Here is a 132,500-nt window from a genome sequence, read left to right on the forward strand (position 1 = left end):
TCTCTCTCTCTCCCTCCCTCCATGTCCCTCCCTCCCTCTCTCTTCCTCTAGGTTTTATGATGAGATAGGCACTCCACTGCTCTCTGACATCAGGGTGAATTACACAGAGGACTCGGTCCAGTACGTCACCCAGCACCTCTTCACCAACTATTTCAACGGCTCAGAGATCGTCATCGCCGGCAAATTGACCAATCAAAGTGCAGACTCCCTGCACGTCCAGGTCACCGCCAGCAACAGCGACAAGAGCATCGTCCTGGAGACAGACGTGGCGTTACGGCAAAGGGAGGTGGAGACGGAGAGGCACGTGAAGGAGGCGGCGGCCGGGGTGGGGTCAGGGGACACAGGGGCGGGCACGACAGGGTCAGTGGCGGATGATTTCGTGGAGCGCGTATGGGGTTTCCTGAGTGTGAAGGAGGGGCTGAGGTCCAGGCTGAAGAGCCAGACCAGCAGGGAGAGAGAGGGACATACCCAGCAGGCAACTGACCTCTCCCTGACCTATCACTTCCTCACGCCCCTCACCTCCCTCGTGGTGGAAAAACCACAGGTGCTGGCCGATGGAACCATGGCCGAGGACACACCCACCCCCACCCCTGTAACCACAGAGACAAATAAGAAGGCTGCTTCAGCCAATGAGCTGTCGGATGAGACGGAAGGGGAGGAAGACACGGCCCAGAGCGTGCACTTGAAGAAAGACCAGCCGGGCGGACAGAGTTCCAGAATTACCAAGACAACGGGTTAGCAGGCTTGATTGAGGCTTTTGTTTCTGACTTAATCCGTTTGATCAAATGCTTCCTGTTATCGATGCCAACGCCAACAAATAGAAAATGAGAGGAAGTATTGGACTACTGAAAACCCGTAAAAATCGAAGTCTGTTTTGTCTATAGGTAAAGTTGTGAAGAGGCCAGTCCAAAAATCTATAACCATCTCCAAAACATCAGGTTAGTGGTTCTGAGGCTCTGTTAAAGGGACGGGGACTGGAGTAAGGTACTGTAGACACGTAAACACACACACACACACACACACACACACACACACACACACACACACACACACACACACACACACACACACACACACACACACACACACACACACACACACACACACACACACACACACACACACACACACACACACACACACACACACCCACACACACTGAGACTGAGAGAGAGGTCAGTAGACTAAAGAAAAAACATGAGATGACATCAATGAACCTGTCATTGCTGCTGCTTTCTCATCTCCTGAATCTTTACTTAGCTCAGCTGTCACAGGCCCACTCAAAGCAGGAAACAACTAACTGCGATAACTAACTGGCAATAACTAACTGCCTACAACTAACTCAAATCAAATCAAATTTTATTGGTCACATAAACATGGTTAGCAGATGTTAATGCGAGCGTAGTGAAATGCTTGTGCTTCTAGTTCCGACCATGCAGTAAAATCTAACAAGTGTAATCTAACAATTTCACAACAACTACCTTATACACACAAGTGTAAAGGAATTAATAGGAATATGTACATATAAATATATGGATGAGCGATGGCCGAACGGCATAGGAAAGATGCAGTAGATGGTATAGAGTACGGTATATACATATGAGATGAGTAACGTAGGCTTCATAAACATTATATAAAGTGGCATTGTTTAAACTGACTAGTGATACATTTATTACATCCAATTTTTTATTATTAAAGTGGCTAGAGTTGAGTCAGTATGTTAGCAGCAGCCATTCAATGTTAGTGATGGCTGTTTAACAGTCTGATGGCCTTGAGATTGGCCTTGAGATTGAAGCTGTTTTTCTGTCTCTCTGTCCCAGCTTTGATGCACTTGTACTGACCTCGCCTTCTGGATGATAGCGGGGTGAACAGGCAGTGTTTTTGCTGACAAGCAAAATTTCTTCAGCCTCTTGAGCTTGAATAGGCGCTGTTGCACCTTCTTCACCACACTGTGTGGGTGGACCGTTTCAGTTTGTCCGTGATGTGTACGCCGAGGAACTTAACTTTCCACCTTCTCCACTACTGTCCTGTCGATGTGTCAGTGCTCCCTCTGCTGTTTCTTGAACTCCATGATAATCTCCTTTGTTTTGTTGATGTTGAGTGTGAGGTTGTTTTCCTGACACCACACTCCGAGGGCCCTCACCTCCTCCCTGTAGGCCGTCTCATCGTTGTTGGTAAACAAGCCTACCACTGTTGTATCGTCTACAAAATTGATGATTGAGTTGGAGGCGTACATGGCCACGCAGTTATGGGTGAACAGGGAGTATAGGAGAGGGCTGAGAACACACACTTGTGGGGCCCCAGTGTTGAGGATCAGTGGGGTAGAGATGTTGTTTCTTACCCTCACCACCTGGGGACGGCCCGTCAGAAAGTCCAGGACCCAGTTGCACAGGGCGGGGTCGAGACCCAGGGTCTGGAGCTTAATGTGGGTACTATGGTGTTAAATGCTGAGCTGTAATCGATGAACAGCATTCTTACATAGGTATTCCTCTTGTCCAGACTGCCAACAGCTAACTGCCGATAACTAACTGCTTACAACTAACTGCCTACACTGGTATCTGGTGATATCTGATTATACATACATACAGTGTAGTCGTTTGTGCTTCACATTCACAGAAATATACAGAAACTTGTATTTAACAGACTTGGGTTTAAATACTATTTCATATAATTCATATACTTTTCAATACATTTCCAAACAAGTATTCAGATACTCAAATACACTGACTCAAACATACTCCCATGCATTTAACCCAGGTATTTCAAAATAGCATTTAAATCAGTATTTTAAAATACTTTCCAAAAAAAAAAAACTTTCAACTACAATTTGGTCGACTATTTGGCTTTAATAACTATTCAGATACTCAAATAAAAGTACTTGTTTTGGCTGTGTATTTGAGTATTTTATTTTTGTATCTATTTTTATTCAATAACAAATACTTCAATACATATGTATTTGAATCCAGGTATGCATAGATGTACTATTCCCTCATATTCAATACCAGTGTCTCTCCAACCCGTCTCTCTCACACCAACCCCTTGCCACAGCGGACGGCGATCCCCACTTTGTGGTTGAGTTCCCCCTCAGTAAACTGACTGTGTGTTTCAACATCAACGGAGAGCCAGGACACATTCTCAGAATGGTATCTGACCACAAGCACTCTGGTAAGACTGTCCTCTCAAGAGATTCTGACTTTATGTTTGATGTTTGGTTATGTGTTTTCATATGATTCGTGTGGTCTATTTGTGTGTGCAACCGTGCGTGGGTATGTGAGTCTAGGTGTGACAGTAAACGGTAAGCTGATAGGCGCCCCGGCGCCAGCGGGCAGCCACAAACAGCAGAGGACATACTTCAGCACCATTACCATCGTGGTGAACCGACCCAAACGTTCCTACATCGAGGTCACCCCCAAGAAGGTCATCCTGGATGGACAGGACCGCCTGGTCCTGTCCTGCGACACCACAGCCTCCGTGGAGAGTGGCGGGCTTGTGGTGACGATAGTGGGAAAGTCCACCGTGACCGTAACTATAGGAGGAACCATTCGTTTCGTCATACTGGTGCATCAGTACAAGAACCCTGCTCCCTATCAGAGAAACCACCTGGGATTTTACATCTCCAACAGCAAAGGGCTGTCACATGACTGTCATGGACTACTGGGTAGGTATCAGAAACTACTAGTGGGATGTCAGGGAAGGGGGCTTGAGCCGAAATGGAATTAGGCCCTAGTGAGGATTACCATTGTTTCGCCTATAGCTCTGTGGTTCTGTTCCATTCTGACCCTCTCTGATTCTACTTCCAGGTCAGTTCCTGTATGAGGAAGTGGGACTCGCAGAGCTTTCTGGCAATGCTACAGCAACAGGAGACCACAGCACGTCTTCACGGTCACCCATCCTGAAGGTCAAAGGGCGTTCAGTGCTGGTGGTCCAGAAGACCCGGCGTATTTACAGCGGACGTCAGAGCGTGGACTGCTGGTTCGCCAGGAACAACGCAGCCAAGCTGATCGACGGACAGTATGAGGACTATGTGGTGTCTCACCTGTTTGACACGGGCGATTGGCCCCACGGAAGTAACGGAGCCTGAAACAGGAGCCAATAAGGAGCCAGCAATGTACATGTCCCACCCACACTGGAACAATAACCCAGGTACAGTTATAGCAGCCAACAGGCTCTTCTCATATCCTGACACTAAACCTCTAAATCATCTTTCTTTTTGCCCCACATACTCACACTCCAAACACTATTCTACTACCCATAGAGTTACGAGGACTCATCTTTGTAACTGTGCCATATAGCATCTGTGACATCGTGGGCAGTGTCATTGAGGTGATCTCCATTTTAAAGTAGTCAATTTTCTTCTTCACAACTGGCTGATCCCTCCTGATGACCTAGTAAGACATGATTCCAACTGGGTCACCAGTTGGAAGTCCCACCCAGTTGACTACATTAAAATGGTTGAAGCCCTCAATAGCACAGCCCATGCTAATACGGCCTTTTGGCCACTAGAGGCCTCTATCATTCTCTATGCTACTACCCCAGCCACCCATCCCCCTCCAACCATTTCTTTCAACCCACTTCATATTGCCTGCTTCCTGTTGTTCTTCAGTTTTTTCCTCAGGTGCACCTGCTCTGAATAACCAACCATCATATTCTTCAATATATTTTTTTACTATTTTTAATATAAACGTAATAAGGACATTGTTTGACTTGTATCATGTTATTCTATCATTTTGTACTTGTAAATATAACCCTTATTGAACCTGATTAACTTTTTGTGTGTAAAAACAAGATTTATTGGTAAAGATCAACTTTTTTTCTGAACAGTTCTAGATTGTAAGAACACTTGAAACATAATACTAACAAAGTAAACAGTTCTATGAAAGTAAGTAACAGTTAACACAAACATTCAGTATAAAGTGTGTGTTGTATGTGACCCAAGCAGGAATCACACCCAAAACTAGTACTGTGCTCCATCCTACCGAGTCAATCCAATCAAGGGCTTTAAAGACAATGTCCTCATGTTCACAGGGCTCACATTCACAGTAAACGCTGCTCAATCGGAAATTGTGTTTAACAGCCGCATTGTCTACAACTCGTATTAGGACTGAACACAGGCCTTAGTCATTGCAGGAAGGCAGGCTCTTTACATGCTAGGTTTAGGTGCTAACTGGGAAAGCAAACAGGTGAACCCGATCATGTGGCGACACTGCTTAGGATCACACCTGGTCACACCTGACACCCCCTAACTAACCCTCTCCTCTACCTGTCCCAATGACTAGCTCCCTCTCTAACCACCCCCCTCATCCCTCCTGTCATCAGTTTGGGGTCACAGAGGTGTACTACTCTACTACTAGGTGTCTGTCATCGAGCTCAGGGGCCACCGGGCTGACTTAAGCCACCAGGCTGACCTAAGCCACCGGGCTGACCTAAGCCACCAAAGGAATTCAACACCTGTGTTTTTTATTATACAATTTCACTTTAAATTATTATAATACAAAAAGTGACAACAGTTAAGACAAATAACAGACATTTTTCTCGTATCATAAATGAATATATTATGGCAACATGGCACTTTCAAGTGGATATCCATTAAACATTCAAACTATTTCAGTCACAATTAAAAATGATGTTTCCACAAACACATACATGATGGACTGGAGCAACGCTAAATAAAAAAATATAGATCATTTTTTTAAAACAGTGAATAATTAGCATAAATGCAAACAGTGTAGTGGCGCAGGTCCTCACAGTAGCTGTTCTACACATTTGAGGTCACGTGAAATGACAGTCTCACAATCAGAATCTTTCACATCACTAAGACATTCAAATGGTTCCAGGAACATCATTCAATGAAAACAAAAATGGCAGTACTGTATTTTCATGTTAGAGTTAACAGCTCAATGATTGACAAATGTGATCTATAAGAATGAACATACAATTGTAAACGGAACACTATTTTGGTATCTCGGGTTGACCGTAATCATTTCTGGGATACCATTTAGAAATCTCCCATTGCCACAGGTTTAACCACAAGTAATACGAATACAGTAAAATATGTCAAATGCACAAAAGAGGTAAGAAAATACATTTGAACATTCAAAATCACAAAGCTCTTTACTTCATATCAGAAACATGGGAAATATTTGGATAAATCCAAATCAATCCCAAATGGACATCCATGAGGAATATAAAATGATCTGGTCCATTTTCCGCCTTGTTAAGCATCCTCTGGAGAAGTGTGAAGAACTGTTCCAGACCACTACAGTCCAACTCAGATAAAACATTTCCAACTTTAAGGTCCAACTTCTCGGGCTGAGTTACAATAGTCTGACAACAGATAGGAGTGGACGTTGAAATCCATATGATTGAAACTACCCAGCCATTCCACTTGTTAGTGGCGAAGGAGGAAAGGAGACAAGGACACTAGTAGTGGATTCTACTGAATACTACAGGTCCAAAACGTATCTAATTACAGATCATTAGATGATGCATGTCGAGGTTTGAACTAAGCAGTTATCTGTATGATGAAGGAAAACAGATGAGATTGTACTGACACCTTACCGCCACTCTTTAGAAGATGATACGGTATGTCAAGGAGCTCTTTGGAGATCAACAAACACCCTTTTCACAAAATCCCCCATGAGAGAGGACAGATTTACTCTTTCATCATCACTGTGCTCTCTAATCATCTCCATTACGAGACACTTTATAGTCCCCACCAAGCTTATAGCCCCCTCCATCATAAAGCATAGTTAATATAACATTCAACATCCTCTAACAGCCAAGTCATCATCAAAGACATCATTGGGATGTGTACAATGAAAAAAAGCAAATGCGTGTGATTTGTTTGTGTGTGGTGCGGGTCAGCGTGTGTGTCAGGGTCTTTTAGAGAAGGATACCAGAGCTACACCTCCACCCAGCTAGGTATTATGCCCACTACTGGGAGGCTAGAGTGGTACCCTCCTCAGATGCATTGTTGAACTATCCTCCTCCTCAGCGTCTGTGTCGACGGGCAACAGGACCTGGATGAGGTAGAAACACGGCAAATCAAATCAAATTTTATTTGTCACATACACATGGTTAGCAGATGTTAATGCGAGTGTAGCGAAATGCTTGTGCTTCTAGTTCCGACAATGCAGTGATAACCAACAAGTAATCTAACTAACAATTCCAAAACTACTGTCTTATACACAGTGTAAGGGGATAAGGAATATGTACATAAGGATATATGAATGAGTGATGGTACAGAGCAGCATACAGTAGATGGTATCGAGTACAGTATATACATATGAGATGAGTATGTAGACAAAGTAAACAAAGTGGCATAGTTAAAGTGGCTAGTGATAAATGTATTACATAAGGATGCAGTCGATGATATAGAGTACAGTATATACGTATGCATATGAGATGAATAATGTAGGGTAAGTAACATTATATAAGGTAGCATTGTTTAAAGTGGCTAGTGATATATTTACATAATTTCCCATCAATTCCCTTTATTAAAGTGGCTGGAGTTGGGTCAGTGTCAATGACAGTGTGTTGGCAGCAGCCACTCAATGTTAGTGGTGGCTGTTTAACAGTCTGATGGCCTTGAGATAGAAGCTGTTTTTCAGTCTCTCGGTCCCAGCTTTGATGCATCTGTACTGACCTCGCCTTCTGGATGATAGCGGGGTGAACAGGCAGTGGCTCGGGTGGTTGATGTCCTTGATGATCTTTATGGCCTTCCTGTAACATCGGGTGGTGTAGGTGTCCTGGAGGGCAGGTAGTTTGCCCCCGGTGATGCGTTGTGCAGACCTCACTACCCTCTGGAGAGCCTTACGGTTGAGGGCAGAGCAGTTGCCGTATCAGGCGGTGATACAGCCCGCCAGGTTGCTCTCGATTGTGCATCTGTAGAAGTTTGTGAGTGCTTTTGGTGACAAGCCGAATTTCTTCAGCCTCCTGAGGTTGAAGATGCGCTGCTGCGCCTTCTTCACGACGCTGTCAGTGTGAGTGGACCAATTCAGTTTGTCTGTGATGTGTATGCCGAGGAACTTAAAACTTGCTACCCTCTCCACTACTGTTCCATCGATGTGGATAGGGGGGTGTTCCCTCTGCTGTTTCCTGAAGTCCACAATCATCTCCTTAGTTTTGTTGACGTTGAGTGTGAGGTTATTTTCCTGACACCACACTCCGAGGGCCCTCACCTCCTCCCTGTAGGCCGTCTCGTCGTTGTTGGTAATCAAGCCTACCACTGTTGTGTCGTCCGCAAACTTGATGATTGAGTTGGAGGCGTGCGATAACACGTTTAAATGTCTTACTCACCTTGGCTGCAGTGAAGGAGAGACCGCATGTTTTCGTTGCAGGCCGTGTCAGTGGCACTGTATTGTCCTGGGAGCAAGACATCCTGGTCCGTGAGTGGGCTGGGTTTCTTCTTGTAGTCCGTGATTGACTGTAGACCCTGCCACATGCCTCTTGTGTCTGAGCCGTTGATTTGAGATTCTACTTTGTCTCTGTACTGACGCGTAGCTTGTTTAATAGCCTTGCGGAGGGAATAGCTGCACTGTTTGTATTCGGTCATGTTTCCCGTCACCTTGCCCTGATTAAAAGCAGTGGTTCGCGCTTTCAGTTTCACGCGAATGCTGCCATCAATCCACGGTTTCTGGTTAGGGAATGTTTTTATCGTTGCTATGGGAACGACATCTTCAACGCACGTTCTAATGAACTCGCACACCGAATCAGCGTATTCGTCAATATTTTTATCTGACGCAATACAAAACATGTCCCAGTCCACGTGATGGAAGCAGTCTTGGAGTGTGGAGTCAGCTTGGTCGGACCAGCGTTGGACAGACCTCAGCGTGGGAGCCTCTTGTTTAAGTTTCTGTCTGTAGGCAGGGATCAACAAAATGGAGTCGTGGTCAGCTTTTCCAAAAGGGGGGCGGGGCAGGGCCTTATATGCGTCGCGGAAGTTAGAGTAACAATGATCCAAGGTTTTACCACCCCTGGTTGCGCAATCGATATGCTGATCAAATTTAGGGAGTCTTGTTTTCAGATTAGCTTTGTTAAAATCCCCAGCTACAATGAATGCAGCCTCCGGATAAATGGTTTCCAGTTTGCAAAGAGTTAAATAAAGTTTGTTCAGAGCCATCGATGTGTCTGCTTGGGGGGGGATATATACGGCTGTGATTATAATCGAAGAGAATTCTCTTGGTAGATAATGCGGTCTACATTTGATTGTGAGGAATTCTAAATCAGGTGAACAGAAGGATTTGAGTTCCTGTATGTTTCTTTCATCACACCATGTCTCGTTAGTCATGAGAAATACGCCCCCGCCACTCTTCTTACCAGAAAGATGTTTGTTTCTGTCGGCGCGATACGTGGAGAAACCCGTTGGCTGCACCGCCCCGGATAGCGTCTTCCCAGTGAGCCATGTTTCCGTGAAGCAGAGAATGTTGCAGTCTCTGATGTCCCTCTGGAATGCTACCCTTGCTCGGATTTCATCAACCTTGTTGTCAAGAGACTGGACATTGGCAAGAAGAATGCCAATGCGCGATGTGCCCGTGTCCGGAGTCTGACCAGAAGACCGCTACGTTTCCCTCTTTTACGAAGTCGTTTTTTTGGGGGGTCGCTGCATGGAATCAATTCCGTTGGCCTGTTTGTAAGGCAGAACACAGGATCTGCGTCGCGGAAAAAAATATTCTTGGTCGTTGAAAGATTAGTGGAATCTGTGTGGGTTGCTGGACAGGTAGGATGACTGACAGTGTCGGTGAACAGGTGGTCACGTGTCAGGTGACAGAGGAATGTATGAGACTGAGGCAGGAATTCCTTCAACCATAAAGTGGTATATTTACTGGTAGTCTGTGCTGCATCACAAAGGAAACAAATAACATGTATACAATCAAATTAATAATCAAAGATCAAATCATAGCAGTCATTATTAACAATTCACATTACACAATATGTTTGAAGCGTGCGCTCCAAGCCGCGCTCCGCGGTGATAACTATAAACAATAACTGAATGGCCCACTCTCCCGATCACCACAGATCATTCAGATGAAAGGTAAGAGTCGGTGGACTTACGTGGATTCATGGACGCACAGAACTTCTGGATCAGATGGATTTAGGGAAGAGAAAGCAGCGAGATCAGGCAATGGCAATTTCCTCCTTTTATGGAGTTGAGATCTGTAGGACATTTCCACCTGACCTAATTAAAGCGCCCCTGGCCCAGCTGAGTAAATGGCAATTAATTAAAGGAGTATTCCACCAACTCCATGGGCCTTTTCTACAGCCACCCCGGAAATTTGTTAATTTCCACATTCCTCAAAAAGGCTCATTGCTCCCCGTCCTCTGTCATCTCAGGGAGAGGAATCAGTCGGGCAACTGGCCGGATATATGTCCGGTTCTTCACCTGGATTTCCACTGATCTAACACGACCATCGGTCCCAGGCATGGTCTTAGTTATACGGCCCACCGGCCAGGAGGCTCGAGGCAGCTGAGGGTCCACCATCATTACTACTTGGCCAGTTTCCAGGCTGGCCATTTCTCTCCGCCATTTCCCTCTGTGCTGTAGACTTGGTAGGTAATCCCGAATGAATCGGGCCCAAAAATGGTCAGCTAAGATTTGGCTGTGTCGCCACCGGCGTCTGCCTACGAGGTTGGTATCAGCATACATGGCTTGAGGAAGTGACGCATCTCGGCGTCCCATCAAGAGCATATTCGGTGTAACCGGATCGGGGTCAGCGATGTCTGCAGAGAGATATCCCAAGGGTTTGGAGTTCAGAATCCCTTCCACCTCTATCAGGACAGTCCTCAAGACAGTTTCAGTGACAGTTTGGTCCCCTAGTACGACTCGTAAGGCCGTCTTTACAGATTTGATCTCTCGCTCCCATGTTCCTCCAAAATGAGGAGCGCCTGGAGGGTTAAATTTGAATGAGATTTGTTGGTCCATCAGCTGATCCTGGAGGCTGGGTTCCATGGCTTGGAAGGCTTCCTCCAACCTGGCTTCTCCTGCCTTGAAGTTCGTACCTCTGTCAGCCAGGATCTCGTAGGGTTTCCCCGTCGGGAGATAAACCGCCGTAGGGCCATGAGGAAGGCTTCCGTATCCAAACTCTCCAGTAGGTCCAGGTGGACACATCTGGTTGTCATACACTTGAATAGAATGCCCCAGCGCTTTTCCACACGACGACCTAACTTGATCATCAAGGGGCCGAAGCAATCTACTCCTGTTGACCAGAAGGGTGGTTTAAGGAGGCGCAAGCGAGCAGGGGGTAAATCTGCCATTTTGGGCACCGTAGCTCCGGCCCGCCATCTCTGACATTCTACGCAGGCGTATTGGTGCTTACGAATGGCTCCTCGTCCTCCAATTATCCAGTACTTCCGCCTCATCTCCCCATAGACCCTCTCTGGCCCTGGGTGGAGAAGCCGCTCATCATAACTCTTGATGAGGAGCCTAGTAAGAGGGTGTCTGGAGTCGAGGATAATTGGGTGGATAGCATCTGGGTCCAAAACCTCCGCTTGGCGCAGCCTCCCTCCAACTCTGATCCCTCCAAGGATTGGATCATATTCTGGGGCAAGAGAGAGAAGACGGCTGCCCTTAGCCACTTCCCTACCGGCTTTCAGAGCTTTTAACTCCTCAGGGAAGCTAACTGCTTGTGCTTGCTGGAGGAGTAGTGTCTCTGCCGCGAGGGAGGTAGGTATAGAAGCCACCCCATCTGAGGTCTGGTTTGTGGCTGTGATCAGATCCGGCAGTGTTTGGGATTGTGTTAGGTCAGGGAGAGCTGTTGTTGGTTCCGTAGAAATGCTGTAGCATTGGGCAGACTTCCTTAACTCATGAGCTTCAGTTGGTTGCGGAGGGGCCGCACGCCTGGGGGCTGTCGGCCACTCGTTCTCTGGTTGGGACAAGAATGGTGGTCCCAAGCTCCAGCGATGGGGTTTAGCCAATTCCTTAAGGGTTTTACCTCTAGTAATGTCATCAGCAGGATTGTTTATGCTATCAACATACCTCCAGTCCTGGACTTCTGTTAGGTCTTGGATTTCCGCAATGCGAGTCCCGACAAACACCTTATACCTGCAGGACTCCGACTTGAGCCATGTCAATACAGTGGTCGAATCACTCCAGTAGATGATCCTTTGGATTGGCAAGGTGAGCTCGGCTCGCAAGGTAGAGGCCAACTGGGCTCCGGAAAGGGCAGCACTGAGTTCCAGCCTAGGCATTGACAACTGCTTCTTGGGTGCGACCCTGGACCTGGCCATGACAAAGGAGACATGGGTGTGGCCTGCCTTATCCTCCACTCTAAGATAGGAAACCGCCCCATAAGCTCGCTCCGAAGCGTCACAGAACACATGCAGTTCCAGGCATGATCCCAGTTGGTCAACACAGGATGGTACATAACATCTTGGCATTTGGACATCAGAGAGCTCCGTTAACTCAGTTTCCCAACAGATCCATCGTTCCACTAGGTCAACTGGGTGGATTGGTTCATCCCAGTCCCTCTTGGTCTGCCACAGTTCCTGGACTAAGACTTTGGCCCATGTTGTGTATGGCAGGATATACCCAAGGGGATCGTATTGACTGGCCAGGGTCCGATAGATGGTGCGCAGAGTGGGGGTTTCGGTGCGCAGAGTGGGGGTTTCGGTACTCGGGGATGAGCGGTGCTTATACCCCAGGGTATCCGGTAGGCAGCTCCACCTCAGTCCTAGAGTGGGCTCTTCTGGGTTAGCACCAGACTGCGTTAGCCATAGTTCACTGCTACTGGACCTAGCTTGTGGCGGGAGGTGCTGGATAACCTCCGCTCTGTTACTAGCCCACTGTCGGTCCTCAAATCCCCCTTTGGACAGGAGATTCCGCACTTTATCAAGGAGTGATTTCGCTTCAGCCGTGGATGGGATGCTTTGTAAGCAGTTATCCACATAGAAGGCATTTTCCACTGAATCCAATACTTCTGGGTCACTGTCTGGATGCTCCCGTGCGTGTCTCTGCAGAGCGTATATGGCACAGCAAGGACTGCAGGTGGTGCCGAATGGGAGTACCTGCCATTCATAGATTGTGGGCTCTGCATCTCGTTCCATATTTCGCCATATGAACCGGAGCAGTGTGGTGTCGGAAGGCAGTAAACGAATCTGATGAAACATGGCTTTGATGTCTCCACTGATGGCTGTAGAGTGCTGCCGGAACCGGAGAAGGACACCGAGCAAGGAAGGACCTAAGGTTGGTCCGGGAGTAGACAGTCATTCAGGCTTTGACCAGCTGCTTGGAATGAACAGTTGAAGACAAGTCTATACTTCCCACCATGTTGCTGGATAACATGGTGAGGGAGATACCAGGATTCACGGAGTGCGTTTCCCTCTTCATGAGCTGTCACTTCAGTGACGTAGCCTGCCTTCACAAGGTTATGAATCTCTCGGTTATGAACTTCTGCAAGCTCAGGATTCTTCACCAGGCGTCGCTCTGTTCCACGCAGTAGTGGGAGTACAGCCCGTGTCGTGGTTGCCAGAGGAGGATGGTTGGGCACTCGTAGCAGTGGGGTTGCATACCTGCGAACTCCATCCATTTCAGTGGTGGTGGTGCTCTTCTCCAGGAGGTCTAATGCATAGGAGTCATTTTTCGAGCGAGTGACCTCCTGTAGCTTCCGGTTGGAGAAGGTGTCCATCTTCCATAGCATCTCAACATTCTGAAGGAGGTCAGTGGCTGCATCTGGATTGCTTCTGGTGAAGAGGACTTGCTGTGACTGTACAGCTTGGGTGGAGAGAAGTAGATGGGATGGACCTTGCACAGCCCAACCCAAGGATGTATGGACAGCAATGGGTCCTCCTTCTGGTCCAGCTCGTATAGGCTCAGTCGGGGTGACGAGATGTGGGTGGTCTGACCCAATCAGGATAAGTGGTGCTACTCTGGCCAGGTTAGGAAGAGGCAATCCTCGTAGATGAGGATATTGTTTCTGTAGAACACTTACCGGGCAGGAGTGCTCTGCGAGATTCAAGCCATCTGCCGTGAAGGCATTGGTGATGTTATAGGCCACGCCCCTGTTTCCTGAAGGTGAAATGCTGAAGGTTACAGCAGAGCCTTTCATTTGGATAACATCATGTCGCACCGTTCTGAGATTAAGGGTCTCGGGGTCCCTTCCAGGTTAAGCTGACGGGTGGCCGCTGTGAGAATGATTGTTCTTTCTGACCCATCATCTAGAACGGCGAATGTATCAATGCTTCTCCCTTCACTTTGCAGAGTGACCTTGACCACCTTCAACATGACCCTTGGAGACCGGTTCTGCTGGTCGAGATACAGCTCCTTTGCAGCTCCTACCATGAGCATACTCTGCTCCTTCTTTGCTTGCTTGGGGAAATAGATCATGCAACACGGTGAGATGGATTTCTTCACAGCGGTTGCAGGGTTTCCTCAATGTGCAGGTCTCCACCTTATGGCTACGGGCACACTTGTAGCATCGCTCGCCTGAAGTGATCCAGGCCTTCAATTGAGTTTGAGTGAGCTTTTTACTCTGGGGCATGAGCCAAGGAAGTGCCCCTTACTACTGCAATATGGGCAGTAAGGCTGGAATTTGATGTTCTTGCTCTTGAGAGGGGTCTTCTTCCCGGGTTCCTCCCTGGCCTCACTATTTAAGTACATGGTAGTGGGATTTGGTCTTTTCTGTCCCTGCTGGCGTTCAAACTCCTTCCTTCCCCCTGTGGCTATGGCGGAGATTGTGGCCTGGTGAGCGATGCTCTTCGCCTTTGCCTTCACCTCCAACCATGTGGCCAGGTCTCTGAGAGCATAGGTGCTTCTCGAGCCCTCTTTCAGGATGCCCTTATTCAAACAATGTTCAATGAAACTGTCTCTGAGGTACACTGGAAGTTTGCTGAGAAGCCTGTCCACGTGGGAGCCACATTTAAGCTCGTTCCCGTCTTCTCCTTCAACGGATTGGAGCATCGAGGTCAGGGATTGGACAGCCAGGGAGAATTCTTGGAAGGCAGCATGGTCTCCCATTTTAATTGGAGACGTGTTTAGGATGTTGTTTAGTTCATTCTGGACTAGCTGACGTGGCTCACCATATCTCGCCTTCAGGGCCTGGAGAGCTGTCGTGTATGGTGTTGCGGAGTGCATAAAGGATTGGGCCAGCCTGTATGCACTTGGAAACCGCAAATGATCCATTAGTACTTGGTATTTGTAGCGTTCTGACAGATGACCGTGAATACCCAGTAGACTCTCCAATGCCATTTCCAAAAGGACAAATTCACTCTCCTTTCCGTTTTCAAAGTATGGCAGTTTGGGTCTGGGAATTCCATAGGCTGAGGCTACTAGAAGTTTCATAATGTTGGCTCCCTCTTCTGTTTGCGTGAAGGATAAACCCGGGACTTCTGATGAGCCCACTGTGGCCTCATTGGGCCAATCACCTACTGTCCCAGACCCACCATTTGTGGCAGCCGGAATTGGGCGAGAGCCCTCCGACCTGTAGTTTGAGGACTGGCCTGGCCCTGGATGAAAGGAACGATTTGCCTTGGTTCGTAATTGGCGGAAAGGCGAAGGAGTGATGCTTTGTCCAGATGGAGGAATGCTAACTTGTGTCACTGGCATAGAGGGCGTTGGCGGAGCGGCCCGTCTCCCGTGCTCCGTGTTGGCTGTTGACCCCGGAGCCTCCGAGGACTGTGTGCCATGCTGTACCAGAGGGGCAGATTGGGAAAGAAAGGCAGACAGTTCAGGTCCATGTGGAGGGGTGGTCAGGTCAACTCCCTGTTCGTTCCTCTCCAGGAAGGATGAGACCATCCGTGCCTCTTCTAATTCCCTTCTGGCTTGACGGTGCCGTCGCTGCTGTGCCAGGTCCTTGGCAATGGATTCCCTTTCCTGTAGAGCTCTACGGGCCTGCACATCCAATTGGTGACATCGTTCGTCAGCCTGTCGTTCCTCCTCAATCTGACGCTCAATTTCCTCCAAAGCTAATAGTTTCATCCTCTCTTGTAGGACAGCGGTCTGTGAATTGCTGAGGGCTAGTGAATGGCGGCTGCCATGGCCACTTCCAAAGGGGTATCCACTGGTTGAACTCCCACTCCGTCTAGAGTGCTTCGACAATTTCCCATTAGTTAAGGGGTGAGCGGAGCCTGCCTCTGGAAGCTGGTCGACCTGTGCAGTGGGAGTTACCTCTTCCATAGGTTCCTCACATAGACCACTTTCCTGCTCCAAAGCAGTTTCCGGTCCTTGGCTCAGAGGGGATGATTGATGGCTGAAACATATAGTTGATCCATCAACTCTTTGAGCTCTGGTGGGCTTGCCCTTTGATGTCGGAACCTCGACCACATAGTCCTTAAGATAACCAGGTGCTTGCCTGGTTCTTCTGGTGCTGCTGGTGGTTGAGGATGAAGCCTTTGTTACTTTAGGCTTAGCTCCTGGATATTTCCTTTGTTCCAAGACCTTTCTCTCAGCTGCTCTCTCCTCCTCTCTTCTTCCTTCCAGTGGAGACAATTCTTCCCTCTCCGCCTCCATTTCCTTTTCACCTGTCTTTGGTTCAGTCATCATCCGGCTCAAAGGACCATTGAAAGATTAGTGGAATCTGTGTGGGTTGCTGGACAGGTAGGATGACTGACAGTGTCGGTGAACAGGTGGTCACGTGTCAGGTGACAGAGGAATGTATGAGACTGAGGCAGGAATTCCTTCAACCATAAAGTGGTATATTTACTGGTAGTCTGTGCTGCATCACAAAGGAAACAAATAACATGTATACAATCAAATTAATAATCAAAGATCAAATCATAGCAGTCATTATTAACAATTCACATTACACAATATGTTTGAAGCGTGCGCTCCAAGCCGCGCTCCGCGGTGATAACTATAAACAATAACTGAATGGCCCACTCTCCCGATCACCACAGATCATTCAGATGAAAGGTAAGAGTCGGTGGACTTACGTGGATTCATGGACGCACAGAACTTCTGGATCAGATGGATTTAGGGAAGAGAAAGCAGCGAGATCAGGCAATGGCAATTTCCTCCTTTTATGGAGTTGAGATCTGTAGGACATTTCCACCTGACCTAATTAAAGCGCCCCTGGCCCAGCTGAGTAAATGGCAATTAATTAAAGGAGTATTCCACCAACTCCATGGGCCTTTTCTACAGTCGTACTGATGGTGAGTTGACGCTGATCTTATATTCAGTAGTTCTTCTAGACTGTATGTAATGAAACCTAAGATGACCTGGGGTACTAATGTAAGAAATAACACGTAAAAAAACAAAAAACTGCATAGTTTCCTAGGAACGCGAAGCGAGGCGGCCATCTCTGTCGGCGCCGGAGATACACAAACATACAGACATCGTCACACAGATACGTGAGCAGCTGTCGGCCAGGATGAGGTGATGTGTCCAGGTCTGGTGTGCTGTTATTTCCAACCCAAGGCTATAAAATTCCACTTTATTCCCAGACCACTGCTCCACCATATATAATCACAACATAGCGGAATTCCAGAACCTCACACGCTTTATGGAAAGCCTTTTATGGCATAATAAACCACCATATTACATTCAAAAAGTATTCAGACCCCTTGACGTTTTACACATTTTGTTATGTTACAGCCTTAATCTAAAAATGGATTACATTTAAAAAATACCAAATCAATCTACACACAATACCAAAAAATGTCTACAGCATTGAAGGTCCCCAAGAACAGGGTTGCCGCCGTCATTCTTAAAAATGTAAGTAGTTTGGAACCATCAAGACTCTTCCTAGAGCAGGCTGCTCGGCCAAACTGAGCAATCGGGGGAGAAGGGCCTCGGTCAGGGAGGTGACCAAGAACTCGATGGTCACTCTGACATTGCTCCATAGTTCCTCTGTTGAGGTAGGAGAACCTTCCAAAAAGGACAACCATCTCTGCAGCACTCCACTAATCAGGCCTTTATGGTAGAGTGGCCAGACGGAAACCACTCCTCAGTAAAAGGCACGACAGCCAGCTTGGAGTTTGCCAAAAGGCCACTAAAGGACTCTCAGACCATGAGAAACAAGATTCTCTGATGAATCCAAGATTGAACTCTTTGGCCTGAATGCCAAGCGTCACGTCTGGAGGAAACCTGGCACCATCCCTACGGTGAAGCATGGTGGTGGCAGCGTCATGCTGTGGGATGTTTTTCAGCAGCAGGGATTGGGAGACTATTCAGGATGAAGGGAAAGATGAATGGAGCAAAGTACAGAGAGATCCTTGATGAAAGGATCCTCATCCACGCTCCTCATCCAACCTGACAGAGCTTGAGAGGATCTGTGGAGGAGAAATGGGAGAAACTTCCTAAATACAGGTTTGCCATGCTTGCAGCGTCATACACAAGAAGACTTGAGGCTGTAATCACATCCAAGGTGCTTCAAAAAAAAGTACAGAGTAAAGAGTCTGAATATTTCTGTTATTTTATTTTTAATACATTTGCAAAAAAATTCTAAACTTCTTTGCTTTGTCATTATGGGGTATTGTGTGTAGATTGGTCATCAATTTTAGAATAAGGCTGTAAATTCAACAAAATGTGGAAAAAGTCAAGCTATCCAAAAACTTTTCAGACATCTTGGATGAGATTATGGTAGTGTGTACTTGCACGCAATGCAGACATCTTGGATGAGATTATGGTAGTGTGTACATGCACGCAATGCAGACATCTTGGATGAGATTATGGTAGTGTGTGCATGCACGCAATGCAGACATCTTGGATGAGATTATGGTAGTGTGTGCATGCAAGCAATGCAGACATCTTGGATGAGATTATGGTAGTGTGTGCATGCACGCAATGCAGACATCTTGGATGAGATTATGGTTGTCAGGACCCGGTTACGAACCCGGGTCTCCGGAGTGAGAAACAGTCACTTAACCAACTGAGCCACGAATAGTCGGCAGAACCCAGAAGATGAGGCAGACACAGCAGTACTTGAGATGGTGTATTTAATGAAGTAAAACGTGAAGTTCAGGAAAACATGTAACTCCACAACCTCAAAAGGAATCCAACAAGAACAAAGGTAATCCTCCAGGACAAAAAAAGGTAAATCCACAAGGTGGAAGGTAAAGCACAAAAAGCCTCAAAAGATACTCAGAAAACAAACAAACAAGAACAAAAAACAGAATTCCACAAGAGAGTCCACCGGGATCAACAAGAGTTCTCAGAGTACTAGGGCTGGGTGCTAACATACAAACACAGAGCAAAGAACAGAGGAAAACAAAGGGTTTAAATACAATCAGGGGAAACGAGGCACAGGTGCAAATAATAATGAGGATCAAGGGAAAACAAAAGGTCAAAAGGCACAATGGGGGCATCTAGTAGTGACCAAAAACCGGAACAACCCTGGCCAAATCCTGACAGAATCCCCCCCCCCTAGGAACGGCTCCTGACGTTCCTACCAGCTCTCTCAGGGTGGAGGGCCCTGAACTGACGAATGAGGTCAGGGTCCAGTATGTCTTTGGCAGGAACCCAGGAGCGCTCCTCGGGACCGTAGCCTTCCCAGTCCACCAGATACTGCCAGGACCGCTGCACCCGGCGGGAATCCAGTATCCGATGGACGGTATAAGCCGGCTGGCCTCCAATGACACGAGGCGGAGGGGGAGGTCTGTCTGCCGGGACAAGGGGAGAAAAAACAACAGGTTTTAATAAGGATATGTGAAATGTGGGATTAATCTTAAGGGATCTGGGTAAGTGTAGGCGATAAGAAACTGGGTTAACTCTCCTGGCAACCTTAAAGGGACCGATGTATTTTTGGGACAGCTTGCGAGACTCCACCCGTAGTGTTAAGTCTCTTGTGGAGAGCCAGATTCTCTGGCCGGGGGCGCAGGGTAGGCCCGGGACGGCGAAGTCTGTTGGCTTGTTGTTGGTACCTCTGTGAGGAACGCATAAGATTAAGACGGGTCTTCCTCCACATAAGCCGACAGCATCTGACAAACTTCAATGCTGAAGGCACTCTGACTTCTGCCTCCTGGTCCGGGAACAATGGAGGGGCATAGCCAAACTGACACTCGTGCGGGGACATACCAGTGGAGGAGGAGCGCAAGGTGTTGTGCGCGTATTCGGCCCAAACAATGAAGGACGACCATGTGGACGGATTGTTAGGAGTCATACATCGGAGGGTGGTTTCCAGCTCTTGATTCATCCTCTCAGTTTGGCCGTTGGACTCCGGATGGTACCCTGAAGATAGACTGGCAGAAGCCCCCATGAGTTGGCAGAAGGCCTTCCAAAACCTAGAGGCAAACTGGGCACCTCTGTCAGAAACCATATCTTGAGGAATGCCGAAGACTCGGAACACATGATTAATTACCAACTCAGCCGTTTCCTTGGCAGAAGGTAACTTAGTCAGAGGGACGAACCTGGCCGCCTTTGAAAACCTGTCGATAATGACTAGGATAGTAGTATTGCCATGGGATGGAGGAAGGCCAGTAATGAAGTCCAACGAGATATGGGACCAGGGTCTGTGGGGAACAGGTAAAGGGTGAAGGAGTCCTTGCGGGCGGAGGTGAGAAGATTTGCCCTGGCAGCACACGGGGCAGGCATTGACGAAAGTGGCAACGTCTTCTCTTATGGTAGGCCACCAGAACTTACGCTGGATGAACTCCAAGGTGCCCCCATAGAAGGACCTGAGTCCTCACTGCCTTGGGGACAAACAACCGATTGGCAGGACCTCCTTTCGGGTCCGGTTCAATAGCTTGAGCTCGTCTCACGGTATCCTCAACTTGCCACGAGATCGGAGCCACGATCTTAGCAGCAGGAAGGACAGGCATGTCCGTGTCATCTCGAATGGCAGGAGCGTAGACTCGGGACAGGGCATCCGGTTTGAGATTCTTCGACCCGGGCCGATAGGTGAGGATAAACTGGAATCGATTGAAGAAAAGAGACCATCTAGCTTGTCTAGAGTTCAACCGCTTCGCCTGCTGGATATACTCCAGATTTTTGTGGTCCGTAAGCACTTGAAATGGGTGAGAAGCCCCCTCGGGCCAGTGTCTCCATTCCTTCAATGCCATCTTAACCGCTAGGAGTTCACAATCCCCCACATCGTAGTTCCTCTCAGCCGGGGTAAGCCGGTGTGAGAAGAAAGCGCACGGATGAAACTTCTTGTCTTCACCCCTCTGAGACAGGACAGCTCCAACACCAACCTCTGAGGCGTCTACCTCCACCACAAACGGTTCATCCGTAGTCGGTAGTATCAGGATGGGAGCAGAGAGGACGCGCTGCTTGAGTCCTTGGAAGGCCGTCTCAGCTTCTCTTCCCCACAAAAACCTTGCATTGCCACCCTTGGTTAAAGCTGAGAGAGGGGCTGCCACCAAGCTGAAGTTCTTGATGAACTTGCGGTAAAAGTTAGTGAAGCCCAGGAAACGCTGAACTTCCTTAATGGATTTGGGGGTGGGCCAATCCGCTACCGCCCCTACCTTCCTGGGGTCCATTTGGACTCGACCGGGTTCCACTACAAATCCCAGGAATTGTACTCGGGATGAATGGAATTCACATTTTTCCGGCTTAACGTACAGATGGTTGTCTAGGAGGCGTTTGAGTACTTGTCTGACATGCTTAGTGTGTTCTTGAAGAGAGCTCGAAAAGATGAGGATGTCATCCAAGTAAACGAACACAAATATGTTAAGCATATCCCTAAGCACATCGTTTATGAGCGCTTGGAACACCGCTGGGGCGTTGGTCAGGCCGCAGGGCATCACCAAGTATTCATAGTGACCAGTAGGCGTGTTGAAAGCGGTCTTCCACTCGTCACCAGGTCTGATCCGCACAAGATGGTATGCGTTCCGCAGGTCAAGCTTAGTGAAAACAACTGCTTCCTGGAGCAGCTCGAAGGCTGTGGTCATAAGGGGTAGCGGGTAACGGTTACGGACGGTTATGGCATTGAGTCCCCGGTAGTCGATGCAAGGACGTAATCCACCCTCTTTCTTGGCCACAAAGAAAAACCCTGCTCCCGCCGGGGAGGTGGATGGACGCATGAGGCCTGCTTCCAGAGCGTCCTTGATGTAGGTATCCATAGCAGCTCGTTCGGGTGGAGATAGGGAAAAGATCCGACCCCGGGGGGGGGGCAAGTGCCCGGAAACAGTTCGATGGGGCAATCATAAGGTCTATGGGGTGGTAGCATGGTGGCCCTCTGTTTGCTAAATACCAGTTTGAGGTCATGGTAACACTCGGGAACTCGGGTCAGGTCGATGGATTCTAAAGACTCGGGAGTAGAACTCGGGGAATTCGGGAAAATACAAGTAACTTGGCACGTAGGACCCCACTGCTTGATAGTGCCCACAGACCAGTCGATGTGAGGGTTATGGCTTTGAAGCCAGGGGTATCCAAGGACGAGAGGGAACTCGGAACAGGAGATCAAATGAAAGTTCCTAAATTCCTGGTGTTGTGAAACTGAAAGTCGCAAGGAGGTAGTGACATGAGTGACAAGTCCAGATCCCAAAGGGCTTCCATCCAATGTAGTAACCCTCATGGGGTCACTTAGAGGTTCAGAGGGAACGCCATTCTCCTTCGCCCAGACACCATCCATGAAGTTACCTGCGGCTCCAGAGTCTACCAAGGCTTGAAGGTGAAGCTTGTGGTTGTCCCAGGAAAGGGTGACTGGAATGAGCAGACGGGAGTTGGACGGATGGGAGGAGGTTATGTTTCCCGTTACAGTTCCCCCCGGTCTGTACGGGACAGAGCGTTTCCCTGGAGCCCGGGACACGTGGAACGGAAATGGCCCGGTTTTCCGCAATATAGACAGCGTCGCTCCCTCATCCGGCGGTCTCTCTCAGCCTGGGAGATGCGTCCAATCTGCATGGGCTCCGGTGGAGCCAGCGAGGATAAAGGTGGGGACTCGGAGCTGGGACTGATAGGGGCTAGAGGTCTACGGTTGAGTTCTCTCTCTCTCAGACGCTGGTCAATGCGTGAGGCCAACTTGATCAGGGACTCGAGATTGTCCGGTGGTCCCCGAGTGGCCAGTTCATCTTGGATAGTGTCGGAAAGGCCTTTCAGAAAGCACACCGTGAACGCCTCGTTGTTCCAGCCACTCGCTGCTGCCACCGTGCGGAACTGGATGGCATAGTCCGTCACGCTGCGCCGACCTTGGAGGAGAGTCAGGAGCTGTTTGGCTGAGTCAGGACCACTGCATGGGCCTTGAAACACTCGTTTGAATTCCTCAGCAAAGGCAGAGTATCTGGCACAGCAGGAACTATGGGCATCCCACACAGCAGTAGCCCAGGCCAGGGCTTTTTCCGACAGCAGGGTGATGATATATGCGATCTTAGACCGGTCGGTGGGGAACGACGAGGGTTGCAGCTCGAAGGAGAGAGAACATTGGGTGAGAAACCCTTTACAAGCACTTGGATCACCTGAGAACCGTTGGGGAGGTAGAAGACGAGGTTCAGCCAGGGGGTTAACTGGCATGGGTACGTGAATCTGAGTTACTGGGACGGGAACTGTTGCCGGGGTAAGTCGATCAGATATCTGCTTTCTGGAAGTCAGCATCTCCGACAGAAGATGAGAATGTCTAGCCATTATGGCCTCTTGCTGAACCAGGGCGGCTTCTTGGCGTTGGACAGTCTCCTGGTGGTGGGACAGCATGGCAACAAGGTCCTGGGAACTGGCTGCCTCTGGGTTCATTTTTGGCTCTGTGTTTCTGTTGGCTCTGTGTTTCCGGTTACGAACCCGGGTCTCCGGAGTGAGAAACAGTCACTTAACCAACTGAGCCACGAATAGTCGGCAGAACCCAGAAGATGAGGCAGACACAGCAGTACTTGAGACGGTGTATTTAATGAAGTAAAAAGTGAAGTTCTTCAGGAAAACATGTAACTCCACAACCTCAAAAGGAATCCTACAAGAACAAAGGTAATCCTCCAAGACAAAAAAGGTAAATCCACAAGGTGGAAGGTAAAGCACAAAAAGCCTCAAAAGATACTCAAAAAACAAACAAACAAGAACAAAAAACAGAATTCCACAAGAGAGTCCACCGGGATCAACAAGAGTTCTCGGAGACTAGGGCTGGGTGCTAACATACAAACACAGAGCAAAGAACAGAGGAAAACAAAGGGTTTAAATACAATCAGGGGAAACGAGGCACAGGTGCAAATAATAATGGGGATCAAGGGAAAACAAAAGGTCAAAAGGCACAATGGGGGCATCTAGTGACCAAAAACCGGAACAACCCTGGCCAAATCCTGACAATGGTAATGAAAGAAGCAGAAAGGGGGCTTTCCCAGCCTTCCTCTCTCACCGATATGAGGCCAATCCCAAATAAATAATCTTCATTCAGATACTGTACACTCAGACCAAGATGTCTATCGATGTTATGTCTGTGTTTCATCCCATAATGAAACAGGTTGGATATGTTAGGGCATTTAACTAGTCCGTTTGACAGCATACACCAGAAAGGCCATAACTAACAGCTCTAGAATAACTAAATGTTTGGCTATTTATGATAAAAGTAAACAGCCTTCTCTGAACACCATATGGCCACAGCTGACCATGGGTGAAACCATTCCCCAACACTATCCTACAGACCGTGTCGGGAACTGAACTAAAACTCATTGCACACAGACTATTGACCAACCAAACTCCAACAGCTCTCCCTAATCAATGCCCTCCTCTCTCCCATGGACATAGTTCTCTCCCTCTTTTTTCTCCTCCTCCACTCCACTTTCCATAACATCACTGAATGGAAATGAATTCCAAATGTCACTTATTCCCGAAATGAAGGGATGATTTGTTGCTGCTTGGCAGAGTACCAGGGATGAGGAGGGAGAGAGGGAGAGAGAGCAACACTGCCAGTCTGTCATAATCATTGTGACTCCAGAGAGAGGGTGAGAAAGAGAGAGAGGACAGAGTGAGAGAGAGGAGAGTGTACAGTAACACATTGACTGCTGTGTAGGAGGTCAATTCTCTCCGATTCCCCAACACAGGAAGCTTCTCACTACTCCAATATACCGTACACGATTTCCCACTCAAATAGACCAAGACTATACACCCACTGGAGACAGTTAACTAATATCATAATGACATCACTATTCACCACATACTGTTCTCTCACCAAATACAATTCTCACAATGGATCCATTGAAACAAGGTGATCACACACTTACTGTGGACTACCATCTCAACAGATTAGGAGCAACTCTACAACATGAAACACAGAAGACACTTGACTCAACGACGTGACAACTGGCAGGCCGATCTAGCGCCATCCATCCATCACTCGTGTCTTACCAAACAAGGAATGTCAATAACATTGCTATGACACTCATATTTTCCAGAACAGCCGGGACAAGTAAGACATTGATTCAATTCCACACGGCACAATCCAACTCGGGTAACTGACCCACAGAGAAACAACACGACAAATAGATGGGCGAAAACAGAGAGAGAAACAAAAATGGAGAGAAAGGGGGATTTTCCCTGACTTAAGTCTTTCCTTGACAGTAACTGTGGGCCAGTTGCCCTTTAGACCAACCCAGAGAGCAGTGTGTGTGTAGGTGTGTGTGTAGGGGGGGGGGGCACATAAAACAGGTGCAGACAGGCTAAATCACTGTGCCAACATCTATCATAACTCTCACAGCCATCTCGGTTCTTGTCTTTCTCAACAAACACACGTCTTTAGCCAGTGTCCTACTTTGATATGTAGTGTCACGGTGATGTTTGGTGGGAAAGTCTCTTTGTACCCATGGGCCTTAATGTTGTATCATCAAACGATGTCCCTTCATGATGCCACAGAGCAGTAGCTGCTACAACAGCCTCCACTCTTCTGGGAAGGCTTTCCACTAGCTGTTGGAACATTGCTGCAGGGACTTGCTTCCATTCAGCCAAAAGAGCATTAGTGAGGTCGGGAACTGATGTTGGGCGATTAGGCCTGGCTCGCAGCCAGCCTTCCAAATCATCCCAAAGGTAGTTGAGGCCAGCGTTCTGTGTAGGCCAGTCAAGTTCTTCCACACCGATCTCGATAAACCATTTCTGTATGGACCTCACTTTGTTGGAAGCACAGAATTGTTGGAAAGTTGGATGCACAGAATCGTCTAGAATATCATCGTATGTTGTAGCGCTAAGATTTCCCTTCACTAGAACTAAGGAGCCTAGTCTGAACCATGAAAAACAGCCCCAGACCATTATTCCTCCTCCAAACTTTACATTTGGCACTATGCATTGGGGCAGGTAGATTTCTCCTTGCATCCGCCAAACCCAGATTCATCCGTCAGACTGGAAGATGGAGTCCAATGGCAGCGAGCTTTACACCACTCCAGCCGACGCTTGGCATTGTGCAATGTGAGTCCAGGCTTGTGTGCGGCTGCTCTGCCATGGAAACCCATTTCATGAAGCTCCCGACTAACAGTTCTTATGCTGATATTGCTTCCAAAGGCTGTTTTGAACTTGGTAGTCAGTGTTGCAACAGAGGACAGATGATTTTTATGTGCTATTCGCTTCTGCACTTGGCGGTCTCCGTTCTGTGAGCTTGGGTGGCCTACCACTTTTCAGCTGAGCTGTTGTGGCTCCTAGATGTTTCCACTTCACAATAACAGCACAGTTGACCAGGGCAGCTCTAGCAGGGCAGAAATTTTACAAACTGACTTGTTGGAAAGGTGGCATCCTATGACGGCGCCACGTTGAAAGTCACTGAGCTTTACGCTATGGGCCATTCTACTGCCAATGTTTGTCTATTTTTTAAATTTAATTTTACCTTTATTTAACCAGGCAAGTCAGTTAAGAACACATTCTTATTTTCAATGACGGCCTGGGAACAGTGGGTTATCTGCCTGTTCAGGGGCAGAACGACAGATTTGTACCTTGTCAGCTCGGGGGGTTTGAACTCGCAACCTTCCGGTTACTAGTCCAACGCTCTAACCACTAGGCTACGCTGCCGCTGCCGTCTATGAAGATTGCATGGCTGTGTGCTCGATTTTATACAATGGTCAGCAACAGGTGTGGCCGAAATAGCCAAATCCACTCATTTGAAGGGGTGTCCACATACTTTTGTATATGTTTTTTTTTTTTTAATCGCACACAAGACACCCATCTTATTTGCGCCCATCTCAGTGAACTAATCCATTGCGGAGGCTGAGACAAATCCATTGCGGAGGCCAATACTAATCCATTGCGGAGGCCGTGGGGGTGGCACAGTCCAAGAAGAAGAGGAGTGTGGCTGCACGTCTCCCTCCAGAATGGGCTCCCTCCTGCCAATTTGTGTACATTCATTGTTTCATAAATTCATTGTGTGAATTGTTTGCATTTGACTGTTAGTTTATATCACTTTCCCATTACATACGTTTATCACCAGTAGTACATTTACAGTTCATTCCTATAATATCTAATCTACAAAAGTTTGGTTGGTTACGGTAATGTCTTTTAATGCATTAAATATATTATTTCAGATTTTTACCGTTCTTATTGTTGGAGTGGACACGTTGTTGCAGAGCGCATAACCTATGCTACACCTATGCTAAACAAGTGTTGGTTTATTTCATTCCATTTACGAGTTTTGTTCATTTAGTTTGTCTTTTGTTCGGTGTGTTCCTGTCGATGTTGAGTAAGGACATGCACCTGATTATGCATAGAAGTAGGTCTATAGGCTATCTGGCCTGAGTGCAAATGTAGGCGTATAAATGTGCCCATTTGGGGATATGGTAGTATTTCTGATTGGCTTAATGCATGATCACTAATGAGCTGTAGAGCTTCTCAAAATCATGTTTTCTTCACCTCAAACAAAGTAGGTTTTCACATCCATTGAAAATGATAATTCCTCAATGTATAAAAAAAAACATCTTTCCAGCTCTCTCCCTTTCAATAACCACTCAGCGTGAAAGAGAGAAATGTCCTGCTCTGATCCAGTGGAAACATGAAATAGGCCAAACTGATTACTTCTTATCCCTTAAGCAAATAGCCTACAGCTGTGTTTGTCCCGAGCTCATTAGCATGGACAACTTTGAGGGCCCAAGATATTTCATACAATGTTGCAAGGAGTTTCAGGCCAGACCCAAGTAAATAGTTGATACAATGTTTCAACGTTCGCTGCAGGCAGGCCATGTGTAGCCAATGTGTTTTATTGGATATACTTTCACTTTTATCAGGACATTTCTACCTACAGGCAGCAATGTTTTTATTTGTTGGCTTTATAGGCTATTTGTCTATAGTTGGAAATAGCAATATAAGTTACTTTTTAGGTTTGCATTATTTTCATTTAGATTTGAATAGAATTTTGATTAACCACATGACAATGATTGAGGTACGAAGATGTTATTATAAATGAAACTGTTCCACAAAAATGTGCATATCAAAACTATAACTGGCACGCAGATTGGTAGAAATGGTAAGATAAATGGTCATTCCACATGAGAAATGTTGCCGACTCCTTGTGTAGCCTATTACCGGCAACTTCAGGAGAGTAACGGCAGAATCTGGAAAAACCATTAGGAGCGGGAGGAGGTGAACTGTTTCTTCTGGTTATCTTGATCTCTGTCTCCCTCTTCAGTCGTTTGTGCCTTATTTCATCAAACGGTGAGCTTAAAGCATCATATATATATATATATATATATATATATATATATATATATATATATATATATATATATATATATATATATATATATATATAGAGAGAGAGAGAGAGAGAGAGAGAGAGAGAGAGAGAGAGAGAGAGAGAGAGAGAGAGAGAGAGAGAGAGAGAGAGAGAGAGAGAGAGAGAGAGAGAGAGAGAGAGAGAGAGAGAGAGAGAGAGAAATATGGTTTTAAATTTGACCAATGATTGGTCAAAAGAACAGACGCCTTTCGTTTTTGTTTTTGTCGGGGACATCTCTAGTTAACCGACACTCACCTGTGACTCGTCGCCAGTAACCCATGGCACCGTGGAGACAACCTTGGTCGAGGGGTCACAGGAGTCGTCCAGGCTCTTGTACTTCCTCATCATCAGACTGTCCACCACCCAGAACATGATGGACTACAGAGGGTCACAGAGAGAACAAACTCAGTCAGTACAACTGGTGCACAGTGGTGCAGAATGCCCATGTAATGTACAATCAGTGTAGCCTAGTAAGCCTACATTCTGTAAACTTCATGCATGGTTTCTATCCAAAAATACAAGCGTAATGCACTGTCTGGGATACAAAACTCAGCAACGGTCTTTCAAAGATCATTTGTAAAAAAACACAGATCTTCATTGTAAAGGCTTTAAACACTGTTTCCCATGCTTGTTCAATTAACCATAAACAATTAATGAACATGCAACCTGAAGAACGGCCGTTAAGACACCAACAGCTTACAGACGATAGGCAATTAAGGTCACAGTTATGAAAACTTACTAAAAACTAACTAAAAAAGCCCTTTCTACTGACTCTGAAAAACACCAAAAGAAAGATGCCCAGGGTTCCTGCTCATCTGCGTGAACATACCTTAGGCACGCTGCAAGGAGGCATGAGGACTGCAGATGTGGCCAGGGCAATAAATTGCAATGTCAGTATTGTGAGACGCCTAAGACAGCGCTACAGGGAGACAGGACGGACAGGTGATCGTCCTCGCACAGGATCAGAACATCCGAACATCACCCCTGCGGAACAGGTACAGGATGGCAACAATAACTGCCCGAGTTACACCAGGAACACACAATCCCTCCATCAGTGCTCAGACTGTCCGCAATAGGCTGAGAGAGGCTGGATTGAGGGCTTATAGGCCTGTTGTAAGGCAGGTCCTCACCAGACATCACCGGCAACAGCTGGACCAGACAAGACTGGCAAAAAGTGCTCTTCACTGACGAGTCGCGGTTTTGTTTATCGTTTATCGTTGAAGGAATGAGAGTTACACCGAGGCCAGTACTCTCGAGCAGGATCGATTTGGAGGTGGCGGGTCTGTCATGGTCTGGGGCAGTGTGTCACAGCATCATCAGACTGAGCTTGTTGTCATTGCAGGCAATCTCAACGCTGTGCTTTACAGGGAAGACATCCTCCTACCTCATGTGGTACCCTTCCTGCAGGCTCATCCTGACATGGCCCTCCAGCATGACAGTGCCACCAGCCATACTGCTCATTCTGTGCATGATTTCCTGCAAGACAGGAATGTCAGTGTTCTGCCATGGCCACCGAAGAGCCCGGATCTCAATCCCATTGAGCACGTCTGGAACCTGTTGGATCAGAGGGTGAGGACTAGGGCCATTCCCCCCAGAAATGTCTGAGAACATGCAGGTGACTTGGTGGAAGAGTGGGGTAACATCTCACAGCAAGAACTGGCAAATCTGGCAAATGGACTGGTGCATGAGGAGGAGATGCACTGCAGTACTGAATGCAGCTGGTGGCCACACCAGATACTGACTGTTACTTTTGATTTTGACCCCCCTTTGTTCAGGGACACATTATTCCATTTCTGTTGGTCACATGTCTGTGGAACTTGTTCAGTTTATGTCTCAGTTGTTGAATCTTACATTTATACAAATATTTACACATGTTAAGTTTGCTGAAAATAAACACAGTTGGCAGTGAGAGGACGTTTCTTTTTTTGCTGAGTTTACATTTACCACAGGAGGTTGGTGGTACCTTAATTGGGGAGGACGGCTCATAGTAATGGCTGGAAAGGAATGAATAGGACAGTATCAGACTCAAACACATGGTTTTCATTCCAGCCATGTTTTATGAGCCATCCTCCCCTCAACGGCCTCCTCTGACATATACACAACATTATGTAGAGTGTTATTGCAGGCTGGTTGAGACTCACGTTGACAATGACGGGCACGATGAGCATGACCAACACAAGGTCCACCTGAGGGTTAGGGATGTAGTCCAGCAACACAGACTGCAGCTGGAACATCAGTGCGCGGAGAAACACAGCGTCACAACACACACACTTTCAATTTGGGCAGGGCAAAATAACAGGCGTGTTACACAAAAGACTGTCATCCAATGACATTTAGATCGTCAATATTTTGCACTATAATAGAGCGAGTATCTCTATGGCTCTCTGCTGTGGAACATGATTGAAGATTGGAGCTAATGTGATGATTATGTGCTATTCACCATGTCAGAGAGAGAGAACAAAATCTCAAAGTATTCGGTTTGTCTGGAATGAGCTACGGTATGTTAATGACAGTTTGCCTGACCCCCCCACCCCCCCTTCTCCCTGAGAAAAAGCCACAGTGTCCCAAAGCAATGTGTACTGAAAAAAACTAAATTACCCTCTTCAAGAGAGGAGCAGTGAACAGAGCAACAACGACCCTAAAACACAAAGAAGGTTTGAGCAGGCGATCCACAGCCTCAGTCAAATAACCAACCAAACAAATTGTCTAAAGACCCTAGTCCCAGGGGCCAGATGACATTCATTTGGCTGAAGGTCAATGTTCCCATTCTGTTCAAAGGACAACTCTTTCTCTTTGTTCTCTCCAAAACCTTTCATCCTCCCTTTCTTTTTCAGCCTTGACTTTCTGTTGACTTTAAATTGTCACCAGAGATTTCAAACACAGAACCGAGAAGAAAGAACATGATTGACACCTCTGCTCTCGCTCTCTCTCGAGTGGGTAGAGTCTCTCAGTTCTCTCAGGATCTGGGTTAGCCCATGTCCCTGGAGCAGGTGGCTGTGGGTACTGTAGGCCTACTCACGTTGGTCCATCCTGGAATGAGCAGCACCAAGCTGACTAAACTCTTCTCCAGGACCATGATGAGAAGGTAGACACCACACTGACCGAGCCACGCTGCGGCCTGGGGAGGGTCACCTGGTCAGACAGAACAGACCATTACTTACTGACCACACAGTGACCACACTGAAGCCACATGCACTGACTAACGGACTCAGATCGTCACCTAGGGAAGATCAGCCATAGAGAGGACGACAGCAGACTGCACATTGACCCCATAGAGGCATTCATACACACAGACAAGCACCCACAATCTCAGTGCGCTGGTCTAAACACGTCTAAATACTATTTGCATCTCTCGGTCATCTCAGTGTACACAGACAGGAACATGTCTCTGTCATTAACAAACACTCCGCACCTGGGAACACAGCAGAGAGAAAGACAAGAGAGAGACACAGAGACATAGAGAGAAGTGAGACAGCGGAGAGAAATGTATAAGAGAGAAACTGGATGTTGTTGTTCAGCTCTTTAAGAGGGACAGAGAGGATTTACAACTAACTCTACACAAACGGCTAAAAGTTTTACTATTTGTTTAGTTTTCAGGACCAATAGTTATGACAGAGGGACAGTATTTGTAGCAGGCTTTAGAGGGAAAGGTCCCCACACAGAGAGAGTGATACAGATCGGATGGAAACTAAAGCCCATTAAAACATTTGGCCAGTTGTCATGGCACAGCTGCATTTACAATCCGGTGGATCATAATAATCAATGGGGGAAAATACATGAAACAGAACCAAGCGCAGATACAGTAGAATATTTGTGGAATACAGTAGATTAACAGACTGACATTTTAAATCTTATTTTGGTTCTTTTTTCCCCCATTAAGACTTATGGACAGAGCGAGTGCAGGAATTGGCTAGAACTGAATCCCACAAGTCATCATCACCCATCGGAGGATGTTTTTCATGCAATATTCTCATGAGCCTACAGCGGCCTCCAGTGGTGAAAGGAAGAAGTGTCAACCTCCCTGAAATATTCTGAAAATTAACTGGCACAACCCTCTCCAACGACACAGAACAGTAGATGTCTGAACTTTGGTCAACCTCCAAACATTTGACACAGCATAAACAGAGACTCACCGTATTCTCCAAAGGTGAGCAGTGCGAACTGCTTGTACTCCACGATCCTGGAGACAACCTTGACCCCCGCCCAGATGACCAACATGCCTAGCGTGGCATCGAGCAGGAAATTTATCAAATACCTGTGGAAAGCCACCAGGAAGTGAGTCGGTGATTTGACATGGGGCAGCAGGTAGCCTAGCGGTTAGAGTGTTGGGCCAATAACTGAAAGGCCAGTGGTTGGAATACATGCGGCCGACAAGGTGCAGAATCTGTCAATGCTACCATACTACTATGGATTACAGTGTAAAATAACACATTTCACTGCACCTGTTTGCTGTATGTCACAATAGAACATCTTATTTATTTATCATAATGATTGGTTGAGGCTTTAGATTGGAAGGTGGTTTCTGCAAACCTGTCCAATCACAGCTATGGACTCACAGGGAACAGGGTTCCATTTCCGTGAGGTTGGAGAGGAACACATTGGCGAAGTGGATGAAGAGAGCGCCAATCGCCTGCTTGGACATGTCGTAAAACCTGTAGAGATGGGGTGAAATGTAGGATGGTCATCACCATGGTGACTTGTAATAGCCAAATATATAAGTCAAGCAACAAACATTAACATTTCTAAATCTAAAAGAATCTTTGATCCTCAGCCATGTGATCAACCGACGGTCTCCTGTTCTTCCCTAGGGGTTTGATACAGTCTCTGATAATAAAAAAACACTGGTCTCTCACCAGATCCTCCACGGTCTTCTGATCCCTACTGGTTCACGGAACCTCTTCACTGTAGATAGAGATGGAGAGACGCAGGGAGAGAGAGAGAGAGAGAGAGAGAGAGAGAGAGAGAGAGAGAGAGAGAGAGAGAGAGAGAGAGAGAGAGAGAGAGAGAGAGACAGGAATTTTTCACTCTTCTATGGCTATCTCTGTGAGTGTACATGTCCTCTGTGGGTCCAGGAGAGATGGATAAAGAATGGAACAAGTCAGAACCACATGCTCCCTCAGTCCACCCATCCCCATCAGGACACTGGTAGCTCAGGGCCACGTGTCTAACAGGAACCCACTATTCCTCTCTCCCCATCTAACACAAGGTCTGAGTGTGTGACTGTTCACATACCAATCATCATGTTGTGGCTGCAGTTTGACTCATTATCACCCAAAACTATCTGAAGGTTAGAATGCAAAGCCACAATTGGTGCCTGGCATAAAATGATAGCAACTGTATCTAAGAACTCTGGCACGCAAAAGGTGGGGCCAGTGGTCTGTCAATGGGAGGAAGTCACCAAAATAGCCAAGAGGAAGAGGACTCTAAACAAAGATGGATGCATCTTGGCAGGCAGGGGAGAGGCATTGAGATGAACAGTGTAGCTCTGCCGTGCATACCAGTGCAGCGCTTGGCTGAGTAGACCCTTGATTTTCAGCAGTATATTAACATACTTGGGTACTCTGGCTGACGCAGTACACACACACACACACACACACACACACACACACACACACACATACACACACACACCTAAATATTGATATTCTTACTAATAAGTAACTGTGAGAAGGTCAAAGCTAATTGATCCTCCACTCACCTTTAGAGTCTGACCCCTTTCTGTCATAAATCACTCTGTTGTAAAGTGCATGACTACAAAATGTCCTCTCACTGTAGATAGAGATATAGACAGAGCCTCTTCTCTCATATTCAAAACGGCATTTATGTATTCTGTAGGATTTTATGACCACCCTCTCAAAGTAGTTTGCTCCATCATAGACCATAAACGTTCACCCCGGTCTTGAAGAGGATTTTCAATAATAAGAATAATATAAATGAAATGGGTTTATAGATCGTTTACCAGTAGTTTATCGTTTAGGGATAGTTTATAAATATACAATAGTCTAATAGTTATAGGATAGTTATAGGATACATTCGAGATCGTTTACATTTGTGTTGATGGGCCACGGATGACATATGGCTACGCGTGGCTACGCGTGGCGCTGAATATTTAAAACTTAGCACATAAAAGGATATGGTAAACATTCTTATAATAGACTATTCAAATGGAATTATAATATAATTCTATATTTATTTATTCTATGTTTATTATCAGCCTTATAAAGTGCAACAGCAGCCTATCGGAATGAAACGTCAAATAGCATAAACAAACTACCACGTGCTCACAGATGGAGATGAGCTCTGCAGTGGATACCAGAGCAGTGCTTGGCTGAATAGACCCTTGATTTTCCCTTTAAAGGTGATTAAAATGTGATTTCTAAGTATTTTATATTAAATATGATCTGCTATTTCGAAACAATAAGTTATCCTATACAATTATACTGCTCGGCACATTGTTACGTTCTCTTCTGAAAGATACTCACCCATCAATGTGCCAGCAACCCTTGAATCAAGACTCCGAATCTGTTTGTCAAAGCCACGTTATCGCATCCCTGAGGGTTCGCCTTCGTAATATTCGAAATCTCAAAAACTTCATTATTAAACGGTCTTTTGACCAGAAAAACACCATTGTAACCGTAAATGTCCATGTCGAATACTTTAAAAACACCCGAAGCAGACAAAGGACAGGGGGCACTTCCCCTGTTGTTTGCGAGGAGAGACCTAGGAGCCTTCCAATCTCAAGAAAAACAAAACGAATTGGTCATGCTATCACTGCTCAATGCCTCTCTCGCAAAGTTAAAACAAAAGTATTTTGGGGGGGGGGGTGTTAGGGTTAGGGTTAACCCTAAACTAAAGTCAGGAACATGGTTAAATGTTCTACTCCATATAAACTGCAAAATACGGGATTCTGACGTCAGGTCCTGCTGTTGAATTCTTTGGGTCTCTGCGAGCGCAGGCGGTCTTTGTTCCTTTTGTTAATTGCGGTCACGCGCTCCGGTCTCCGCAGTAGGGGGCCATCAATGTCCCGAGTGCCATTTGAAATGCTCTTTAACAGTTACCACGTTCTAATCACATGTATAGAGTTTAGCCTATAATTTAATCTAAATGGACGACCTTTGTTATATGAATTATCTATAATACAGCAGTCAGATGATGTGTCCTACACATGATGAGAGATAACAATAGTGGCTTTAACACTAAGCCTTGAGGCAGTCATTTTGACTTCATATTAATTACATGTCAATTTTTCTTCCATTTTTAAACTAATGCCTAAATAAGTATATTTATCGCATACATTTGTGTTTAGAATTTCGATTTCAGAAACAGAATTTGTGTTATATCCAGTTTTAATAGGACATGTATTTCATTCTTCCGCTCATTCACCGCCAGTCATTCACCGCCAGTCATTCACCAGCAGTCAGCCTGCTTAGGTGATGATGGCCCATCTAAACTATATTGAAAATAATTTCACAAATACAATAACAGATTTAGCCTAAAGACAATATTAAATTGACAATAGTCTGATGGGTAAACATATTGTCAATTGTCAAATTGAATATGAAGAGACAGTGCAGTTTATGCAGTTCAGTTGGAATTGACACAGAGGCAGGGAAACAGAGCACCAGAAAATGACTTTTTCAAATCCTCTGAGGCTCCTACAGAGTTGTATGCAGGTAAGACCTTCTGACTTCTATATAGTATCAGAAAGAGTCGATTCTGAAGTTTCCAAAGCGCTTACCTTTTGCCGAATAACTCTAAAAATGGAAGAGATGAGCTCTATTTCAAAATATCACCTTTTCCAAGAATAACTGTTCCATGTGCAACACAGATATCCTACACTAACATAAACCAATGAAAATGATCTTTGATAAGTTTTATTGGGTAACATATTCTAATGTTACCCAAGCCTTCATAACACACAACCAAATGATTATTTTTGCAATAGTATATGAAATATATTTATAAGACTGTTATTTTGCAGTCAGAATAACTACTCATTGGTTCAAAGTGGGATCCCTCGCGGCCTTTCTAGTGTTAATAAGCAAAAACGACTTTGAATGGCCAGGGCCTCGTCATCAAGCCACTATTGTCCAGATATGGAATGAGGAGGGAATTGGAATCTAATTAATTACTTATTAATAACGTAGTCAATCTATATCCATAGCCTATGGGTTTGCAATAGGCCTACGGTATTTTATTAAATCCAAAGGTTTATGATAGGCCTACTCCATGGTCATTGTCAAGGCAGGCTAGATGCATTTGGGAGTTATTGAGTTGTAGAGACAAACCATCACTTTTCTTCGGACTGGCACACAGACAAAGGGCAGTGGCCCGTGCAATGCATGCGTCGTACGTGGGGGATAATCGGTTCCCCCGCGCACTTGTTAAAGCCTCTTCTATGGCAGATCAAACCGCGCGTTTCTTACCAACCATCTGTTACCAGCACCCCACCACCACGTGCACACGCACACTTCCCTCCGCCGGGATGGACCGCGAGTGGCGAAGCCGCGGAGAGGCATTCGCGTCACCAAAGGGGTGCGGATGAGACCGGTGGTGGCTAGGCAACTCAGACTATTCGGTAGGCCTATTTAAGGGACTGCTTATTTTGTTTGAGTTGCAAGTGGAAGATGATTCTCATTCCTAATAGCACTGTTATGGGACGGTGACAGCCGAAGGAGGTTGCAGGATTTACCAAAATCATTATCCAACAAGTAGGTCTATATTGCGCAATTTAGATTTTGCATTATTGTGCCGCAATTTAAAACAATTGATTTACTCACAGTCTATACCAAATAGTATAGCCTGACATTTTACACACCTAAAACCTCCACAATACACTGTTGTAACTATAGTTTTCAAACAATCATGCATATTTTTAATGTACATTTATTTAGTCAAAAGAATATCCTCATAAGATATGATACCCAGTTCAAGACAGTTTAAAATGTGATATTTCATACACGCATCATGTCTGTCTGTTCCCATTCAGTTGTCGAGTGGGCCTACACACGCTCTGCCACTAGAGGATAGCATTGACTTTGGTATGTAATACCTTTAAATGTTACAGTAATGTTTGAACGCTATAACAATTATTTGATGAAATGGAGTAGGCATGTTAAATATGTGTCATTTAGTGAGAACAATAAAATGATGACAGCCACTTTAATACATGAGGCATTCCAAAAATGTGACAGGACAGTAGGGCTGCTTCTAATGCAATATCCATTGAATGCGATGCTTTTGTCACATTGTCATGAAGATACCCTGATCATATTATACTTGATAATACAATTCAATTTATGGAAACTTATAACGTTCATGCCTTGCTGAGTCGCCTTCAGTTTGGGACTTTGGAGACATGGGTCGAACTGGGACCATTTGAGGCGCGTATACCCCCATTTGCTTCTGGACCCCATGAATACAAAGGCTTGGTTGACGGACAGAATGATCATGAGCGTACTCGCTTTTACCAATGCATTGCTTATCAATGAATATCAATGGTTTCATCTCATGTAGGCTGCTCTAAGTGTTTTAATAAAGTGCATAAACGTTTTCAGTTTTCAGTCAAGTGGAAACAGTTTTGACATTATGCACTAATATTACAAGAACAACACAAATTGAGCTGTTAAGAACCGATATCATTTTAACTTGTCTTTTAAATGAATACGACTTCTGTGCAGTATGTGACACTGAATTCCCTTGTAATCAGTAAGACATTCTGTCTCTCGCGCACACTGAACATTGAGTTACGTTTCATTAATGTTGAATAGTATAATTTTTAATAAAAACACACAATTAACCGAAAGAAAATGTTTGTATGTCAAGACACGACTGTAACAGTCAGAAACAGTGGCAATATAATTATCATAGAAGGGGTTAGCACATGCATAGGCCTATACGTTGGTTCATTTATTTGAAAGTCAAATAGTTGTCAGACAAGCATTTTTGGCTCCAGACTTAAACAGGTTTTTATCTTTGACTATACAGTATGCCTATTGGCTTCTGTTGGGATTTGTGTATATATTTCACATGTAAAAACACCCTTAATAGAAGATATTAACTATATTCACATTTTTAAACCATGAAAACAATTAGTCTCGACAATAAAAATAAAAAACCTATTCGGAAATATCATTACATCTATCATGAATTGGTCTCCCGAGTGGCGTAGTGGTCTAAGGCACTGCATCTCAGTGCTAGAGGCGGCACTACAGACCCTGGTTCGATTCCAGGCTGTATAACAACCGGCCGTGATTGGGGGTCCCATAGGACCGGGCACAATCTGCCCTGCGTCGTCCGTGTTAGGGTTTGACCGGGGTAGGCCGTCATTGTAAATAAGAATGTGTTCTTAACTGACTTGCATAGTTAAATATAGATATACAACTTGGTTCATAATTGTACAAGTGGTGGCTTCATCATTGTGTAAACACACTGGTAACAATAACTATGTGTTGTGTATTTCAGCTATGAAAGACCGAGGGGTTAAAATATGGGGGTGGGTAGCCTACTTCCACATTCTATTTATAATTGGCTGAACAAATTTCGTAACTGCACTAAAGGTCATTGAAGGAGTTGGTTTGAAAATAATCTGAAGATTTTTTGGACATGCGCAGATGTGAGATGCCATATTGGAACGAGCTCTGTGCTGTGCAGTTGGAAGACGTCGCTCGCTGGCTTCCACCGAACGAAAAAGGCTCGCAAATTTGATTCGAAAAAAACATAATTAAGGTAAGACAGGTGACAGGTTGACGCTTCTTTAAATATTTATGAAGGTTACTAATCCAGAGCCGTCGTTTTCTCGACGAAATATCAACCGTGAATGGTTTTTCCTGGCTAAAACCTTTAACCATTCCTACCCGAGGCTGTTTCTCTAGAAACAGAAATACTGGCGTATTCAGGAGCCAAGTTGTTCAAAGTGTTTTTTCGTGCGTAATTATAGCTTTCACATGCGGCGAGAACGTCGCTTCGTGGCACTTTCAATTTAGTTAGTATGATTGTTTTTCTTTATTTAATGTAAACCTTGATGCAAAATAAATTGGTTACATAAACATGTATTTTAATGCTTGCCGTACATAGGAAACATACATTTCAATAAGCCTGATAAATGAATTTCCATCTAACGGTCTGCTTTCTACTGAAAACGATAAAATAGTGAAATGCTCATAAGTTCACACCACTGACTTCGTTTTAAATGTTCATATTTACAGTTTAAACGTGTAGGTGTGCCATGCTTTTTCCACACATAGGTGCGCAAAGGCATCGGAAAATACCGGACATTGCCAATATGTCAAACCACTTTCAACATGGCGGGTTTTGGTGTGTAAAAAACTGCATGTAAAATCTTTGAATGAGGAAAAAAATTAATTACTGCAGTTAACCGTCCAGTTTTAGTTTCTTTTGATGCACATTAACAAGCTCTAATGAATTAAATTAGAAGTGGACGCTTAGCAATAACGTTAGAGTTTTTTTCCGCTGCAATACTTTGTGAGCAAAGTACATTAGCGAAGTGCGAAATACAAATGACTGACTGTGTAACGCACCGAGAGGACTTCGACGACACCCGTATCCCACGAATGCACAGTACGCATAGCTACATTTCCTGTTTCACTTTATCAGCATTAGCAGTTACAATCTATTTTTTTATCGTTATTTAGTAGACATGGAATAATGGTCTGATGAACGGTTCCATTTGTCTTTTTAGTCATCCATCAAGGTTTTAACATCCAATCTTGATGATTGTAAATTTGCACGAGGTAATTTTCCCAATCCGACGTTATGTCACATTTCTATGATGAAGTTTCTACTTGGGTTAAACCGCGCATATATCCATTTAATTATTTATTTTTTATTGCGGGCGGTCAGCAAAACCGGAGTTTAGCTGCGCATTATTCTGATGATCCCTCTTCGGAATTACATTCGGCTCCATAATGAATATAAAAATAAGCCACGCTTCCGAATGAACAGTGATGTGCATGTGCGCACTCATGCATATTCAGGCTGCGTATTGCCATAAAACCCTAAAACATACCTACCGTCCGCGGCTGTCATGTGAGATCGTTTTGCCTTGGTACTGGTGTAGCCTAGATGGAATGGAAGTAAGCAACATCACGGAGAAGATCTCGCCTCTTTACAGTACAACCCTATGATGTGTCCAGGGATCTGGTATAGGGGTAAAGATGATCAAGGATGCATGGTTATTGATGGTTTTTATTCATGTCCTCCTCAGCGCCGTTCATAATCGATCTTTTGGTAGCAGGTGCCATTGTATGTAAATGTCCCTGGTAAGGTTCTAAAGGAAGAACAGATGAAACATTGATGGATTGGCTCTGTCAAGAACAACTTACATTACTAACACATCTTTCACAGTGATTTACATAACACAATGATATGGAAAACGGATGTATTAAGTCATTAGATCAAGGCTGTGACTTGACATCGTCAGTTCAGAAGTGTCTGCTGTAGTTTTAGGTGAAATAATGGCAAAAGGTAATCACATCCCCGGGCTAATTGCTCATGGGAAGTGTCTGGCTGACGAGATTAATTGCAATGTAAAGAAAGACAAATTTAGTTTTCTCCACTAAGAGACTTCAGTGAGGTGTGTGGATGAATGATTCACAGGAGTTTAAAAATATATATATATATTTTCTTCTTTTGACCCGATCATGAGCGACTCAATGGCTGGAGGAGAGATAATGAGAATCACGTGGCACAAGAGTCAACATAACAGACACAACGTGCTCTGCGCAGAAAGGCTGTCCAATGATTGGCCTACAACGGATGTTTTTTCTTCAAAGAAGATAAAGACATCTTATTAAACAACACGACATTTGGAATAAGATCAAACAACATCCATTTCCATCTATTTTCGATTATTTTTGAGTTTATGGAAAAAGTAATCACATAGACCTTCTGGTGTGATGTTACTCAAACAATGGCTTGATGCTGGAGAAGTTTCCTGAAGATTGCTGCTGTAGGCAGTAGGCTGCCCATTGGTATGTTTTCTCATTACCTCTGTGCATTGTGGCCTGTCTGTCTGTCTGTCTGCCCGGGGCAGTTGTTTGCACTTCAGCCTTTTAAATATCTCAGTCAGCTGATCTCACACAGCATCACAGGCTGTTTAAGGAACACACCAGGCTAGATGAGCCATAGAGACAAGACACGATATTCTACTGATATATTATACTAATACATCATAGATACTAACAAATCACGAAATCTCTCTTTGGATGTAATATTGTAGATTACATAGTGAGTGATCAAACAGAAGTGCAGAAGTCGTTGAGAGGTCATTACTCTTAACAGGCTAAATTGTGTCAAATTTTGATACCTACAAGCAAAAACATGACGGGAGATGAGGAAGGACACACCCAGCCCAAGTAGTGTTAGTTAATCTGTTAATTCCCCCATTAAATCTCTCTATTGTCCTGGTTGGGGTTTTAGAGAAAGGCAGCTAAGGGACGGCGTGTGGTGTCTGCTGGACTCATCAGGGCTAACCCATAACACCGCCCCCCCCACCATCTCAATCTGACGAGGCTTTAACCAGGAAAGACCTGCGTCTCAGATCAACACACAGATCAGCCTAATCCCCAGGATCCAATCTGGGCTGCTCACTGGGATGCTGGGGACGAGTATGGACCAATATGTTTCAATCTAGTGATTTAGTTAGGCTGCTTTTGTTTTTTGTTTTTAAATAACAATTAGTGAACAAAATATACCAGAATTGGACTGCCTGTGTAAACGCAGCCTCAGATCCTCCTGACTGAATGCTACAATAGTGAACCTTTTGGATGTAAATCAGTGAGAACATTTCTGGGATAAGTGACCCTCTGTCTGTGAGATACGTTGCCCGGTTCTCTTTATCCTGTAATTCTACATGGAAATCTGTGATTTTCTCTGATTGTGTCCGAGACGTTGTGGATTATACTACATTTGAGTTATTTAATGGACCCTGTGGACTGTGATCTCTGATAGTTTCTGGACTGAAGTCAGTAGATGGATCATATGTTTGCGTTCCGGAGAATGTGGACTATCAGACAGAGTGGAGAGGGACAGGGGGCAGCGTCATGTGAGTCCAATTAGACCATCTTGTTGTTTACGCTATGGATAGATGTGTGTTTGGATCCCTGCGTGACAGAGGACAATTTCAGAAGGATTACATGTTGTGAAAGGACACAGCTATGCAATTAAGCATCGAGGTGATTTAAATGCATTTCCAATTGTGTTCCTCATGCTATAAAAACGCATGATGACAAGCACAGAGCATTGCCTATTGCTCGTTTGAATGGGGATTTGAATGCTTAGGCAAATTTGCGAAGTCTGCAGAGAGTTGTTTTTGTGTATTAGTTTGATTGAAGGGAATTGGTATGAATCTGCTCTATGAATCAGTGTTAATTGAGCATTTGATGGAAGTGCGTGCAGTTCGAGTGAGTCATTGCGGAGGCTGAGCGAAATGGCAGTCATCCCAAAATATCACAATTGCGACCATGTGATCTGGCAAAGAGACAGAGTGGGAAAAGAATAGGAAAATATGTTGTTTGTTTTTCTCTAAGATCTTTGCGATAAAACACAATTCTGAGTCAATTATGACTAAGCGTTATGATTCCTGTATGAGCGATTTAAGTCATTTGAAATACCTCTTCTTTCGTAATGGTCTATGTAACGCTGATCTTTGTGGCGTGTGTCGGTCCTGTTCGTCTACCTTATTTCAACTGTGATTGGTTATCTCTTGTGGCTGAAGAGCTGTGCTGAGGTATGCAAATTCACGACAGCAGAAACTGCACATTGCTCTCGCAGACTGTACCAAGCAGAGACATCGAAATACACTGTGCTGAGCAGGTATTCTATGCTGTACATATACCATTAGTAGAACAGAGGCTATTCCTTCTGTGCAGTGGGCTGTTGTGTAGGCAAAACCGCTCGTTCTCTCATACAGATTATTCGTGACCATTAAAGTTCAATCAGGAGAAACGACATCTCTGCCTTTAGATTTTGTGGCATAGAGAAAGTTAAGATATCAGACAGGGGAGGAGATAGAAAAAATAATACTCTGAGCAAAAGAGAATGTTTTGGGATTGTCACTCCCCCCCCCAGACATTATTTCCTAAGTTCTTAATGATGAAATGCCTAATGTATGTTATGCTGTAAATGTGAACATGAATTAATGCCCCCATTTCAGATTACTCCGATGTTTTTCATGCTGTACCCAATGATTTCTGAAAACTTCATTGTGGTTTGTGGTACACACTTTATTCTAAAATGTATGAAATGCATTGTTATATTTGGTAACACTTACTTATTGACTCCAACCCCACTCGTTGCATGGAACGGATGTGGGTGGAGCTATGTCTACATAAGGGTGCTAATACATTTTCAAAAACTCTGACGAAGGCCTTGAGGCAAACACGTAAAGCTTATTAAAGAGCGGTGACGCTAGCAAGAGCAGTGTGCGGGTTTCTTCTTTTTCCTCATCTGTATGGTCTGAAATAATTGCCCATATTGTCTTTCATTACAGTTTAGATGGACATGGTATGGATTTTAATGCTCCATTCCTACTTAACTCCTCCTTTGTGTGACACAGTGGAGGAATGAGGGAGATGCAGTGAAGACTGGGGAGTCTGAAGACAGACGGACAAAGGGAAAAAGGGTAAAGGTCACCAGGAAGAGAGAGCAGGATGCAGTCCCGCCCACAGGACAGGCCGTTGGCCCTCTCCGCGGAGAAATCCTACAGCCCGACCAATGGGAGAGAAGTACAGGTGTACTCAGGTGAGGGATTTTACCTACACTTTTTACTCTTCGATCCCTTCCTCATTTTTTGTCTGCCATTGTTTGATGACACGTGAAGCGCACAACCGTTTATCTCCATTGTATCACAATCACAACAGGGGGTTGTGGTTTCAAAATGCTCAGTGATTGCATTGAAAAGCAGCCATTTTCCAATTTTTCCCATTCCTTTTGACATGCCACACCATTATTGACCTTCATCGAGTTCTCAGAATGCGTGTAGTGCAGGGCTATTTTTTAGTTTAGATTGTTCAGCAGGATTCTGCAGCAGCCACTGTGTCAAACTGTGAGAGAATCTGGTCCAGTTTACCTGGTCAGTGGTGTGGAGATGTATGAGCTGGCTGTAGAGTCATAGTTAGTCTCTCTGTCATTGTTTTCCTGTGTTCACTTCCTTGTTCTGTAATGTTCAGCCCGACAAGGTGCTTCTTATCAGATGAACAGACTGGAAAAGTGGAACTCGGATGAAAAGAAATAGAAAACAGGAATGTTTTGTCGGGCGGACAGGAAAGAGGAAATGCAACTCACCTAGGAACATTTTCTCAACACTACGGTTGATCTAACATCTTCTTAATTATAAACATATTTTTAAGGAAAAAGTGCTTTTCTGACTCCCAAATACAAGATTGCTTTTTGTTAAAAGCAGCGTTCGTAACGTGACCCCTTTGAATCAGGTGGAGATGGATAGTGGAAGGTATGATGTTATAGCCTTTGTAAAGGTCTAGGGATGTGGAGTGTGAACACACAAACACACACTACTATGTGTAAAGGAGAAGTGCAAGCCTAGCAGATTCTTTTCAGAAAACCCCCGACTGCATCAACTGGTAGTTTCTTCCCTCTCATTACTGCAGGTTAAGTCCCACACACAAAGTCCCATGAGACACAGCCTAGAGGGGAGAAACCACACACACACACACACACACACACACACACACACACACACACACACACACACACACACACACACACACACACACACACACACACACACACACATAGACAGAAGACACATTATACCTTGTCCAAGTAACAGTCTCCCACCGGCAAATGAAACAGTTCTCACCTTGAGGAGAAATATTAGTTGAATGATGTAGGACCTGGAACACACACACATAAAACTCACTAAAGATCAGATACATTTTCAAGTGACCTCATTTGGATGGTTGAAAAGAGACTGAATTGCATTTCAGCCAGTTCCTGCTGTGTTCTGTATAAAGTTCCTTCCCCGTAGATTTAGAGAAATGTCATTGGTGTGTGTGATCAGATCTCACCCTGCGTGTCTCATTAAATCTGTATGTTATGCTTATTACGACGTATCAGTTTACACAGTGACTTTGATCGTTGCAGAATGAAGGCGTACACATTTTTTCCCCCACTCCACACAAACTGGATTCCACTTGACTCTTTCGCTCGGGACTGAGGAAACATTCTGTTTTACTTACAACATTATTCTTGTTTCATTGCTTTTTCTCCACTGCATTATATTCTATTTGAATTTGATTTCACCTTTATGTTGACAGGGAGTCGATGCTAAGACCAAGGTCTCTTTTCTAGATGAGCCCTGTTTAGCACAGGAATACACATACAAATACACTATACACATTAAACTACATATCCAAGAAATTAGAGTTCAAAAATCCACAATAATGGATTTATTTGAACTGCAGATAATATTGTTTTAAAGGCCACTTCCTTAGTAGGTGACGTCAGAGAAGTGGGAGCTCGGGATGATAGACGCGTCTCCCACTAGTAATTAACAGTTGGAGGGCTGTTCAAGTGGATTGTTTCCAGTCATATGTGATATGTTCCCACTTCCCACTTGGTTACGAACGCACCGTGACACTGCCTCTTTAAGTGCCAGATGCACAGTTGTGACTCTGACGAAGAGGGCTTGTCTGTAGCATGGGACATCAACCATTCCGGGTTAATGTAATGGTCTGTACCTGTTAAGTGACTTCACAGTGTGCACCGGCCAATTCATTGACAGCTTTTGCTTGCATATATAGAGCAGATACTAGCTGTTCGCTGAAATGAATGCAAGAGGGACGTTTGTAGCGTGGCTCTAGCTCTTTCACGAGGTGCTGAAACCCTCTGTTCTCAACCACCGAGAATGGGTGCATACCTGCGGCTCTAAACCAAAGACTAAATAAATATAAACGTAGTCCACCTATCACTCCTGTAATTTCTTTGGCCCAGTGAGAATCAGCTGCCAAGGAATGCTTGAATGCAGAGGTGAGACGATGTTCTGTTTCTTTGCCCCTCTGTCTTGCTCCGGTACACTGGGGTGATGTCAGCGTATGTGTCAACATATTTGAGGTGATGGCAGATGCGTAGGCCATTCTCGTTGAGCAGTGGCGACATACTGTCAATGTTTTATCCACAACTCTCTGTCCATCTGTGTTGTAATCTACGAGGAAGCCAAAATGTTCCCAAACTGGAGATTTAAATGATGATGGAAGAGACCCCCCCATTTCTGGTTTATCGACCCCCCCCCCCCCCCCCACCACTCACCATCGTACAGAACTAGCTCCCAGCTGCACCCTCACCAAAGGACAGTTTGAAATGAGACAATTAAGATTTTAATTTAGATTACAACGTGCGCATAGGCTCAAGTTGTTTGAACGGAATAGACTGAAAAAAATAGATTCCAGCTCAGATTTAGTGAAGAGACGTGGGCCTGTATATTTGACATGTATTGATTTAGCACATCCAGGGCAACTTACATACATTTGAGTGCATACGTGTTCATACTTTTCCCACCCATACTGGTCCACTTTCATACAGAATGCAGGGATGTGTATTGAACCTATCGCCTGCAATAACTAATAACTGTGTCCAAGGGCTTCAATACAGTGGCAGCCGCATTCATATAGACAATATCACCCTAGTCTGTAACCGGTATGAATGTCGACTGAATGATTTAGTTTCTGCTAGTTAATGAAATGAAACATGTCATTATTGAGTGTGATGCTGTGATGGTTGTTTTTATGGTGATCTTTAATGTTTTGTGACTGGGTTGGTGGCAGTCAAAATGATTGACGGCACTTTCTTCCTATCAGACGCAGACTCCATGGAGGAAGAGGCCGACTTTAATTGGGAGGAGTACCTAGAGGAGACGGGGGCGACCGCTGCACCCCACACCGCTTTCAAACATGTGAGTGAGAAACACACGTTTACATTTCCATAACCCCCACAACATCTTGTAAACACTGTTGTTGAATGAGTGGCAATCACGCAAATCCCTTTAAACATGTGTTTGAGTGAGAATGTACTTTAGCTAATGATGTTAAACACAGTGTAGTTAGGCTCATAGGCTCAGTCATGACTTACTTGCTGAAGACCACACTCAAACACAGTCACATATTCAGAGTCACTGCTGTTGACTGAGACTCAAATACCAGAGATGACATACCCTGAATCATCATTTTTGCATCTGTGCATTCGGAAAGTATTCAGACCCCTGGACTTGTTCCACATTTTGTTACGTTACAGCCTTATTCTAAAATGGATTAAATCGTTTTTTTTCTCTCATCAATCTATACCCCATAATGATGAAGAAAAAAATGGAAATACCACATTTACATTAGTATTCAGACCCTTTACTCAGTACTTTGTTAAAGCACCTTTGGCAGCGATTACAGCCTCAAGTCTTCATGGATATGACGCTACAAGCTTGGCACACCTGTATTTGGGGAGTTTCTCCCATTCTCCACAGATCCGCTCAAGCTCTGTCAGGTTGGATGGGGAGCGTCACTGCACAGCTATTTTCCGGTCTCTACAGAGATGTTCGATCTGGTTCAAGTGCTGCTCTGGCTGGGCCACTCAAGGACTTTCAGAGACTTGTCCCGAAGCCACTCCTGCATTGTTTTGGCTGTGTGCTTAGGGTCGTTGTCCTGTTGGAAGATGAACCTTCGCCCCAGTCTGAAGTCCTGACAACTCTGGAGCAGGTTTTCATCAAGGATCTCTCTGTACTTTGCTCTGTTCATCTTTCCCTTCATCCTGACTAGTCTCCCAGTCCCTGCCGCTGAAAAACATCCAGTGCCAGGTTTCCTCCAGACGTGACGCATTCAGGCCAAAGAGTTCAATCTTGGTTTCATCAGACCAGAGAATCTTGTTTCTCATGGTCTGAATGTCCTCTAGGCGCCTTTTGGCTAACTCCAAGTGGGCTGTGGTGCCTTTTACTGAGGAGTGGCTTCCGTCCGGCCACTCTACCACAAAGGCCTGATTAGTGGAGTGCTGCAGAGATGATTGTCCTTCTGAAAGGTTCTTCCATCTCCACAGAGGAACTCTGGAGCTCTGTCAGAGTGACCATCGGGTTCTTGGTCACCTCCCTGACCAAGGCACTTCTCACCCAATTGCTCAGTTTGGCCAGCTCTAGGAAGAGTCTTGGTGGTTCCAAACGTCTTTAATTTAAGAAGGATAGAGGCCACTGTGTTCTTGGGGACCCTCAATGCTGCAGACATTTTTCGGTACCGTTCCCCAGATCTGTGCCTCGACACAATCCTATCTCGGAGCTCTACGGAAAATTCCTTCTACCTCATGGCTTGTTTTTTTGCTCTGACATGCACTGTCAACTGTGGACAGTCGTGTGCCTTTCCAAATTATGTCCACTCAATTGAATTTAACACAGATGGCCTCCAATCAAGTTGTAGAAACATCTCAAGGATGATCAATGGAAACAGGATGCACCTGAGCTCAATTTCGAGTCTCATAGCAAAGGGTCTGAATACTTATGTAAATAAGGTATTTATGTTTATTTTTATTTGTAATATATTTGCAACAATGTCTAAAAACATGTTTTCGCTCTGTCATTATGGGGGTGTGTAGATTGATGAGGATTTTTATTTATTTTTTATCCATTTTAGAATAAGGCTGTAACCTAACAGAATGTGGAAAAAGGGAAGGGGTCTGAATACTTTCGCCAATGTGCTGTACACAGTGTATGTCTATTTTGGCATCATACACATGCACATTCCTGTGTGATATTTAGCATGGATTCCATTTAATCCAACCCACACCAAAACAGCCAGCCTGAACACAACACACACAATTACTCAAAGTTTATGACTCCGGCTCCAAGGAAGTTGGAAAAAGATGTTAAACGGCATGTATATCTTATATCCGTCAAACTCAACTCTGGACCTCAAAGCCAGTGCCACTGCCACTTTTCATTGTTCCCCTCTAAGGGACTGATTTAGACCTGGGATACCAGGTGGGTGCAATTCATTATCAGATAGAACAGAAAACCAGCAGGCTCCGGACCTCGTAGGGTAAGAGTTGAATACCCCTCCCTGCCTTATATGTTACAGTACTCCCCAGTCTTGCCTGGTGTAGTGTTAGACTGCCAGTAGTAGTAGTGAGAACATATGTCTATCAGGCTTATCTTCAGGAGGCCCTCAACACAGCTGCAGGGGACGATGGGAAAAGGGAATGCATAAGTAGTCCTACAGAATGTAGCGGAAAGAAAGGAGCGTACAGTATGGAAGTAGACAGTGTGTTTAATGACGTTGACTGATTTCATAGATGCCAGTTTAAGCGGCCTCAAGCTCTGTGTGTGAAGTCCGTGAGGGGTGCGCTGATGTGATTGCCTGTTTTTTTTTATTTTGTGATTGCCCGGGATTGCCCGGAATGGGAGTGTTTGAATATTTGAATGGGAGTGTTGTTGGTAAAGTGGACTGAGTCACAGGAAAAGAGCATGATTTCCCCTGAAAATGTGAAATGGTGAAATCTCTCTCATGCTCTCAACAGACCTAGTGCCAATTGAAAAAGTGATTCATTGTGGGGTCTTTCTGTCTCGCTCTCTGTCGCTCTCTCGCTCTCTGTCGCTCTCTCGCTCTCTGTCGCTCTCTCGCTCTCTGTCTCTCTCTCGCTCTCTCTCTCTCTCGCTCTCTGTCTCTCTCTCGCTCTCTGTCTCTGTCTCTGTCTCGCTCTCTGTCTCTGTCTCTCTCTCGCTCTCTGTCTCTCTCTCGCTCTCTCTCGCTCTCTCTCTGTCTCTCTCTCGCTCTCTCTCTCGCTCTCTCTCGCTCTCTCTCTGTCTCTCTCTCTCGCTCTCTCTCTCTCTCTCTCTCTCTCTTTGTCTCTCTCTCTTTGTCTCTCTCTCTCTCTCTCTCTTTGTCTCTCTCTCTCTCTCTTTGTCTCTCTCTCTTTGTCTCTCTCTCTTTGTCTCTCTCTCTTTGTCTCTCTCTCTCTCTCTCTCTCTCTTTCTCTCTCTCTCTCTTTGTCTCTCTCTCTCTCTTTGTCTCTCTCTCTCTTTGTCTCTGTCTCTCTCTCTCTTACATAAGCCATCCAGTGTGATACAGCATATTTGCTTTGTTTTTATCAGGAAGTCATGAAGCCATTTGCATTGTTTTTAGTTCTAAGATGTTGGCTTTTTTCCAGTAACACAGGCAGTGTGTGTGCGTTTGTGTGTTGTGTTTTTATATAATTGGTTTTTAGATATGTGTGAGTGGGAGCCTGTGGCTATGGTTGAAACACATTACATTATCTATTTCCTGGTACTAGCCCATAGATATGTTCTCTCTCTCGTCCTCATGTTCTCTCTCTCTCTCTCTCTCTCCTCCTCATGTTCTCTCTGTGAGTCACTGTCCGTAAGTGGTTGAAAGATCAGTGGAACTTTAAAGAACCCTTGACCTTCGTGAACAAAGATTCATAAACAGATAGTGTGGATGGGGAGTTTTTAGAAATGACCTGTTCATTACCTGTGGCCCACCTGTGTTTTACTCTGTCAATCATGGCTCAGCAAGCCAGTCAGACGTCCCTCATTTTGCATGGAGACCTGTGGTGTCATTCACTTTAGAATGTCAATGTATAGATGTGCTTTATCTCACCCAATGCACTTGATTTACCTCTTAAGTGCAAGCCCATTTAGAATCAAGCTCACCTATCACTGTCAGTAAGGGCTGCCTCTTGTGTGACATGGTGCTCTCTGATTGGCATTCGCAGGTGGACATCAGCCTACAGAGCAGCTTCCAGCCGGGGATGAAGCTGGAGGTGGCCAATAAGAGCAGGCCAGACACTTACTGGGTGGCCACCATCGTCACCACCTGCAGCCAGCTGCTGCTGCTGCGCTTCAGTGGCTACGGAGATGACCGCAAGGCCGACTTCTGGTGTGATGTCATGACAGCCGAACTCCACCCAGTAGGCTGGTGCTCCCAGAACAACAAGACCCTCCAACCCCCTGAAGGTAGGGGCAGCACCTGGAAACACGCACGCACGCATACACACAAAGGGCTGTGAATTTTATATTTGCGTTTTACACTTGAATAAACACATCTTAGCCTATAGTGAAAAAACACCCTCTTCATCTGCTGCTTTATAGATCATATACTGAACACACACCTGTAGCTTGACTTTACCTGACCTCTTAGTTTAATACAACACCTGATGCTGGACTTTTCCTGACCTCTTAGTATAATACAACACCTGAAGCTGGACTTTACCTGACCTCTTAGTATAATACAACACCTGTAGCTGGACTTTACCTGACCTCCTAGTATAATGCAACACCTGTAGTGGACTTTACCTGACCTCCTAGTATAGTACAACATCTGTAGCTGGACTTTACCTGACCTCCTAGTATAATACAACACCTGTCGTGGACTTTAGCTGACCTCCTAGTATAATACAACACCCATAGTGGACTTTAGCTGACCTCCTAGTATAATACAACACCCATAGTGGACTTTAGCTGACCTCCTAGTATAATACAATACCTGTAGTGGACTTTAGCTGACCTCCTAGTATAATACAACACCTGTAGCTTTACTTTACCTGACCTCCTAGTATAATACAACAACTGTAGTGGACTTTACCTGACCTCCTAGTATAATACAACACCTGTAGTGGACTTTACCTGGCCTCCTAGTATAATACAACACCTGTAGTGGACTTTACCTGGCCTCCTAGTATAATACAACAACTGTAGCTGGACTTGACTTGACCTCCTAGTATAATACAACAACTGTAGCTTTACTTTACCTGACCTCCTAGTATAATACAACAACTGTAGTGGACTTTACCTGATCTCCTAGTATAATAAAACACCTGTAGCTGGACTTTACCTGACGTCCTAGTATAATACAACAACTGTAGCTGGACTTTACTTGACCTCATAGTATAATACCACACCCGTAGCTGGACTTTACCTGACCTCCTAGTGTAATACAATACCTGTAGCTGGACTTTACTTGACCTCCTAGTGTAATACAACACCTGTCGTGGACTTTACCTGACCTCCTAGTATAATACAACACCCGTAGCTGGACTTTACCTGACCTCCTAGTATAATACAACACATGTAGCTGGACTTTACCTGACCTCCTTGTATAATGCAAACCTGTAGCTGGACTTTACTTGACCTCCTAGTGTAATACAACACCTGTCGTGGACTTTACCTGACCTCCTAGTGTAATACAACACCTGTAGCTGTACTTTACCTGACCTCCTAGTATAATACAACATCTGTAGCTGGACTTTACCTGACCTCCTAGTATAATACAACACCTGCAGTGGACATTACCTGGCCTCCTAGTATAATACAACACCTGTAGTGGACTTTACCTGGCCTCCTAGTATAATACAACACCTGTAGTGGACTTTACCTGGTCTCCTAGTAAAATAAAACAACTGTAGCTGGACTTGACTTGTCCTCCTAGTGTAAAACAACACCTGTAGCTGGACTTTACCTGACCTCCTAGTATAATACAACACCTGTAGTGGACTTTACCTGACCTCCTAGTATAATACAACAACCATAGCTGGACTTTACCTGACCTCATAGTATAATACAACATCTGTAGCTGGACTTTATCTGACCTCCTAGTGTAATACAACACCTGTAGCTGTACTTTACCTGACATCCTAGTATAATACAACAACTGTAGCTTTACTTTACCTGACATCCTAGTATAATACAACACATGTAGCTGGACTTTACCTGACCTCTTAGTATAATACAACACCTGAAGCTGGACTTTTCCTGACCTCTTAGTATAATACAACACCTGAAGCTGGACTTTACCTGACCTCTTAGTATAATACAACACCTGTAGCTGGACTTTACCTGACCTCCTAGTATAATGCAACACCTGTAGTGGACTTTACCTGACCTCCTAGTATAGTACAACATCTGTAGTGGACTTTACCTGACCTCCTAGTATAGTACAACATCTGTAGCTGGACTTTACCTGACCTCCTAGTATAATACAACACCTGTCTGGTGGACTTTACCTGACCTCCTAGTATAATACAACACCCATAGTGGACTTTAGCTGACCTCCTAGTATAATACAACACCTGTAGTGGACTTTAGCTGACCTCCTAGTATAATACAACACCTGTAGCTCCTAGTATTTACTTTACCTGACCTCCTAGTATAATACAACAACTGTAGTGGACTTTACCTGACCTCCTAGTATAATACAACACCTGTAGTGGACATTACCTGGCCTCCTAGTATAATACAACACCTGTAGTGGACTTTACCTGGCCTCCTAGTATAATACAACAACTGTAGCTGGACTTGACTTGACCTCCTAGTATAATACAACAACTGTAGCTTTACTTTACCTGACCTCCTAGTATAATACAACAACTGTAGTGGACTTTACCTGATCTCCTAGTATAATAAAACACCTGTAGCTGGACTTTACCTGACGTCCTAGTATAATACAACAACTGTAGCTGGACTTTACTTGACCTCATAGTATAATACCACACCCGTAGCTGGACTTTACCTGACCTCCTAGTGTAATACAATACCTGTAGCTGGACTTTACTTGACCTCCTAGTGTAATACAACACCTGTCGTGGACTTTACCTGACCTCCTAGTATAATACAACACCCGTAGCTGGACTTTACCTGACCTCCTAGTATAATACAACACCTGTAGCTGGACTTTACCTGACCTCCTTGTATAATACAACACCTGTAGTGGACTTTACCTGACCTCCTAGTATAATACAACACCTGTAGTGGACTTTACCTGACCTCCTAGTATAATACAACACCTGTAGTGGACATTACCTGACCTCCTTGTATAATGCAAACCTGTAGCTGGACTTTACTTGACCTCCTAGTGTAATACAACACCTGTAGTGGACTTTACCTGACCTCCTAGTGTAATACAACACCTGTAGCTGTACTTTACCTGACCTCCTAGTATAATACAACATCTGTAGCTGGACTTTACCTGGCCTCCTAGTATAATACAGCACCTGTAGTGGACTTTACCTGGTCTCCTAGTAAAATAAAACAACTGTAGCTGGACTTGACTTGTCCTCCTAGTGTAAAACAACACCTGTAGCTGGACTTTACCTGACCTCCTAGTATAATACAACACCTGTAGTGGACTTTACCTGACCTCCTAGTATAATACAACAACCATAGCTGGACTTTACCTGACCTCATAGTATAATACAACAACCATAGCTGGACTTTATCTGACCTCCTAGTATAATACAACACCTGTAGCTGGACTTTACCTGACCTCCTAGTATAATACAACAACTGTAGCTTTACTTTACCTGACATCCTAGTATAATACAACAACTGTAGCTGGACTTTACCTGACATCCTAGTATAATACAACAACTGTAGCTTTACTTTACCTGACATCCTAGTATAATACAACACATGTAGCTGGACTTTACCTGACCTCCTTCTATAATGCAACACCTGTACCTGAACTTTACATGACCTCCTAGTGTAATACAACACCTGTAGTGGACTTTACCTGACCTCCTAGTATAATACAACAACCGTAGCTGGACTTTATCTGACCTCCTAGTATAATAGAACACCTGTAGTGCACTTTAGCTGACCTGCTTGTATAATGCAACACCTGTCGCTGGACTTTACCTGACCTCCTAGTATAATACAACATCTGTAGCTGGACTTTACCTGACCTACTTGTATAATGCAACACCTGTAGCTGGACTTGACTTGACCTCCTAGTATAATACAACACCTGTAGCTGGACTTTATCTGACCTCCTAGTATAATACAACACCTGTAGTGGACTTTACCTGACCTCTTAGTATAATACAACACCTGTAGCTGGACTTTACCTGACCTCCTAGTATAATACAACACCTGTAGCTGGACTTTACCTGACCTCCTTGTATAATACAACACCTGTAGCTGGACTTTACTTGACTTCCTAGTGTAATACAACACCTGTAGTGGACTTTACCTGACCTCCTAGTATAATACAACACCTGTAGCTGGACTTTATCTGACCTCCTAGTATAATACAACACCTGTAGCTGGGCTTTACCTGACCTCCTAGTATAATGCAACACCTGCAGCTGGGCTTTACCTGACCTCCTAGTATAATACAACACCTGTAGCTGGACTTTACCTGACCTCCTAGTATAATACAACACCTGTAGCTGGACTTTACCTGACCTCCTAGTATAATACAACAACTGTAGCTGGACTTTACCTGACCTCCTAGTATAATACAACACCTGTAGCTGGACTTTACCTGACCTCCTAGTATAATACAACACCTGTAGTGGACTTTACCTGACCTCCTAGTATAATACAACACCTGTAGCTGGACTTTACCTGGCCTCCTAGTATAATACAACACCTGTTGTGGACTTTACCTGTCCTTCTAGTATAATACAACACCTGTAGCTGGACTTTACCTGGTATTCTAGTATAATACAACACCTGTAGCTGGACTTTAGCTGACCTCCTAGTATAATACAACACCCATAGTGGACTTTAGCTGACCTCCTAGTATAATACAACACCTGTAGTGGACTTTACCTGATCTCCTAGTATAATACAACACCTGTAGTGGACTTTACCTGGCCTTCTAGTATAATACAACACATGTAGCTGGACTTTACCTGGCATTCTAGTATAATACAACACCTGTAGCTGGACTTTAGCTGACCTCCTAGTATAATACAACACCCATAGTGGACTTTAGCTGACCTCCTAGTATAATGCAACACATGTAGCTGGACTTTACCTGACCTCCTAGTATAATACAACACCTGTAGCTGGACTTTACCTGACCTCCTAGTATAATACAACACCTGTAGTAGACATTACCTGGCCTCCTTGTATAATAAAACACCTGTAGCTGGACTTTACTTGATCTCCTAGTATAATACAACACCTGTAGTGGACATTACCTGGCCTCCTAGTATAATACAACACCTGTAGTGGACTTTACCTGGCCTCCTAGTATAATACAACAACTGTAGTGGACTTTACTTGACCTCCTAGTATAATACAACACCTGTAGTGGACTTTACTTGACCTCCTAGTATAATACAACACCTGTATTGGACTTTACCTGATCTCCTAGTATAATAAAACACCTGTAGCTGGACTTTACCTGACCTCCTAGTATAATACTACAACTGTAGCTGGACTTTACTTGACCTCATAGTATAATACCACACCCGTAGCTGGACTTTACCTGACCTCCTAGTGTAATACAATACCTGTAGTTGGACTTTACTTGACCTCCTAGTGTAATACAACACCTGTCGTGGACTTTACCTGACCTCCTAGTATAATACAACACCCGTAGCTGGACTTTACCTGACCTCCTAGTATAATACAACACCCGTAGCTGGACTTTACCTGACCTCCTTGTATAATACAACACCTGTAGTGGACTTTACCTGACCTCCTTGTATAATACAACACCTGTAGTGGACTTTACCTGACCTCCTAGTATAATACAACACCTGTCGTGGACTTTACCTGACCTCCTAGTATAATACAACACCTGTAGTGGACTTTACCTGACCTCCTAGTATAATACAACACCTGTAGTGGACATTACCTGGCCTCCTAGTATAATACAACACCTGTAGCTGGACTTTACCTGACCTCCTAGTATAATACAACAACTGTAGCTGGACTTTACCTGACCTCCTAGTATAATACAACACCTGTAGTGGACTTTACCTGACCTCCTAGTATAATACAACACCTGTAGCTGGACTTTACCTGACCTCCTAGTATAATACAACACCTGTAGCTGGACTTTACCTGACCTCCTAGTATAATACAACACCTGTAGCTGGACTTTACTTGACCTCCTAGTATAATACAACACCCGTAGCTGGACTTTACCTGACCTCCTAGTGTAATACAATACCTGTAGCTGGACTTTACTTGACCTCCTAGTGTAATACAACACCTGTCGTGGACTTTACCTGGCCTCCTAGTATAATACAACACCTGTAGCTGCACTTTACCTGGCATTCTAGTATAATACAACACCTGTAGCTGGACTTTACCTGACCTCCTAGTATAATACAACACCTGTAGCTGGACTTTACCTGACCTCCTTGTATTAATACAACACCTGTAGCTGGACTTTACTTGACCTCCTAGTGTAATACAACACCTGTCGTGGACTTTACCTGACCTCCTAGTGTAATACAACACCTGTAGCTGTACTTTACCTGACCTCCTAGTATAATACAACATCTGTAGCTGGACTTTACCTGACCTCCTAGTATAATACAACACCTGTAGTGGACATTACCTGACCTCCTAGTATAATACAACACCTGTAGTGGACTTTACCTGACCTCCTAGAATAATACAATAACCATAGCTGGACTTTACCTGACCTCCTAGTATAATACAACAACCATAGCTGGACTTTATCTGACCTCCGAGTATGATACAACATCTGTAGCTGTACTTTACCTGACCTCCGAGTATGATACAACACCTGTAGTGGACTTTACCTGACCTCCTAGTATAATACAACACCTGTCGTGGACTTTACTTGACCTCCTAGTATAATACAACAACCATAGCTGGACTTTACCTGACCTCCTAGTATAATACAACACCTGTAGTGGACTTTACCTGACCTCCTAGTATAATACAACAACCATAGCTGGACTTTATCTGACCTCCTAGTATGATACAACATCTGTAGCTGGACTTTACCTGACCTCCTAGTATAATACAACACCTGTAGCTGGACTTAATCTGACCTCCCAGTATAATACAACACCTGTAGCTGGACTTTACCTGACCTCCTAGTGTAATACAACACCTGTGGACTTTACCTGACTAGTTAATACAACACCTGTAGTGGACTTTACCTGACCTCCTAGTATAATACAACAACTGTAGCTGGACTTTATGTGACCTCCTAGTATAATACAAAACCTGTAGTGGACTTTACTTGGCCTCCTTGTATAATACAACACCCGTAGTTGGACTTTACCTGACCTCTTAGTATAATACAACACCTGTAGCTGGACTTTACCTGACCTCCTAGTATAATACAACACCTGTAGCTGGACTTTACTTGACCTCCAAGTATAATACAACACCTGTCGTGGGCTTTACTTGACCTCCTAGTATAATACAACAACCGTAGCTGGACTTTACCTGACCTCCTAGTATAATGCAACACCTGTAGTGGACTTTACTTGACCTCCTAGTATAATACAACACCTGTAGTGGACTTTACTTGACCTCCTAGTATAATACAACACCTGTAGTTGACTTTACCTGACCTCCTAGTATAATACAACACCTGTAGTGGACTTTACCTGACCTCCTAGTATAATGCAACACCTGTAGTGGACTTTACTTGACCTCCTAGTATAATACAACACCTGTAGTGGACTTTACTTGACCTCCTAGTATAATACTACACCTGTAGTGGACTTTAGCTGACCTCCTAGTATAATGCAACACCTGTAGCTGGACTTTACCTGGCCTCCTAGTATAATACAACAACTGTAGCTTTACTTTACCTGACATCCTAGTATAATACAACACCTGTAGCTGGACTTTACCTGACCTCCTTGTATAATGCAACACCTGTAGCTGAACTTTACATGACCTCATAGTATAATACAACACCTGTAGTGGACTTTACCTGGTCTCCTAGTATAATACAACAACCGTAGCTGGACTTTACCTGACCTCCTAGTATAATACAACAACTGTAGCTTTACTTTACCTGACATCCTAGTATAATACAACACCTGTAGCTGGACTTTACCTGACCTCCTTGTATAATGCAACACCTGTAGCTGAACTTTACATGACCTCCTAGTATAATACAACACCTGTAGTGGACTTTACCTGGTCTCCTAGTATAATACAACACCTGTAGTGGACTTTAGCTGACCTCCTTGTATAATGCAACACCTGTCGCTGGACTTTACCTGACCTCCTAGTATAATACAACATCTGTAGCTGGACTTTACCTGACCTGCTAGTATAATACAACACCCGTAGTTGGACTTTACCTGACCTCTTAGTATAATACAACACCCGTAGCTGGACTTGACTTGACCTCCTTGTATAATACAACACCTGTAGTGGACATTACCTGACCTCCTAGTATAATACAACACCTGTAGTTGACTTTACCTGACCTCCTAGTATAATACAACACCTGTAGTGGACTTTACCTGACCTCCTAGTATAATGCAACACCTGTAGTGGACTTTACTTGACCTCCTAGTATAATACAACACCTGTAGTGGACTTTACTTGACCTCCTAGTATAATACTACACCTGTAGTGGACTTTAGCTGACCTCCTAGTATAATGCAACACCTGTAGCTGGACTTTACCTGGCCTCCTAGTATAATACAACAACTGTAGCTTTACTTTACCTGACATCCTAGTATAATACAACACCTGTAGCTGGACTTTACCTGACCTCCTTGTATAATGCAACACCTGTAGCTGAACTTTACATGACCTCATAGTATAATACAACACCTGTAGTGGACTTTACCTGGTCTCCTAGTATAATACAACAACCGTAGCTGGACTTTACCTGACCTCCTAGTATAATACAACAACTGTAGCTTTACTTTACCTGACATCCTAGTATAATACAACACCTGTAGCTGGACTTTACCTGACCTCCTTGTATAATGCAACACCTGTAGCTGAACTTTACATGACCTCATAGTATAATACAACACCTGTAGTGGACTTTACCTGGTCTCCTAGTATAATACAACACCTGTAGTGGACTTTAGCTGACCTCCTTGTATAATGCAACACCTGTCGCTGGACTTTACCTGACCTCCTAGTATAATACAACATCTGTAGCTGGACTTTACCTGACCTGCTAGTATAATACAACACCCGTAGTTGGACTTTACCTGACCTCTTAGTATAATACAACACCCGTAGCTGGACTTGACTTGACCTCCTTGTATAATACAACACCTGTAGTGGACATTACCTGGCCTCCTAGTATAATACAACACCTGTCGCTGGACTTTACCTGACCTCCTAGTATAATACAACAACTGTAGCTTTACTTTAACTGACCTCCTAGTATAATACAACACCTGTAGCTGGACTTTATCTGACCTCCTAGTATAATACAACACCCGTAGTTGGACTTTACCTGACCTAGTATAATACAACACCTGTCGCTGGACTTTACCTGACCTCCTAGTATAATACAACATCTGTAGCTGGACTTTACCTGACCTCCTAGTATAATACAACACCTGTAGCTGGACTTTATCTGACCTCCTAGTATAATACAACACCTGTAGCTGGACTTTACCTGACCTCCTAGTATAATGCAACACCTGTAGTGGACTTTACTTGATCTCCTAGTATAATACAACACCTGTAGTGGACTTTACTTGACCTCCTAGTATAATACAACACCTGTAGTTGACTTTACCTGACCTCCTAGTATAATACAACACCTGTAGTGGACTTTACCTGACCTCCTAGTATAATACAACACCTGTAGTGGACTTTACTTGACCTCCTAGTATAATACAACACCTGTAGTGGACTTTACCTGACCTCCTAGTATAATACAACACCTGTAGTGGACTTTAGCTGACCTCCTAGTATAATACAACACCTGTAGTTGGACTTTACCTGACCTCCTAGTATAATACAACACCTGTAGTGGACTTTAGCTGACCTCCTAGTATAATACAACACCTGTAGTTGACTTTACCTGACCTCCTAGTATAATACAACACCTGTCGTTGGATTTTCCCTGACCTCCTAGTATAATACAACAACCGTAGCTTTTCTTTAGCTGACCTCCTAGTATAATACAACACCTGTATTGGACTTTACCTGGCCTCCTAGTATAATAGAACACCTGTAGTGGACTTTAGCTGACCTCCTAGTATAATGCAACACCTGTAGTGGACTTTACCTGACCTCCTAGTATAATACAACACCTGTAGCTGGACTTTACCTGACCTCCTAGTATAATACAACACCTGTAGCTGGACTTTACCTGACCTCCTAGTATAATACAACACCTGTAGCTGGACTTTACTTGACCTCCTAGTATAATACAACACCTGTAGTGGACTTTACCTGACCTCCTAGTATAATACAACACCTGTAGTGGACTTTACCTGACCTCCTAGTATAATACAACACCTGTAGCTGGACTTTACCTGACCTCCTAGTATAATACAACACCTGTAGTGGACTTTACCTGACCTCCTAGTATAATACAACACCTGTAGCTGGACTTTACCTGACCTCCTAGTATAATACAACAACTGTAGCTGGACTTTACTTGACCTCCTAGTATAATACAACACCTGTAGTGGACTTTACTTGACCTCCTAGTATAATACAACACCTGTAGTTGGACTTTACCTGACCTCTAGTATAATACAACACCTGTAGCTGGACTTTATCTGACCTCCCAGTATAATACTAGTATAAACAACCTGTAGCTGGACTTTACCTGACCTCTTAGTATAATACAACACCTGTAGTTGGACTTTACCTGACATCCTAGTATAATACAACACCTGTAGCTGGACTTTACCTGACCTCCTTGTATAATGCAACATCTGTAGCTGGACTTTACCTGACCTCCTAGTATAATACAACACCTGTAGCTGGACTTTATCTGACCTCCTAGTATAATACAACACCTGACTTTAGCTGACCTCCTAGACCTTTGGACTTTCTGACCTCCTAGTATAATACAACACCTGTAGCTGGACTTTACCTGACCTCCTAGTATAATACAACAACCGTAGCTTTTCTTTAGCTGACCTCCTAGTATAATACAACACCTGTATTGGACTTTAGCTGACCTCCTTGTATAATGCAACACCTGTCGTTGGACTTTACCTGACCTCTTAGTATAATACCTCACCCGTAGCTGGACTTGACTTGACCTCCTTGTATAATACAACACCTGTAGTGGACATTACCTGGCCTCCTAGTATAATACAACACCTGTCGCTGGACTTTACCTGACCTCCTAGTATAATACAACACCCGTAGTTGGACTTTACCTGACCTAGTATAATACAACACCTGTCGCTGGACTTTACCTGACCTCCTAGTATAATACAACATCTGTAGCTGGACTTTACCTGACCTCCTAGTATAATACAACACCCGTAGTTGGACTTTACCTGACCTCCTAGTATAATACAACACCTGTAGTGGACTTTACCTGACCTCTTAGTATAATACAACACCTGTAGCTGAACTTTACCTGACCTCCTAGTATAATACAACACCGGTCGTGGACTTTACCTGACCTCCTAGTATAATACAACATCTGTAGCTGGACTTTATCTGACCTACTAGTATAATACAACACCTGTAGCTGTACTTTACCTGACCTCCTAGTATAATACAACACCTGTAGCTGGACTCTACCTGACCTCCTAGTATAATACAACACCTGTATTGGACTTTACCTGGCCTCCTAGTATAATAGAACACCTGTAGTGGACTTTAGCTGACCTCCTTGTATAATACAACACCTGTAGTGGACTTTACCTGACCTCCTAGTATAATACAACACCTGTAGCTGGACTTTACCTGGCCTCCTAGTATAATACAACACCTGTAGTGGACTTTACCTGACCTTCTATTATAATACAACACCTGTAGCTGGACTTTACCTGTCCTTCTAGTATAATACAACACCTGTAGCTTGACTTTACCTGGCCTCCTAGTATAATACAACACCTGTAGTGGACTTTACCTGGCCTCCTAGTATAATACAACACCTGTAGCTGGACTTTACCTGGCCTTCTAGTATAATACAACACCTGTAGCTGGACTTTACCTGACCTCCTAGTATAATACAACACATGTAGCTGGACTTTACTTGGCCTTCTAGTATAATACAACACCTGTAGCTGGACTTTACCTGACCTCCTAGTATAATACAACACATGTAGCTGGACTTTACTTGGCCTTCTAGTATAATACAACACCTGTAGCTGGACTTTACCTGACCTCCTAGTATAATACAACACCTATAGCTGGACTTTACCTGACCTCCTAGTATAATACAACACATGTAGCTGGACTTTACCTGACCTCCTAGTATAATACAACACCTGTAGCTGGACTTTACCTGACCTCCTAGTATAATACAACACCTGTAGCTGGACTTTACCTGACCTTCTAGTATAATACAACACCTGTAGCTTTAAGATACCCCAATTAAACCTGTTCACACAGACACAGTGCACCCTATCCCAAGACACACACACAGTCTCAGCCTGTTTTGACACTCTACCCTGCCCTGGGCCAGCCCATGTGAGTCAATAAGAGTGTGAGCTCATTCTGCGTTGTCAGCGAACACACAACTGCTGACTACTCTGTTTAGACAAACAGACAACTGACACCCAAATACATTTAACAACTTTAATTCAAGGTGGACTCAGATGAACACGATGTTTGCTCATAAAGTGATTGTTTATTTAGCTTGTTTAGCTTGTTGAACACACTCAAACACACACACACCCACACTCAATTGAACCTGATGTGATATTAGCCACGGTAAATACTGAAAGTCACCCTTTCTCCACCTCTAGTGCTCTAGCTAACCTGACGTTCTCCCTTCCACCACCTGATCCTTCTGTTTCACCCATTTCCAAAGCTTGTCAAAAAGAAATCCTGCCTATTATTTATCATCTGATCCTCCTTTTATAGGCTGTTCTAGAAGAGGCATTTTCACACCGGATCATCTCATCCACATGACTCACCCTCCATAACAGTTTTGATTTATTTATGCTGAATTTGCTTCTACCTGACCTTTTTTCACAACGCAATCTTTACCTGGTGGCAAATCTCACTGTGGGGTAAAAATAGGACAGTATAAAAATATATATAATAGACCTATAGAAACTGCAGCAGTGGGGGATATAATGTGTTAGATTTTTATGTAGCTTTAATTGACCTTTTAACACACACACTGGAGCGTGAGTGGCCACAAGAGACACAGAGGATATGCGTGTTGGCAGAGAGCTGATGGGTTGAGGGGACTGAATGGCAATGAAATGGACTCTGTAATAACCATGCTTGTTTAGTGGGCTTGATGACACCCAAGGGACTGGGTAGTTTACACACACCATGGGACGCACACACTCTCGTTTCGATTTGACTCAAGAGATTTTGCGTTTATGGGTTATATAATAACACTTGTCTATAATAAGGGTTTGCATGAGAGGTGGACAGACTATTGGTGTGAGTGTGTGTGTTTACTAGCTACTGTATGCAGCTCAGTGAATAGGGCTGGTAGACCTCATGTATTTGCAGAACAGGAACAGGGGGGAGTGGAAGGCAACCTTTTCTCTTCATGGGGCGGCAGGGTAGCCTAGTGGTTAGAGTGTTGGACTACCAAACAAAAGGTTGCAAGTTCAAATCCCTGAGCTGACAAGGTACAAATCTGTTGTTCTGCACCTGAACAGGCAGTTAACCCACTGTTCCTAGGCCATCATTGAAAATAAGAATTTGTAGAATAAGAACTGACTTGCCTAGTAAAATAAATCAAATCAAATATGTTCTCCTTGATTTGATAATTGATCAAATAACAGTGATTCTCCCCTTCATTGTTTTTGTCATCAAGCCTCTTGCATCACGCCAAGCAACGTGTGTGTGTGTGTGTGTGTGTGTGTGTGTGTGTGTGTGTGTGTGTGTGTGTGTGTGTGTGTGTGTGTGGTGTGTGTGGTGTGTGTGGTGTGTGTGGGTTTCTATGTTACAGTTACCTTTATTTCTTTTTGTTTCTCAGATAACGTTTACCTAAGAAAAGGTAAGCAGCCCTATCAGTCTTCCTGACGATCTCGCCTGCCTGCCTGCTAGTTCTTCTCAGCAAGGAAAAGTCTAAATGGGATCCTTGGGGCATCCAACTCTGACGTCACCCCATTGAAGTTGACGTTTAAAACAGTTGTTAGGGTTAGCTAGGGTTTTGGTTATGGTTAGGTTAAGGGTAGGTTAGGGCAGGGGTTGGGTTTAGGGTTGGGACGCCCCAAGGATTCTGCATATCACTAACCTTCTCAGCGTTGCATGTGTGCTTCCTTTTCCTCCTCCTCGTCAGCTTACAGGAAGTTGCCTCAGAGTTTGTTTGATTTTTATTCCCACCACCTCCCGTCTTTCTGCATGCCCCCTGTATTTCCCCATTTCTGAACCTCTCCCCCACCTATTATTTTGGAGGGATAGATGATAGAAGTGAGGCCAGCACACTTCTATCTTTATTAGGGGGGTTCTTGAATTACAGTGGCATTTGGGCATGGGCATTTTGGTAACATCAAATATACCTTTTAGGTCCATTAGGAAATGGAGTCCGCAAATTCTCAAATCTAAGGTCGCCAATACTTTAAAAATACTTTACCGTGATTAATCATTTTACTCATGTTATTTCCTTTCACATACATTGACTAACATCAAGTGACACTGTATTTAGACACACCAAATTATTATTTTTGTAAAAAATGTATTTCACCTTTATTTTATTTAACCAGGTAGGCAAGTTGAGAACAAGTTCTCATTTACAATTGCGACCTGGCCAAGATAAAGCAAAGCAGTTTGACACATACAACAACACAGAGTTACACATGGAGTAAAACAAACATACAGTCAATAATACAGTAGAAACAAGTCTATATACGATGCGAGCAAATGAGATGAGAAGGGAGGTAAAGGCAAAAAAGGCCATGGTGGCGAAGTAAATACAATATAGCAAGTAAAACACTGGAATGGTGGATTTGCAGTGGAAGAATGTGCAAAGTAGAAATAAAAATAATGGGGTGCAAAGGAGCAAAATAAATCAATAAATACAGTAGGGGAAGGGGTAGTTGTTTGGGGTCAATTATATATGGGCTATGTACAGGTGCATTAATCTGTGAGCTGCTCTGACAGCTGGTGCTTAAAGCTAGTGAGAGAGATGAGTGTTTCCAGTTTCAGTCATTGGCAGAAGAGAACTGGAAGGATAGGCGGCCAAAGGAAGAATTGGTTTTGGGGGTGACCAGAGAGATATACCTGCTGGAGCGTGTGCTACAGGTGGGTGCTGTTATGGTGACCAGCGAGCTGAGATAAGGGGGGACTTTGCATATCAGGGTCTTGTAGATGACCTGGAGCCAGTGGTTTTGGCGACGAGTATGAAGCGAGGGCCAGCCAACGAGAGTGTACAGGTCGCAGTGGTGAGTAGTATATGGGGCTTTGGTGACAAACGGATGGCACTGTGATAGACTGCATCCAATTTATTGAGTAGGGTATTGGAGGCTATTTTGTAAATGACATCACCGAAGTCGAGGATCGTTCAGTTTTACGAGGGTATGGTTGGCAGCATGATTGAAGGATGCTTTCTTGCGAAATAGGAAGATTTAACTTTGGATTGGAGATGTTTGATGTGAGTCTGGAAGGAGAGTTTACAGTCTTAACCAGACACCTAGGTATTAGTAGTTGTCCACATATTCTAAGTCAGAACCATCCAGAGTAGTGATGCTAGACGGGCAGGCAGGTGCAGGCAGTGATCGGTTGAAGAGCATGCATTTAGTTTGACTTGTATTTAAGAGCAGTTGGAGGCCACGGAAGGAGAGTTGTATGGCATATTAATGGAATCCTCAAATGTATGACATTCTAACAGGGGGTGATATGCTAATACCTAAAAAAATATATAGACCCATCCCCGATAACAGGTTGCCACTGGAGAGAATGCTCAAGGTCCTTGTAATCAATGATTTTCAAGGTGGTAACACCAATGACATTAAACTGATGGACATACATTATACTAGTTTTAAAAAATAAGGTATTTTAATGGCCTTCTTTGTATTTGTTGATCTACACAATATATTTAATACATTTGTTCATTGTTCAAAATAATAGGCCTATCTATCTCTAAATCTCCAAACCATTTCTCTACACCTCTGCACATCACCAGTGGGACAAGCTAATTTGCTAGCCCCCAGTAGTATCTACAATGCATACAAATAGACGTGTTTCAGTATAAAGGACCTATGTACACACATTCTGTGGTAGTCAGTCTCGTGTGTGTGTATATGTGTCAGTGGTGTAAAGTACTTAAGTAAAAATACTTTAAAGTACTACTTTTTTAGTATATGTACTTTATTTATATTTTTGACAACTTTTCCATTACTACATTTCTAAAGAAAATGATGTACTTTTTACTCAATACATTTTCCCTGACACCCAAAAGTACTTTTGAATGCTTAGCAGGACATGAAAATTGGTCTAATTCAAGAGCACATCCTTGGTCATCCCTACTGCCTCTTATCTGGCGGACTCCCTATACATGCTTCGTTTGTAAATGATGTCTGAGTGTCATCTGTAAAATAAAAAAGGAAATGGTGCTGTCTGGTTTGCTTAATACAAGGAATTTGAAATAATTTCTACTTTTACTTCGTATATATTTTGCAATTACATTTACTTTTGATACATAAGTATAATCAAAACCAAATACTTAGACTTTTACTCAAGTAGGATTTTACTGGATGACTTTCACTTTTACTTGAGTCATTTTCTATTAAAGCCTGTTTGTGGCCCACCTGTTAACTTGCACCATTATTGCTGTTCTCCATCGACCTCTCTCATCAGCGAGCTGATGCCCACAGGACTGCTCCTGACTGGATGTTTTTGGTTTGTCACACCATTCTCCTTAGACAAAGTCGTGCGTGAAAAGCCCAGGAGGCCGGTAACGTTCAATCAAACAGTAAATGGATGCCTGTCTGCCTGCTTTATATAGCAAGCCACATCCACGTGACTCACTGGTAGGAGCGAACCATTTTTGTGAATGGAGTGGCCACTGAGTGTGTTTTCTTAATAAATAGCAGTTAAATAAAACGTGTGTGTGTCATGTTAAATCTATTTTAAATGGTGCCAAACTCAAGCAACCGCATTTACTACCACAATTCAAGAATGACCCATTATTGTTTTTATTCTAGCACCGGTATTCTCAAGTTCAGGATGTGCCTATCACCTTCCATTTCCACTAGTGTGTATTACCAGAATTAAACTCTCTGACAGTCTTCCACTAGACAGCAGGTGTCTCAGCCTAGGATCTTAGCTTGTCTAGACACGGCTGACACTCTGCCTGCTCGGCACATTCTACAACACATTCTCAGAATTCACCAGAATTACGCGTGTGTGTGTGTGTGTGTGCGTGTGCGCGTGTGGGGCTCTACATTTATATTTTTAATTGGTAGCACTGGTGTGCCTAACTTAAAGGTAGAAGCACCACTCTTAAATGTGCACACAACACAATGTCACAGATGTCTCAAGTTGAGGGAGTGTGCAATTGGCATGCTGATTGCAAGAATTTCCACCAGAGCTGTTGCCAGAGAATCTAATGTTCATTTCTCTACTATAAGCCGACTCCAACGTCATTTTGCAGAAATTGGCAGCGCGTCCAACCGGTCTCACAACCGCAGACCACGTGTGACCATGCCAGCCCAGGACCTCCCCATCCGGCTTCTTCACCTGTCGGATTGTTTAAGACCAGCCACCCAGACAGCTGATGAAACTGTGGGTTTGCGCAACCAAAGAATTTCTGCACAAACAGTCAGAAACTGTTTCGGGAAGCTAATCTGCGTGCTCGTCCTCCATACCAGGGTCTTGACCTGACTGCAGTTTGGTGTCGTAACCTACTTCAGTCGGCAAATGCTCACCTTTGATGGCCACTGGTTTCAACTGGGCGAGCGGTTTGCTGATGTCAACGTTGTGAACACAGTGCACCATGGGGGCTGTATGGTTGTGGTATATAGTATTATGGTATATAGTATTATGGTATAGGAAGGCAGAAGCTGCTGACATTTTATCGATGGCATTATGGCAATTTGAATGCACAGAGATACCGTGACGAGATCCTGAGTCTTGTTGTCGTGCCATTCATCCTCCTCCTTCACCTCATGTTTCACCATGTGTTTGCTTTGCCCTAGCTAGTGCATTCTAAGTAAAGGTAACATTAGCGATGAGTTTCCTTCAGACTAACTGGCGTTTTGCAAAGAGCAAGATTCACAAACTATTACGACAATAGAGAAAACGACATGGGGATTCATATTTAGAAGCTATGTGGAAAGCGGCATCGTTGTTGTTTTGTAACAATCTGAGTGACATGCTGAAGGAAACAGTCACAGCGTGGATAAACTGTCCGTGTGCTGCCTCCTTGTTGAGTGACATGCTGAAGGAAACAGTCACAGCGTGGAGAAACTGTCCGTGTGCTGCCTCCTTGTTGAGTCACATGCTGAAGGAAACAGTCACAGCGTGGAGAAACTGTCCGTGTGCTGCCTCCTTGTTGAGTGACATGCTGAAGGAAACAGTCACAGCGTGGAGAAACTGTCCGTGGGCTGCCTCCTTGTTGAGTCACATGCTGAAGGAAACAGTCACAGCGTGGATAAACTGTCCGTGTGCTGCCTCCTTGTTGAGTGACATGCTGAAGGAAACAGTCACAGCGTGGAGAAACTGTCCGTGTGCTGCCTCCTTGTTGAGTGACATGCTGAAGGAAACAGTCACAGCGTGGAGAAAATGTCCGTGTGCTGCCTCCTTGTTGAGTGACAGGGTGGGGCTTCAGCCTGTCTTGTTTCATATCAAATCAAATTTGATTTGTCGCATGCCCTGAATACAACAGGTTTACCTTATAGTGAAATACTTACTTACAAGCCCTTAACCAACAATGCAGTTTTAATAAAAATAAGTGTTAAGTAAAACATAGATAAGTAAAAAATAAAAGTAACAAATAGTTAGAGCAGCAGTAAAAAAATAACAATAGTGTGGCTATATACAGGGGGTACCGGTACAGAGTCAATGTGCGGGGGGCACATTAGTCGAGCTAATTGAAGTAATATGTACATGTAGGTAGAATTAAAGTAACTATGCATAGATTATAAACAGAGTAGTGGTTCCAACAAAATATTATTATGCTTGACATTTTTTCAAAATTCGCACAAAGTTTGTGTGTGTCAGGAGCTTTGAAGGAATCACAAGTTTAGTCATGTGATAACAGCGCTGCTCTCAGAACCCCACCGAGGTCATTTGCATAATGCATTCACTACACTCACTCCTTCCTGCCAGGACCTGCTCGAGAGGAGGCGCTGAGATGGGGCTCAGGCCTACTTCACAGCTCTGTGTGTGTGTGTGAACACTCTTGACCTGCCTCTGTCCTTAATAGTGCAGGAATGAATCCTTAGTTGGCAGGAAGGACTACACACACATCAGCCTGGTCAAAGACAAGCCAACTAACACTAGGCAGTCAGAAAGCGCAGGCCAGGACTGATTTGATACCCAAATGACCCATCCTCCCCATCTCCACCACCTGATTTGCAACCGCTTTGTATTTACTTGGTGTGTAGTGTAGTGTGGATGGGTGTAGTCCCATCTCCAATCTCATTTGCTTGTGTTCCTTTTCATAATGATTATGTAACTAGTGCTGGATGTATTTAATGTGGGCCAGTCTTGTTCTCTACCTAGCCCAGGTAATATTAAGTTTAGCCATGCATGTCATTATTGCTGCCATTTACAACCCCCCCCCCACCTACACACACTTCTCACACACACTCTTAACCCCTTATGTCCTGGGGGAGTAAATTCACCACACTTACTGTAAACACATCTGAGTTCATTCATATTCCATGGCGGTCTCTTATTCACTCCTGACTTCTCATCAACATGGCTTTACGTTAACTAGCTAGCGCTTCTCCCTCGTCGTAAAAACGCCTACATTTGATTTAGCCTATCACAACAGAGAGGTGTCTGTCTATCCTGTTGGCTGTCATTCAGTGACTATTGAGCTACAGTTCTGACTATAAATAACATTCACCTGTATCTCTGCTGTTGATTTTTGTCTTTCTACTTTGAGTATTTTGATCATTTTTCTAAAAGGTAGTTTGTTGTCGCCAACCCACCTGGTTAAACAATGGGGTATTTACTAGCAGTAGATTACTAGATTGTTACTGGTATATATTAAATCCTGATCTAGGGTCTGTGGTTATACTATTAATTCAGTCTTACAAGACCCCCAGAAGACTTGGTAGATGGGTATTGTATTTACTATGCCACTGTAATACTACTCACTAGATATTATTCACTGTGTGAGACTGAGAATAAATCATCTAATTTGGTCCCATTAGCCCTGATTAGAATCTGCTGTACTGCTGTGATCACAGATGAAAACATCCCTCCCTGCCATGATACAGGCCAGACTTGTTCTTTTAGTAATCGCTTTGATTATCTTAAATACGCTTTTGAATTAGCCTTCACTGTCTGTTTACACAATGGCTTGTTGTTGGATATGCAAATCAGATATTTTTTTGGTATGTTGGATATTTGTTTGGATGTTTCCCAGTGTAGCGGAGAGGAGAGGAGAGGAGAGATTGAAGAGAACCCCCTCTCCCCTTTTCTAAGTAAATTATGCAGTTATTGTTTTGTGGAAGTCAGAATTTGCCTCCGTGTCTATCGCCTGGTGGATGGGCAAGACAAAGGAAAAAATATATAATTTACATGCAAACTAGTACTGTAACTACATTCTGGACCGGAGGGGGCCGAGGAGGTAGAAAAGAGACGGAGAGTGAGAGAGAGAGAGGGGGATGGGCAGAAGTTCAGTTGCCGAAGCAGCAGCCTGCATTCTGCACTGTGGCCTATTCTAAATGGCTTGATGACTAATCTAGCAGGATCTGTAAAAATAGTTGATCTATTTCTGCACACCGGAGATCAACAGGAGCAGTGTGTGTGTGTGTGTGTGTGTGTGTGTGTGTGTGTGTGTGTGTGTGTGTGTGTGTGTGTGTGTGTGTGTGTGTGTGTGTGTGTGTGGAAAAAACACTATTATTAACCAGGGGTGGTGCGGAGAGATGCACTGGGGCAGAAGGACATTATTTGCACCATGTATGGAAAAAGGATCGGTCATGTCCCGAGACAGTGATTTGTTTGTAGGAAAATGAATTGACTGTTTCTCTAAATCTGGCTTCAGAAGAATATGCCAATGAGAGAATATAAAATGAGGGAAAAATACCTCTGTTCTCTCCCATAGGAATGAATGATTCTATTTGTTTTCTAAATGTGGCGTGGCTTATTAACATCTAGCGGCGTAATACTCCATGATCTGGGCTCCTGGCCACTAGTCGTTCTACTGTGACTCGTGTCACCTTTCCCCGATTAGTCAGATATTCTCAGAATCTTTGTGTCCAATTGGTGACTGTAAACCTAGAGCATTAGATGTCTTTGGAGAGGGCTGGAGAACTCATCACTTAAAAATAGATTACTCTAGTTTTGAGTGAGGTGTGTGTGTGTGTGTGTGTGTGTGTGTGTGTGTGTGTGTGTGTGTGTGTGTGTGTGTGTGTGTGTGTGTGTGTGTGTGTGTGTGTGTGTGTGTGTGTGTGTGTGTGACTTACTAGAACCACAGAGTTTCTAAACCACAGAGCTTCTAAACATCACAAAACTTCCGGAAACAATTGCGAAACCGACCAAGCAGACCAGGCCGGTTTTTGGGGTTTGATAAGTCAATGGGAGAATTGAAAAATTGTGTGTCAAACACCTGCGTAATGACTTGGATTGTCAATTCATTTTGGCCCGCTTCCATACCAACTGTATACTTGCACTACAAGTCAAGCAGTTTGTTTTCAGTATGACTCTTGCGGTGTTTGAGTTTGACACCCCCGCCTTAGTTGATCATTTTCTTGAAATCTAAAGGCACAACCTCGATTCGAGCCAATTTATTAAGTAGTTGAACATATTACCGTGTGAAAGTGACAAACTGAAACATTGAACATTTGTGTCAATATCAACTTTATATCAAAGGAGTGTCTTTTGATTTGATGGCCCGCACATGCTCAGTTCGGTGCGAGACGACTGTCAAACCTGATGGAGTGTTTCTATGCGTGATCTTAGTTAGCCAGTGTCACCATGACATCGCCTACAAGTGTGGTCTGGGATTTCTATCGGAGAAGCAGTTTCTGCCTGTCTTTGGGAAGTCACTAGTCAGCGTGGAGTCAAAGTAAAATCAAGACCCACAATGCACCATGAATTAAACATCACTACTGTTGCGCTGTGGGAAACAGAAAGTGGAGTAAACAAACATGTCCTATGCAAATGAGCAGGAACTAACCGTTTAAATGGCTCTGGAAAGGGTGATACTGTGTGTGTGTGTGTTCATTCATGCCTGCCTTTTTCTACCATGCTCCCATTGTATCTCTCTAAACACCTGCGTATGTGGACTGCTCTATACTGTAGTGCTCTGTATCTAACTGTTTTCCACTGTTCTTCACTGCTTAGCCTGGTGCAAATATATGTAAATGCATTGTCATGTATGGTTTCGCTTGCTCAGTACAGTATTTTTGACCGTCTATCTCTCCCTCTGTTCTGTCTCGTAGCCATCAAGGAGAAGTACAGTGACTGGACAGATTTTCTCATCCAGGACTTGACTGGCTCACGGACCGCACCAGCAAACCTACTGGAAGGGGTGAGTACTGTCTCGGTGGGAGTGTGACAGGGAGAACGAGACGGAGAGAACGAGGGAGAGAGATAATGTGACTGTGTATGCGTAGGTGACACCCAGTGTATTAACCATCAACACGTTTCGAGCTTTAGCTGATCTGTTGAGCTCTGTATGTCAAGCTGAAGTTTCACCCCAGATAATACCAGTTCCGTGCCGTCAAAGAATGAACACCTCTTGACTTATTCCCTTTTGTGTTGCCTTACAGCCTGACTTCAAAAATGGATTACATTTATATTTGTTCTCAACCATCTACACACGATACCCCCACAATGACTAAGGGAAAATAGGATTTCAGAAATGTTAGCAAATGTATTGAAAATGAAATACAGAAATATCTCATTCACATAAGTATTCACACGAGTCAATACATGTTAGAATCACCTTTGGCAGCGATTACCACTGAGTCTTTCTGGGTAAATCTCTAAGAGCTTTGCACACCTGGATTTGACCAAATTTGCACATGATTCTTTTCAAAATTCTTCAAGCTCTGTCAAGTTGGTTGTTGGTCATTGTTAGACAGCCATTTTCAAGTCTTGCCATAGATTTTCAAGCAGATTTAAGACAAAACTGTAACTAGGCAACTCAGGAACATTCAATGCCGTCTTGGTAAGAAACTCCTGTGTATATTTGACCTAGTGTTTTACGTTTTTGTCCTGCTGAAAGGTGAGTTTGTCTCCATTGTCTGTGGGAAAGCAGACTGAACCAGGTTTTCCTCTAGGATTTGGCCTGTGCTTAGCTCTGTTCCATTTATTTTTATCCTAAAAAGATGGGGAATTTTTTTAATCAAACTAAACTTTTTGCCACATGCGTCGAATACAACAAGTGTAGACTTTACCGTGAAGTGCTTACTTACAAGCCCTTAACCTACAGTGTAGACTTTACCGTGAAGTGCTTACTTACAAGCCCTTAACCTACAGTATAGACTTTACTGTGAAGTGCTTACTTACAAGCCCTTAACCTACAGTGTAGACTTTACCGTGAAGTGCTTACTTACAAGCCCTTAACCTACAGTGTAGACTTTACCGTGAAGTGACTTACAAGCCCTTAACCTACAGTGTAGACTTTACCGTGAAGTGCTTACTTACAAGCCCTTAACCTACAGTGTAGACTTTACCGTGAAGTGCTTACTTACAAGCCCTTAACCTACAGTGTAGACTTTACCGTGAAGTGCTTACTTACAAGCCCTTAACCTACAGTGTAGACTTTACCGTGAAGTGCTTACTTACAAGCCCTTAACCTACAGTGTAGACTTTACCGTGAAGTGCTTACTTACAAGCCCTTAACCTACAGTGTAGACTTTGTGAAGACTTTAACCTACAGTGTAGACTTTACCGTGAAGTGCTTACTTACAAGCCCTTAACCTACAGTGTAGACTTTACCGTGAAGTGCTTACTTACAAGCCCTTAACCTACAGTGTAGACTTTACCGTGAAGTGCTTACTTACAAGCCCTTAACCTACAGTGTAGACTTTACCGTGAAGTGCTTACTTACAAGCCCTTAACCTACAGTGTAGACTTTACCGTACAAGCCCTTAACCTACAGTGTAGACTTTACCATGAAGTGCTTACTTACAAGCCCTTAACCTACAGTGTAGACTTTACCGTGAAGTGCTTACTTACAAGCCCTTAACCTACAGTGTAGACTTTACAGTGTAGACTTTACCGTGAAGTGCTTACTTACAAGCCCTTAACCTACAGTGCAGTTCAAGAAGAGTTAAGAAAATATTTGCCAAGTAGACTAAAATAAAAAGTAATAATAACACAATAAGAACAGTAACACAATAAGAATAACGAGGCTATATACAGGGGGCACCGGTACCAAGTTAGTGTGCAGGGGTACTAGTTGAGGTAATCTGTACATGTAGGTGGGTTGAAGTGTACAGATAATAAACAGCAAGTAGCAGCAGTGTACAAAAGGGAAGGGGGGGGGGTGTCAAATTGTCCGGTGGCGATTTTATGAATTGTTCAGCAGTCTTATGGCTTGGGGGTAGAAGCTGTGACTAGAGTCTCTGACAATTATGGGTTTTTCCTCTGACACTGCCTATCAAATAGGTCCTGGATGGCAGGAAGTTTGGCCCCGGTGATGTACTGGGCCGTTCGCACTACCCTCTGTAATGACTTACGGTCAGATCCCGAGCAGGCGGTGATGCAATGCTCTCGATGGTGCAGCTGTAGAACCTTTTGAGGATCTGGGAACCATGCCAAATCTTTTCAGTCTCCTGAGGGGGAATATGTTTTGTCGTGCTCTCTTCACGACTGTCTATGTTTGGACCATGATAGTTCGTTGGTGATGTGGACACCAAGGAACTTGAAACTCTCGACCTGCTCCACTACAGCCTTGTCGATGTTAATGGGGGCCTGTTCGGCTCGCCTTTTCCTGTAATCCACGATCAGCTCCTTTGTCTTGCTCACATTGAGGGAGAGGTTGTTGTCCTGGCACCACCTTGCCAGCTCTCTGAGATCCTCCCTATAGGCCGTTGTCGGTGATCAAGCCTACCATTGTTGTGGCATCAGCAAACTTAATGATGGTGTTGGAGTCGTGCCTGGCCGTGCAGTCATGAGTGAACAGGGACTACATGAGGGAACTGAGAACGCCCCAGTGGCCTCAGTGTTGAGGATCAGCGTGGCGGATGTGTCATTACCTACCCTTACCACCTGGGGGCAGCCCATCAGGAAGTCCAGGATCCAGTTGCAGAGGGGGGGGGGGGGGTTTAGTCCCAGAGTCCATAGCTTAGTGATGAGCTTCGTGGGCACTGGTGTTGAATGCTGAGCTGGTGTCATTCTCACATTGGTGTTCCCTTTGTTCAGGTGAGATAGTGGAGTGCGATTGAATTGCGTCATCTGTGGATCTGCGAATTGGAGTGGGTCTAGGGTGTCTGGGAGGATGCTGTTGATGTTAACCATGACCAGCCTTTCAAAGCACTTCATGGGTACCGATGTGAGTGCCACGGGGCGGTAGGTTAGGCAGGTTACCTTCGCTTCCTTGGGCACAGGGACTATGGTGGTCTGCTTGAAACATGTAGGTATTACAGACTCGGTCAGGGAGAGGTTGAAAATGTCAGTGAAAACATTTGACAGTTGGTCTGCGCATGCTTTGAGTACACGTCCTGGTAATCCATTTGGCCCAGCGGCTTTGTGAATGTTGATCTGTTTAAAGGTTTTGTTCACATCGGCTACCGAGAGCATTATCACACAGTCATCCAGAACAGATGGTGCTCTCGTGCATGCTTCAGTGTTGCTTGCCTCGAAGTGAGCACAAAAGGCATTTAGCTCATCTGGCAGGCTAGCGTCACTGGGCAGCTCATGTCCGGGTTTCCCTTTGTAGTCCATAATAGTTTTCAAGACCTGCCACATCCAACGAGCGTCAGAGCCGGTATAGTAGGATTCAATCTTAATCCTATATTGACGCTTTGCTTGTTTGATGGTTCATCTGAGGGCATAGCGTCGATTTCTTATAAGCGTCCGGATTAGTCTTCCACTCCTTGAAAGCGGCATCTCTAGCCTTTAGCTTGATGCAGATGTTGTCTGTAATCCATGGTTTCTGGTTGGGATATGTATGTACAGTCAATGTGGGAATGACGTCATCGATGCACTTATTGATGAAGCCGATTAACATGCTCTTTGAAGAGGTAGGCTTTCAGGTGCTTTTGGATATGGACAGGGATTCTGCTGTCCTAAATTTAGGGGGATGCTGGCTCTGGAAGAGCTTGGACTGGGCTGAGTGGGAGCTACCCTCTCGTATGGGTGGGACTGCCAAGAGACCAGAGGTGGCAGAACAGAGTGCTCGGGTTGGGGTGTAGGATTTGAGCATAGCCTGAAGGTAGGGAGGGGTAGTTCCTCTTGCTGCTCCGTAGGTAACCACCATAGTCGACGCTAGCTTCGACCTGAAGCCTGTGGAGTGTGTGAATGAACGGGGTGACATGGGAGAGCTTGGGAAGTTGCAGTTATCCAGACGGGAGATGACAAGTGCCTGGATTAGGACCTGCACAGCTCCCTGCGTGTGGTAGGGTCGTACTCTATGGATGTTGTAGAGCACATATGTCAGAGTCAAGGCCCGCGGGCCACATCCGGCCCGCGAGAAGGTTTTTTACGGCCCCTGGGATGATCTTGATTTATTATTAGAACCGGCCCGCAGACCGCAGCAAGCCGGCAGCCCGCAGATCTTTTACACGCACCAATACTACATTTCCCACAATGCAACGGTGACGCACCGAGCAGTAGGCTGCTTCATTTCAATATTTATTGGCACAGCAGTTGTCAGCATCACAGTAAAATTAACTTTCAGATACCCATCAAAAATGGCAAAACGGAAGGTGGACACTGAGAACCGGGGGTTTCAAACAAGGTGGGAGTCGGAGTATTTGTTCACGGAGGTAGCTGGAAAACCTGTGTGTCTTCTGTGTGGAGAAAGTGTGGCGGTACTGAAAGAGTATAATCTGAGACGACATTATGAAACGAAACACGCGGACAAAAACAAGAATATGGACATGGAACAAAGGCTACAAAAGGCAGAGGAATTAAAACGAGGCCTCAAATCTCGACAGGCTCTGTTCAAAAAAGCCAAATCACAAGGCCAGGCTGCTGTCAAGGCCAGTTTTATTTTGGCAGAAGAGATCGCTAAATCAGCCCGGCCATTTACGGAGGGAGATTTCATCAAAAACTGCATGATTAAAGTTTGTGACGAAGTTTGCCCAGAAAAAAGGCAACTCTTTTTAAATGTGAGTCTGAGCAGAAACACCATTGCCGAGAGAGTAGACCAGTTGTCCATCAATCTAAAAGAGCAGCTTGTGAAAAAGGGAAAAGATTTCATTGCATATTCCTTGGCTGTGGATGAGAGCACCGACATTTCTGACATTGCCCAGTTGTCAATTTTCATCCGCGGAGTGGACTCCAGCCTAAGCGTGACAGAGGAGTTTTTGGCTTTACGTCCTATGCATGGCACAACTATGGGGCATGATTTGTATGAAGAGGTGTCAAGATGTGTAAATGAGATGGAGCTGCCTTGGGAAAAACTCGTGGGTTTGACAACCGACGGAGCACCTGCGATGTGTGGACACAGGAGCGGACTGGTGGCGAAGATATGGGAAAAGATGCAAGAGGAAAACGCGATAGGTGAGCTGACAGCTTATCATTGTATCATACACCAGGAAGCGTTGTGCGGTAAAGCCTTGAAAATGGAGCATGTAATGAGCATCATCACGCGCACAGTTAACTTTATCAGAGCCAAAGGTTTGAATCACCGCCAGTTCAAGGCATTTCTGACGGAGTTAGAAACGGAGCATGGTGATTTGCCTTATCACACAGAGGTGCGATGGCTAAGCCAGGGAAAGGTGCTTCAAAGATGTTTCAAGCTTCGTGAGGAGATTTGTCTGTTCTTGGACAGCAAAGGGAAAGACACAACACAACTCCGAGACGAAATGTTTCTGTGTGAAATGGCTTTTCTGTGTGACATTACGAGTCATCTGAATGCAATGAACTTGCAGCTGCAGGGTCGGGATCGTGTCATCTCTATGTACAGTACAGTGAAGGCATTTAAAACCAAACTGACTCTGTGGGAGACGCAGATGCGGAAAGAAAATTTGAGCCACTTTCCCAGCTGCCAGACCATGAAAGAGAAGCTCTCTAACAGTGCGTTCCCGAGCGCACAGTTGGCTGATAAAATAGGTATGCTTGCCGCTGACTTTCGACGCCGATTTGCTGACTTTGAAGCACAAAAAAGCAGGTTGGAACTGCTCGGTAACCCATTTGCTGTTGACGTGGAAAGCTCACCACCAAACCTCCAAATGGAGTTGATTGACCTCCAATGCAATGATGCACTGAGGGCAAAATATGCGGCAGTGGGTGCTGCGGAGTTCGCCCGTTTCCTCCCCGACACAATGCCCCAGCTGCGCATCCAGGCTGCTCAAACGTTGTCTATGTTTGGCAGCACATACCTGTGTGAACAACTGTTTTCTTTGATGAACTTGAACAAAACATCACACAGAAGTCGACTTACTGCTGAACACCTCCACTCAATTCTGAGGATTTCCTCAGCTCAGAGCCTTACCCCGAACATTGATGAACTTGTGGAAAAGATGGGACACCACCAAGTATCACCCTCAACCTCAAACAAGTGAACATTACTGTGCAATCACATATTTAGAGTTTTTACTCAGTTCAAGTTTAAAAGTTAAAGTTTAATATTTGTTTTCACTGCATGTTACTTCTCCTTAAACAAAGTGTTGTTTTTGATTAATAGATTTTTGCACTTTATTTTATTGTATTTCAATCCAATTATATTTTAAAAATATTTCAGTTGAGTGGATGATAGAAAATTGCTATTATTGTTTTTTTCTTTGAAGTAAATTTAGCCCACTTTTGCTAAAATAGAAAATATAGGCTACTGATGGTGCCTTGAATACCGGTTTCTTTCATTTAATGTTCATGTTATGGGGATTTTTATATAAAGGAAATTTGTCTTTTGTGTCTGTTGAAAATTAAAGATTACTGACAGAGCCATAATAAAATATTGCTTTATTTATCTGATCATATTGGAATATATTTGTTAGGTTTTCAGTAGGTTCAATTAGGTTCACTAGACTATATGCGTCATTTAAAAATTTTTCAATGAACATTCGAACAGTCCGGCCCTCGGCTTGTAGCTAAATTTTTTATTTGGCCCTCCGTCCATTTGACTTTGACACCCCTGTTGTAGAGCATGAACCTGCAGGAGCGGATCATTGTTTTGATGTTTGCAGAGAACGACAGGGTATTGTCCAGGGTTATGGCAAGGTTCTTTGCACTCTGGGAGTGCGACACTGTGGAGTTGTGAACCGTGATGGAGACGTCTTTCAACCGGCAGGCCTTTCCCGGTACGAAGAGCAGCTCCGTCTTGTTGAGCTTGAAGTGTTGGGCCGACATCCAAGCTAAGATATCTGCCAGGCACGCAGAGATGCGTGTCGCAATCTGAGTGTCAGAAGAGGGGAAGGAGAAAAGTAGCTGAGTGTCATCTGCATAGCAGTGATAAGAGAGACCATGTGAGGATATTTCAGAGCCCAGTGACTTGGTGTATAGAGAGAAGAGGGAGGGCCTAGAACTGAGCCCTGAGGGACACCATCCATTTTACATTCAGGCTACAACACAATAAAATGTAGATGAAGTCAATGGGTTTCTGAAGGCACTGTACACACAGATTTGAATACTTTCCATCAATTCCCTTTTTCTCTCCTCTTCCTCTCCCTCTTCCCATCCTTCTCTTCAGGCTCTGAGGGGGAAAAACACAGTGGATCTGATTGTGGAGGGTTCGGTGATGGAGGTACGGGACCTCACTGACCCCTACCTCTACTGGGCTGCCCGCGTCGCCCAGAACATTGGTGGGAGGCTCCGCCTACGCCATGTAGGTCTCCAAGACGACGCCCACGACACCTGGCTGTTCTACCTCGATGTGAGGCTCCGCCCACTGGGCTGGGCTCAGGAGAACCGCCTGTCACTGGAGCCCCCAGCAGGTAAGGGGTCATAGCTACATGAAGGGAGGGGCTCTGGGTCACATTCAGCTGCGGTAGTGGTAGTTTTAGTGGTGGGGTGAAACAAAAACCTGCAACTTTCAAGGACTCTCCAACTCTATTGGATTTACAGATTATTATGGGTTAGTTATGAATCATATCCAATGAGAGCCATGGATTAGGATCAAATGGTAACCTTGATGTCGTGAGGATCAATGTTACACCCACACATAATCATCTGTCAATGTTTTTATGACTGTTTTACACCGTTCAGAGCAGCTGGGAGTTTCCCTTCTCTCTGTTCAATATCATAAACCACCTTATCAAGTCTCTCTGTCTGTCTCTTATCTTTCACTCTCTCTGTCTCTGTCTCTATCTTTCTGTCTGTCTCTGTCTCTCTGTCTGTCTCCATCTTTCACTGTCTCTTGTCTGTCTGTCTGTCTCTCTGTGTCTGTCTCTCTCTCACTCTCTGTCTCTCTCTCTCTAACTCTCTGTCTCTCTCTGTGTCTCTCTGTCTTTGTCTGTCTCTTTGACTGTCTATCTCTCCATCTCTCTGTCTGTCTCTCTGTTTCTGTCTCTGTCTGTCTGCCGTCTGTCTGTGTCTCTGTCTGTCTCTGTATCTGTCTTTCTGTTTCTGTCCCTCTGTCTGTCTGTCTGTCTCTGTCTCACTGTCTCTCTCTGTCTCTCTGTCTCTCTCTGTGTCTCTGTCTCTCTCTGTGTCTTTGTCTCTGTCTCTTTGTCTCTATCTGTCTTTGTCTGTCTGTCTTTGGCTGTCTCTTTGACAGTCTCTCTATCTGACTGTCTGTCTCTCCCTCTCTCTCGGTCTGTCTCTCTGTTTCTGTCGCTGTCTCTCTGTTTCTGTCGCTGTCTGTCTGTGTCTCGCTCTGTCGGTGTCTCTGTCTGTCTGTCTGTGTCTTTCTGTCTGTGTCTTTCTCTGTCTGTCTGTGTCTTTCTCTGTCTCCCTGTGTCTTTCTCTGTCTCCCTGTGTCTTCCTCTGTCTCCCTGTGTCTTTCTCTGTCTCCCTGTGTCTTTCTCTGTCTCCCTGTGTCTTTCTCTGTCTCCCTGTGTCTTTCTCTGTCTCCTTGTGTCTCTCTCTCTGTCTCCTTGTGTCTCTCTCTCTGTCTCCTTGTGTCTCTCTCTCTCTCCCTGTGTGTCTCTCTCGGTCTCCCGGTGTCTCACTCGGTCTCCCTGTGTCTCTCTCTGTCTCCTTGTGTCTCTCTCTACTCCTTGTGTCTCCTTGTGTCTCTCTCTGTGTCTCTCTCTGTGTCTCTCTCTGTGTCTCTCTGTCCCTCTCTGTGTCCTTCTGTCTCTCTCTGTGTCTCGCTGTCTCTCTCTGTGTCTCTCTCTCTGTCTCTCTCTGTCTCTCTCTGTTCATCTCTGTGTCTGTGTCTCTCTTTATCTCTCTCTCTCTCTCTCTCTCTCTCTCTCTCTCTCTCTCTCTCTCTCTGTTCATCTGTGTCTGTGTCTCTCTCTACTCATTGTGTCTCTCTCTTTCTCTCTCTCTCTGTGTTTGTGTCTCCCTGTTACGAATCCCTTTTGGCCCGACAGTCTAGGGGGGATGGTAATGAGACCCGTAACATAACTCATGCAAATTATTATTGTGACAAAGTAAAAGTGTGAACGAAATAACCACGACAACAGAAATCTACCGTCAAACTCTAGGTTTATTTATAAACACACGGTAATGGGGGGAGCAGGAAAAGGGGCTGAGCTGGACCCAAGGAAAGAAACAATAAATATACAAAAACACACCCCTAAGCTAGACTAGCCTACTTTAACAGCTAACTAACTAACCAAAAATACAGTGGGTGGTCCGCCCAGTTCTACTTAGTGTATTTAACAAAGTTCACCTACGGGTAGTATATGCCCATGGGCGACTTGTCTTGGTTTCCCCTTTTCCCACAAGCAACAAACAAACACCATAACCAAAAACAATACTCACAGGTGATGACAAAGTGCTATGAGGTGCTTAAACAAAAGAGAGGTTAAGACACAAAGCGAGAGTAAAACACAGAGACCTACAGACATGGCATTTACAGAGAGATTGAGCTGATCTGAGCTTTAGAACAAACAAATGATGGGGTTTTTAAACCATGGGGAAGGAACTGTGATAGGATAGGAAGTAGGAGGAGGTGTCTCTTCTGATTGATGATTGATTGTTGACTGATTGGGGAGTGATCATTTTCACCTGTGAGTGGAGAAGGAGAGAAAAGAAACACACACACAGGATACACACACACACAGGATAACTGTATCCGTAACACTCCCTCTGTGTCTGTCTGTGTCTCTCTGTCCCTCTCTGTGTCCTTCTGTGTCTCACTGTCTCTCTTTGTGTCTCTCTCTCTCTGTCTCTGTCTCTCTCTGTTCATCTCTGTGTCTGTGTCTCTCTCTTTATCTTTCTCTCTCTCTCTGTGTCGCTGTCACCTCTGTGTCTCTTTGTCTCTCTCTGTGTCTCTTTGTCTCTTTGTCTCTCTCTGTCTGTCTCTGTGTCCCTGCCTCTTTCTATGTGTCTCTCTCTGAATGACTCAACATGCTGGCTTCAGTTCATATTCAAGATGTAGATCTTTCAGTTTCAACTTCTACAGATCTGATGCCTTTGTCAAAAAACACCTTTCCACAGAACATAACACACACAATGTCACAATCATAGCAACACACTCACACTTGCAATGACACATAGAAACATGTTCCTTCAGACATACATACACTGGTCCACTGTTATAACATGGAAAATGTACAACTCCACAAAACTTTACAAATCTCCTCTCCAAATGATCGATAGAAATCCACATGATTGTCTCCAGTCTCAGCTGTAGTTCCAGGTGAGCCAGTTTGTAGAGAGTGGGAAGGGGAGGGTCATGTGGTTGTAAGATGTATTCATTTAAATGACATCTGATTTTTTTTTAATAAACAACTTAAAAACATTTGGAAAACACTGGGAGAATGTTGCTTAAAGGGATAGTGTGAGATGTTGGGGATGAAGCCCTCTCTACTAACCCAGTCAGATCATCCCATGGGCACCATGTTTATGTCTGCATGCAGTTTGAAGGAAGTTAAAGCTAGTTTTGTGAGACATTGCTGAATATTTCCCTTTAAATAAACAGTTGAGAGAGATTTGTAAGGTCTTTCATTTGATGCTGAGTTTCAGTCATATTCTGACTGTCGTCTCTCTCGTCTCAGAGTTGCGCGGCCTGAAGAGCGCCCTCGAGTGGCAGGAGGCCCTGGAGGCGGCGCGGAGCGAGGCCCAGCAGAACCCACTGCCCCTGGAGGTGTTTAAGGTGAGGGTCAGCCACACAGGAAGTAGCCCTGTGACACAGGAAGTGCTTCTACACGCAACCATCTTAATGTGTACTCTTGTGCAGGTTTGTCAGTTCCCGTGACCATTCTTACTGCGTGTGCTTATCAGGCCATGTGGGGCAGATGGTTTAACTGTTACACGAATCAAATACGAATCAAATACGAATCAAATCGAATCAAATACGAATCAAATACGAATCAAATACGAATCAAATACTCACTTAATCAATGTAGTCAAGTTCCGATCAGTCATTTAACAGAATCATGTCATAAGATTCCACTCCACCCACTCTTCTCTGTCCTGGATACCCAATGGTAGGACAAGCTTCCCACTAATGTCAAGAATTCGTCAATCTTCTCTGAAAAAAATCAAGAACAAAAAAATCTATGATACTAAAGAGTATCATGTATAAAATCCCTCGGTAAACAAAAGCACTGACTTTGTGAATAGCTACTTTATCGAGGGAAAATGTACTTGCTACGATTGTGGTATGTGGTTGTCTCACCTAGCTATCTTCAGATGGATGCACCAAGTCACTCCGGACAAGAGTGTCTGCTAAATCACTCAAATGTCAACGTAAAATGATTACGTTACGTAGCTCCGACACCTCCGCTTCTGCCTGTGTGTGGGTGCGTTTATTGTGTGTGGGTTTATGGTGTGTGTGTGTGTGGGTGCGTTTATTGTGTGTGGGTTTATGGTGTGTGTGTGGTTGTCTCACCTAGCTATCTTCAGATGGATGCACCAAGTCACTCCGGACAAGAGTGTCTGCTAAATCACTCAAATGTCAACGTAAAATGATTACGTTACGTAGCTCCGACACCTCCGCTTCTGCCTGTGTGTGGGTGCGTTTATTGTGTGTGGGTTTATGGTGTGTGTGTGTGTGGGTGCGTTTATTGTGTGTGGGTTTATGGTGTGTGTGTGTGTGTGTGTGTGTGTGTGTGTGTGTGTGTGTGTGTGTGTGTGTGTGTGTGTGTGTGTGTGTGTGTGTGTGTGTGTGTGTGTGTGTGTGTGTGTGTGTGTGTGTGTGTGTGTGTGTGGTGATAAGCTGCTGCCTTTCCCACGCCCCTAAGTCTGGGTGTGTACCTGTCGTACAGACGACAGTGATCTGACGGGACCTGTCTGATGGCCTCGGTGTCAGTGCGTTTCAAAGGGCCACGCTAGCCAGCTCTATCTGTCCCTATAGGTCAAACACACCTGTCACAGACAATTAGTCAGACTCACATAGCTATTATTTGTTCTAACTCCGAGCATATTTGGGCGGTTATATCAAAGTAATAACATTTTAATTGTATAGCCTCGTCCCACTGCTTAGTGTTTGTTAACAAAGCCTGTTTGCAGTGACCATTAAAAGAGGTGTGTGTTTTCCACGGTAACCCGGTGGTTTCAGGACCATGCAGACTTGACCAAACACTCCTTCAGGACGGGGATGAAGCTGGAGATGGTGTCGCCGTCGGAACCGTTCCACATCTGCCCTGTATCTGTCACACAGGTGGGCCTACTTGACCAACTCTATCAAACAGTATCACACCCCACCACCCCACCAAACAGTATCACACCCCACCAAACAGTATCACACCCCACCAAACAGTATCACACCCCACCAAACAGTATCACACCCCACCAAACAGTATCACACCCCACCAAACAGTATCACACCCCACCAAACAGTATCACACCCCACCAAACAGTATCAGACCCCACCAAACAGTATCACACCCCACTAAACAGTATCAAACCCCACTAAACAGTATCACACCCCACTAAACAGTATCACACCCCACTAAACAGTATCACACCCCACCAAACAGTATCACACCCCACCAAACAGTATCAAACCCCACCAAACAGTATCACACCCCACCAAACAGTATCAGACCCCACAAACAGTATCAGACCCCACCAAACAGTATCACACCCCACCAAACAGTATCAGACCCCACCAAACAGTATCACACCCCACCAAACAGTATCACACCCCACCAAACAGTATCACACCCCACTAAACAGTATCAAACCCCACCAAACAGTATCAAACCCCACCAAACAGTATCAAACCCCACTAAACAGTATCAAACCCCACTAAACAGTATCAAACCCCACCAAACAGTATCAAACCCCACCAAACAGTATCAAACCCCACCAAACAGTATCACACCCCACCAAACAGTATCAAACCCCACTAAACAGTATCACACCCCACTAAACAGTATCAAACCCCACTAAACAGTATCAAACCCCACCAAACAGTATCAAACCCCACCAAACAGTATCACACCCCACCAAACAGTACCACACCCCACCAAACAGTATCACACACCACCAAACAGTATCATACCCCACCAAACAGTAATAAACCCCACCAAACAGTATCACACCCCACCAAACAGTATCACACACCACCAAACAGTATCACACCCCACCAAACAGTATCACACCCCACCAAACAGTATCACACACCACCAAACAGTATCACACCCCACCAAACAGTATCACACCCCACCAAACAGTATCTAACCCCACCAAACAGTATCACACCCCACCAAATAGTATCACACCCCACCAAACAGTATCACACCCCACCAAATAGTATCACACCCCACCAAACAGTATCACACCCCACCAAACAGTATCACACCCCACCAAACAGTATCACACCCCACCAAACAGTATCACACCCCACCAAACAGTATCACACCCCACCAAACAGTATCACACCCCACCAAACAGTATCACACCCCACCAAACAGTATCACACCCCACCAAACAGTATCACACCCCACCAAACAGTATCACACCCCACCAAACAGTATCACACCCCACCAAACAGTACCACACCCCACCAAACAGCACCACACCCCACCAAACAGTATCTAACCCCACCAAACAGTATCACACCCCACAAAAGTATCACACCCCACCACCCCACCAAACAGTATCATACCCCACCAAACAGTATCATACCCCACCAAACAGTATCACACCCCACCAAACAGTATCACACCCCACCAAACAGTACCACACCCCACCAAACAGTATCATACCCCACCAAACAGTATCTAACCCCACCAAACAGTATCATACCCCACAAAACAGTATCACACCCCACCACCCCACCAAACAGTATCATACCCCACCAAACAGTATCATACCCCACCAAACAGTATCTAACCCCACCAAACAGTATCATACCCCACAAAACAGTATCACACCCCACCACCCCACCAAACAGTATCACACCCCACAAAACAGTATCACACCCCACCAAACAGTATCACACCCCACCAAACAGTATCTAACCCCACCAAACAGTATCACACCCCACAAAACAGTATCACACCCCACCACCCCACCAAACAGTATCACACCCCACCAAACAGTATCACACCCCACCAAACAGTATCACACCCCACCAAACAGTATCACACCCCACCAAACAGTATCACACCCCACCAAACAGTATCACACCCCACCAAACAGTATCACACCCCACCAAACAGTATCACACACCACCAAACAGTATCACACCCCACCAAACAGTATCACACCCCACCAAACAGTATCACACACCACCAAACAGTATCACACCCCACCAAACAGTATCACACCCCACCAAACAGTATCTAACCCCACCAAACAGTATCACACCCCACCAAACAGTATCACACCCCACCAAACAGTATCACACCCCACCAAACAGTATCACACCCCACCAAACAGTATCACACCCCACCAAACAGTATCACACCCCACCAAACAGTACCACACCCCACCAAACAGTACCACACCCCACCAAACAGCACCACACCCCACCAAACAGTATCTAACCCCACCAAACAGTATCACACCCCACAAACAGTATCACCCCACCACCCCACCAAACAGTATCATACCCCACCAAACAGTATCATACCCCACCAAACAGTATCACACCCCACCAAACAGTATCACACCCCACCAAACAGTACCACACCCCACCAAACAGTATCATACCCCACCAAACAGTATCTAACCCCACCAAACAGTATCATACCCCACAAAACAGTATCACACCCCACCACCCCACCAAACAGTATCATACCCCACCAAACAGTATCATACCCCACCAAACAGTATCTAACCCCACCAAACAGTATCATACCCCACAAAACAGTATCACACCCCACCACCCCACCAAACAGTATCACACCCCACAAAACAGTATCACACCCCACCAAACAGTATCACACCCCACCAAACAGTATCACACCCCACCAAACAGTATCACACCCCACCAAACAGTATCACACCCCACCAAACAGTATCACACCCCACCAAACAGTATCACACCCCACCAAACAGTACCACACCCCACCAAACAGCACCACACCCCACCAAACAGTATCTAACCCCACCAAACAGTATCACACCCCACAAAACAGTATCACACCCCACCACCCCACCAAACAGTATCATACCCCACCAAACAGTATCACACCCCACCAAACAGTATCACACCCCACCAAACAGTATCACACCCCACCAAACAGTATCACACCCCACCAAACAGTATCATACCCCACCAAACAGTATCATACCCCACCAAACAGTATCACACCCCACCAAACAGTATCACACCCCACCAAACAGTATCACACCCCACCAAACAGTATCATACCCCACCAAACAGTATCATACCCCACCAAACAGTATCACACCCCACCAAACAGTATCATACCCCACCAAACAGTATCACACCCCACCAAACAGTATCATACCCCACCAAACAGTATCACACCCCACCACCCCACCAAACAGTATCATACCCCACCAAACAGTATCTAACCCCACCAAACAGTATCACACCCCACAAAACAGTATCACACCCCACCACCCCACCAAACAGTATCATACCCCACCAAACAGTATCACACCCCACCAAACAGTATCACACCCCACCAAACAGTATCACACCCCACCAAACAGTATCACACCCCACCAAACAGTATCACACCCCACCAAACAGTACCACACCCCACCAAACAGTACCACACCCCACCAAACAGTACCACACCCCACCAAACAGCACCACACCCCACCAAACAGTATCACACCCCACCAAACAGTAATAAACCCCACCAAACAGTATCACACCCCACTAAACAGTATCACACCCCACCAAACAGTATCAAACCCCACCAAACAGTATCAAACCCCACCAAACAGTATCACACCCCACCAAACAGTATCACACCCCACCAAACAGTATCACACCCCACCAAACAGTATCACACCCCACTAAACAGTATCACACCCCACTAAACAGTATCACACCCCACTAAACAGTATCACACCCCACCAAACAGTATCACACCCCACCAAACAGTATCACACCCCACCAAACAGTATCACACCCCACCAAACAGTATCTAACCCCACCAAACAGTATCACACCCCACCAAACAGTATCACACCCCACCAAATAGTATCACACCCCACCAAACAGTATCACACCCCACCACCCCACCAAACAGTATCATACCCCACCAAACAGTATCACACCCCACCAAACAGTATCACACCCCACCAAACAGTATCACACCCCACCAAACAGTATCACACCCCACCAAACAGTATCACACCCCACCAAACAGTATCACACCCCACCAAACAGTATCACACCCCACCAAACAGTATCACACCCCACCAAACAGTATCACACCCCACCAAACAGTACCACACCCCACCAAACAGCACCACACCCCACCAAACAGCACCACACCCCACCAAACAGTATCTAACCCCACCAAACAGTATCACACCCCACAAAACAGTATCACACCCCACCACCCCACCAAACAGTATCATACCCCACCAAACAGTATCACACCCCACCAAACAGTATCACACCCCACCAAACAGTATCACACCCCACCAAACAGTATCATACCCCACCAAACAGTATCTAACCCCACCAAACAGTATCATACCCCACCAAACAGTATCATACCCCACCAAACAGTATCACACCCCACCAAACAGTATCATACCCCACCAAACAGTATCTAACCCCACCAAACAGTATCATACCCCACCAAACAGTATCACACCCCACCAAACAGTATCACACCCCACCAAACAGTATCACACCCCACCAAACAGTATCACACCCCACCAAACAGTATCTAACCCCACCAAACAGTATCACACCCCACAAAACAGTATCACACCCCACCACCCCACCAAACAGTATCATACCCCACCAAACAATATCACACCCCACCAAACAGTATCACACCCCACCAAACAGTATCACACCCCACCAAACAGTATCACACCCCACCAAACAGTATCACACCCCACAAACAGTATCACACCCCACCAAACAGTATCACACCCCACCAAACAGTACCACACCCCACCAAACAGTACCACACCCCACCAAACAGTACCACACCCCACCAAACAGCACCAAACCCCACCAAACAGTATCACACCCCACCACCCCACCAAACAGTATCATACCCCACCAAACAGTATCACACCCCACAAAACAGTATCACACCCCACCACCCCACCAAACAGTATCATACCCCACCAAACAGTATCACACCCCACCAAACAGTATCACACCCCACCAAACAGTATCACACCCCACCAAACAGTATCTAACCCCACCAAACAGTATCACACCCCACAAAACAGTATCACACCCCACAAAACAGTATCACACCCCACCACCCCACCAAACAGTATCATACCCCACCAAACAGTATCACACCCCACCAAACAGTATCACACCCCACCAAACAGTACCACACCCCACCAACCAGTACCACACCCCACCAAACAGCACCACACCCCACCAAACAGTATCTAACCCCACCAAACAGTATCTAACCCCACCAAACAGTATCACACCCCACAAAACAGTATCACACCCCACCACCCCACCAAACAGTATCATACCCCACCAAACAGTAATAAACCCCACCAAACAGTATCACACCCCACCAAACAGTATCACACCCCACCAAACAGTATCACACCCCACCAAACAGTATCACACCCCACCAAACAGTATCACACCCCACCAAACAGTATCACACCCCACCAAACAGTATCACACCCCACCAAACAGTATCACACCCCACCAAACAGTATCACACCCCACCAAACAGTATCACACCCCACCAAACAGTATCACACCCCACCAAACAATATCACACCCCACCAAACAGTATCACACCCCACCAAACAGTACCACACCCCACCAAACAGTACCACACCCCACCAAACAGCACCACACCCCACCAAACAGCACCACACCCCACAAAACAGTATCACACCCCACAAAACAGTATCATACCCCACCACCCCACCAAACAGTATCATACCCCACCAAACAGTATCACACCCCACCAAACAGTATCACACCCCACCAAACAGTATCTAACCCCACCAAACAGTATCACACCCCACAAAACAGTATCACACCCCACCAAACAGTATCACACCCCACCAAACAGTATCATACCCCACCAAACAGTATCACACCCCACCAAACAGTATCATACCCCACCAAACAGTACCACACCCCACCAAACAGTATCACACCCCACCAAACAGTATCACACCCCACCAAACAGTATCACACCCCACCAAACAGTATCACACCCCACCAAACAGTATCACACCCCACCAAACAGTATCACACCCCACCAAACAGTATCACACCCCACCAAACAGTATCACACCCCACCAAACAGTACCACACCCCACCAAACAGTACCACACCCCACCAAACAGCACCACACCCCACCAAACAGTATCACACCCCACCAAACAGTATCAACCCCACCAAACAGTATCACACCCCACAAAACAGTATCACACCCCACCACCCCACCAAACAGTATCACACCCCACCAAACAGTATCACACCCCACCAAACAGTATCACACCCCACCAAACAGTATCATACCCCACCAAACAGTATCTAACCCCACCAAACAGTATCATACCCCACCAAACAGTATCACACCCCACCAAACAGTATCACACCCCACCAAACAGTATCACACCCCACAAAACAGTATCACACCCCACAAAACAGTATCATACCCCACCACCCCACCAAACAGTATCATACCCCACCAAACAGTATCACACCCCACCAAACAGTATCACACCCCACCAAACAGTATCTAACCCCACCAAACAGTATCACACCCCACAAAACAGTATCACACCCCACCAAACAGTATCACACCCCACCAAACAGTATCATACCCCACCAAACAGTATCACACCCCACCAAACAGTATCATACCCCACCAAACAGTACCACACCCCACCAAACAGTATCACACCCCACCAAACAGTATCACACCCCACCAAACAGTATCACACCCCACCAAACAGTATCACACCCCACCAAACAGTATCACACCCCACCAAACAGTATCACACCCCACCAAACAGTATCACACCCCACCAAACAGTATCACACCCCACCAAACAGTACCACACCCCACCAAACAGTACCACACCCCACCAAACAGCACCACACCCCACCAAACAGTATCACACCCCACCAAACAGTATCTAACCCCACCAAACAGTATCACACCCCACAAAACAGTATCACACCCCACCACCCCACCAAACAGTATCACACCCCACCAAACAGTATCACACCCCACCAAACAGTATCACACCCCACCAAACAGTATCATACCCCACCAAACAGTATCTAACCCCACCAAACAGTATCATACCCCACCAAACAGTATCACACCCCACCAAACAGTATCACACCCCACCAAACAGTATCACACCCCACCAAACAGTATCACACCCCACCAAACAGTATCACACCCCACCAAACAGTATCATACCCCACCAAACAGTACCACACCCCACCAAACAGTACCACACCCCACCAAACAGTACCACACCCCACCAAACAGCACCACACCCCACCAAACAGCATCACACCCCACCAAACAGTAATAAACCCCACCAAACAGTATCACACCCCACCAAACAGTATCACACCCCACCAAACAGTATCTAACCCCACCAAACAGCACCACACCCCACCAAACAGTATCTAACCCCACCAAACAGTACCACACCCCACCAAACAGTACCACACCCCACCAAACAGTATCACACCCCACAAAACAGTATCACACCCCACCAAACAGTACCACACCCCACCAAACAGTACCATACCCCACCAAACAGTATCACACCCCACCAAACAGTATCACACCCCACTAAACAGTATCACACCCCACCAAACAGTACCATACCCCACCAAACAGTATCACACCCCACCAAACAGTATCACACCCCACCAAACAGTATCACACCCCACCAAACAGTATCACACCCCACCAAACAGTATCACACCCCACCAAACAGTATCACACCCCACAAAACAGTATCACCCCACCACCCCACCAAACAGTATCTAACCCCACCAAACAGTATCATACCCCACCAAACAGTATCACACCCCACCAAACAGTATCACACCCCACCAAACAGTATCACACCCCACCAAACAGTATCATACCCCACCAAACAGTATCATACCCCACCAAACAGTATCACACCCCACAAAACAGTATCACACCCCACCACCCCACCAAACAGTATCATACCCCACCAAACAGTATCACACCCCACCAAACAGTATCACACCCCACCAAACAGTATCACACCCCACCAAACAGTATCACACCCCACCAAACAGTATCACACCCCACCAAACAGTACCACACCCCACCAAACAGTACCACACCCCACCAAACAGTACCACACCCCACCAAACAGTACCACACCCCACCAAACAGTACCACACCCCACCAAACAGCACCACACCCCACCAAACAGTATCACACCCCACAAAACAGTATCACACCCCACCACCCCACCAAACAGTATCATACCCCACCAAACAGTATCACACCCCACAAAACAGTATCACACCCCACCACCCCACCAAACAGTATCATACCCCACCAAACAGTATCATACCCCACCAAACAGTATCACACCCCACCAAACAGTATCATACCCCACCAAACAGTATCACACCCCACCAAACAGTATCATACCCCACCAAACAGTATCATACCCCACCAAACAGTATCACACCCCACCAAACAGTATCACACCCCACCAAACAGTATCACACCCCACCAAACAGTATCACACCCCACCAAACAGTATCACACCCCACCAAACAGTATCACACCCCACCAAACAGTACCACACCCCACCAAACAGTACCACACCCCACCAAACAGTACCACACCCCACCAAACAGCACCACACCCCACCAAACAGTATCTAACCCCACCAAACAGTATCACACCCCACAAAACAGTATCACACCCCACCACCCCACCAAACAGTATCATACCCCACCAAACAGTAATAAACCCCACCAAACAGTATCACACCCCACCAAACAGTATCACACCCCACCAAACAGTATCACACCCCACCAAACAGTATCACACCCCACCAAACAGTATCACACCCCACCAAACAGTATCACACCCCACCAAACAGTATCACACCCCACCAAACAGTATCACACCCCACCAAACAGTATCACACCCCACCAAACAGTATCACACCCCACCAAACAGTACCACACCCCACCAAACAGTACCACACCCCACCAAACAGTACCACACCCCACCAAACAGCACCACACCCCACCAAACAGTATCTAACCCCACCAAACAGTATCACACCCCACAAAACAGTATCATACCCCACCACCCCACCAAACAGTATCACACCCCACCAAACAGTATCACACCCCACCAAACAGTATCACACCCCACCAAACAGTATCATACCCCACCAAACAGTATCTAACCCCACCAAACAGTATCATACCCCACCAAACAGTATCATACCCCACCAAACAGTATCACACCCCCCACCAAACAGTATCACACCCCACCAAACAGTATCACACCCCACCAAACAGTATCACACCCCACCAAACAGTATCACACCCCACCAAACAGTATCACACCCCACCAAACAGTATCACACCCCACCAAACAGTATCACACCCCACCAAACAGTATCACACCCCACCAAACAGTATCACACCCCACCAAACAGTATCACACCCCACCAAACAGTATCACACCCCACCAAACAGTATCACACCCCACCAAACAGTATCACACCCCACCAAACAGTATCACACCCCACCAAACAGTATCACACCCCACCAAACAGTATCACACCCCACCAAACAGTATCACACCCCACCAAACAGTATCACACCCCACCAAACAGTATCACACCCCACCAAACAGTATCACACCCCACCAAACAGTATCACACCCCACCAAACAGTATCACACCCCACCAAACAGTATCACACCCCACCAAACAGTATCACACCCCACCAAACAGTATCACACCCCACCAAACAGTACCACACCCCACCAAACAGCACCACACCCCACCAAACAGTATCTAACCCCACCAAACAGTATCACACCCCACAAAACAGTATCACACCCCACCACCCCACCAAACAGTATCATACCCCACCAAACAGTATCACACCCCACCAAACAGTATCACACCCCACCAAACAGTATCACACCCCACCAAACAGTATCACACCCCACCAAACAGTATCACACCCCACCAAACAGTATCACACCCCACCACCCCACCAAACAGTATCATACCCCACCAAACAGTATCACACCCCACCAAACAGTATCACACCCCACCAAACAGTACCACACCCCACCAAACAGTACCACACCCCACCAAACAGTACCACACCCCACCAAACAGCACACCACACCCCACCAAACAGTATCTAACCCCACCAAACAGTAATAAACCCCACCAAACAGTATCACACCCCACCAAACAGTATCTAACCCCACCAAACAGCACCACACCCCACCAAACAGTATCTAACCCCACCAAACAGTACCACACCCCACCAAACAGTACCACACCCCACCAAACAGTACCACACCCCACCAAACAGTATCACACCCCACCAAACAGTACCACACCCCACCAAACAGTACCATACCCCACCAAACAGTATCACACCCCACCAAACAGTATCACACCCCACCAAACAGTATCACACCCCACCAAACAGTATCACACCCCACCAAACAGTACCACACCCCACCAAACAGTATCTAACCCCACCAAACAGTATCACACCCCACCAAACAGTATCACACCCCACCAAACAGTACCACACCCCACTAAACAGTATCACACCCCACCAAACAGTATCACACCCCACCAAACAGTATCACACCCCACCAAACAGTATCACACCCCACCAAACAGTATCACACCCCACCAAACAGCACCACACCCCACCAAACAGTATCTAACCCCACCAAACAGTATCACACCCCACAAAACAGTATCACACCCCACCACCCCACCAAACAGTATCATACCCCACCAAACAGTATCACACCCCACCAAACAGTATCACACCCCACCAAACAGTATCACACCCCACCAAACAGTATCACACCCCACCAAACAGTATCACACCCCACCAAACAGTATCACCCCACCACCCCACCAAACAGTATCATACCCCACCAAACAGTATCACACCCCACCAAACAGTATCACACCCCACCAAACAGTATCACACCCCACCAAACAGTACCACACCCCACCAAACAGTACCACACCCCACCAAACAGCACCACACCCCACCAAACAGTATCTAACCCCACCAAACAGTAATAAACCCCACCAAACAGTATCACACCCCACCAAACAGTATCTAACCCCACCAAACAGCACCACACCCCACCAAACAGTATCTAACCCCACCAAACAGTACCACACCCCACCAAACAGTACCACACCCCACCAAACAGTATCACACCCCACCAAACAGTATCACACCCCACCAAACAGTACCACACCCCACCAAACAGTACCATACCCCACCAAACAGTATCACACCCCACCAAACAGTATCACACCCCACCAAACAGTATCACACCCCACCAAACAGTATCACACCCCACCAAACAGTATCACACCCCACCAAACAGTACCTACACCCCACCAAACAGTATCACACCCCACAAAACAGTATCACACCCCACCACCCCACCAAACAGTATCACACCCCACCAAACAGTATCACACCCCACCAAACAGTATCACACCCCACCAAACAGTATCATACCCCACCAAACAGTATCTAACCCCACCAAACAGTATCATACCCCACCAAACAGTATCACACCCCACCAAACAGTATCACACCCCACCAAACAGTATCACACCCCACCAAACAGTATCACACCCCACCAAACAGTATCACACCCCACCAAACAGTATCATACCCCACCAAACAGTACCACACCCCACCAAACAGTACCACACCCCACCAAACAGTACCACACCCCACCAAACAGCACCACACCCCACCAAACAGCACCACACCCCACCAAACAGTAATAAACCCCACCAAACAGTATCACACCCCACCAAACAGTATCACACCCCACCAAACAGTATCTAACCCCACCAAACAGCACCACACCCCACCAAACAGTATCTAACCCCACCAAACAGTACCACACCCCACCAAACAGTACCACACCCCACCAAACAGTATCACACCCCACAAAACAGTATCACACCCCACCAAACAGTACCACACCCCACCAAACAGTACCATACCCCACCAAACAGTATCACACCCCACCAAACAGTATCACACCCCACTAAACAGTATCACACCCCACCAAACAGTACCATACCCCACCAAACAGTATCACACCCCACCAAACAGTATCACACCCCACCAAACAGTATCACACCCCACCAAACAGTATCACACCCCACCAAACAGTATCACACCCCACCAAACAGTATCACACCCCACAAAACAGTATCACACCCCACCACCCCACCAAACAGTATCTAACCCCACCAAACAGTATCATACCCCACCAAACAGTATCACACCCCACCAAACAGTATCACACCCCACCAAACAGTATCACACCCCACCAAACAGTATCATACCCCACCAAACAGTATCATACCCCACCAAACAGTATCACACCCCACAAAACAGTATCACACCCCACCACCCCACCAAACAGTATCATACCCCACCAAACAGTATCACACCCCACCAAACAGTATCACACCCCACCAAACAGTATCACACCCCACCAAACAGTATCACACCCCACCAAACAGTATCACACCCCACCAAACAGTATCACACCCCACCAAACAGTACCACACCCCACCAAACAGTACCACACCCCACCAAACAGTACCACACCCCACCAAACAGTACCACACCCCACCAAACAGTACCACACCCCACCAAACAGCACCACACCCCACCAAACAGTATCACACCCCACAAAACAGTATCACACCCCACCACCCCACCAAACAGTATCATACCCCACCAAACAGTATCACACCCCACAAAACAGTATCACACCCCACCACCCCACCAAACAGTATCATACCCCACCAAACAGTATCATACCCCACCAAACAGTATCACACCCCACCAAACAGTATCATACCCCACCAAACAGTATCACACCCCACCAAACAGTATCATACCCCACCAAACAGTATCATACCCCACCAAACAGTATCACACCCCACCAAACAGTATCACACCCCACCAAACAGTATCACACCCCACCAAACAGTATCACACCCCACCAAACAGTATCACACCCCACCAAACAGTATCACACCCCACCAAACAGTATCACACCCCACCAAACAGTACCACACCCCACCAAACAGTACCACACCCCACCAAACAGCACCACACCCCACCAAACAGTATCTAACCCCACCAAACAGTATCACACCCCACAAAACAGTATCACACCCCACCACCCCACCAAACAGTATCATACCCCACCAAACAGTAATAAACCCCACCAAACAGTATCACACCCCACCAAACAGTATCACACCCCACCAAACAGTATCACACCCCACCAAACAGTATCACACCCCACCAAACAGTATCACACCCCACCAAACAGTATCACACCCCACCAAACAGTATCACACCCCACCAAACAGTATCACACCCCACCAAACAGTATCACACCCCACCAAACAGTATCACACCCCACCAAACAGTACCACACCCCACCAAACAGTACCACACCCCACCAAACAGTACCACACCCCACCAAACAGCACCACACCCCACCAAACAGTATCTAACCCCACAAAACAGTATCACACCCCACAAAACAGTATCATACCCCACCACCCCACCAAACAGTATCACACCCCACCAAACAGTATCACACCCCACCAAACAGTATCACACCCCACCAAACAGTATCATACCCCACCAAACAGTATCTAACCCCACCAAACAGTATCATACCCCACCAAACAGTATCATACCCCACCAAACAGTATCACACCCCACCAAACAGTATCACACCCCAGCAAACAGTATCACACCCCACCAAACAGTATCACACCCCACCAAACAGTATCACACCCCACCAAACAGTATCATACCCCACCAAACAGTATCACACCCCACCAAACAGTATCACACCCCACCAAACAGTATCACACCCCACCAAACAGTATCACACCCCACCAAACAGTATCACACCCCACCAAACAGTATCACACCCCACCAAACAGTATCACACCCCACCAAACAGTATCACACCCCACCAAACAGTATCACACCCCACCAAACAGTATCACACCCCACCAAACAGTATCACACCCCACCAAACAGTATCACACCCCACCAAACAGTATCACACCCCACCAAACAGTATCACACCCCACCAAACAGTATCACACCCCACCAAACAGTATCACACCCCACCAAACAGTATCACACCCCACCAAACAGTATCACACCCCACCAAACAGTATCACACCCCACCAAACAGTATCACACCCCACCAAACAGTACCACACCCCACCAAACAGCACCACACCCCACCAAACAGTATCTAACCCCACCAAACAGTATCACACCCCACAAAACAGTATCACACCCCACCACCCCACCAAACAGTATCATACCCCACCAAACAGTATCACACCCCACCAAACAGTATCACACCCCACCAAACAGTATCACACCCCACCAAACAGTATCACACCCCACCAAACAGTATCACACCCCACCAAACAGTATCACACCCCACCACCACCACACCAAACAGTATCATACCCCACCAAACAGTATCACACCCCACCAAACAGTATCACACCCCACCAAACAGTACCACACCCCACCAAACAGTACCACACCCCACCAAACAGTACCACACCCCACCAAACAGCACCACACCCCACCAAACAGTATCTAACCCCACCAAACAGTAATAAACCCCACCAAACAGTATCACACCCCACCAAACAGTATCTAACCCCACCAAACAGCACCACACCCCACCAAACAGTATCTAACCCCACCAAACAGTACCACACCCCACCAAACAGTACCACACCCCACCAAACAGTACCACACCCCACCAAACAGTATCACACCCCACCAAACAGTACCACACCCCACCAAACAGTACCATACCCCACCAAACAGTATCACACCCCACCAAACAGTATCACACCCCACCAAACAGTATCACACCCCACCAAACAGTATCACACCCCACCAAACAGTACCACACCCCACCAAACAGTATCTAACCCCACCAAACAGTATCACACCCCACAAAACAGTATCACACCCCACCAAACAGTACCACACCCCACTAAACAGTATCACACCCCACCAAACAGTATCACACCCCACCAAACAGTATCACACCCCACCAAACAGTATCACACCCCACCAAACAGTATCACACCCCACCAAACAGCACCACACCCCACCAAACAGTATCTAACCCCACCAAACAGTATCACACCCCACAAAACAGTATCACACCCCACCACCCCACCAAACAGTATCATACCCCACCAAACAGTATCACACCCCACCAAACAGTATCACACCCCACCAAACAGTATCACACCCCACCAAACAGTATCACACCCCACCAAACAGTATCACACCCCACCAAACAGTATCACACCCCACCACCCCACCAAACAGTATCATACCCCACCAAACAGTATCACACCCCACCAAACAGTATCACACCCCACCAAACAGTACCACACCCCACCAAACAGTACCACACCCCACCAAACAGTACCACACCCCACCAAACAGCACCACACCCCACCAAACAGTATCTAACCCCACCAAACAGTAATAAACCCCACCAAACAGTATCACACCCCACCAAACAGTATCTAACCCCACCAAACAGCACCACACCCCACCAAACAGTATCTAACCCCACCAAACAGTACCACACCCCACCAAACAGTACCACACCCCACCAAACAGTACCACACCCCACCAAACAGTATCACACCCCACCAAACAGTACCACACCCCACCAAACAGTACCATACCCCACCAAACAGTATCACACCCCACCAAACAGTATCACACCCCACCAAACAGTATCACACCCCACCAAACAGTATCACACCCCACCAAACAGTATCACACCCCACCAAACAGTATCTAACCCCACCAAACAGTATCACACCCCACAAAACAGTATCACACCCCACAAAACAGTACCACACCCCACTAAACAGTATCACACCCCACCAAACAGTATCACACCCCACCAAACATTATCACACCCCACCAAACAGTATCACACCCCACCAAACAGTATCACACCCCACCAAACAGTATCACACCCCACCAAACAGTACCACACCCCACCAAACAGTACCACACCCCACCAAACAGCACCACACCCCACCAAACAGCACCACACCCCACCAAACAGTATTTAACCCCACCAAACAGTATCACACCCCACAAAACAGTATCACACCCCACCACCCCACCAAACAGTATCACACCCCACCAAACAGTATCACACCCGACCAAACAGTATCACACCCCACTAAACAGTATCACACCCCACCAAACAGTATCTAACCTAGTCATACCCTTAAGTGTTTCTATGTGTTAATGCAGCCATGGTAATATCGCACCCATCATTCTGTCTCTCTGTAGGTCTACAATGAGCACTACTTCCAGGTCACAGTGGATGACCTCACTCCAGAGGCCACACCCCTGTCCCTGGTGTGCCATTCTGAGTCGCCGGGCATCCTCCCCGTCCAGTGGTGTCTGAAGAACGGGATTGGTCTAGAGCGGCCCAGGGGCTACCAGAGCCAGGACTTTGATTGGGCGGACTACCTGAAACAGAGTTGGACGGAGGCCGCCCCCGACGCATGCTTCCCTGATGTAAGATACTTTCTCTTTCTTCCTCCTTCAATTCCTCGCCTCATCCTTCTCTCTCCTTCCCTCTCTCCATGCCTCTTCTTCCCAATGTCCTCATCCTTCCCTCTCTCCTTCCCTCTCTCCATGCCTCTTCTTCCCAATGTCCTCATCCTTCTCTCTCCTTCCCTCTCTCCATGCCTCTTCTTCCCAATGTCCTCATCCTTCCCTCTCTCCTTCCCTCTCTCCATGCCTCTTCTTCCCAATGTCCTCATCCTTCTCTCTCCTTCCCTCTCTCCTTCTCTCTCTCCATGCCTCTTCTCCCCAATGTCCTTATCCTTCCCTCTCTCCTTCCCTCTCTCCATGCCTCTACTCCCCAATGTCCTCATCCTTCTCTCTCCTTCCCTCTCTCCTTCTCTCTCTCCATGCCTCTACTCCCCAATGTCCTCATCCTTCTCTCCATCCCTCTCCTCACCCCTCTCTTCCTCCCTCTTGTCATCCTTGTGCCCACCCCCCTTAAAGTTACATTCTGTCATCTTTTGGGAGACCTGACCAAATTCACATAGAAATGTCAGTCATAGATCTGTCTATCATTGAAAGCCAGTCTAAGAAGCAGTGGGTCTGTTCTATGTGCACTTGTGTTAAATACACCAGCTAAAAATTCAAACCGCTAAAAATACAATATTTTTGGTGATGGAAAATATATTTCACAGCAGTTAACATGGTACAATGATTCTCTACACTATGACTGCTTGTTTTTGTCACAAAATGAAATTAGGTGAACTATTAGAATTTTAGCAACCAGGAAATGGTGGAGCGATATCTGTGTATTGCACCTTTAAATTAACGATTATTCATAAACAACAGGCATTCCCTCTCAACCAAACGAGACCAAGGATAATGTGTGTGGCTTAAGTCTTTTGTGCAGAAGGATCCATTGTTATGTCTACTGTTTATCCCATTGTGTGTGTGTGTGTGTGTGTGTGTGTGTGTGTGTGTGTGTGTGTGTGTGTGTGTGTGTGTGTGTGTGTGTGTGTGTGTGTGTGTGTGTGTGTGTGTGTGTGTGTGTGTGTGTGTGTGTGTGTGTTTATCCCATTTTGTGTGTGTAGGCGTGGCAGAGCCGAGGCTTCGCTAAAGACATGTGGCTAGAGGCCGTTAACCCTGTCAGGCCCACAGAGGTGTGTGTGGCTCAGATCACACAGGTCAGGGGTCGTCTGCTGTGGCTCAGACTGGAAGGTGAGTCCTGTGTGTGTGTGTGCGCATGTGTGTGTGTGGACAGCTGTCTTACCCCATGCTCTTTTGTCCCTCTCCAGGCCTGCCTAAGTCTGTCCCTGAATGTATTGTGGATGTGGAGTCCATGGACATCTTTCCTGTAGGATGGTGTGAGACCAATGCTTACCTCTTGACTCCACCACTGAAGCCTGTCTGTAAGTATCCCCGTATCTTTCTCTCTCTCTCTCACACACACACACACACACACACACACACACACACACACACACACACACACACGCACACACACAGTGAAAACCCTATTATTTTGTGTTGATTGCAGGCCAGCAGCAGAAGAAGATAGCCGTCGTCCAGCCAGAGAAGCAGTAAGTTCGCTGATGCTCCAAAACTACAGAGAACCACTCCAATTTTAAACCCTCACTGTTCCATTCCCTTTTTTAAAAGCCCCATCCAGCACTTTAACAGTTCCATCACACAGATTGCTATTCCACTCAAAAAAACACAAATCAATGCATTGCCAAGCCATGTCAGCAGCCACAGAAATGTATGGCCTATACTTTACAATACAACCTCCTAGATGGAGAACACACTTAAGTGCATACCCTTAAAAGCCTTGAGGCCCCTCTCTCTCGAACCACATCCCCCTCCCCGGAACAGTAGCTAGTTGTTCACTTGGAAATTGCCATTTTATTTTCAGAGGACAGATTTATTATTGACAAATGACATGCTCCAGTGCGGCTGGGAAACGCAGGTCTGAAGGTAGTGGTCGTTCAGAGACGACATATGAGGCTTTCAGTAACACTTTGTCAACCTCTCTCGTCTAACCTCCTTTACCAGATCTCTCGCCCAAGGGACTCATTCATCAATAGCCCTCATTGTTTTCCGTTGTTGTTCAGTTGTGTGGGGAAGGACATGTATCACACTCAGCTAAATCTGACAGGGTCTTAAATAGCTGTGTCTTTGATTGGACGACTTTGCTGTTCACTCGATTGATTGATTGATTGGCTGATGGGTTGATTGATATTCCGTCTGTAGGTTGGCTCCGCCGCAACCCGTGGAGACAATCCCTCTCGACCTCTGCGAGCCCGTTGCCATGGACACAGGTAAACAATATTCATAATTAAAATATGAGATGATTTATGTACAGCTATTAATGAAAATGAGAGTTAATGATGATCATGATTAGCATGGAAAAGCCCTGTAGAGAGAGTGTGTGTGTGTGTGTGTGTGTGTGTGTGTGTGTGTGTGTGTGTGTGTGTGTGCCACATCTGTTTCAAAGCAGATTCATATTTATGAACAAACAACATTCGTCTGTCTAACAGTTGCTCTTCACAATCACGGTTGGTACCTCACAGCTTGTCTCAGAAAAGTGTTGAGTTCAAACAAGCTTCTACATATTAATCAATATTACACTTCTGTTAGCACTCCTCTCAACATTTTACACAGCTAATGTTCTGTTTATTTAGTGTGTGTGTGTGTGTGTGTGTGTGTGTGTGTGTGTGTGTGTGTGTGTGTGTGTGTGTGTGTGTGTGTGTGTGTGTGTGTGTGTGTGTGTGTGTGTGTGTGTGTGTGTGTGTGTGTGTGTGTGTGTGTGTGTGTCCATGAGAGACTCATGCCCTTCTAAGTTCTGTAAAAAAAGTCACTTGCTCATGCATATTTATAATTTGTCTAATTACTATTCAACCGGAGCTGTGCAATTCCAGTTGTATGAGTAACAAAGTATAAACTGAGGCGTGGCATCACACTACATTATGTACAGCACACCTCGAATACAAGCCTCGTTAACAAGCCAGTGGAGTTTTAGAACAAGTCATACATAATGTAAGTGTTGCTCTGCTTTTACACAGGCAGCCCAATTCTGATGGTTTTTCCACTCATTTGTCTGATCTTTTTCAGTGCTGATCTGATCGGTCAAAAGGCAAATTAGTAAGAAGAAATATCACAATTGGGCTGCCTGTCTAAACTAATTGGACTTCTATATAGTCTATCAAGAGTTTGAACTTGATAGGCTGCCTGAAATCCTTATACCTGTCATTGGATGATTGTCTGATGTCCCATGATGCTTCTCTCTCTCCTCCCCAGGCTCAGCCAATGGGAGATACTGTTGTTCCAGGATCTACGTGAACCACCACTGTTTCTCTGGCCCTTACCTGAACAAGGGGCGCATCGCTGAGCTGCCACAGGCTGTAGGGCCGGGGAAATGCACTCTGGTCCTCAAAGAGGTAGGTAGAGGAACATCGACATACTGGTTACATCCAAATCTATTCCCACTACTGTTGACCAGAGTCCTATGGGATCAGAAAACTAACAACAGACTCTGGAGGAGGTAGAGCGGCATATGCCTAATTAAAGGACCGGAGGGGGGGTGGGGGGGGGGGGTGAGAGAGAGAAGGAAATGTCTTGTTAACCACCTGCAGTCTCTCAGCTTCAGTTTAATTTGAACTGTCAGTCATTTCTGTTTACACACGCACACACACACGCGCGCGCACGCACACACACAGTAAACTCGGCAAAAACAGCCTTTAATTTCCCTAGATAACCCCTAGTGTGAATGTGTGTTGACTTGAGTGTGTTTGTGCTCCACTGGTTTTAGTAGTTCTCTAGTTTTTGTGTCACGTTCACTTCACAACTAGGGAGAAAAAAATGACCATGTCTTGAAGAAAGTGTGTTCTCCTGTGTGTCCCCGTGCAGGTGCTCAGCATGCTAATCAATGCGGCCTACAAGCCTGGGCGTGTCCTGAGGGAACTACAGGATGTGGAAGAGCAGCACTGGGACTGCCACGAGGAGACCCTCAAAGCCAAGTGAGTCCCACCTGGAGGAGCTCGACCAGGATTGGAGCGACCATTAGGCTCCTGGTGAACATCCTGAGTGTAAGGTCCGGTATGAGCAATTCCGTTGGCCCGAGCTGACACGGTTTCTCTCCGCTCCTTAGATACAAAGGGAAGACGTATCGATCGTCCATGCGGATCGTGCGTCTGGCAGAGCAGATCCCAGACTTCTGTCGTAGAGTGTGTGTGAAGCTGCAGTGCTGTCCCAACCTCTTCAGCCCCGTCCAAGTCACAGGCCAGTGTCCTGAGAGCTGCTCCATGCAGACCAAGACCAAATATAGTGAGCGTATGTGTGTGTGGTTACTCTACTTGTGTGTTCATGTGTGGGTTTCTGTTGATGGGAACTAAGATCAACTTCATATATGTTTGTAGGTTGGTGTGTGCGTGCGCGAACAAATACAGTAATTTTCTACAAGTGTGAGTTTGTGTGTCTGTCACAAAAAACACACACACACACACACACACGAAAATACACACGAAAATACACACAGCCATTTGTTTGATTAAACCTCCTTTTACATGAATAGCTAACCTGCATCAGAATTGAGCCCATATGAACTGTGTTGAGTGTTGTGTCCCCAGCGTATTACTACGGTAAGAAGAAGAAGCTGTCTAAGCCGTTTGGAGGAGAGGAGGGTCTGGAGGCCAAACCTACACGACGCAGGAAGAAGAGGAAGGCCATCTTTGTCCAGAAGAAACGGCGTTCGTCTGCAGTGGACTACACTCCTGCAGGGTCACCACAGGTCTGACAGAGCTCTCCATCTATGTCGGTCTGTCTGTCGCTCTCTCCGTGTCTCTTTCTCTTGTGTCTAAGAGTGAAGGCTGTGTTCCCCTCCCCCTCTCTTTTTCGTTTTCTTTCTTTCTTTCTCGCTCTCTCTGTGGGTGTCTCTTTCTCTCTTCGTGTCTCTATCTCTCCGTCTTTTTCTCTCCATGTCTCTCTTTCTCGCTTTGTCTCTTTCTCTCTCCCTTTGTGTGTCTCTCTCTTTCTCTCCGTGTCTTGTCTCTCTTTCTCTCTCTCTTTCTCTCTGTCTCTCTTTCTGTCTGTGTGTCTCTCTCGCTTTCTCTCTCTCTCTTTCTCTGTCTCTCTTTCTGTCTGTGTGTCTTTCTCGCTTTCTCTCTGTCTCTTTTTCTCTGTCTCTCTCTCTCTCTCTCTCTGTGTCTCCATGTGTCTCTCTCTCTCTTCTCTCTCTCTCTCTCTCTCTCTCTCTCCGTGTGTCTCTTCTCTCGTCTCTTTCTCTCTCTCTTTGTGTGTCTTTCTCTATTATATAATGGACTTGATTGTCACTGCACTAAGATGGACCCTATAACTCCCTACAGGACAGTGATGAAGACGAGGATGAAGATGATCTTATGTTGCAGTCGGGCAGTGAAGAAGGCACCAGCTCTGAGCCGCGCGAGGACCACATAGACACATCCTCTGTGGAGGTGGCTAACAGCCGGCCGCGGCGTGCCGTGACGCTACGCAGGGCCACCCATACCGGCATAGCTTCGGGCAGCCGTGAGGGTCCTGAAAGCAGGAGGCGGAGCACTCGGTCCCTGTCATATAACCAGGGGAACAAGTACCACCCACCCAAGAGACAGGAGATGCAGGTGAGAGCAAATGCTACACGCAGAGACACACACATACACAGACCCACATTAATGCAGATGTGATGAAGTATTTGACAGGTTCTTTGGCTCCCTGATGGCCCGGATATGGTCAGTAAATGGCGTCCGGCTGTCATATCCAGTCAATAAAGGTCCTGTATGGAGATGAATCTTTGTGGCCATGTGTCCTGTGGCCCTCCAGGTGGAGTGTAGTGAGGCCGAGTGCCGGCTGGTGTTGGAGAGGAACCCTCTGGAGTGGTCCGTAGAAGACGTGGTCACCTTCATCACCTCCACCGACTGTGCTGCTCTCGCCAACATCTTCCAGGAGCAGGTACACACACACACTCTGAAATACATGCAGACACACACATCCCCAATTCAACACACTTTCTCGTTTGAGGTACAGACTATCTCTTCACATTATCATTGACATCGTCATCCTTTCCTCTGTCCTTATTCTCTGTCTCTGTCTCTCTGACCATATTCTCTGTATCTCTGTCCTTATTGTCTCTGCAGGACATAGATGGCCAGGCGTTGTTATTGCTGACCCTGCCCACCGTCCAGGAGTGTATGGAGCTGAAGCTGGGTCCAGCCATCAAGCTGTGTCACCAGATAGAGAGGGTCAAGGTGGCCTTCTATGCCCAGTACGCCAACTGATCCTGGGCATCTCACCTGGCACCTTTTACCCTGTAGAGCACAGGATGTCTGGAGACACCCCTCCCAGTACACCTTCATCTGAGGAAGGGGAGGAGAGATGATTTCGCTTAATGCCAATTCTGGGATTACCTGGTATGGAAGGCTGGGAGGAAAGTGGGAAAACTGGTAATGCTGTCGCTTAAGAATTCCTCAATTCTGGACTTGGATTACCCAGCCACTCTTCCGTGGATTACTGATGTCACATAGAGAAGGAAGTGACTTCAGAGGAAGTAGAAGAGGAGCTACCCAGGTACGGCGCTCAGGACGTCATCTGCGACAACAGGCAGAGATGGATTGGAAGGTTCAGATTTCCATAGTATTGTGGCGAAGGATCAGTCAACTGTGAATGGTTGAGTACGATACATATGAGTCAATCCATATGGAATACAGATCTGTGAAGAAACTGATCGAAATTGAGGATTATTTTCTTGGAACATTTTGAAATCGAGGATTATTTTCTTGGAAAATCTTTTTTTTTTTTTACATGCTGGTTGAGACTAATGGCCCTGGCAGCGTTTAACTTATGAACAAATGTTATTAATTATTTGTTCAATGTTTTCCCTCTTTGTTATATTTAAGTAAATTAGCTTAATATATTTCATTAACGAAAATCGGTTAGTAACCTACAATATATTTGCAATATTTATTGTATTCCTTATTGAATAGATGTCAAATCTAATTTGGATGTAAGAAAAATATATTTAGAGAGAGTTGATAGGCTATTGAAATGTCCAAGTCTTTGGGTTCAAATATGTATTTAAGGAAGTTCACGAGTTATTCCAGTCAATAGTAATTTAGCCCTGTTATTAAATCATCCGTTTTTTCTTGTGTGCATAGGGAAATATTAGGTCCGTTGCATTTTCTCATTAAGTTTGTAAAAAATCCTGGTTACACTTTATTAGGATAGTCCATCTGTAGATGCTTTACGGGCTATCAGTAACATTTCAACTAACTACTACCCCTTATTCTAAACCTTACCCTAACCGTAACCTAACCCTTATTCTAAACCGTACCCTAACCATAACCTAACCCTTATTCTAAACCTTACCCTAACCGTAACCTAACCCTTATTCTAAATCGTACCCTAACCATAACCTAACCCTTATTCTAAACCTTACCCTAACCGTAACCTAAACCTTATTCTAAACCTTACCCTAAACGTAACCTAACCCTTATTCTAAACCTTACCCTAACCGTAACATAACCCTTATTCTAAACCGTAACCTAACCCTAACCCTTATTCTAAACCGTAACCTAACCCTAACCCTTATTCTAAACCGTAACCTAACCCTAACCCTTATTCTAAACCGTAACCTAACCCTTATTCTAAACCGTAACCTAACCCTTATTCTAAAAACCCTTATTCTAAAACCTAACCCTTATTCTAAACCGTAACCTAACCCTAACCCTTATTCTAAACCGTAACCCTAACCCTTATTCTAAACCGTACCCTAACCCTAACCCTTATTCTAAACCGTAACCCTAACCCTTATTCTAAACCGTAACCTAACCCTTATTCTAAACCGTACCCTAACCCTAACCCTTATTCTAAACCGTAACCTAACCCTAACCCTTATTCTAAACCGTAACCTAACCTTATTCTTATTCTAACCGTAAAACCTTATTCTAAACCGTAACCTAACCCTAACCCTTATTCTAAAACCTAACCGTAACATAACCCTTAACCCTAATTCTAAACCGTAACCTAACCCTTATTCTAACTAAACCTAACCTAACCCTTATTCTCTAAACCGTAACCTAACCCTTATTCTAAACAGTAAACACTAAAACTTAGTAAACCTACCCTAACCGTAACCTAACCCTTATTCTAAACCGTACCCTAACCGTAACCTTAGCAAGCAGTTGAGTTGCTTATCAACAGATGGTCTGTTGCTTATCAACAGATGGTCTGTTGCTTATCAACAGATGGTCTGTTGCTTATCAACAGACGGTCTGTTGCTTATCAACAGACGGTCAGTTGCTTATCAACAGACTGTCAGTTGCTTATCAACAGATGGTCTGTTGCTTATCAACAGACGGTCTGTTGCTTATCAACAGACGGTCTGTTGCTTATCAACAGACGGTCAGTTGCTTATCAACAGACGGTCAGTTGCTTATCAACAGATGGTCAGTTGCTTATCAACAGACGGTCAGTTGCTTATCAACAGACGGTCAGTTGCTTATCAACAGACGTTCAGTTGCTTATCAACAGACGTTCAGTTGCTTATCAACAGACGGTCAGTTGCTTATCAACAGACGGTCAGTTGCTTATCAACAGACGGTCTGTTGCTAGTATCTACAATGTGACCAAAGTCCTGAATGAGCTTTTTACCCTTTTCACTTTTTAAGAAGTTGCTTTCACAATCATGAAAACAGTCAAATACGTTGTATCAATCTATGCAAAACCCGGTGCAGATATTTTTGATAAGTGTTGATAAGAAAATACATTTCTACTGATTTTGTAATGACGTTTTGTTTTCTAGTTTTTATAGAGATGAAGAATTCATCAAAGTGTTTTTTAAAACCACGTATAAACTCACAGGCGGGTAGGCCTGAATGAACTACGTAGGTAGTCATAACCATTCCATTACTGATTTGGATTTCATTGTGTTTCTTCATGCAGGCAGTGACTAATAGCCTGTTGTATTTCCAAGACTGTAACATGTTCTTAATGTAATATACATTGAATTGAATACAGACAGTACATATACAGATGAGAGTATTTCACAGCAGCAAGATGAGTCGTGCTTCACCAATTCTCTGTTACTGCACAGTTGAATTAATTTAATAGCACATACACCAACTCTGACACTTTCGAATGAGCCAGTCTGAAAAGTGTTTTAATCAACTGCTACCTAAAATGGTTGCTTGGCAACACAATTTCTACCGTCTGTTTTGCATGATTTTTTTCCCTTTTCCCAGCTGTATCTGAAAACAAACTGGATACATTTTGATTGCAGAGGAGTAAACAACCATTTAACTGGTTAAACAGTTTTTAAAAGCTGTTTAATAAAAATAAAAATATCTCATGTACAAGACAATCTTCTGTAGTCAGTCGATGTTTTTAATGTATTCAAACATTGAATGTAATAGTACATATTTTGTTAACACAATAGTCCAATATTAAGAGTAAGAGCTGGCAACCGCAGACGACTACAATATTTTGTCATATCGTCTATAAGGCTTCAATCCTTACCGTGTCTTGTAATTCCTTCATTTTTGGGGGCAAGTGTTGAGAGGCCTGTCACTTAAGATGGAGGGTTGTGATTGGATATGATCCCAGGTTAGTGGAACCTGGTAAGACCTCCATAACTCCATTCATATAGAGCAGTAGTACTGTGTGTCAGGACTCCGCTATGATAGACTGTACAGGCCTGGGAAACAACACGTTGAGGAAGAAGAGTTAACCATGTGTGTTTGTGGTTAACCAGCTCTCTGTGCTCTCGCTCTACAGCACTCCCATTGCAGCAGGCCTATATCTGGGTCACGACAGCACTGGTCTGGTCGTTCAGAGAGAAAGATAAGGACAGAGAGACAACAATCAAATTAGAAAATGATTAGGCTATACCGTTTTCAGTAATTGTCTTGGTTAATATTCACACACACCACATTGACACTCGCACACAAAACCCAAACACATTCGCGACCACACACACACGCGTGTGCAGACCGACACAATACAAATACATACAGTTGAAGTCAGAAGTTTACATACAATTTGGTTGGAGTCATTAAAATTTGTTTTTCAACCACTCCACAAATGTCTTGTTAACAAACTATAGTTTTGGCAAGTCAGTTAGGACATCTACTTTGTGCATGACGCAATTAATTATTCCAACAATTGTTTACAGACAGATTATTTCACTTATAATTCACAGTATTACAATTCCAGTGGGTCAGAAGTTTACATAAACTAAGTTGACTGTGCCTTTAAACAGCTTGGAACATTCCAGAAAGTTACGTCATTGCTTTAGATGCTTCTGATAGGCTAATTGACATCATTTAAGTCAATTGCAGGTGTACCTGTTGATGTATTTCAAGACCTACCTTCAAACTCAGTGCCTCTTTGCTTGACATCATGGGAAAATCAAAAGAAATCAGCCAAGAACTCAGAAAAAAAATTGTAGATCTCCACAAGTCTGGTTCATCCTTGGGAGCAATTTCCAAACGCCTGAAGGTACCACGTTCATCTGTACAAACACTAGTACGCAAGTATAAACACTAAGGGACCACGCAGCCGTCATACCGCGCTGGAAGGAGACACATTCTCCTAGAGATGAACGTACTTTGGTGCGAAAAGTGCAAATCAATCCCAGAACAACAGCAAAGGACCTTGTGAAGATGCTGGAGGAAACGGGTACAAAAGTATCTATATCCACAGTAAAACAAGTCCTATTTCGACATCACCTGAAAGGCCACTCAGCAAGGAAGAAGCCACTGCTCCAAAACTACCATTAAAAAAGCCAGATTACGATTTGCAACTAAACCCAGGGACAAATATTGTACTTTTTGGAGAAATGTCCTCTGGTCTGATGAAAAATAAATAGAACTGTTTGGCCATAATCGTTATGTTTGGAGGAAAAGTGGAAGACTTGCAAGTCGAAGAACACCATCCAAACCGTGAAGCACGGGGGTGGAAGCATCATGTTGTGGGGGTGCTTTGCTGCAAGAGGGACTGGTGCACTTCACAAAATAGATGGCATCATGAGGAAAGAGAATTATGTGGATATATTGAAGCAACATCTCAAGACATCAGTCAGGAAGTTAAAGCTTGGTCACACATGGGTCTTCCAAACAGACAATGACCCCAAGCATACTTCCAAAGTTGTGGCAAAATGGCTTAAGGACAACAAAGTCAAGGTTTTAGAGTGGCCATCACAAAGCCCTGACCTCAATCCTATATAAAATCTGTTGGCAGAACTGAATAAGTGTGTGCGAGCAAAGAGGCCTACAAACCTGACTCAGTTACACCAGCTCTGCCAAAATTCACCCAACTTATTGTGGGAAGCTTGTGGAAGGCTACGTGAAACTTTTGACCCAAGTTAAACAATTGTATGTAAACTTCTGACCCACTGGGAATGTGATGAAAGAAATAAACGCTGAAATAAATCATTCTCTCTAGTATTATTCTGACATTTCACATCCTTAAAATAAATTGTTGATCCTAACTGACCTAAGACAAGGAATTTTTACTAGGATAAAATGTCAGGAATTGTGATAAACTAAGTTTAAATGTATTTGGCTAAGGTGTATGTAAACTTCCGACTTCAACTGTACATACATACACATTACACACTCGCGCACACACAGTTTTACACATCATTTGCTGCTGCTACTCTGTTCTCTATTTGACTCTTATCTTCTATCCTGATTCCTAGTCACTTTACCCTGCCTTTATGTATATGCACTATATAAACCAAAGTATCAGGATACCCCTTTAAATTAGTGGATTCAGATATTTCAGTCACACCAGTTGTTGACAGGTGTATAAGATCGAGAACAGTTATGCAATCTCCATAGACAAACATTGGAAGTTACTGAAGAGCTCAGTGACTTTCAACGTCGCACTGTCATAGATGCCATCTTTCAAACAAGTCGGTTCGTAGACTTTCTGCCCTGCTAAAGATGCCCCTGTCAATTGTAAGTGCTGTTATTGTGAAGTGCAAACGTCTAGGATCTAGACTCAGCCACGAAGTGGTAGGCCAGACAAGCACACAGAACTGGACCACCGAGTGCTGAAGCACCTGGCGCTTACTAATCGTCTGTCCTTGGTTGCAACACTCACCACCGAGTTCCAATCTGCCTCTGGAAGCAACGTCAGCACAAGCAATGTTAGTCGAGAGCTTCATGAAATGGGTTTCCATGGCCAAGCAGCCTCACACAAGCTGAAGTTCACCATGTGCAATGCCAAGCTTCAGCTGGAATGGTGTAAAACTCGCCACCATTGAACTCTGGAGTAGTGGAAACGCGTTCTCTGGAGGGATGAATCACGCTTTACCGTCTAGCAATCCGACGGACAAATCTGGGTTTGGCGGATGCCAAGAGAACACTACCTGCCCCACTGCATAGTTCCAGCTGTAAAGTTTGGTGGAGGAGGAATAACGATCTGGGCTGTTTTTTATGGTTCGGCTAGGGCCCTTAGTTCCAGTGAAGGGAAATCTTAACGCTACATCATACAATAACATTCTAGATGATCCTGTGCTTCCAACTTTGTGGCAACATTTTGGGGAAGACCCTTTCCTGTTTTAGCATGACAATGCCCCCATGCACAAAGTGAGGTCCAGAAATGGTTTGTCGAGATTGGTGTGGAAGAACTTGACTGGCCTGCACAGTGCCCTGACCTCAGCTCCATCTAACGCCTTTGGGATGAATTGGAATGCCGACTGCGAGCCAGGCGTAATCGCCCAACATCAGTGCCCGACCTCTCTAATGCTCTTGTGGCTGAATAGAAGCAAGTGCTCGAAGCAATGTACCAACATCTAAACTCTGCATCGTTGGGAAGGGCTTGTAAGTAAGCATTTCACAGTAAAGTCTACACCGGTTGTATTCGGCGCATGATAATAAACAAATACAATTTAATTTGTTTTATTGAAAAACATATTATTTAGTAAAGATACACACTCTCAATAAAGGAGCTGAAGTAAAGGACTTTTCCAAAGGGAATAGACGTTGTACATTACGGTAGTTGATCAAAAACAGCGTAATTCAAATTAACCTTGTCTTCCGTTAATTGTCTGCCACGAAGCCATTTGATAAACAAGTAGTTCAAGCAGACAGATATGAAGTGGCGCTGTGGGTGCATCATCATTCAGAAATGATTCACTATTGATTAAGGTTTATCTGTGTGGAACGACTGTGTATCTATAGCATCACACCTCTGTGTAACCAGCCAAACAATTTCCTCTCTATTCTTCATTATTCATAAGTCATCTGTACTGCCCGTGGGACCAAATCACCATCTGCTCCTCTCCCATTTCCATATGCCTTTACAAAGGATGCATCTGAAATGAGAAAAACAGACAGAGAAAAGAGAGAGATGGAGAGATACAATATGAATCTTTTTCTGGACCCCCTCATCTCTCTCTCAAAGATAATGAATTCACTGATGTTATCTTTGGGGGGAATGGATAAATTTATAAAAATGGAAATAAATTGCTCCTTTGAAAAATAATTAGCAGTGAAACACAACAGGAGTGTGTTAGAAGGGGAGGGAGGTGTGTGTGTGTGTAGGTGTGGGGGGGGGGGGCAAATAGCAAAAAGCCATCAGTTGGATTTTGAATTTCACTGCTTGTCTTTAGGCTTTCATACCAAATAGAATGCATTAAAATGGTAGAAAATTATTTTTTAAAGAATAATATTCTCAAATGATATGCACTGTCTACGTGTACTGTTTCTTCAAGATGTTGTATCCAATCAGGCTGTCGGTAAGCCTTTGATTTCCTTTATCATGTATTAATGCGCCACTGACTGCCAACCAGCCAAGCAAAGCGAGCAGAGAAAAAAAAGAGATGAGTCGTGAGCCTCTTGAGGCAAAAAAATACATCACTCCATTATGAGAAATATCAAACACATCTTTCCTCAGCTCTAACAATAAGACTGAAGGTGAGTTCGAAACAAATCATACACAGAGAGAGGTCAAGGAGGCTTCAAACTCAGTACAATGGAACCCAGTGGAGAAGGACAGTGGAGGACAAACCCTTCATACAGGCAGAACCAGGAAGAGTAAGCAGATCTTATATCTGCACGACATATAGGACAGCTAGCTAAAGCTACAAGTAATGAACACAACTAAACTACAGCTCCACTCGGAGGTCAGCTTCAGCTATTGGGTACTCTCTTTAACTACCTGTCACAGAGATCCAATTCAAGACTATGGGTGCCACCGAAATGGCACCCTATTCCCCACTTTTTACCAGAGCCATGGGTAGTGCATTATAAAATAGTGCACTACATTGGGGAAAAGGGTGCCATTTCAGATCTATGACTTTATTTCCTGTTGTTCTGGTAAAGGGATGTTATTGTCTGGTCTGTTAACCTCCCTAAGAGGACTATCTGTTAGTTGTTGGCCTAATGTGAGATGGAGGGGGAACTGTTTAAGTTTTTTTTTGTCCGTCTCTCTAAGGTCATAGTGTTCATTGTGATCACTAAGGCTTCACGCTGCGTCAGTGAAATGTAAAGCCTGCAAGGCTGAGAGCTGACAGGACATTACAGAGTGTCTACTCTTCTTTTCTCCTCTCTTCCTCTACTCTACTCTCATCCCCCTCACCCACGTTCCATTTTGAACCCATTTCCCTCTCATGCTGATCAGTATTGTGTCTTATTGGAGTGATCAGCCCAGATGGTTAACGCAAGACATGTTCTAATTATCATGCTCCATTTCTGTGTGTGTCGGTGCGTATGTACAGGACATACAGTAGCAGTCAAAGGTTTGGACACACCTACTCATTCCAGAGTTCTTTATTTGGACTATTTTCTACACTGTAGAATAATAGTGAAGACATCAAAACTATGAAATAACATATGGAATCATGTAGCAACCAGTGTTAAACAAATCAAAATCTATTTTATATTTGAGATTCTTCAAAGTAGCCACCCTTTGCCTTGATGACAGCTTTGCACAATCTTGGCATTCTATTCTATTCTAACTAGCTTCATGAGGTAATCACCTGGAATGCATTTCAATTAACAGGTGTGCCTTGTTAAAAGTTAATTTCCTTCTTAACCTAGGAATTGGTTCCGCGAGCGGAACCCCTTGCCAACAGCCAAGGAAATTGCAGGGCGCCGAATCCAGATCAACAGAAATCTCATAAATCAAATTTTCAAACATACAAGTATTAGGCACCATTTTAAAGATTACATTCTCGTTAATCCAGCCACAGTGTCTGATTTCAAAAATGCTTTACAGTGAAAGCTCCACAAACGATTATGTTAGGTCACCACCAACTCACAGAAAAACCCAGCCATTTTCCAGCCAAAGAGAGGAGTCACAAAAAAACACAAATAGAGATCAAATTAATCACTAACCTTTGATGATCTTCATCAGATCACACTCATAGGACTTCATGTTACACAATACATGTATGTTATGTTTGATAAAGTGCATATTTATATAAAAAAATCTCATTTGACATTGGCGCGTTACGTTCAGTAGTTCTAAAACATGTGGTGATAATGCAGAGAGCCACATAAATTCACAGAAATACTCATTATAAATGTTGAGGAAAATTCTAGTGTTCTGCATGGAACTTTAGATACACATTTCCTTAATGCAACCGCTGTGTCAGATTTCAAATACACTTTACGGAAAAAGCATAATCTGAGAACGGCACTCAGAGCCCAAACCAGCCAGAGAAATATCTGTCATGTTGGATAGTCAACATTATTCATAAATAGCATTATAAATATTCACTTACCTTTGATGATCTTCATCAGGATGCACTCCCAGGAATCGCAGTTCCACAATAAATGCTTGTTTTGTTTGATAATGTCCATCATTTATGTTCATTTACTGTATGTCCAATAGCTTCTTTTGTTAGGGCGTTTGGTAAACAAATCCAAAAGCGCGATCTGGTCCAATCGGACGAAACGTTCAAAAAGTTATATTACAGGTCGAAGAAACTTGTCAAACTAAGTATAGAATCAATCTTTAGGATGTTTTTATCATAAAAGTTCAATAATGTTCCAATCGGAGAATTCGATTGTCTGTAGAAAAGCCATGGAATGAGAGCTAACTCTCTCGTGACCGCGCGTCTTAAGGCTGTGACACTGTGCCAGACCACTGCCTCAAAGAGCTCTCATCCGGTCCCAATCCACAATAGAAGCTTCATTCAAGTTTCTAAAGACGGTTGACATCCAGTGGAAGCCTTAGGAAGTGCATCTTGACCCATGGCCCACTGTGTATTAGATAGGGCTGAGTTCAAAAACTACAAACCTCAGATTTCCCACTTCCTGTTTGGAGTTTTTCTCAGGTTTATGCCTGCCATATGAGATCTGTTATACTCACAGACATCCTTCAAACAGTTTTAGAAACTTCAGAGGGTTTTCTATCCAATACTATACAATATAATAATATGCATATATTAGCATCTGGGACTGAGTAGGAGGCAGTTCACTCTGGGCACACTATTCATCCAAAAGTGAAAATGCTGCCCCCTATCCCAAAGAAGTTAATGCGTTTGAGCCAATCAGTTGTGTTATGACAAGGCAAAAGTGTGTGAATCAGACCTTGGTTGAATTGCTGCAACAACAAAAAACACTACTAAATGACACCAATAATAAGAAGAGACTTTCTTGGGCCAAGAAACACGAGCAATTTTTTATTTTTTTATTTCACCTTTTTTAACCAGGTAGGCAAGTTGAGAACAAGTTCTCATTTACAATTGCGACCTGGCCAAGATAAAGCAAAGCAGTTCGACACACAACACAGAGTTACAGATGGAGTAAAACAAACATACGGTCAATAATACAATTGAAAAATAAGTCTATATACTATGTGAGCAAATGAGGTGAGATAAGGGAGGTAAAGGCAAAAAAAAGCCATGGTGGCGAAGTAAATACAATATAGCAAGTAACACACTGGAATGGTAGATTTGCAGTGGAATAATGTGCAAAGTATGAATAATGGGGTGCAAAGGAGCAAAATAAATAAATAAATACAGTAGGGGAAGGGGTAGTTGTTTGGGCTAAATTATAGATGGGCTATGTACAGGTGCATTAATCTGTAAGCTGCTCTGACAGTTGGTGCTTAAAGCTAGTGAAGGAGATACGTGTTTCCAGTTTCAGATATTTTTGTAGTTTGTTCCAGTCATTGGCAGCAGAGAACTGGAAGGAGAGGCGGCCAAAGGAAGAATTGGTTTTGGGGGTGACCAGAGAGATATACCTGCTGGAGCGTGTGCTACAGGTTGGTGCTGCTATGGTGACCAGCGAGCTGAGATAAGGGGGGACTTTACCTAGCAGGGTCTTGCAGATGACCTGGAGCCAGTGGGTTTGGCGACGAGTATGAAACGAGGGCCAGCCAACGAGAGCATACAGGTCACAGTGGTGGGTAGTATATGGGGCTTTGGTGACAAAACTGATGGCATTGTGATAGACTGCATCCAATTTATTGAGTAGGGTATTGGAGGCTATTTTGTAAATGACATCGCCGAAGTCGAGGATCGGTAGGATTGTCAGTTTTACGAGGGTATGTTTGGCAGCATGAGTGAAGGATGCTTTGTTGCGAAATAGGAAGCCAATTCAAGATTTAACTTTGGGATTGGAGATGTTTGATGTGAGTCTGGAAGGAGAGTTTACAGTCTAACCAAACACCTAGGTATTTGTAGTTGGCCACATATTCTAAGTCCGAACTGTCCAGAGTAGTGATGATGGACGGGCGGGCAGGTGCAGGCAGCGATCGGTTGAAGAGTATGCATTTGGTTTTACTTGTATGTAAGAGCAGTTGGAGGCCACGGAAGGAGAGTTGTATGGCATTGAAGCTCGTCTGGAGGATTGTTAACACAGTGTCCAAAGAAAGGCCAGAAGTATACAGGATGTTGTCGTCTGCATAGAGATGGATCAGAGACTGACCAGCAGCAAGAGCGACATCATTGATGTATACAGAGAGGAGAGTCGCCCCAAGAATTGAACCCTGTGGCACCCCCATAGAGACTGCCAGAGGTCCGGACAACAGGCCCTCTGATTTGACACATTGAACTCTATCAGAGAAGTAGTTGGTGAACCAGGCGAGGCAATCATTTGAGAAATCAAGGCTATCGAGTTTACCGATGAGGATGTGGTGATTGACAGATTCGAAAGCCTTGGCCAGGTCAATGAATACGGCAGCACAGTATTGTTTCTTATCAATGACTGTTAAGATATCGTTTAGGACCTTGAGCGTGGCTGAGGTGCACCCATGACCAGATTTGAAACCAGATTGCATAGCGGAGAAGGTGCAGTGGGATTCGAAATGGTCAGTAATCTGTTTGTTGACTTTGCTTTCGAAGACCTTAGAAAGGCAGGGTAGGGTAGATGTAGGTCTGTAGCAGTTTGGGTCAAGAGTGTCCCCCCCTTTGAAGAGGGGGATGACCGCAGCTGCATTCCAATCTTTGGGAATCTCAGACGACACAAAAGAGAGTTTGAACAGGCTAGTAATCGGGATTGCAACAATTTCGGCAGAACATTTTTAGAAAGAAAGGGTCCAGATTGTCTAGCCCAACTGATTTGTAGGGGTCCAGATTTTGCAGCTCTTTCAGAACATCAGCTGACTGGATGGGAGAAGGAGAAATGTGGAAGGCCCTAGGCGAGTTGCTGTGGGGGGTATAGTGCTGTTGACCGGGGTAGGGGTAGCCAGGTGGAAAGCATGGCAAGCCATAGAAAAATGCTTATTGAATTTCTAAATTATAGTGGATTTATCGGTGGTGACCGAGTTTCCTATCCTCAGTGCAGTGCGCAGCTGGAAGGAGGTGTTCTTATTCTCCATGGACATTACGGTGTCCCAGAACTTTTTTCAGTTTGTGTTGCAGGAAGCAAATTTCTGCTTGAAAAACTAGCCTTGGCTTTTCTAACTGCCTGTGTATATTGATTTCTAACTTCCCTGAAAAGTTGCATATCACAGGGGCTGTTCGATGCTAATGCAGAACGCCATAGGATGTTTTTGTGTTGGTTAAGGGTAGTCAGGTCTGGAGAGAAACAAGGGCTATATCTGTTCCTGGTTCTAAATTTCTTGAATGGGGCATGCTTATTTAAGATGGTGAGGAAGGCATTTAAAAAACATAAACAGGCATCCTCTACTGACGGGATGAGGTCAATATCCTTCCAGGATACCCGGGCCAGATCGATTAGAAAGGCCTGCTCGCTGAAGTGTTTCAGGGAGCGTTTGACAGAGATGATTGGAGGTCGCTTGACTGCTGACCCATTACAGATGCAGGCGAAAGTAAACAATGCAGTTATCTGAGGATAGCATCTTAGTAAACAATAGAGAGAAAACATATTTCAACCCTGCAGGCGCGACACAAAACGCAGAAATAAAAATATAAATCATGCCTTACCTTTGACAAGCTTCTTCTGTTGGCACTCCAATATGTCCCATAAACATCACAAATGGCCCCTTTGTTCGATGTCCATTTATTTGACGCGTTTGATCCAGAAAAACACCGGTTCCAACTTACACAACGTGACTACAAAATATCTCAAAGGTTACCTGTAAACTTTGCCAAAACATTTCAAACTACTTTTGTAATACAACTTTAGGTATTTTTTTAAAAGTAAATCATGATAAAATTGAAGACGGGATGTGTTCCCGTCTTCAATTTGTGTTCAATACAGGAAGAAAACAAACTGAAGCATGCTTTCTGGTCACACGGCTCTATCAAACAGTACACATGAAGTGACCCTCGTTCAAGATGGCCGTACTTCTTCATTACACAAAGGAATAACCTAAACCAATTTCTTAAGACTGTTGGCATCCAGTGGAAGCGGTAGGAACTACAAGCAAGTCCCTTAGAAATCTGGATTCCCAATGAAAGCTCATTGAAAGAGAGTTACCTCAAAAAGATCTGAATGGTTTGTCCTCTGGGTTTCGCCTACTACATAAGTTCTGTTATACTCACAGACATGATTCAAACAGTTTTTGAAACTTCAGAGTGTTTTCTATCCACATCTACTAATAGTATGTATATATTATCTTCTGGGGATGAGTAGCAGGCAGTTGAATTTGGGCATGCTTTTCATCCAAAATTCCAAATGTTGCACCCTATCCTAGAGAAGTTAAGCATGTTCCAGTTTAGGTCACCTAGCAGCACGAGCTCTGAAGATAGATGTGGTGCAATCAGTTCACATATGGTGTCCAGAGCGCAGCTGGGGGCAGAGGGTGGTCTATAGCAATGGTGAGAGACTTGTTTTTAGAGAGGTGGATTTTTAAAAGTAGAAGTTCAAATTGTTTGGGTACAGACCTGGAAAGTAGGACAAAACTCTGCAGGCTATCTCTGCAGTAGATTGCAACACCGCCCCCTTTGGCCGTTCTATCTTGTCTTAAAATGGTGTTGTTAGGGATGGAGATTTAAGAGTTTTTGGTGGTCTTCCTAAGCCAGGATTCAGCCACGGCGAGGACATCCGGGTTGGCAGAGTGTGCTAAAGCAGTGAATAAAACAAACTTAGGGAGGAGGCTTCTAATGTTAACATGCATGAAACCAAGGCTATTACGGGTTACAGAAGTCATCAAAAGAGAGCGCCTGGGGAATTGGAGTGGAGCTAGGCACTGCAGGGCCTGGATTCACCTCTACATCACCAGAGGAACAGAGGAGGAGTAGGATAAGGGTACGGCTAAAAGCTAAGAGAATTGGTCGTCTAGGATGTCTGGAACAGAGAGTAAATGAGGTTTCTGGGGGCGATAAAATAACTTCAAGGTATAATGTACAGACAAAGGTATGGTAGGATGTGAATACAGCGGAGGTAAACCTAGTCATTGAGTGATGATGAGAGAGATATTGTCTCTAGAAACATAATTGAAACCAGGTGATGTCATCGCATGTGTGGGTGGTGGAACTGAAAGTTTGGATAAGGTATAATGAGCAGGTCTAGAGGCTCTACAGTGAAATAAGCCAATCAACACTAACCAGAATAGACGGTGGAAATCTGTCCTTTGGTCTGATGACTTTGGTCTGATGGCCGTGTCTGTGTGAGACGCAGAGTAGGTGAACGAACAATCTACGCATGTGTGGTTCCCACCATGAAGGACGGAGGAGGTGTGATGGTGGCACACTTAACCAGCATGGCTACCACAGCATTCTGTAGCGATTTGCCATCCCCTCTGGTTTTTGCTTAGTGGGACTATCATTTGTTTTTCAACAGTACAATGACCCAAAACACACCTCCAGGCTGTGTAAGGGCTATTTTACCAAGGAGACAGATGGAGTGCTGCCTCAGATGACCTGGCCTCCACAAACACCCAACCTCAACCCAATTGAGATGGTTTGGGAAGAGTTGGACCGCAGAGTGAAGGAAAAGCAGCCAACAAGTGCTCAGCATATGTGAGAACTCCTATAAGAGTGTTGGATAAAGCATTCCTCATGAAGTTGGTTGAGAGAATGTCAAGAGTGTGCAAAGCTGTCATCAAGGCAAAGGGTGGCAAAATATATATTGACTACACTTCCTTGGTTACTTTGTGATTTCATAGTTTTGATGTCTTCACTATTATTCTACAATGTAGAAAATAGTACAAATAAAGAAAACCCCTTTAATGAGTAGGTGTGTCAAAACTTTTGACTTTTACTGAAAGTAAGTGTGTAACTTTTCATTCCATGTGGAAAATGACAGTAATGAAAGTACTTCATTGGTATGTCTTTGCTCATAGGCAACATGGTTAGATGGTAGATGTTTCCCTGAAATCGAAGGTCGCGGTTTGTTTTCTCTGTAGTAGCTGAATCATTTCCTTGCTTGTCTATCTCTCTCTGTTCTCGCTGTGCATCTCTTTGTAGGTCTGTGGGTCGCAGCTTTCAGTTAAATGTTTAGGGGAACTCAGTGGAGGTCTCATCTTACTGTTCAGAGTTAGAATAGTAGAACATACAAGGTGCAATTTCAACATTTGGTTGTGCATCAGCAGTTTTCCTATTTTTATATGCCCTTCACTGACAGTAACTCAATTAGCCCCATGTCAGTTAAAACTCTTCAAAACTCTTGGTGTAGTTAGTCTAGCCAGCTAACTAAACGTAGGAATCCTGACCAAATTACTGACCGGGCACGCAGCTCATGTGCCAAGGGGCCTTGACCTCCAGGGGTCCCCCATTGATTTTGTTAGTCACTCTCACTCAGATATCATATTAACATGGTGTAAGTCATGACAAAATGTGTAGAATTACAGGGAATTAGCTTTTAAAACGGCTCATTTCTGCTAACAGATTCCGCTGTACGTATTGATTTATAGATTTTAATCCAGGTGTTGATTAAATGTGTAGCGGCTAATTGTCTAGCTAATAGGCTGTGTGTCTGTAGATGGACTGAGGTAAATGAAGCTACAGCAGCCAAGGTCATAATGGCTGGGGTCAATTATGCTTGTTTTTGTTCTTCTCCAAATAGCACTTTAGTGTTTTTAAAATTGTATTAGAGGAGTATCCCTGGTTACTCGAGGAGAGTCCCTGGATACTAGAGGAGAGTCCCTGGATACTAGAGGAGAGTCCCTGGATACTAGAGGAGTGCCCCTGATTACTGGAGGAGAGCCCCTGGATACTAGAGGAGAGTCCCTGGATTCTGATTACTGGAGGAGAGCCCCTGGTTACTAGAGGAAGCCCCTGGTTACTAGAGGAATGCCCCTGTTTACTAGAGGAGTGCTCCTGGTTACTAGAGGAATGCCCCTGTTTACTAGAGGAATGCCCCTGTTTACTAGAGGAGTGCCCCTGGTTACTAGAGGCTTTACAGGGGTTCTGCTGTAAAATCAGGTCATTTCATGCATGCGTTGTTTCCCAATATTCCCAGGTTTTCCAGAAACCGACTTGGAGGCTTCCAGATTTCAAATCAAATCAAATCAAAGTTTATTTGTCACTTGCGCCGAATTCAACAGGTGTCGACCTTACAGTAAAATGCTTACTTACAGGCTCTAACCAATATTGCGGGGAAAAAGGTGTGTGTGTGTGTGTGTGTGTGTGTGTGTGTGTGTGTGTGTGTGTGTGTGTGTGTGTGTGTGTGTGTGTGTGTGTGTGTGTGTGTGTGTGTGTGTGTGTGTGTGTGTGTGTGTGTGTGTGTGTGTGTGTGTGTGGGTAGGCAAGTAAAGAAATAAAACAGCAGTAAAAATACATTTGAAAATATGAGAAGCAAGGCTATATACAGACACCGGTTAGTTAGGCTTATTGAGGTAGTGTGTACATGTAGATATGGTTAAGGTGACTATGCATATATGATGAACAGAGAGCAGAATAAATGAGGGGTTGGAGGGGTTGGAGGGGGCACACAACGCAAATAGTCCGGGTAACCATTTGGTTACCTGTTCAGAAGTCTTATGGCTTGGGGGTAAAAACTGTTGAGAAGCCTTTGTGTACTATACTTGGCACTCAGGTACCGCTTGCCATGCGGTAGTAGAGAGAACAGTCTATGACATTTAACATTTACATTACATTTAAGTCATTTAGCAGACGCTCTTATCCAGAGCGACTTACAAATTGGTGCATTCACCTTATGACATCCAGTGGAACAGTCACTTTACGATAGTGCATCTAAATCTTAAAGGGGGGGAAATACTTATCCTATCCTAGGTATTCCTTAAAGAGGTGGGGTTTCAGGTGTCTCCGGAAGGTGGTGATTGACTCCGCTGTCCTGGCGTCGTGAGGGAGTTTGTTCCACCATTGGGGGGCCAGAGCAGCGAACAGTTTTGACTGGGCTGAGCGGGAGCTGTACTTCCTCAGTGGTAGGGAGGCGAGCAGGCCAGAGGTGGATGAACGCAGTGCCCTTGTTTGGGTGTAGGGCCTGATCAGAGCCTGGAGGTACTGGGGTGCCGTTCCCCTCACAGCTCCGTAGGCAAGCACCATGGTCTTGTAGCGGATGCGAGCTTCAACTGGAAGCCAGTGGAGAGAACGGAGGAGCGGGGTGACGTGAGAGAACTTGGGAAGGTTGAACACCAGACGGGCTGCGGCGTTCTGGATGAGTTGAAGGGGTTTAATGGCACAGGCAGGGAGCCCAGCCAACAGCGAGTTGCAGTAATCCAGACGGGAGATGACAAGTGCCTGGATTAGGACCTGCGCCGCTTCCTGTGTGAGGCAGGGTCGTACTCTGCGGATGTTGTAGAGCATGAACCTACAGGAACGGGCCACCGCCTTGATGTTGGTTGAGAACGACTGGGGTGGCTGGGGTCTTGGATGGCAGGCAGCTTTGCCCCAGTGATGTACTGGGCCGTACGCACTACCCTCTGAAGTGCCTTGCGGTCGGAGGCTGAGCAATTGCCGTAACAGGCAGTGATGCAACCGGTCAGGATGCTCTCAATGTTGCAGCTGAAGAACCATTTGAGGATCTCAGGACCCATGCCAAATCTTTTCAGTCTCCTGAGGGGTAATAGGCTTTGTCGTGCCCTCTTCACGACTGCCTTGGTGTGTTTGGACCATTCTAGTTTGTTGTTGATGTGGACACCAAGGAATTTGAAGCTCTCAACCTGCTCCACTACAGCCCCGTCGATGAGAATGGGGGCGTGCTCGGTGCTCCTTTTGCTGTAGTCCACAATCATCTCCTTCGTATTGGTTATGTTGAGGGATAGGTTGTTATTCTGGCATAGCCCGGCCAGGTCTATGACCTCCTCTCTATAGGCTGTCTCGTCGTTGTCGGGGATCAGGCCTAGCACTGTTGTGTCATCGGCAAACTTAATGATGGTGTTGGACTCGTGCCTGGCCATGCAGTCGTGGGTGAACAGGGAGTACAGGAGGGGACTGAACATGCACCCCTGGGGAGCTCCAGTGTTGAGGATCAGTGTGGCAGATGTGTTGCTACCTACCCTCACCACCTGGGGGTGGCCCATCAGGAAGTCCAGGATCCAGTTGCAGAGGGAGGTCTTCAGTCCCAGGTTCCTTAGCTTAGTGATAAGCTTTGAGGGTACTATGGTGTTGAACGCTGAGCTGTAGTCAATTAATAGCATTCTCACATAGGTGTTCCTTTTGTCCTGCTTATTCCCTCCATATTTCGCTATTTTTCCAACCATGTTTTCTGGAAAACCAGGGAATTTGAGGATATTTACCTGATTTTGGGATAATTACCTGATTTTGGGATATTTACCTGATTTTGGGATAATTACCTGATTTGGGGATAATTACCTGATTTGGGGATAATTACCTGATTTGGGGACAGTTACCTGATTTTGGGACAGTTACCTGATTTTGGGACAGTTACCTGATTTTGGGATATTTACCAGATTTGTGAAACCCTAATTGTGGATGGGGGAGATGTTTATGTGTGTACTATATGTGTGTATGTTGTGGGGAATGTGTGAGTGTGGGAGGTTATGTATGTGTGTGTGCATGTGTGTGTAGTATGTGTGTATGGGGGTGGGGTAGTATGGGGAGAATGTGTGGAGGAATTTCTTGGGATTCATACAGCTGCTGGGTGGCTGCTGGGCTGGTTTCCATGGCAACGTGTGGAAAAAGAGGTACAGTCTGGCTCCCTCTGTACCGTATCTGTGAGCCGTACAAAGGAACAACACTTTGAAATCACGCACGTTCCCCTCCCCTCTCTCTCTACCTCTCTCTCTTGCTCTCTCTCCCCCTCTGTTTTTATCTCTCTCTCTTGCTCTCTCCCCTCCCCTCCCCTCTTTCTTTCTTTCTTTCTTTCTTTCTTTCTTTCTTTCTTTCTTTCTTTCTTTCTCTCTCTCTCTCTCTCTCTCTCTCTCTCTCTCTCTCTCTCTCTCTCTCTCTCTCTCTCTCTCTCTCTCGCTCTCTCTCTCTCTCTCTCTCTCTCTCTCTCTCTCTCTCTCTCTCTCTCTCTCTCTCTCTCTCTCTCTCTCTCTCTCTCTCTCTCTCTCTCTCTCTCTCTCTCTCTCTCTCTCTCTCTCTCTCTCTCTCTCTCTCTCTCTCTCTCTCTCTCTCTCTCTCTCTCTCTCTCTCTCTCTCTCTGTCCTCCATCTTCCCATCCTTACTCTCCTCATGTCGACAATATAGCTCTATCATACTGCTGTGCACTAACTCACACAATACATGGAAATTCAATGTATCATTAAACAGGAAAATGATTGAGGAGTTTTATGCTATCTTTGTCAGCTAAATCCATATGTAACGTAACTCTGGCTGCTTAATTAAGCTGGAAACTAAGACGTTGAAGGTGTAGGGAGTTCTAGGGGTTTAACACAACTGAGTCACTATCAATGAGGATTCCTGGCAAGGCAAAAGAGATTCCCCCAGATATAGGCTACTGCAGAAAAGGAGAGAAAGACAGAGAGAGGTGGGGGGGGGGCAGATAAAAACTTAAAACATGAACATGCTTTCCTCTTTCCGTGGAACAGAATCTACTGAATCCCTTGGATTTTATTAGATGAATTTAATAATGAATAGATGTTTTTTCCAAAAGGTTACGTCATAGTAAATAAAAAAGAAAAGAGAAATTAAATGAAAAATAAATGATGACTTTGTAAAATGGCATAGGTAGAGAGTTGCTGTCGGTGAGGGACATAACCCCAAAAGGGTTATTCAGCAGTCCCCTAGGAAAACTATTTTTGGTTCCATGTAGAACCCTTTTTAGTTCTCGGGAGAACCATTTTGCATTCCATGTAGAACTATCTGTAGAAAGGGTTGTACAAGAAACCCAAAAGGGTTCTACCTGGAACCAAAAAGGGTTATTCAAAGGGTTCTCCTATGGGGACAGCTGATAAACCCTTTTATGCTCTAGATACAGTAGCACCTTTTTTTCTGAGTGTACTGTTACTATCATGTCTAACAGTAAGGGGCATTGACTACCAGTGTAGAGCAGAACTATTGAAAGATCATTATCTTTTATTTTTTCCAAAGAATCTATCTCTTGTTTACCACAGAAAAATGGGAGAGAGAACGAGAGAGAGAAATTCCCATGTGCTACACCATATGAGTCCGTCATAGGAAATTTAAAAAAAAGAAGGGATATGACATTGTGAAGGGTTTTCAACGAAAAATAGAAATGAAATGAAGAAATGAATATGAAACTGCCCCGCAGTACTGTGTTTAAGCATAGCACTGGCTGTAGTAGGGGAATTACAGCCCAGCCTGGCTATCTCTCCTATCTCCTATCTACTGACTCAGAGACTGCCTGGGCTGAGGCTGCAGGCTGCAGCGAGTGGGAGAACTGGTTTGCATGACCAGCATGGCATTAGACGCACATTGCACAAGCGCTGAGATTCCAGACTAACAAGCACCTACTGGGTGGAAGACAACTAACAGTCATTTTTTTAAAACCAGTGATAGAATAGCCTTCTTTCAAGTGTTTTTGGAAAGAAAAAGACAACATCCCCCCCCCCCATATCTCCCACATCACAACCACATGGTTTAAGTATCTGCGTCCAGATATGAGGCATTGTGGATAATGTGTTGTGCATTCGCCAGACACCATTTACCTCATAGTCAAGTACCGCCATCTAGTGGATGCAGCTGACATGCTCGAAATGACTTGAATTAATAGAATTGCAACTGGGATGGGAATTGAGCAGCTCAACAGCTGCGGGACAGCTGGATTATCGTCCATCTTCCAATGACCCTTTACTGCTGACCCTTTTCTGGCGTGATAGCCTACCCCTGGTTTTCGGGAATTTTACTATCCAATTATAAACTGATCAGACCCATAATGTTATCTATTTTATTTATTTTGCTCCTTTGCACCCCATTACCTCTACTTGTACACTCATCTTCTGCACATCTATCACTCCAGCGTTTAATTGCTAATTATTTCGCCACTATGGCATATTTATTGCCTTACCTCCGTTATCCTACCTTATTTGCACACACTGTATATATACTTTTTCTATTGTGTTATTGACTGTTTGTTTATTCCATGTGTAACTCTGTGTTGTTGTTGTTTGTGTTGCACTGTGTTGCTTTATCTTGGCCAGGTCGCAGTTGTAAATGAGAACTTGTTTTCAACTAACCTACCCGGTTAAATAAAGGTGAAATATATATATATATATTTAAATGCGTTGTGGAGATCCATTCCAGCCAACCCGTGCTTTGCACACCAGTAATACTACTTCACTCCACATGAGGGCACCATTGAATCCTTCATTAATTGATCAGATTTATAGTAAAGGGGCGTTACCTTGATGTCTGCGGTAGTGCTGCTGGTGCTAAAATAGAGGTGCACTTATTCTGATAGGTTATCATTGGTGCCTCCACAAGGCCACTTCGACACAGTTATTACAAAACTCTGAAGCAGCAAGAAGGACATTAGCTTTAAATGAACCGAAACACCAAAGAAGTTGTGTTTTGGAGTTTGGAGTTTGACTTTTAAAGGTAGGCATGAATGTTTTTTATTATGCCTATTCATCATTTGCATTTTGACTAATTTCCAGTCTGTAATAGAAGAACATTGTATATTACTAGCTATGCCTATTTATTTTTTATTTATTTGGGTATTTTGATCATTCCACTCGTCTGAAATATAGACTACTGCATAAATTAAAAGACCATTTCAAGTCTAAATCCCGATTGGCATGCACTTATAACCTTCCCACCCAGGCACCAACTTGGGCACCAACTCAATCTCTCTCCTTTGAAAACACACCATAGACTTCAAAAGAAGGTAGGCCTATGGTCAACAATAGAGAAAGATGAATGAAATATGAACCACATGCTGCATCGTAGCCTAATATGCATATGTGTGGAGTAGCGTTAGTTAGAATTAGTAGCTTACCATGGACACTTATTTGCTGATATAATTGTCGTGTTTCATGTGAGTTAAGTAGTTGTACTTATGGACAAAGCTTCTGTTGTTTTCACTTGTACCCCATTGATGTGATCACTCCATGTTATTATGACGCACACCTCAAGCCTTGACGCTACACTCTTAGAAACAAGGGTTCCACAAGGTTATTTGGCTGTCCCCATTGCAAAACCTTATTTGGTTCCAGTTAGAACCATTTTGGTTCCAGGTAGAACTATTGTTCGGTTCCATGTAGAACCCTCTCTGTAAAGGGTTCTACATGAAACTCAAAAAGGTTCTTCAAATGGTTTTCCTATGGGGACAGCCGCAGAACCCTTTTAGGTTCTAGATAGCACCTTGTTGTAATTCCTTTCAAAGGGATTTTGTGGAAACAGAGGCCAATCACTTTGCTCTTATTTTCCCCTTTGGTCTCATAACACTCTACCCACCAGCCACTAGTGCCATCACATGTTCGAGGACCTCTGCAGATGTCACACACATGAGTCCTTGTCAATTACAACAAAGGGAAGTTCTTCAAAGACTACACACACACACACACACACACACACACACACACACACACACACACACACACACACACACACACACACACACACACACACACACACACACACACACACACACACACACACACACACACACACCTCTATGATGGTGGAGCCTACAGAAGAAGGTTTGATGGGAGGCTCTTTGACCCTCATGAAAGGTCCACTAAAGGTCAA

At 44.9% G+C, this 132,500-nt stretch overlaps 4 protein-coding genes across 9 annotated transcripts in view; 3 read left to right on the forward strand and 1 right to left on the reverse strand.

Moving 5' to 3' along the window:
* Window positions 1-4,761, forward strand: part of LOC123994561 (inter-alpha-trypsin inhibitor heavy chain H5-like) — a 15,369-nt gene extending 10,608 nt beyond the window's left edge. For both annotated transcript variants that reach the window (XM_046297303.1, XM_046297302.1), the window contains exons 10-14: window positions 52-734; window positions 885-938; window positions 3,049-3,165; window positions 3,281-3,658; window positions 3,801-4,761. In XM_046297303.1, coding sequence (XP_046153259.1) covers window positions 52-734; window positions 885-938; window positions 3,049-3,165; window positions 3,281-3,658; window positions 3,801-4,081 — 1,513 coding nt within the window. In that variant the 3' untranslated portion in view covers window positions 4,082-4,761. The remainder of the gene's footprint in view (window positions 1-51; window positions 735-884; window positions 939-3,048; window positions 3,166-3,280; window positions 3,659-3,800) is intronic.
* Window positions 4,762-27,711: 22,950 nt separating this feature from the next.
* On the reverse strand, window positions 27,712-35,395 carry tmem110l (transmembrane protein 110, like). The gene is made up of 8 exons (XM_046299497.1): window positions 34,955-35,395; window positions 33,326-33,374; window positions 33,029-33,124; window positions 32,606-32,727; window positions 31,492-31,604; window positions 30,614-30,697; window positions 28,728-28,850; window positions 27,712-28,416 (listed from the first exon to the last, which is right to left on the reverse strand). The coding sequence occupies exons 1-8, from the start codon at window positions 34,956-34,958 to the stop codon at window positions 28,405-28,407; spliced, it is 603 nt and encodes a 200-aa protein (XP_046155453.1). The 5' UTR covers window positions 34,959-35,395; the 3' UTR covers window positions 27,712-28,404.
* Window positions 35,396-39,094: 3,699 nt separating this feature from the next.
* On the forward strand, window positions 39,095-110,463 carry LOC123994562 (scm-like with four MBT domains protein 2). Of its 5 annotated transcripts, XM_046297304.1 has the most exons (22): window positions 39,095-39,200; window positions 44,050-44,234; window positions 47,309-47,403; window positions 51,192-51,432; window positions 65,270-65,290; window positions 73,854-73,942; window positions 81,218-81,461; window positions 84,639-84,736; window positions 86,144-86,245; window positions 102,890-103,120; window positions 104,203-104,329; window positions 104,407-104,520; window positions 104,649-104,691; window positions 105,362-105,429; window positions 106,409-106,548; window positions 107,018-107,127; window positions 107,259-107,434; window positions 107,527-107,571; window positions 107,737-107,897; window positions 108,472-108,744; window positions 108,944-109,072; window positions 109,258-110,463. In XM_046297304.1, exons 2-22 carry the CDS (start codon window positions 44,144-44,146, stop codon window positions 109,396-109,398), a joined length of 2,739 nt encoding a protein of 912 aa, XP_046153260.1. In that variant the 5' UTR covers window positions 39,095-39,200; window positions 44,050-44,143; the 3' UTR covers window positions 109,399-110,463. The 5 variants fall into 5 exon arrangements, with proteins under 5 accessions (XP_046153260.1, XP_046153262.1, XP_046153263.1 ...); XM_046297306.1 differs by lacking the exon at window positions 107,527-107,571 and having other exon boundaries at window positions 107,259-107,440; XM_046297307.1 differs by lacking the exon at window positions 107,527-107,571.
* Window positions 110,464-131,212: 20,749 nt separating this feature from the next.
* Window positions 131,213-132,500, forward strand: part of LOC123994564 (protein kinase C theta type-like) — a 27,231-nt gene continuing 25,943 nt past the window's right edge. The window contains exon 1 of the mRNA XM_046297310.1: window positions 131,213-131,348. The gene's annotated coding sequence lies outside the window, so the exon portion shown is untranslated. The remainder of the gene's footprint in view (window positions 131,349-132,500) is intronic.

The sequence above is a fragment of the Oncorhynchus gorbuscha genome, linkage group LG14 (assembly GCF_021184085.1).
Source record: "Oncorhynchus gorbuscha isolate QuinsamMale2020 ecotype Even-year linkage group LG14, OgorEven_v1.0, whole genome shotgun sequence".
NCBI classification, from domain to species: Eukaryota; Metazoa; Chordata; class Actinopteri; order Salmoniformes; family Salmonidae; genus Oncorhynchus; species Oncorhynchus gorbuscha.

Bases quoted from the DNA above. Each gene is read 5' to 3' on its own strand.
- tmem110l (XM_046299497.1), bottom strand. The intron at 31,605-32,605 runs GTGAGTCTCTGT...CTGTCTGACCAG, and splicing joins GCTCACCTTTGGAGAATACG to GTGACCCTCCCCAGGCCGCA. The intron at 28,851-30,613 runs GTGAGTCTCAAC...GACCCTCTGTAG, and splicing joins TCGTGCCCGTCATTGTCAAC to TCCATCATGTTCTGGGTGGT.
- LOC123994562 (XM_046297304.1), top strand. From the start codon at position 44,144: ATGCAGTCCCGCCCACAGGACAGGCCGTTGGCCCTCTCCGCGGAGAAA. The intron at 73,943-81,217 runs GTGAGTACTGTC...CCTTCTCTTCAG, and splicing joins CAGCAAACCTACTGGAAGGG to GCTCTGAGGGGGAAAAACAC. The intron at 104,692-105,361 runs GTAAGTTCGCTG...TTCCGTCTGTAG, and splicing joins GTCGTCCAGCCAGAGAAGCA to GTTGGCTCCGCCGCAACCCG.